Below are 144,179 nucleotides of genomic sequence, written 5' to 3'. Positions count from 1 at the left end.
ATTTTATTTTTGTGCAGAAATCCTTTTTGGAACTATGTAGAATAATTTCAAGAAAAGACTTGAATTTAAACAAATGAGTATAAAAAGTTTTAAAGCATGTAACACTTGTTTATTAAAAATGGCATATTCCTGTATACATTTTACATTGTCTTATTCTTGGCTTATCTTCACTGTAACACATGTAGGCGAAAGCTAGATACTATCTTAGCATGAATAAATAAAATCAATTGTGATGTATCTGGAGAAGTCTGTTATGAATAGTGCAGCTGGCAAAGAGGGAAAGCCATATAACAGCTTGGAGAGACAGATGACAGGAAGAAACAGACCCCAGAAAACTGCTAAGGGTCATCGACCCTTTTTGACTTCAACTAATTTCAGAGGAAATGACATGCAGGAAATACTTGCTAAAGACTTTGAAAAACCAAAAATGAAAAATATCTCTAGTGTACAGGAGAGCAGGAGTGGAGGATGATTCAAGATAGAATAGAATGGTTAACAACTTGGGAAAGGAAATTGATATGATAATAGAGAGTACTTCACAGTGAGAACCCAAAGCTATTTCAAACCTTACAGTGGGACAAGCGGACATGCTCTAGGTCTGTGCCTGAAGATACACCAAGGGAGAAACAGGCTTCTCAGATTGATCAGTCCTTTTTATGAAGTAAGATGAGTCTAAATCTCATAAATAAATACAAATCAGAGTTTTCAGCATGTCAGTACCCATGTCATGGACAAGATTGGTTGTATTAAAAGTAAATGAACCCAGTGAAATTTCAAACTTAAACATTGGAAAGAAAATAATCATTTGTGGGCAAAAATCAAGATTTACATCACCAAAAACCTCAGAAACAAATGTTTGTCAAAATGTACATATGCTGCTTATCACTAGAAAAGTTAACATTCACTGTTTAAATGGAGTTTTTAATGAAAGGAATGAAGGCAGCCGAGTTCATTCAACACAGCTGCTGCAATTCCCACTAATTCTGACGTAAGCCACTGGTCTCCATGTATATCAAACGTCACCCTCTCTTCTTCCTCGTTCGTTTTCTGCATCCCTCCTCCACCCCCTCTCCACCTTTGCAGCTGCCCAGTTGGTTCCATTGGGGTCCTATCCTCCCCGTCCAACGGCCGGGAGGTTGGCCCTCAGCCAAGCGGGTTACGCCAAATCTCCACATCCCAATAAACAATCTAATTTCTCCCAAACTTTCAGCTGTTGTCATTCCTCGTGAAAGGAAGCTGGTCTAAGTCTGGGGACATCAGCTGTTCTCGTTAAAGGGTGATGTTTGGAGTACATGAAAGAAAGAAGACAGCTTCAGAAGCAAAGTGAAAGTGACTTGTTGTGTAATAATGGAACTGCAGGTGCATAATGGCTATCATGTGTCTACCAGGTGGGTATTTCACTTCAGTGGAGAATGAAGGGGCTCCCTCCTATATGTCAAGCACTCTTGGGGTTCTTTAAGATAAAAAGCTCTGTGGCACAGGTTGCAGGGGTGAGGTGGGGGGTCCTAATGAAAATTATTCTTACAACACAAATCAGTTAGAAACAATGTGGAAGGAAAAGGAGCCAATGAAAGATGTGAAGGTGGCACTCCTTATTAGAGGCACAGAGCCAGTGAAGCAGAGGAAGAGTAGCATCAAGATAGTAATCCAGGTTCAGAAGCATGAATGAAAGGAGGTGAGGTATCTTGGAACAACTGAAATGCTTGGCTAAAGCAATGCAGGAGAAGCATTATGAGGTCAACAGTTCTACACCATCTAAACCAGTGAATAACTCCAACATTGAAGTGAGTTTGATTCAGTGCATGGTACAGTGGTAAAAATACCACAATTAGTGCAATAATTACTAATTTCAGTAATTATTACTCTTTTACACAGCTAAATGGAACATAATGTAAATTGATGGTCTCTATAGTTTTGTTCTTCCATATGAAAAATGGAAGAACAAAACGGATGGACTATATTCTGAGAAATTCCTAGAGGAACTACAATATTGTGTACTGTATATAGACAATGTCTGTAATGAGAGCTTTGGCTGGTTGATTTTGTACAGCTGCTTTCAGCAGTAAAAATATTGCCAAGGTACATTCATTTTATTATAATAATTGATAAAATAACTATTACATTATTAAATTAGGTAATAAAACAGCCTAGCATCAGATTATGATTTTATATTAATAAACATCTTAAAAAAGGTAAGCAAAATAATTTGAAAAGGCATTTTTTTTAATTCTTATTTCTGAAAAAATCAAATCATGGTTATCGGCTAATTTTTAACAGTGGATTGAGAATGTCAAACTAATAAAATAGAATCATGACATCACTTTTTTATGTTATTACCCTTTTGGTTAATATTATGAATTGTTATAATTTTAATCTACACTGGGGCATATTTGAATTCACAGCTGAAGAAGTGATAATGCGTACATTACTGAAACAGTTAATATTAATATTATTAATATACCCTGATACAACACTGATTTTTTTGGAATGGAATATCCAGCAAAATATATTATTCACACACAGCCCTCAAATATACACACAGCATTAATACGAGAGATAGGTTTTATGAAGTCTAACAATTTACATTTGGTTAACGTTTACCGTATAACATTTGACTCAAGCTTCTATATTCCTCCCTTCATCCTCTTAAATTCTGAAATTGGATCCAAGTCATTTCCTGTGTTGATTCACTGGGTTCGATGCTCATTTTATCTCATTGAGCCAACTGACTCAGTGAATCAAATAAAAGAATCATCCGAGACCTTGTGAATCAATTTGTTTGATTCCAGGAAATGATTCATTCAAAAAGAATGAGTCATTTGCGAACTGCACAACTCCAGTGACCACAAAACAGGAAAAGAAAACATAGGACAATCTAGAGTGTGGCTCCCGCGTGCTTGCCTGAGATGTTTGGGAAATTGCAATGGGAACAGGCATCACTGTTGGCCTGCCTGAGCTGTCATGGGACAGTGATGAAACAGCAGTGATAGGAGGTGCCCTTGATAACCCCTGAGTGTCCCATTAACTCCACAAGCAGATGCACCAGGCAGGTTGATCCCTGGACCCAGCACAGCAAGAAGGCCACAAACAGGCTGAGTATTGGACTCACCATTACACCAGCAATCAGTGCAGTGCCAGAGGAAGGATCCTGAATGAAGGAATGTACTATGAATCATTTTTAACTTTGAACTGTGAATACAAATGTTCGTTTGTCTTCCCTTCAACTTTTATTGATGAGAGCCACGTATTACATCGACGTTCAAGTAGGGAGCTCTGTCAGCATGCGTAGGCTGCAAGGGAACAGGTAAAGGTTTATTCCATGCTGAAAGGAGCACAGCTGAAACATTGAGTCTCTTTTCTTTTCCTTTCAGCATGGAATAAACCTTTACTTCTTCCATGGTAAATGTATTAACTGTATGCATAGTTAGAACAAAATTTACTTTAATGTATTAAATCATCCATCCATCCATTTTCATCCAATTCATGGTCACAGAGCAGCTGGAGCCTACCCACCACCCCACCAAGCAAAGTCCATCTCAGGTATTAAATTGCACTACGTTAAATAACATAGGTGGATATTAAAACCTAAATCTAAGTACACATTACAGTATTTTTGGATACTTGATATAAAATTATTTAACCAAATTATAAACAATCCTTTACTGCTAGAATAACATTACACACCAGTTCTTTAAAGATAGTCACAATAAGACATGCAGTAATTTCCAAAATGCATTTTTATTCTTAAGCAAAGATGGTCAGCTTGACATACAGTAGATATAACCCTCCAAATGTATTCATATCCCTGATGAACTATAACTGAAAATTGATTCAGCAAAGAAAATACAGATATATGTCATTATTTTTCAATATTTGAGCTAAAAAGTGGTGTAAATGTATGAAATAATACTTTATACAAAAATTCATTAGTTTAAGTACAAGAAATAAAGACATATATTTTAAATAATCGTAGAGCAGTTGCAAAGTGGTTAATTCTCTGTCTCATCTCTCTTGTCTCCTGGATTCAATTCTGGGTTAGAGTCCCTTCTGTGTGGAGTTTGCCTGTGCTTTTCCAAATGCTATACCTCCCAATTTACTGGCAGGTTAATTGGTGCATCTAAGTTTTGTGAGACTGAGCATGTGCTTTGTAATGGACTGGCATCCTGTTCCAGGTGTAGTCCCACAATGAGCTCTGTGCTCCGGGGATAGGACATGGGTTGTCACAGCCCTTAAAAGGAATAAGCAGCTTTCTAATGATGGATGGATATTTGGGAATGCACAACGTTCACATTTGTTTCATGCCCTGTGGTCATATTGTAAAGTGAATCCTCTCATTTTTAGTCATCTATTAGTTTCACAGAGCCTCAGAAAGTTTAGAGAAACTTCTGGAATTCACCTTGATTTCCACTGAGCATTGAAGGAGGCTGAACAAAGAATCAAAGCCATCATGACCATTGAAGCAACAGAATCATCAGGATACTGTCTCCAAGACTACCATTGAGACGATAAAAATTTTCTAAAAACCCAAACTAATTGTCCTCCAAGTCCAACGAGGCCATATGATGTGATTTGATGAAATACAGTTGCATTTTTAATCAGTCTCACGAGGAGTATGATTAGCACAAAAAAGTAAAGCTTATATTGAAAAAGAATGTCATCTATGACATTAACATCTATTTATACAGTAGATGTTGATGCTTCTAAGCAAAAAAGATTTGTACCAGTTTATACAGGTGTGTTTTTTTGCTAAAACAATATCAGTGAACCTGCCTTAGCCAGGTTTTAAAACCACCTTTCACTTAAGGGTTCAGAGGCTCTGATCACTGCTGGTGGAGCTGGAGAGCTTCTGCACTGGTGAGTGGCCAGATATCACTTCTGTTTAGTTAATAGACCACAGAAAGCAGATCTTCAAGGTTAGAGTAGGATTTGTTTTGAACAACATTGGCATTTAGACATTTTTGAACATGTTTTTGACAGATGTTCTGTTTATGCACAAAATAATGAAAGCCATACAAGTTAAGGGTTTTGATATAAGAGTTTTCTATCTCAAATATTTCTATCACAGTTCTACACCTGGATTTTCAGCACAGTTGTTAGCACTGCGGCGTGCACTGGGACAATGACTCTGAATTGAAGAAGCAGTTATTGAAAGTGATGGAGATGATGTTATTATATCTCCAAGAATGTTTCATTTTGATTTTTAAAAAAACGTGAATGGACTAGCATATCATGTGTCTTGTGCCCCTATGCTTCAGTGATAGACTTTCAATAGCTTTGACCATTATTTGGAGTAAACAGGTTTCTGACCATTGTTTAGAACAAGAATAAGAATAAGATCACTTTATTGGCCAAAACAAAAAAACATTTGGTAAAAACATTTGTACCATTTAATACATAATTTCTTGTATTAGGAATTAATCTTTTCGCATACCCCAGCTTGTTCTCCATGAGACACATATACAGAGAGAGAAGCTTGGGGTCAGAGCGCAATGTCAGCCATTTATACAGCACCCCTGGAGCAGCTGGGGTTAAGGGCCTTGCTCAGGGGCCCAATGGAGTAGGATTCCTCTGCCGGCTGTGGGATATGAACCAGCAACTTTCCAACCTCAGATGCAGAGCCACCACACCGTCCTAAAGAGACAGTTTGAAGAGACAGAAGCTGAAAATTGTTGACATGTTGATTACATGCCATAACAAGGGTAAATAAGATAGTAAAGTTTGCCAGACTATGATCATCAGTTCGGTGGTTTGACCAAACAATATTAAAGGTAGAGAGCAGGTGTGATTCAAATAGCTTATACTGGGGTAAATCAGCTGGCTGAGCAGAATGACAACCTGTCTGTGAGGATGGGGCTTTCAAAATTCTAGTTTGCAAAAATGAAATGTCCGAACCAGAAACACGATATTCATCTGTAGGTTTATATGTGGAGTGATAGTATTAGAAGTAGTGTGTACAACTGAAGTTTGACCTCCTCCCAAAATATTTTTCTGTTTTAAAAACTTCAAAAATGAACATTATAAAAAATAACAAGTAATAGGTTTATTCAATTTAAAAAAAAAGAAAGAAAAAGAAAACACAACGTTTCAGCCGTGGAGCCTTCTTCAGGTGTGAGAAGGTGTTTTCTTCTTTCTTCTTTTTCTTCTTTTTTTTCAGCGTGGAATAAACCTATTACTTGTTCCTTTGCAGCCTACACATGCTGACGCAGCTACCCACCTGAACTATTATAAAAAATAGAAACATATTACACTCCTTTGACTCTTTGAACTTTTCAAAATCCATAGCAAAACAGTCACGTTAAAAAGCATCATTTAGTTCAGACTTTTGAATAATTTTTTGATCATAGTAAACATCTACTTTTTCACTCTATGAATTTCTGCATGCAATGTTTTAGCATTATTTTTTTTCTAGAATCCTTATTAGAAAGTGTTCAAATATGTGGCTATTGTGTACACTACTATGAAAATGTGGAATTAAAAAAGGGATTGCTTTCTTAAACAGGAGAATAGAAGCCTCACCCCATCAGTATGAAGTTTGATCAAACCACCCTAGAACAGAGATGTCCTATTTTGTATAACTATCATGTATATGATAACTATCAAGTATAATTGCATATATTGCATCTATCAACTCCATATATATGAAATACTTCTTATTCATAGCAAATTGTGGAAGGCTGTGAACACTGTGAGCCAGAATGACTTTTGTGAACGTGCCAAATGAATATACCAATGCTCAAGGCACCTGCTGGCAACAGCTGTCATTTCATAAACAGAAATGGCCCGCTTCAGTTAATATAAAGCTAATCTGAAACCAGATCTTTCATTGTAAATGTCGGTGTCACAGATTCTGAAAGGAACCATGAATCCTATCCTATCTGGCAGAGATTACAGAAGTATTTTTCTGAATTCTTGATATAGGTTGTCAGACACAATTTAATTTAATTTTCAGTGATTGAAGATGGTGTTTCCAAAAGTTAAGTAATGAGAGAATTACACTGTCATTAATATTTAACCAATCACATACCGTATATACAATTCATTCATAGCATCCTAGTTTTTTTAAATTTAAAACGTCAGAAAATTGGATTTATGCCCAAAACCTGAGTTTGCATTTCAACAAATCATGTGGATGTGGAGAGGTCAAAATAAATGAATATCCATTACAGCTGAATATCTATAATGAAAGAAATGCATCGCCGCTAGATTTAATTTTGTCTTGAAAGTTCCACCCTAACAAAAGAGTGTGTGAGTAGTATCTATGTATAGAAATTATATCACTGTAAATAAACAGTCTACCTTGAGGTGAATTAAAGAAGAAATTTGTTAAATTAAAGAAAAAGTGAAAAGGGAGTGAATTATCTCACAGCATCCACCCCGTATACTCTCTCAAGCTCCATATTTATACAGCAGGGTAAACAAAGTCATTGGAACTTGACAGAATTCAAGGTTACACAAAATGACAATGGGATTCTTGAGCCAGAAAGACAAAATTAAAAATTCCAAATCCAAACAAACTTTGCAAACATTCTAAATTCTAGATAACAGAGTAATCACAGGAATTCACAAGCAATTCTAGTAAAAGCTGTCCATCTGTTACTTATCTTCAAGCACCACTATTTGAGAATGCAGAAGATTCAGCACGATTGAAACAGGATATCATCCAGAAAGAAATGAATACATCTTTATGCCACCCTACTCTTTGTTTAGAACTAACTTAAGGTCAGCCCTAAATCAATGAGCCAGCATAGTCTAAGACTATGGATTATGAAAATCAATACAGAGGACTAATATAAATCCCCAGATAACACAATGTAAAAGTGAAAAAAAATAATGGTAGGTAACCTCTGTAAAAGCATACTTTTATTCAGACGTTTACTTTGGGATCTTCTACATCAGTCATAATGTGAGATTGCAAAGGAACAAGTAATAGGTTTATTCCATACTGAAAAGAGAAAAAAGAAAACGCAACGTTTAGGCAGTGGAGCCTTCTGTTACGACCCCAAGTGTCTAGGGGTAAAGGGGTGTAACATTTAGGATAATTCTTTTGGAAGCAGGGGGGTTTTGGTGAAGGACTAGGAAGCGTGATAACAAGGGTAAGGAACTAGAGTGGTGCCAAAGGAAAGAAAATAACAAACAAAAATGGAGCTGGCTAGGACAGTGAGGGAAAGCTAATCTGACTACAAAAGAAAACCCGAAACACATGGTCTTCGGCGTCTTCAACACCCTAGCTAACCTGCACTGACTACCCATAACCATACAAGACAAACGGCACTCACCCGTACTAACTAGTGTTACTAACACAAAATCAACTAAGTGTGTAAAGTGTACCCAACAACCTAAACTAACCTTATATACAAAAGTTCACACAAAAACACAAGTGAACCAGGAATACAAATAAGGGAAAACACGAGTAATCAACAGGAGCAGGGTACAAAAACATGTAACACTGGGGCAAGGTAATGGCAAAACAAGGATGAACACACAAACAAACGAAAATACAAAGAAACCAACAAAACAACAAACCCGAAGCTATACGAAAATACACACACAAAACAAACCAACAAACCAACAAACCAACAAACCAACAAACCAACAAACCAACAAACCAACAAACCAACAAACCAACAAACCAACAAACCAACAAACCAACAAACCAACAAACCAACAAACCAACAAACGAAGCCGAAGCAATAACCAGAAGCACGCGATAACCAAAACCAAACGGGACTGAAAACCTCCATGTTATATGCTGAATAAGATGTGTTCTGATTGGCTGAGGGCTGATTGATGATGACATCATATTGAAACAGTGGTGTGATGGTTGGCCAATGGGGAAGGGAGAACAATCAAGGGTCAGCAGTGTGGACATAACAGAAAAAACACACACAGAACACACACTGGGACGTAACACTTCTATAATGTGAGATTGTTTAGATGCCATAATAACAACTGTGTTTTGAAACTTTAAAAAGTAAAAATGCAGATGTTTAAGGGCAAAATCATATTTTCTTTTGACCCTTTTGTTATTAGAGGCCAATAATGATGTTTAATGCATCTGTAAAAATGTTAGTTTTTGCAAATTGTCATGATTGTATCCTGGGCAATAATTTCTTAATTCTGTTCTAGAAGAGGGTGTCCACAAAAAACAAGGATATGAGAGTGAAAACAAACAAAAAATAATCTAATGGGCAGCCTGAACTGCAAAACTACATTTTTTTTAATTAGTTGTTTTTTTTAAATACATGAAAACAGAAAAAAATATTGATTCCAATTACCACATCTATTCAAATGTGATATAATGATTGATTTGCCTGTATTATGGCCTGCAGTGTTCACTATATAAATATTTCCACATTTACATTTTACATATGTTATTTTTAATACAGAAAAAATCTGCCTATATTCAAAGACAGGCACAGAGTAACAATTATGTGCACCAAATGGGTCATTATGTCTGACATTTATTTTTCAAAGTGAGTCACATTAAGACTAACAGGAGTAACTGTCATTTGTATTTCTTATATTTCCCACTGTATTATTGTTATACAAAATGCCTTGCAAAAGTATTGAATCCTTTATAATAATGTCTTATTTTGTTTAAATAAATGCAGTATTTTTAAGTGCTGACATTTAACTTTCGACCATAAAAGCATTCATGTTTTAATTGAAAGTATTCACTTTAAAAAACATATACATAATTAAACATATATAGTACATTAAGCACATATTGCACATCCAATGAATTACAAATTATGCAAGTGTACATTTATGTATAATATATAATAAATAATTTGTAATTAATTGTCTGGGGTGAATACATTTGCAAGATACCATTTAAGTGAATTCTAGTTAGTTATATGTGAATTTACTCTCAATGAATAAACTGAACGGAGGTTAATTATAGAAGTTTATTTAATGAGATTAAATCTACACTAATTTGTTCTAAGGTTCGTGTGGCCATGATGCAGTAATTACATCCATATGCACAAGTGCCTATTCTCATTAATTCATTACAGTATACCTCATCAGATAATTATATGTCCAGAGCTTCAGACAACCCCATACTGTGAGCAATTTGGCGGGATGCAATCTGAGATACATATTTGTCCTTGAACCTGCATGACCATGAAGGTACCACAGTCAGAACTCTCCACACACATACACACTCACCCGTATGCGGCAGAGTGAGCCACAGAGTCAAATGTACTGATGAGGATAAGGAAAGGGTGCAATACCAAGGAAGGCAAATCTGGTACTTGTTATTTGAGTTTGTAACTTAGCTGGGTGTGGTCCGGGAGTTTGTGTTGTCTCCTAGCCCCACGGTCGAAACGTTGTGTTTTCTTTCTTCTTTTTTTCAACATGGAATAAACCTATTACTTGTTCCTATGTATTATATATGCACAAATACACAGACAGCCACTCTGACTACATAAACCATAGCTCGTGCATAGGCGTGTTTCAACAGCAACTGAATTAGTGTCATCTGAATGACTGGATCTGAGTAGAGAAGTGAATATTAATGTTGTTACAAATTAAGTGACAATAGTCATGCTAGTATGACATGAAAAGGCATGGTCGCATGACTCCTTTGTTTTTCACACTGTGTGACTTCAGTGAAGAGAAGCAGGCAACACTTTAAAAGACACAAGCAAACATTAAAATACTGCGAACAAAACTATTGGATTAATATTTACAATAGTTTTAAATGCATAGGCTCAGACTATTATAAAAACAAGACCTAGCTACCCAGGTGTCTTGGCAACAATAACAGTGTACAAATAAGAAATACTTTATTTAAAATTCAGTAACAGAAAGGTATAGATGTTGTTTTTCAAAGGTCATACTCAGGACATACAATAAAGGAAGGTTTCTCTAGCCTGGTGCATACCACCAAGGAAACAATTATTTCAACAAATATAAAAACAGCACAATTTTATACATTTATATTTAGTCCTTTCAGATCTCAATTACCTGATAGGTTTCTTTCAGGGGACCCAAAGAACCAGGAGTCTGGCCTGTGAAAGATGACACCCACTCACATAGTAATTCTATTGATGATGATCCTGTAACAGCAAGGCATATCAGTACTCTTAAAGTGTTATTAAAGATTGTTAGAAATCTTTCTGTTGCCTTGGCAAAGACTGGGCCTTTGTGTTAAAGCAGAGGAATGCAGCTTTGCAGCAAAGAAGAGACCCCATTTGAGTTTCAAAGATGTCCACAAACCAGAATAAGTCAACTGGTTTTTATCCTAAAACAGAATACAGATATATGCGGGTTTTTTTGCTAGGACTACACCTAGAGGGCACTCTATTTCTCTCCTGTTCCTAGTTCCCTGTGATTATTCATGTCTTTCTGGTGTGTCTTGTTGTGTAGCCTATTTACTTTCAGCTTCTGCTCTGCTCCTCCCTCAGCATTGAGGTTCGGATGTCCTGAAACCCGCCTAGCGCCAGGTCTCCCCACGTCCGCTACCTGAGGACATAGGTTTCTATAAGGCATTTCCTGAACAGCTGAGCCTGGGCTAACCCCCATCTTGCCGCTACGTATAGGGTCTTTATCACTCTCCTGCCATTCTACGGTTCGTCCCTTCAGACATCTGTGACATTCAGTCATATAAGTCATTACTAGGATGAATGTAGACCTCAACATCTCAGTTGAGGCTGGATCCAAGCATCGGAAGATTGCACAGACTGTTTTAAAGACTAAAGTTCGGCAACCTTAGCTTCTGGCAGAGATGTCCTCAGCTTCGCTAGATAAAGCTTTCTCTCCTCTTTCTCTCTGCAGGACACTCTCAGCACAGAGCAAGCAGATACAAAGTCAGACTCCAGACCAACCCAGCCAGCTCCATCTTCTCAGAGAGAAGACATTTGGCCAATTAATCTCTGAGTATAAAACTTCTTTATGCACATTTTAATTGTCGAGAGTTGAAATATTATTCCAAATGCATTTGATTGTATTGTTCACAATAGTAAATGTATATTTACTTGTATTACAGAATATAAATGTCATTTAACTGTATGAGACTTATAGTTATAGTCAATGTATTTTAACTTTAAAGTCATTAACTCTGATCTTTGTTTTCTCTGACCTAAATAATCTGCTTTTATACAACAGCAATTTCACAAATATATTCTAATACATTTGTTGTTAAAATAAATTGCATAATATACATTTTATTGTATATTGTATATTTGAATCCATGTGAGACTGTAAATTATTAATTGATTGATTGATTATGCTTGACTCCTAACATCACATCACAGTACTTTCGCAATTTACTGTTCTAATTTCTAATTGTTACAGTAAATTAAAACCCTCACATTTCTACAATGCTAACTCCCTGACATTGCTAAATTACTTCATTCAAGATAACACAAATAAAAAATAATTGTAAATACATTAAGCATTATAGTGATAAATCATTCCATGATAGATGATGGAGTATGTCTGATCAGTAATACAGATCACTAATCTCGGTCAGCCATAAGGTTTTAAGTTAAAATAAAACAGTTCTGTATATTTGTTTAAAATACAACATCATAAAATCATATGTTTCACACCATTTTATGTCGAATGGTGCTATCTACTCAGGTTTGGACCTGATTGGTACATGGAAGTCATACTCACAGGTGTGGAACTTAAAACTAAAGAAATGAATTAAAGTTTAAGCAATTATAACATTTATATTCTTAATTAAAAAAACGAGCTGTGGATTCAGGATGAACCAAATTAGAAATTGTGTGAACCGTAGAAGCTGCAAACTCCAATATGCATTCAGGTGAAATGCTATTTTATGTGTGGAGTAATAACACAAACCTGGGTGCAATTAAACTTGCAAGTTTGATGCATACGAATAGGTATATAACATTTCCTATTTACAATGCACAAATCTGCATGAAACTGTTATGCAATATTGTTTTGAGGCAGCAACCAAAGAAGCAAAAACAATTTCTTCTTATTTAAATGTTAATTATGTCTTCTTACTATGAATAATATTACCAAGAACAAAAGATTTGTTGTCATTCTCAGTCTGTTACCCAAAAGTCTTCATCATTTTAATATACTTGCATTTGGTATTTCTATGAATCTTCAAAATAGTGTATTAGAGTTTTCTACTGGGCACATTTGGGTTCAAGGTCTTTAAGGATAATTGAATTTAAAACTAATAAAGACTGAAAGAAAGAAAAATTGAATAGTTATGAATGAGAAGAGACATCCAAAATAGCTATATTACTTACTGTTTTTGATATCTTGGAGATGAACCTTTGCCGATGAGTCAGAGGAAGCAGATTGGACATGCGTGGGAGAAGCTGAGCTGGGGTGCTGCCACCATGTTCAATGTCCTTCCGTTGGCTCAGTGCCAAAGGTAGCAGCAGTCAGGAAAAAAGGGAAGGGAAGAAGATTCACTCACTTTCTCTCAAGCGGCTTTCCCACGGTTCATGTATAATTTCTAATTTGGGTCTGGCAGTTGCTAAGACAAAGGCAGGGAGAAACATAGTTGAGGTATAGTTGCTACTAATGAATATTGGTATTCAGGCTTGTTAATTAAAGTCAAACTGTATTAATTTTGTTGATCAGACAAAATTACCATTGGTTTGTGAGCCACAGGATTTCTCTTGTTGCAGAAAAAGTGTGGCAGAATTCCTTTTATGTACTCATTCTCTTTCAGCCTAGTGTTTCCTGTGGCTTCAACAATCATTCTACTGTCACATGGTTGAGTAGCCAGATGAGGTTGCCAGGTCTCATTTGAGAGAGAGTACTGAGAGAGTTAAGTGACACCTTTTAAAATCAGCTAATCGTAGTTGGTGATTGGTTGTGATGTCATGAGTTGTAGTAACTTTCCTACACCATAAATTCCTTGTTGGTTGGTTATCGTTAGATGATTGATAGATGACTTCCAGCTAGGACCACACTCCACATGGTCCTCAGCTCCCCCCACGAACCCTACTGGAGCTGCAGACTTCAAAAAGCACTGGATTTTGGACATACCATCACTGGACACAATTTACGATGTCCTGGTTTGTGTTAGTGACAGGACATGTTGCTTATCTGGGAGGCTCAACTCGCACGCATTCCAGAAGGCTTGAGTCAGTGGAACTAACCTGGAAGAATTATTGTCCATTCAAAGTCACAGAGACAGACATATGTTTTAAAAATACAGTATTTTCTAACACTAAATACTTAGTGAAGTAATAAACCTTGCTGCTGCAATGACAAAGGCTAAAAAACAGTTATAACATTTGATCATCTACAACAGATTGCAAAAGTATTCACTTCCTTCCAATGATACTCCTTCAAAAGTACAAATAATGTTTGAGGATTTTAGTGAATGAAAAAAGTCTGAAAAGGTCTGCAAAGAAAAATAAAAACAAAAAAATTGATTGCATACAATGCTTTACAAACATATTTAGAGCCCTGTGCAGTTTTTGCATTTTGTTGCTTTAAAGCATGAAGTCATGGAACTTTACAGTAGTAATTAATACTTTAAAAACACAACCCTCAAAACAGATTCAAAGCAAAAAAAAAAACAGAAAGAAGTAAATAGAAAATTAATTTTCTGTATGGCAGTTTCAGTTTGTTACCACTACACAGCAGACTTCTTTGGACAGCTACACATCCATTGAGTCCACTACATTAATGTATAATGTTACACATTAAAACAATGAATAAAGACCATTTAAAATACACCGTTCCACAATTAACTAAGAAATGAGTTAGGTACAGTATCCTCTAATGTTTTAGCAAATATTTCCATACTGACCTCCCCTCTTTTTTTATTAAACCAGTTTTATACTCCTGAAGGGTATCTTTGCATATTGGATTGTATAGGATTGTGTTTGTTTGCATACAGTATGTGTCTACAGTATGTATGTGTGAGTGGATTAAGCACTATTAATGAGTACAGAATGAAATTAATTAAACTCGCCATTACATATTTTATAGTCAGATAACATTCTTTTAATTACATTTTTACAGTTTTGTCTCAGAACCATTCATTTTTTTTTTATTCAGTCACTTTGTTGTTTATTTAAACATGAAAGATTTTAGCTCTATAATCAAATAATTCAAAATTAATCTTTGATAATTGACTTCATAATTGTAATTGTTACATTTTTTTTTTTCTGACATAGCCTGTAGAACTTTCACCGGCAGCATCCCAGAAGCAGCAGGACACTCAGCCATCTTAAAGACTATAAATACCTAAAGCTATTGATAAAATGCTTCACATTCCTTACGAAGTTAATAAGCATTGGATTGCTGCTGATGTAGCCTTGTGCATTGTTTCTGTGAAGTCATCAGCAATTTTAGAGTCATACAATAACATATCGCAACAACTTAGTGGGCTAGAGAATGTACAGGAGTTTTCCAAGTTCTCCTTTCAAAATCTTTAATGACATTTAAACATTTTAAAAAATATTTGATTGAGCTTTGACTGTTAGGAAAAGTTTTAACACCAATAAAAAAACAAGCTTTAAATTCTTTTTAATCATTTAAAAACACTGTTTACCCAACTCTCAATTATTTTAGTTACAGTGATTTCCTGTGACTGTAGTAAATCCTCTGGAGATGTATTCATGATGTGTTTAAGAAAACATGTATAAATACTGTATATGGAAGTTCTGGGAATATTGGGCCTGGAGTGAGCATGTTCTTGTCTATACCCATGTGTGCCCGGTGATTGACTAGGGTCTTTTCCCCATTGTACTCCAGCTTACTGGGATAGGCTCCAGCTTCCCCATGACTCAGAACTGGATAAACAAGTTAGAAAATTGATGTACAGTGGTATAATTTCTAATAACCATATTGAGTATAAAACAAGCAAATTATGTAAATTATTTACATAGTTGAAAGGCTATGGTGCAACAGCTGTTGTGGCTTATCTAGTGAAAGGATGCTCTACCAGAATCTTTAAATAGGTGGGATTAGGTAAAACAGACATAAATGCAGCCAAAAGGTATAAAAAAACAATTTGAGATAAAAATTAACTTAAACCAGAAAAAACTAAATCTTAAGCTATTTTTTGCTTCTAACTCCACTTGTTCTCCAATGTCCTCTTTCTAAGTAATGAGGCATCTAAGCTGCTTACCAGCTCCACAACAAAGAAAACAATTCTGTCATTTCCTTTGCTTTTTCTTCCAGTGATATCACAGTGGATCTGTCCTTTCTCCAGATGGTAGATGTGGAAAAACACTAGAAGCTTCCAATTCCTGGTTTTTAAATGTCACCTAACCAATTTTTTTTGAACCGCTTAGTCTAATGACGTGATTGAGATTCCAAATTAGGTGGATATAGCAAAAAATAATTGGGAATTTCACATCTAAAGAAAGATGAGAGACTCATAGGTGGGAGAATCTAGAAGAATGTCCCTATACTTCCTCATTCTCCACCATGTACCTGCTACAGTCTGTGATGTGAAAATCACACTTAGGTGTGATACCAAATCAGGTGGATGTAACAAAAAAATAATTGCATTATTGCATGATAAAATCACTATGTGAGATCACAAGGGAAGTGGATATGAAAGGAAGCCCCTTCTTGCATTCATTGTAGAGAAAATATCTTTGCACAGTGAACAAAATAGTTTATTATATAATATAAACACTTCATGGTTACAAACATTTGTATAAAATTGAGCATTCATACAGCAAAGGATGGATGTATATAGTTACTCTTTTGTTTTTACTATTTATTAGATAAGGTATCCTGACAATATTTCAACAGACCAGAGAATTATGTATCAAACAATAATAACAACATCATATCATATTTTCAATAATTTTAGTTAATTATGCTAAAAAAACACATCCCACACTCAGAAGATAATGAGTAATTTTTACTAAATTAGCATCTAGTGAAGACTCAATGACTTCTAATTTCACGGGAGATGTTTCTTTGTAAAATAAACACCAAAAAAGCGAAACAGTTCTATAAACAATACAATGGTTGTGCCTAGTATTTTGATAATTTGTGATATGTATGGCCCACTTAAAATTCCTTTAAATCTAATTTGACCCACTGTAGCAAATTAGTTTAATATCCCTGCATTTGGACTGTCAACATTTCTTGCTTAAAGACATATAATTTTACTCATTTTTTTAGTGTATCATTTAGTATTATTCTTGGTATTAATAGATGACTTTGCTGTGTTTTCCTCTTTTCAATGATGTCCAGCAAACAAATAGGTGAAATGCTACAGCAGCCTCACTATACAACAGATATGAAGAGAGAAAAAGTGTTTCACCCTTTGTATCAAGGGAGGGCTTAGCCCAGGGTGGAAAGTTCAACAGGATGTGAGCATGCATACAGTATATTTCTTTAAATCTATATTGCACCTACAAATGATTATAACTATTTTTTTCTTCTAGAAAATGCTGCACATTTAATAGTCAGTGACTAGTATGATATGAAGGGATGTTTTCCCCTCTCAATAGTGGAAAGTACAGTTGTTTTGAAACTTATGAAGCATATTTTGCCAAGAATATCTCCACTTGGTATGTGAATCTTGGTGTCAGGGGCAGAACCAAGCTCTCAGGGACTATTAACATAGGCAGCAAAATTACAGGTCAGTAACAAAACCAGCTGAACCACATCTATACTAGAAGTGTTTACAGGAAATAAGTGTTAATAGTAAATGGTGTCTCCCATCCACTACACTCCCAATTTGGAAAATTGCCATCAGGACAACGTTTCAGAGTGCATATAAACTCAGATGAATGAGCTCCTTCAGAGCATTGCATTGACAGCATATGTACTGTCAATATGAAACTTTCCAATGTATGTGGATTATATTTCTAATTATCAACAGAAAGGAATATTATATTTAAAATAAAAATATTGTTGAACATCTAGTTAAAATTAAACAGGCATTGTATTGTGAGTATTATTGCAAAATAATTACATTCCATGAAAGTATTTTTGTAGTTTTTAAAGAAATTGTTTCACATAAGGAAGTTTAATATGAAATTAATATCCCTCTGAAACAAACAATGTACATTTTTGCAACTGGGAGAAGCGTTTTTGTTCTTATTGCTACTGCCTCATAGCTCTTGGCTATTAGCGCCAATTCCCTCTATCTGTGTGGAATTTGTGTGTTCTTCCTGTGTTTTGTTGGTTTTCTCTGGGTACTTTAGATTCTTTCCACCTTTCAAAGTTATACTGGATATGGTAACTGATGTCTTTAAATTGTGCTTGTGCGTATGCACACTATGTTGGATTGGCATCCTGTTCAGAATGTAAATTAAAATTCATTTGTTGGTCAATTCTTTTCAATTGCAGTTTTCAGTTTGTGAAGTACTGTAACTGTTGTGTAATTGATATACTGTAATACCAACTCCAGACTTGATAAGCAAACAATAAGTTTGAATTCATACATATTGAGCTGTTCTGCACATGTTTTCATGCTGTTTACATTCTGCAAAATTCAGCTGCATTATTAGCATGTGTTGCTGACATTGCAATACACTACACAGAACAGCAGAGTACTGGAAGTGGTGAAGTGGCACGCTGAGCTCATGCATAATGACAGCAGAATGCATACAACCACAAGGCAAACCAGATTGCTGCCCTGATACAGCATAAAGCATATACAATGGTCATATGGAAACATAACATAGTGTTCCACTCCCCCTGGGTGTTGGACTCTGACATTAGCCCTTTCACCCTGACAGCTTCTCCTCCTACTGCACCCTATATAAGCAGGACACCACTAGCTTCCTCTCTCCTCTCTGGCTACACCCTCCCTTTCTCTCTCTCCCCCTATTCTCTCTCTCTCCTTATCCCTCCCAAGTGAATAGCATACTCCTGTAGCTAAAAGGGCAATAAACCTGCCTCCTGACTCATCTGTTTCAGCATCCCATTGCCGGACAAGGTTCTGTTGCATGTCACATTTGAGACCTTGCTGTGCATAGATTGCATTATTGGATACTCCGATTTCACTGTCTTCAGCTTCCCCATAGCAGGCAGTATCAAGGGTTTAAATTTTATTTCTAAGCTATTTTATTTCCCAAAAAACATTTTTTTTACCTGGGAGGATCCAGCATAAGAACAGAAAGATATGTAAACTTTCTTGTGTTCTCAAGATTGATCCTTCTATATAAAAAAGTGCCTTTTACAAATAAGGCAGCTGTATTTTTTATGTTTTAGGAATATGCTTAGGAGTGTGCTTCACTGTGGGAATTTAGAACTCTATTTTCTGTTCCTATCCAGAGAAATGAAACTCACATTATTAAGTTTCTTCAGTAGCTAAGTACAGAGTTTATTTAGCTTTGAAATATAAAAATGCTTAAGATGATATGTATGAGTGTATGACAATAACTATCTTATTCCAAACTATTTCTTTCATATGGAATCCAAAACCTTTGAGGTGATTCATAAAAATCAAAAACAAAAGAAATGAAAGAATGAAGCTCCATCAATATTCAATCGGAATGTGAAGTCAATATGAATACATTTATTCTATTTTCTAGGGACAAATACTTCTCTTTCAATAACACCGAGTGGACCTGATGGTAGCTTCAGTGCTTTCAACAATTCTCCACAGCCAGCCTTAATCAGGCAATCAATCGCTATTACAGCCAAGTGTTAGCAAGAAATGAGCAGATGTGTTTCCAGCACACATTTGAACTCCTGGAGTAAGCCTGCTTCACAAACATACTGGCGTAGTTAAGGATGCAGTCTGTGGCCCAGATAATGAATGAAGCTAATTTTTAAATTATTTTTTAGCTTGAAAATTACTTTTCCTTGTATCTAATGGTAGTTTTTTCTAATTTTTAGTTTTTTTTCCATCCTCTTTTGGAACAAATGTCTATTTTTCCTTCCTGAATATTTAGGTTCAAATTTGTCGTTTTTACTGTAGAGAACAGAACTTCCAAACTTGTGCTATTGATTAATTATAATTGTAACGACACTTTAGGTCGGGACGCAGGTGTTTTCCAGGGGATTTCAGAAAGTCAACTGGCATCGAGCTGCGCACCAGGCAGGCCAATTAGGTGTTGACAGTGGGCCGATCAGTCAAGGGAAAAGGCAGGTGGCAGAGGAGCAACACTGTGTACTGATTGCCAGGCAGGAGGGACAGCTGAACGGCGGCTGTCCGGGGTGGTCGGTAGTGGAGCCGCTGAGCAGGGTCCGCAGGGTAAGAAGGGGAATGGGAAGAAGCTGAACGAAGGCTGCCCGGGACAGCAGGCAGCAGGGAAGCAGTACGAATGCCGCCAGTAGAGAACGAGAGAGGAAAGAAAGCTCTCCATGATGGATGCTTGAAAAAAAACTATGCTCAAAGGTCAAGAGAACAAAGCCGAGCCACTGGCCTGATGGTTAAAGAGAGCTCAATGTCGGAGCACCGGTCTAGCAGGCAACTGAGCCTTAAATAGGCAGATTAATCAGGTGCGTGTTTGTTATATTGGCTGCCTGACTGATAGACCGCCGGAGGGACGGACTGATGGCCTGAGCACGTTCTCACAGGGCTGGACGACTGACGAGGGCTTACGGGGATGTCCCAGGTTCTCATGGCAACTGGAACTGGGAAGCAACCAGGGCGTAAGAGTCTGACTGAAGTGAAACAGCTTGTCAGTCAGATCGCATTGTTTTAAAGATAAAAATACTGAGCCTGAATGAAAAGCCAAATGTCTGTATCTGCAGGGAAATCACAAAGGGAAAAAAACAAGCAATGAAAGCAAATTAAAGAAATACAATAATTTCCAATTTTGTGGATCATGTTAAGAAAAAAATGATAGCATGATGTAACCTGTAACAACACATTCCCAACTTTTTAAACAAATTGTGTTTGCTTAATAGCCACAGGAATGTTGATGAAATTTGAAATTTGAAACTAATAAAAGTTTCTAAATTCAAAATACTCAGTTTCTCAGGGCAAATGTATACGTAAAGTAATTTGAAAATACTCCTCTTATTCTGATGTTATATCTTGCATCCTCCACAATATTAACATCCAACAACTACTGCAACATTGTTCTAGCCATTATTAAATAATGACTTTCAAGATATTTCATATTTCCCCTTAAAAACGAAAACTTTATGTGTGCTTGTAATGAATTCTATTGAGCTATTTTTAAACTAGAACCATGTGCATGTCAAAGACAAAGTAAAAGGTATTTGAGGAATGCAGTCAAAGCCAGGAAGCAGGATAATAGATTATAAAAGGTAGCTTGGTAGGTTTTCTTAAAGACATTGAACAGCTGCGCTATTGAAGATATGATGAAGCCTAATGCATTGGTATTTTTGATCACAGTGAATACATCTTTCATTTTATTTTGTTACAACATGCAAAACTCTTGGTATATGGTGGGTGACAGATTAAAGTTAGTATTGATTTCAGACCTTTGCCCACAGTACTGAAAAGGTCAATGCCTGCATTGAGTTAGACATGCTCTCGTGAGAAACCACTTTTACAACTAGATTGCAAAAGATACAGTAAGGAGATTGCCCAAAGGGTATATGTGCTTCAGAGAATTAACAAAACAGCCTCTGTATGGAGTGATATAAGTTGCTGTCTGAGGAGCATCGGCCTCAGACCAATGTCTAACATATTTTTTGGCCTAATTTGATAATAGGGCTCCAATGCATTTGTTCACTTAACGACCAAATCGAATTTCTAGCAGTTCAAAAAGAACAAAGAGGTATTTTAAAATGGATTGAGCAGAGTGGTTTAAAATGCTACTGAATAAGTCACAAAGCTTGTATTTATTTCCTTTTCCGTATGTGGACAGAAAGTCAGACCCAATAGGAAAATATCTGGTAAAGCTGGATTTGAATAAGGTTTTTGTTTTAAACTTCAGACAAAGAGGATATATTGAATGTATGGAATTTAAGTTGACACGGCTGTTGTAAGAGACCTTGAGGAATTTCAAATAGAATAACTTTCTAACAAAAGAGTATTACAAAGTCATGTTATTGATAAGACAGACATGGTATCAAAGCTGCATAATAGCAGTGATGTAATAAAGCAGCTATAAAATTACCAAAAATGGAAGACATTTTGTGTCTGGGAGTTTAATATGTAGGGTCTTTATTTGTAGGCAATGAATACATGAAGACTCTTCTTCTAAAATGATTTAAAATGATGGGTAATGATTTAAAAAAAATGTAAATAAAAAATTATGCAGTCATACACCCTGAAAAAACTTGGCAAATGATAATGCATTTGCAGGAAATGTTTAGTTCTAAATTATCCTATTTTAGTTACACCTGAATTGGTTGCTTTTTCCTGTGTATCCCCATCACCTATCAAAAGCAAGCAGTGATGTCTAAATTATCATTTTTGCTATGAACTCAAATAATAATAATAATTTATAATGAAAGGTAACTGAACATTAAACATTAATGAAAAATGATATGACATCATATTAACCTAGGTTGCTTTGATTTTAGTGGTTTTAGCCTACAGTGAAAAGTCAAAATGAAGCGAAAGACCTTTCTGTTAAAGAAAGGCTGAAAAGTTTGAAGCTAAAAGAAAAACTGTCAGACCCATAACACACACATTGGGTATACCAAAGACAAAAATTTGGTCTGCACTGAGAAAGAAAGAAACCACAGGTATGATAACCAATTAGCCAAAATCTCTCATCAGCACCAAGAGCCAGATTTGGCAGGGGAATATTTTTTGACTGTGGGAGGAAATTAGAGCCCCCCGAGGAAACCCATGTTTCCAACTCCTTGCAGATAGCACCCCAGGGATTGAACTCAGGGCCCCAGTCCTCTGAGGCAGAAATCTTAACCAAATGTTTATTATATTCTATTCATCATTCATGAATGAACGGTGGCTCTGTGGCTAAGGATCTGTGCCTGTGGCTGGAAGGTTGCCGATTCAAAACCCAGGACCAGCAGAGGAATCCTACTCTGTTGGGCCCCTGAGCAAGGCCCTTAACTCCAACAGCTCCAGGGGCGCCATATACTGTAAATGGCTGACCCTGCGCTCTGACCCCAAGCATCTCTCCCCAATTCACCGTCAGGACAGATCAACGGATTCAGGTAAGAGCAAAGGCGGCGGGGTATGCTTCATGGTAAACAATTCCTGGTGCACAGACGTGGAGATTATTTCAACATCATGCTTTACACATCTTGAACATTTGACAATAAAATGTCACCCTTTCTATCTCCCGAGGGAGTTCACATCGGTCGTTCTCACAGTGGTGAATATTCCGCCGCAGGCAAATTTCACAAAGACACTGGATGAACTACACTGTCACTTTAACAGACACGAGAATACACATCCTGAGGGGGCATTCATCATAGCGGGTGATTTCGATGGTGCGAACTTGAAGAAAACAATACCTAATCTACATCAACACATCGACTGCCCGACACACGGAACAAACACGTTGGACAATGCTTACACTCCCTTCGGGGATGGTCACAAAGCCCTCCCCCGACCTCCTTTCTGCAAATCTGATCACGCCTCCGTTCTGCTACTTCCCGTTTACAAGCAGAAGCTTAAACAGGAGAGGCCAGAGTTAAGAACCATTCAACGTTGGTCGGATGAATTGGATTTTATATTAAATCACTGTTTTGCTACCACTGAACATTTAAGCGTTGTTGTCTCAATATTTTCGATTGTCACTATATTTCTAGAAAAGCTGCATGAATACTGTTGTATAAAATAGAGACTGAACTTTTCTTCTATACGAAGTGTAGAAATACTGAGGAAACGATTGATTTCTTATGAATGATATTACAAAAAAACTTAATGAAGACATTATTATGATTATCATGAGACTTAGACATTCTTAGAAATTAAGTGATCATTTAAAAAATATTTTAAAATGAAAGATAGTGGTATATATATCAATATATATTGATCAGGAACAAGTAAAGGTTTATTGCATGCTGAAAAGCGAAGAAATGAAACAACGTTTCGGCTGTGGAGCCTTCTTTGGGTGGCTTTTGTATATTGTTCTGTAATCAATTCATTATTGAATGATTTGACTAAATTATTGAACAGTCATTAAAATAAATATTTTTTCCTTAAGAAAACATTCTCAGCAAATAAATAACATTGAAAGACCACCTTAAAATAAGTGGTTCAAACATTGCAAAACAGTAGTTTGACAAACCACAGGGTGTTTGAAGGCATTCTTAGGAAGTGCTGTAAGTGAAAATACACACTGCTTTTAAAACAAAGTTTCATGCCTACTGTAAACACAGTGGTGGGTGGATAATTATTTGGTCTTTGCTTTAGCAATGCAGAGCTTGCAGATTATGCTTTATTGAAAATTGCTTAAATACAGCCAAAATTGAAAAGAAAAACATTGATTCCATCTGCTCACAAGCTGATCAGTCAGAATTTCATATTCCAGCATGTCGACAATATGGAAAAACCAGGAGAATAACAAAAAGACTGATATGATTCAGGACTAGCAAAACACCTAGGAAATATAATTAAATTCAGTTGAATTTGTAGAACCTGTATTATCCTGACTTTAACAGAATATCTCTTTTTTTAATTTCATTTCAAATTATGATGTTTTAACTGGCATGGCTTTCCCACTGGAGCACTAACGGCAAACAGTCTGTTCCTGAGATTTGATCACATCCCTTTAATAGCAGTTGCACAGATGCATAGAACCAGTAATTGCTACCATTGTCTTGGAAACTACCCGAAATTCACATAATAGTATGTCTTAAAGGAAAATCTAATGTGATTTAAGCAAAAGTAAAATAAACATATACTACTAGATAATTATATCAATAACAATCTATCAATATTATATTGAAACTCTGTTTTCATATGAGCCTATTTCAATGGCTGAGCTGAATTCTGACATTCATGATGCTGTACTGAAACTACAATTATGCACTAGAGTCCAAAGGCATGTAACAGTGAATGTGTAATAAACTGGCAGGTCTATGAAATTAAAAAGGTCTTTAGCCCAGATCAAGCATGATATTGATTAAATCTGATTAAGTTACCCACAATTATGAACATGATTAACAAGAGCCTATAACTAAAGTTATTGCAATAGAATAGCTGTACATTACAGCAACTATGAAGGCCCAGTTAGTACATGTCAGTACATGCATTTGTGAATGAGAAGAAATTTGGAAGTCATACAATGTACTGTATAATGATTTCTTATTATCTGTTGGAATCATCTACAATTTTAAATCAATAAGCTAAAACACAGATGAAAATGATGGGCCCAAATTGCATTTGGTAACCTTGTAGTACACTGAATTTATTTTGAATTGGTTTATAGGAAAAGCCCTGGCTGATTATATTTATAAAATGTAGGAAATCTGTGGTGTGGGGAGGACACACTAGTTAGATCTCCTGACTTGTTAATTAATATCTAAAATGACAGTCAAGAGTTGATATTTAGACTCAATTGCCCTTTGAGAATTAGAATTTTATAATTTTATGTAGCATAGAGAGATTTAACTTAATTTAACTTCACTTTAAAGTGTTTTATGTATTTGTTTTGTATTTTTTAAATATTAAATACAGTTTAACTGTATCTTTAGCTTAATTGGTTACGTCTAGACTGAGAGCTTATTTAGAGGAATAGATGATCTTTCAAGGTGGTGACTATTTCTACATTTTGCGTTTAAATTTTGACTAAAAATATTTGCTTAAAAAATATTTACATCATTTGTAATTCAGCAAAATAAGACATCTTTAGAATAAGATTAATACTTTTGGAAGGCATTATAGTTGATATAGTAAATTACATGCATGTATTCTGTAACTTAAGTCCAAAATTCTGGATATAAGTAAACTTCTTGGATTGTGAATTATTAATTATTTTTAATGAATCTGATATTAATTATTATGATCAGGCTGTTGAATGAACAGCTTGTGAGATTAAGGGGTTTAGGGACCACTCAAATGTTTTAAAGTTTTACTTTTATTTTATTATACATTTACTATTCATCATAACTGTGAGCATTTGAGCTTTGAAAAACTTAATAGAAAGTATTGATAGAAATTGATACCTTTTCATACTAGCAATTGTTGGTTACTGGTAGTGAGACCTAGGTTAAAAAGAGGCGATCTGTGTCATATTACTTACAACAAGGTAAAGCATATTGTATAAGATGCTTCATCACAAATGTTTAGAATGTGCTGCAGTGCCTTTCAGATGTATTGGGATAGTGAAGTCCTACTGGGATAGGACCTGGGGTTTTCACTCTAATAAAATCAAATTCAGACATCGATTACAATACATTGTATTCCTGTATATAAAAATGCTGGGATATACGTGCAAAGAAAAATGTGGTTATCATGGGATGTTATAATTTAAAATTTCTTCACATAAAATGGGAAAAAAAACATCAGGGATGTCAACAGCTGAAAGTGAAAAGGCAGACATGACTAACAAATGCTTCCTTACCCAATTTGTCAAGACACTTACTAGAGGAAAGGCCTGTATTGATTTAGTCTTCAAACAATAAAGACTGAATAAGGAAAATACAGATGAGAGAACCTTTAGGGAACTATGATGATAACACAATATGCTTTGAAGTATATTTTAAAAATGTACAGGTGGAGTCCTAAAGACAAACATCTATATTAAACAACAATAGCAGAATAGGCAGAAGAGATACAAGAACATGAAGCATTTAAAATGAAGTCTCTAGGTGCTAAAGATATACTAACAACTATAATTAAGGACACAGAAGATGTTATTTATAGGATGTTAATAAAACTCTTCGAACAGTTGTTCGAGTTGTTCGAGTTTCCATTAACTGGAATACTGGTAATACAGTGCTCATGTTTTAAATTGAAAAAGGATCTTGTTTATCTAACTCTTGAGAGTGTTTGACCAAGCAATTACAAGTTAAAGCATTGCAAGAGTAATAGACACAAACAAAGTACACAATACGGTATATTTAGATTTTCAAAAGGCTTTTGATTAAACTCATGGGAAACATGTATTCTAGGCCTACAAAGAGGCTCAACCAGTAGAGCTGCTTGTGTCATAGATGGTGACCCCTTAATGCAAGAACTGCTTTTAAACTTTGTAGCAGACTACACCCCCAAGCAGGGTTCCCCTGCACCAGGTTCTTTTTATCTCTCAGAGCCACCAGTGCACTCACAGATCAGCACAAGCCATTAGTATTACACAGCTACCCATTTTATTACAGTCCATCAGTCCACCCATCTTGCAGGACCCATGACACAACAATTTGTACAACTGCCTACCTGACACACAGAAAAGATAACACACTTCGCTCCCAGAACAGTACAAGAACACCTGTTACCAAAACCACTGTCCCAAAGGGAAAGTCCAGCTGTGATATTCTCCTGAAAGTAGCTCCAGTGACTGAGTCCTGTGATCCACCAGCTCTCTCTCACAGCTCTCAAGAGACACAGTGACCCCTGCAGTGTCCTGCACACTTGCAGGAATGTGATACTGTCTGTGTGGGATGCACACGCTGGTACAGATTTCCTCTAGCATGCGCTGTGCCTCCAATGCGGAACTGTGCTGCCTGTGAAATGATCAAAAACAAGTGAGGGCTCGAAGGCGGATAAGCCCTGGAAACTACCTACCTACTCCTCTGTGTGTGGTCCTGGGGACTGTAGCTGTGAACCATGAAATTAAAACACACAATTGACTATTCCAGATTGGATGGTTATAACAAAAATAACTGGTGAATCTATATTTAGAAATAAAAACATACAGTATATGTTCAATATCTGTGTTTGTTTTTAGAACATTAGTAGTATATTTACCACAGGGATCTGTACTAGTACCATTGCTCTTCTAAATGTATTAATATTAATAAATAGTAAATTAGTAAAGTTTGCAAATAATAACAATATAGGAGGATAAGCATAGACTGTAAAGCTGCAAAAGTCATTGAAAAAGATTTAGTTAGAATTCAGACTGGACCTACACTTGGCAGATAACATTTAGAAAAGACAAGTGCACAGGACAGCAATGATAAACTTATAAAAATAAAGATTTGAAATATTGAACCCGGAGAAGCTGTCTTTGAGAACGTTCAGGTGGGTAGCTGCTTTAGCATGCATAGGCTGCAGAGGAACAAATAATAGGTTTATTCCCTGCTGAAAAGGGAAGAAGGAAAACACAACGTTTTGGCCGTGGATCCTTCTTCAGGTGTGAGCTAGAATAGAGACCATTAACAATAAAAAGCAATAAATAATAAATAAAGATTTGTAAATAATAAATTTACAAAGTTAACACAATAAACTTCTCAAAATCAAGAGTGAAATATGAACCAAAGGACACATATGGAAACTAGGGGAAGTGCAATTAAAAATGTACAAGAGACAATTTTTAACACAAATGGTTGTGGACATCTGGAAAAAGCTACTCATCCATGTTGTAAAAAATGATACCCTGCCTCCTTTCAGAAGCAGTGAGTGAGATCCTTGGATCAAATAGCCACTAGGAGCAGGTGATCTGTATGGCCAGTTCTTCTTTATAAATGTTCTTTCAAATATTTGGTTGGATTATTTAGTATTAAAATCAGAATAATTTTAACCACTCATCCATTATCTACCCACCTCTTCCCATTCAGGGTCAAGGCTGGAGCTGTAGCTGATCACAGCACACAATGGGAGCAAGGCAGGGTACACCTGAGATGGGACGCCAGTCCATCGTAAGCCAGACAGATATTTTCTAGCCTCTAAATCCAAAACAGAGTCGCAGGGGAGGAGGGCACACAGACACAAACACAACCCCGCACACACATACATCGAGGCCAATTTTCCCAGAAGCACAGACACAAACAATAATCTTCTAGCATTTGAACTGTGGGAGGAAACCCACATGGACACAGGGAGAATATACAAACTCCACACAGACAGCGTCCGAGGTCCAGAATCAAACTCAGGCCCCAGTGCTGCAAGTTGACAATGCTAACAACTACTCCACCACGCCACCCCACAATTAAACACATAACTAATAAAAATAAAAACCAGTAAAATGTTACACAAAAGTCTAAAATCTATTTTCACTTAACAATAGAGCATGAAGCAGCTTAGGGAGGGAATGCTGGTTTGCAAACACCAAAAGACCCTTCACTTTAGGATAGTCTGCTCTCTAAAATGATGCATAATTAATAGTAAATGGTGACTAGCAGCCATGCAATCAATCAGAAAGCCAAGCCCACATTAGTGGATGTGTTATGAAAGCAGTGGCTTCTAGGAAGGAACTGTCACACACCTCAACAAAATAAAGAACTCACATAATATGTTCACATAATAGGAGATACACAAGGGGTTGAATCCTAAAGTACTGGCAACATGAATGCATGTCAATATAAACTACCAATAAAGAAACATATTTATGATTTTAAAAGGAAGGTTTGCTTCCAAAGCTGTTGTATTAGGAAATTATTTTAAAGTAATATATTAGCTCACAAGTTTATATTTGGTGTGGGTATGGAGAGGCTGAGAGTGACATTAGTGGGTTTATATTGGCACATGTTAAGTCTTGGTTTCAATTAAGCTGTGCGCCACTAATCATAATTATGTTGAAGACATAACTAAAGTTCCAAAGATTTAGTGATGGCTTTCTTAGTAACTTCAGAACCTCAGGTATATTTAACCTCACACCAGCTAGATCAAAGCAATTAGCCACTTCTGTACATTCAGAATATACAGAACAATTCAAATAAAGTAATTTCGTTTCATTGGCTTTGTTTGGATATTTTATGAACACAAATATTGTTTTGTTTCTAATTACCGTCACAGTGAAAACTTCCATTGCTGGACTTGATTGTATTTAATATTAATGATTCATCTGCGCAATCATTTTTTAGTCTTAACTAATGTTAAGTCTTAAATATGTTGCAGTTTGTGATCAATCAATCTTCAACTCATATTTAGAAAAGTTGTATTCTAAAAAACAAATCAGGTCTGAGCTCTGAAAAATGCATTGAGCGAACACTGAGTCTTAGTTGAAATATCATTATTATTGTGTACAAGCAACACTAATAATCTGCATCCTAGGAAAATCTCCTGAAGCATGCAAGTCAGTAATGATTTTAAGTATGATAATTACCCTCCAAAAACTGCCCTAGGGTACACACTTGAACTGTGTGTCAAGGCTGACTCATACCTGACCAGCTATTGAATGCACAATCTTTCAACCCAAAGACAATGCACCGCTAAGTCATTTAGTCGTTTCACTAATTGACTTGTAATTAGGCAGTCTCAGCTCAAGGACAGGAGCTTGACAAAGAGAAAGCAAAAGTGAAAGTGCAAAAGCAAATGCAGCAAAAGATAGCCTTGGGACATACAGGTAAAGCGAATTGATCACCAATCCTGCCTGATCCTGCTAAACAACACTGCTCAGAGCTTTCTAGCTCAGTGAAATATTCAACAAAAACAGACACTGAATGCTTCTAAGCATATGAAAAATATGTTAATATGTTAGTTTATATTGAAAACTGATACACATGCATGGTAACTTTTGAATCATGCTGGCTAAAACTGTTTTGTAAAATAGTGTCCTCAAAATAGGCTACAATAAAAATGATTTGCATTATTTTCTTCACTAACAATAATTGACATACATGATTCAAATGTGTACTGTCATCATAAAGAAATGTGCTCATTTTTATTATAATTTTTAATCATATTATATTTAAAATATTAATTCATTCTTTAGTGTTAAAATTTGAATCAGTAAAAATAGAATGGAAATTAGTTTTTAATGAGAATTAATGAAAACATTTATCACTAAAAATGTTTCGTTGGTTTTTAATGAGGTGTACAAGCAACAAAACCAAATTACAATAAACAGTAAAAAAACATCCTTGAAATTATTTGAATGGCATATAGCCCGTTGTTCAATCTTTGTTTCCAGCACAGCAGGTATTTGCTTAATTAACAGCTGATAAAGTACAGAGAGCTTTTAAACTGAAATTGTTTTTCAAATAGGTTCCAACAAAACATATTTTGCAATTAATAATTTCAAATAAAACACCTCAACACCCATGGTTTGAAGCGCACGTCTTTGAACATTTGAAATGAGTAACGAAAGTAGGAACATGTTTATTATTTGTCATAAGGCAACAGCTGAACCCCCAAGGGATGTAAGTGTGCAGTTTTAGGAGGTGAAAAGAAACAGCCGTTTCTTTACACAGTACACTGTTATGAACCTTACAGATCTTCAGTGACTAAGGCTGATACCCATATTTTCAGGATACATGTTAAAATTCAGCTTACACAGTGTAACATTCTTCCATGTTTTTAATATGATTCTGTTTTTTCTAGATGAAAAGCCTTTTTCCTGATGTTTTACATTTTAAAATATGAAATAGTCCATAGTTGAGATGTAACATTTCAATTTCAAGTGCACTTCAATTTCAAGAGTTTGTTTCCTCTTTAATGGGAATCCATTTAATCCATTTGAATGAGAAAAATAATTTGATGTAATTGTATTTGACATCTCAAGAATAATTTATACAGTGTAAGATATTACCCAAATTCTTTATTTTGTATTATTAACTACCTGCACTAGAGTTACTGTACTGTTAAATTACTCTATGTTCACTTTGTCAGGGTGTATTAATAAAACAAGGTTTGTCTACTGACCTTTCATTGTTACATGCAGAGATGGGTGTTGGATTCTCTGCATTGAATTGTTTGATGGTGGAAAGGCATGAGAACACCTTGCATTATTTCTTGATATCCCTTCTCTTTTCTCTTTTACAGAGTAGATAAACTCAGATGATTGGCTTTTTAGAGCTGCTGACCAAAATACAGTCCCTTGCAAAAGTATTCAGACCATTGTACAGTTTTTACATTTTTTTTGCTTTAAAGCATAGTAGCAATTGATTGCCTTTATACTGTATATACAGTGATATAGTATGCATATATTCAAAGAGAAAACTAAAAGAATTACAGTAAATAGATAATGAATATTAAAGAACAATGGAAAAGTTGTGATTGCATAAGTTTTCAAATCCTTTGCAATGGCAATCAATATCACCTTAAGAAATCACACAGTTAGTTGAGTAGCCTCTATCTGTGTGCAATAATAATATTTCATGTAATTTCAGAATAAGTACACCTATACTGTATCTGTAAGGTTCAAACCAAGGATTCAACTATAAAGACCAAAAAAGTTCAGAGATAAATGTGTAGGAAGGCACAGATCAGGAAAAAGGTATAAAAACAATTACTATTGTCTTAATATCCGTTTGAGCATCCAGAAGCAGAAGGCATCCAGACACTGTCTCAAGCACTCTGTTCCTCCAAACTGAGAAGCTGTGAAAGACTGAAAGTAAGTAGCAATACCAGCCTGAGGCCAATGGTGACTTTGAAAGAGTTACGGAGTTTAGTGACTGAGATGGAAGAAAATGTTAATGGTCAACACTATACCAGTCACTCCACAAAAAATAGGCTTGTTTAGAACTGAAAACAAAATCTCAAATTCTGCATGTGGTTTGTAAGAAAAGGAATACTGCAAACATGTAGCCAAATTTTTGTGATTACACAAGACAAAATTGCAACTTTTGATCTAAATGCACATTGTTACATCTGATGCAAACCCAGCATAGTGCAGCACTCAGTCAACCCCATCCCTGCTGTCCCGCATGGTGGTGGCAGCATTATGTTATAGTTCTGCTTCTCATCAGCAGGGAATGGGAAGATTGATGGAGACTGAGCAGAGTACTGGCAAATCTTAGAGGAAAGCCTGCTTCAGAGTGGAAACCGGGACAAAACTTTACCGTACAGCAGGACAATGATTCCAACCAAAAGGCCAAAGCTACACTGGAGCTAAAAATGAGAAAGTGAATGTCTTTGACTGCCATAGTCAAAGTCCCGACTTGAACTCTATTGAGAATCAGTGGGAAGTCTTGAAAATTGCCGTTGATAAGTGATCCCAAAGCAGCTTGAGAGAAACTGTGCCAAGAAGGATGAGCAAAAATTGCACCATGCCAGGGGCAAAGTTGGTAGAGATTTAACCAAAAAGACTTGCAGGTGAAATTGCTGCCAAAGCTGTTTCCATCAAATATTAAGTTCCTAGGTCTGAAAACATGCAATCCACATATTTCTCCCAATCATCCATTAATGTTTAATGCCGGAGCCTATCCTGGCAAGCAACAGGTTTTAAGGCAGGACAGTCCTGGACAGGAAGCCAGTCCATCATGGTTACACACACAGACACACACACCAGTGTCAATTTTCAATATATTTTAGTTTATGTTTTTGCTAACATTTACAACAACTTAAACCTTAAAAATCTTCAAACTGAATTTGATTTTAAATAAAATATCAATTTTAATAACTTGTATGCATCATTTTGCAATTGGAACACCATAGGAATAATTTGCAAGGCAATGTGTGAACCTTGGCGCCTGTATGAAACCGTCTCTGAGGGAATATTGATGAATCAGGGCCTAAGTATGAACTTGCGGATGCTACATCCACTCCATGTCTAAGCAAATGTTCCAGTGATCAGAGATTCCAGATTTTAGAATGCTGACGCCAATTTTCTAGTTTTGTTCATGCAAATCTGTGTTGGAGTGGAGTGCCAGAGTTCATGCAAATCTGGCAAGGGGTAGATTAATTAACAGGCATAACTGTAAAATTGATTCCACAAAACACCTTTTAAATGATGAAAAATGTAACTATGCTTCCTTGCCAGAAAACCTGTCATTTTATTGTCCTATAGCATGAGTACCATTCACACGGACCAGTCTTTTCCCCTTAGAACAGTGTTTCTATTGATGTAATGCAATGGGGAATCTTGTATTCAAATTAGGTCAGATTTATGCATTTTCAGCCTTGAATGCTAATCAGATCCATACCTGCTCAACCTATGGTGTTTATATGCAATTTAGATTTACAATAGTACAAAAAAGAGCATAAAATGAAGCTGCTCCATTTTAACTAGACTGTAACTTTTTTTTAAATTCACCACCTATGAAGATTTTCTGTTTTTATTCTTTATTTTCCAGATTTGCTTTTCAGCCATGTATAATTTTATCACTGACAGTTTTTTCACTAATTTAATGATAAATATAATGAATTGTTATTAAAATATTAAAGCTTTTCTTTTTGCATGACTTTTATGATTATAGAGACATTAATAAAATATGTTGCCACTTTAGTATTATTATTTAAAAACCTAAGTAAAATAAAATATAATCCTCATGGTGCATGTTATTGTTTCTTTTTTTAACATTATTGAGCTGAAACATTCAGCTTAAACAGCTAAATATTCTTCCAGACAATCAGAAATCTAGTAAATGAAAGACATATATGTTTTATAAACAATACATTAAAAATCTTACTGTTTATTCGTTTACATACATAAAATGTTACAGAACAGATGTAACACCAGTACTACCTTTCATTTCACAGAGTAGCTTACCACTGGAGAGAAACTGTACTCCAGCAAGCTCACTCAGGAGCATGACACCTTGTCCTCAGGGGATATTGGGCTCACATGTCTCCATCACTTTTTCTTTCATTTCCCCAAATGGGAAAATGGCTGACCTCTGTCTCATCTCTTTCTGTCCATCTTATCGAGGACACATGTCCCATTGGATGCTGGCTCTCAGCCCTTCCCATTGGCAGTTCATGTACGTAACATATCACCCTGCAATTCACAGCTAGCAGCCCACTGAAGCTCAGCAGGTGTGAGCCTGGTCAGTACCTGGATGAGAGACCTCCTGGGAAAAACTAAGGTTGCTGCTGGAAGAGGTGTTACTGGGGCCAGCAGGGGGCGCTCACCCTGCAGTCTGTGTGAGTCCTAATGCTCCAGTATAGTGATGGGGACACTATACTGTAAACAGGCACCATCCTTCAGTTGAGACATAAAACTGAGATCCTGACTCTCTGTGGTCATTAAAAATCCCAGGGCGTTTCTTGAAAAGAATAGGGGTGTAACCCTGGCATCCTGGCCAAATTTCCCATTGGCCCTTACCAATCATGGCCTCCTAATAATCCCCATCTATAAACTGGCTTCACTACTCTGCTCTCCTCTCCACTGAGAGCTGGTGTGTGGTGCATGTTCTGGCGCACTATGGCTGCTGTCGCATCATCCATCATCACTCCTTCAAATCCAGACTCAAAACCCTCTTCTTCAGAAAAGCCTTTACTTAACTGGTTCCATTCTTCACCCCTCTGCTCTTCTTAGTACCACCATCCACGGTCTCCTCTATATATTGTAATTGTGTCTTATCTTGTGTATTCTCCTTATTTATTGTTATACTCTTCTTATTTATTGTTATTGTCATCCTGTAAAGCACTTTGAGAAGCCACCTTTAAAGGTGCTATATAAAATAAAGTTTATTATTATTATTATTATTATTATTATTATTATTATCCAGGTGGGGCTGCACACTGGTGGTGGTGGAGGGGAGTCCCCATTACCTGTAAAGCACTTTGAGTGGAGTGTCCAGAAAAAGCGCTATATAAGTGTAAGCGATTATTATTAATATTATTATTATTATTGCACATACAAACTATGGAGCACAGAGCAGTTCAGAGTCAAAAAGAGGTTCAGCAAGGTGATGGGTCCCAACCGTACAGGCATTTTATGTGATAGTACAGTGAGAGGGTCTGAACTGCTGGACCTCAGCCCTGAACTCTTGATTAGGGAGTGAATGACAGGCAAACACTTGCACAGTTGGGTTAAAATGATGGAGTCTATGGAGAAGGTGCCTTGACCGTGGACCTCCCACAATGAAAATGGAAGGGGCCTTCACAAGAGTCTTATTTGATTGTAGATGGAAATAAAGCCCCCTGCACCTTAAATCTTGGGTTCTTGTGGGTTTTTATGCTTGCAGATCCCCAGAGCCACCTTAGCAAAAGGCAGGGTCAGTCTCAATGATGTTTCAATTAACCTAGATAATACGTAGTATCAAGGCAAAGGTTTATATCATACTTCTCATGGATATACATAAACTACAGTAGCGGCGGCCCTGCTTATTGCTTGGATTCAGTAAGAATGAAAATAACCACTTCAGGCTTTTACTCTAAAGCCCAAACAAAGTCCACATAATTACTCTATACTAAGTAACAATCTTGTAAAGATGGTCTGGAACTATATCCACAAAAAATATTCCTCCGGCAGAAGATCTTTTGTGGAAAACAAATGCGAGTGAATCTGTCATAAAACTCTAGTTTTATCCTTTAAAACATACACTGTTAAAACAGCCTGGGTTGCCAGAGCAACCCATGTGCACTGGATACCATGGGTCCTATCTGAGTTGAAGAAAAGGCGACAGATGCTGTGAAAATGTTGTCTTGATGATTGATTTTCTTAATCTAACTAAAGGCATAGGGACTGTATTGTAAGCACTGACAGCACCAATGTTTATTCTTTTAATATTTTATTTTTATGCTACAAAGTAAACAGAGGACAATAATGATTAGTACATTTGTTTTGTTACATAACTCAGTTAAAATTATTTTTACTTATGTTTCGTAAATTAAATACAGTATGTATATTTGATACTCTACAGAAGGCTATGCAGTTTTTGATACATTTTGTGTATCAGATCAACTAATACAGTGGAATGTATTAAATTAGTTAAAAGTTAGTTTACCTCTGGAAGCTTTATCACCTGTTACAATTCTTAGAGCCCTCGATGAGTTGACAGTCAGTCAGTCACACTTTAAAATAACCATTTATTACACTTAAAAAACTAGTGAACAAAATTGTTGGAAATGGAGAGTGCTAATAGGTGTGCCTGTGGCTGCATCTTCCCTGTTGAATAAATGAAAAAAAGGAGCACCTTCAAAAATCATATGGGACTCAAATCAAATCAAGTCTCAGAATTTAAGGAAATAAGAAGCAAAAAGCAAAACCTCATTATTCTCATCAGGTGCATTTGGTTACAAGTATCTTAGCAGTCATAGCTCATCACTTCAACGCCAACTTCAGCAGCATGGCTGGTCAGTTACTTTGCTTCCATTTTCAGTCCGACAGTAAATGTATCTCTTCTTCATTTCCACTTGTATCCCTGGCCCCTCATTTCATTGTTGAGTTTGAAGCAGTTCTTAAGGTTGTCAGGATCCTTACAGGATATGAAATACTTGAATCAAATCCACTGTAATGCCATAACATATTGAATTTTTGTATCTCTGAATAGTAAATTAAATAAGGTTATAGCACAGGATGTTTTTGGAGTGTGTGAATAGTCGGCTTCCAGCTCGTGATATAGGTATATAATCTTCTTTTGAATAATTGGTTGTTTATTCCTTAAATTTTCTTGATTTTGTATGCAAATCCTTTCAATCTGGATTGAAATATTGAATTTACACAAGTATCTCAGCTGCTTGATTCATCTCACCCCAGGCACAAAAGCTTTTTTAAAACCCTACTTCCTTATATAGACAGTGTATGCTAAAGGCTTATGGAAAAACGTTAAACGTTGGCTAATTTGTTGGATGAGTACATTTTGTTAAAGGTGCAATAACATATGACTTAAACTCCCGGCAATTGTCTTCATAAAGGTATTAATGTTAGTATAATTGACATGATTTGGGTACTCACAACAATTTAAAAGCTGCACAGCGATTGTATAACTGTATGTACATGAAGCAGATTTAAAATTTAAAGTATGTATGTGGCTGTCAAAAGTATTTGTTCAGTTAAAATACAGAAATCGCACAGTTTTAATGAAAACTGTAAACTACAACTGCAGGCTGTTTTGAAGGCTTTGCAGATGTATGCCGTCATCTGTGCCTTTACATAACTGAGAACCGTAACGAACAAACAACTGCCACATGTATAACATCTATAATAAAACAATATGGCAGTTACGATTACATTGAATGAATGTTAATTGTAAAGAACAATGTGAGAACATTATGTTGCCTTCAGTAACCTAATCACTGAAATCAGATTTATTAGTATATATATTAGTATTATTACTAATATATACTTATTAGTATAAGTAGAGACTTATGTGTGCTTAGGTTTCTTTCTTGAAAAGTGTATCATAGTAAGAACAATGAATGCTTCAAACTCTAATATATTCCCAATGTATGGAAGATGGCTTCAGACGTTTGTATTTTATTGAAAAGGTACAGTTATGGACAGGCTTGAATCCCATTGAGATGGTATTAATTGACTTTGAAATTGGTGTGGCAAAACAAAACTGTATATGTTAAAATCAAAGTTGTATATGTTAAAGAATGGGCAAAAATATCTGGAAAAATGCAGGGAACCATTTAAAATATCAAAAGACTTCAAGTGTAAAACTAAGCAGAGAATGAGCATGGAAAATATGAATATAAGGATTCTTAAATAATTTTAATAAATTAATGTTTGCATTTCTTCACATAATTCTAATACAATGCATGCTTTCACATAATGCATGCTTTGGAATATTTTCCTGCTGTATTTTGAAGCTGAATCTCTGCTTTTTATCGTCTAGTACTTTAAACTGTCCAGATGTTTTTGTCGGTGAGGGTATATCAACAACCACATAATTCAGAAGAAAAAAACTTTGCAATTTCACTTGCAAGTGTGGAGTGTGTACATACAATTATCTGTATTACGTGTTATAAGCAGTTGAAATATTAATTTACCAGCTATAAATATCACCAGAATAAGCATACTGAAAATGGATGGATAAATAAATTTTCCACTTTATCAAAGTACTAAATACATCCTCACTCTTATTGTATAGACATTAAAATATATAGTATTTTTTTTTCACCGCAGTAATTATGTAAAAAATAATGAATACAATAAAAGCATGTTCTTCTCCTGTAAACAGAAAAAAGGGGTAAAATCTTTTTAGCATCCATCAGAAAATGGTGCATTTGAAGTCTTTTAAATAGAAACGCCAATGAAATGTGATGCTAAAGCTTCAAAGCTTCTAACAGCAGAAATTGAGATTCCTTGTACACACATAGGTATCAGACAGTCTACCTTTTGACTTACATTTTTTTATTTTAGCCCTGAAATGTATCTATGTTTAATACAAACATATTTCAGGGACAATGATGAATCTATGAAACTAAAACACACATCTTTGTTTTGTCTACCCCTCCTTCTGTATTTTAGAGCCAGCAGCCATATCACCCTGCACCTCACAGCTGGCAGCCCACTGAAGCTCAGCAGGTGTGAGCCTGGTCAGTACCTGGTTGGGAGATCTACTGGAAAAAACTAAGGTTGCTGCTAGGATAGGTGTTAGTGGGGCCAGCAGGGGGCGCTCATCCTGTGGTCTATGTGGCTCACAATGCCCCAATGTAGTGACGGGGACACTATACGGTAAAAAAGCATCATCATTTGGATGACATGTAAAACCAAGGTCCTGACTCTCTGTGGTCATTAAAAATCCCAGGGTGTTTCTCAAAAACAGTAGGGGTGTAACCCCAGCGTCCTGGCCAAAATTCCCATTGGCTCCTAATAATCCCCATCTATAAACTGGCCTCATCACTCTGCTCTCCTCCCCACTGATAGCTGATGTGTGGTGAGCGTTCTGGTGCACTATTGTTGCCGTCGCATCATCCAGGTGGGGCTGCACATTGGTAGTGGTGGAGGGGATCCCCATTACCTGTAAAGCGCTTTGAGTGGAGTGTCCAGAAAAGCGCTATATAAGTGTAAGCAATTTTTATAATTATTATTATTTTAAAAAATTCAAGAATTAAAAGTCCCTGTTTAAGGGGTGGATCACCCACTGTGATATACATATTAACATTATGGGTGTATATATGAAAAACAATTAATGACAAACAAAAACTAAAGGTTCAAGTACACCCACCCTTCTCACTTCATAATTGTAGTGAAAGAGGCTCCAAAAAATCCCTATGGCTCACCTACTGTAGAATTCACTGTGCTTTGGCATTGTAAGTATTCCTACTGCTTCAGACAGAGTGAGATTTCAGATTCAAACTACTTTCTTATGTACCTCTAAACTACTGAGTTTCAGAACCAGAAATAGTCATCCGTCCTGCTACTACTTAGGATTCGGAGTAAGATGTTTCTTACCAACTCACTGATGTGAAGTTATAGAAGCTGACTCATCTATACTGCACACCTTGTTACAGCTTTGTGCTTTAAACTCTGAATCTGGTGAGAATTTATTCTATAACAAACCACGTCTATCTTGCCCTGTAATGTCTGGTTATCACTGTCCTTCTGTGGCTCCTGGACCTTTTGTATTCCTCATTCCTTGATAACAGAGCTTTTCACTGTTCTGAAGGAGTTGCTTCATGTTGAAGTAAAACACTTGTGCTGCATGGCAGAATTTTCTAAGATGGATTTCAGTTCATTACACCTGCTCTCCTTCACTGCTAACTTGATATGAGTTAAGGTGCACTTTATGGTTTTGTGAATACCTTGCTTACTTTGGTCCTCTCATTATTAGTGCTGTATTTCCATGTCATTTGAATATATTAGCATATGCTTTGCACATTTCACAGATGCTAATGTTCACTTGGTCTTATTTTTAAATTATGTGTGTTCACGCGTATCATATGCTTTAAGACACTTCTCATTGTTTTTTTGTGAATACAGCACTTCATAGCAGGCTCCTGATCTTTGTCATAAGAAACACTGAATCAGGCTCACAATGTAATAACAAATGTTAAAAATGTAGTTCTCCTGTTCTCAGAGACACTTACTTAAGAAAACTGTATAGAAGAAAATAGCTCATGGCATATGTGAAAAAAAAAACATTCCTATGAGAGTATGCTATTGAAAAAATAAAACTAACGTATAGTAAAACATGCAAAATCTGTTAAGAATGTTAATTCTTTAAGGGACAATAAAGCAGTGCGACTGGGGGAAATGTAGCAGAAAATACATGTCAGTAATGCTTGTCTTCCCCAATGGAAATGTGGTTGCAGCAGCATCTCATTTTTTTAATATAGAAAAACAAACCTGATAAAGTTTTAAATCTATTTTTTTAATATCTGTGTTGTTTATTTTTATAGTAACAAAAACTGGAACAGAAAGCTTACAACTGAAACAATGCTAGGAATAGGGAACATATAATATATCTCAACTAAAATAATGATTTAACTAACATAATTGTCTACTCCTATGATCAATACATTTCTAAATCTATGATAACCTCATATACAAACAACGGGACTATTTGTGAAATAAAACAAAAAAACAATCACGATAACAGTCTGAAAAACTTAACTTTTTAATAACTTTCTGTAAACCTTATTTGTTCAAACGTAAGAAATCCTTAGATGTCCTACTTAGGCTTACTTTCATATTTCTCAATATTTTAATTTCACACTGTGGTAAAGGGACAGAGTTTTCATGTAGATCTCAGTTTAAGTTTCCTGACGTTGCATGAGGTGAAGCACAAAGCAGAAAAAAAAACAAATACATTAATATTAGAATTTAAAACAGGTAGAAATATTGTTAGCACCTAAGAGAAAAGAGTATTTCAGGAACTGAATGAACTCTCACATGCACTGTATGCTATTGTCTCTGTTTACGTGTCTGGGGTGTTGTATTTCAAGAGCTTAGTATAGAGTTGCCAATAAGGGCCAGATCAACTGGACGCTGAGACAGGACAGGTTTTCCATGTTACCTCTCAGCTGAAGAAAGATAAGAGAACAAAGCAGAATTAAATCTGTAGATGTATTCTGATGGAATTACTTGATTTCCTGTAAAGAGTCCGTGCAAATTAGGAAAATACAAATGAATAGAGGGCAATTACCAAATCTGCAACATGGGCAGTCACCAATCAGCACAATAGAATTAAGAAACAACGCAAATGCTAAATATTCAAGTTGTAAGTTTTTTTTCAAATAAACAGCTTTTATTCAAACAGTGCCTAGTGATAATTAATCAATATATTCTATTTAACAAGCAATTATTGTTCAGCTTGTCCATGTTCATTTAAAGGCTAGGTGAACCCCTTCTGTCTTAGGTGTCCAGTTGATCTGAGCCCTGTGCATTACTTATACTTTAGTGTCCACTACTGTGGAAATGTGTCTTTGGCTTCTCCCATAAAAGTACAAAACTCACAAGCAAAACATTAAATCACAACACAGCATGTGACACATAAACGAATGGATACAGTACATAGGTAGTGGGGGGTTGAGAATGTGTTTACTATTTCTTAGAAACGAAAATGTATTTTTTTCTTCACCACTTCCAGAAAACAATTTTAAAACAATGTGCTCCAGAATATTGAAGACAGCACCGCCTATTTTTCCTATTTATATCGGCACTGCATCCAGGATCTACACAAACTTGCAACGCATTTTTATTTAGCTATCCATAAATTATATGCGTGCATACAGACTCCGAATGAGATGTTGCTTCAGTCTAGTTTGATTTCAATTTGGTTACCCAGGTTAATTTATCTTTAGGATTGATGTAAATTAACACGGGAGACCAAACGGTCTTGGAAAAGCGCCCAATCTCCAAGGGAGACGAAATTGCACGACACCTGCTTTGCTCTTACTTCAGCTGACTTCATTAGCATCGGCGGATCGTGCTGCACTTCGATTTAAAGTCCTAAACCCCCCTCAACAATCTCACAGCTGCAAGCGCTTGTAACTTTACCGAAACGAGGCATCAGTCTCACAGTTGAACCGACAGTCAGCAATTCCCAGTATCTCCAATCCCAAGTATCTAAGGGAAAACGGGCCAGGACGCGTTTTCAAACGCTCCAATCTCATCGCCTTTCCGCTGATGGACCCGCGGAGTGCGGACAGGGGGGCTGGGTGGAGACTGGGAGTCTGAGACAAACCAGACAGCTTTTCTTTTTGTTGTAGGGAGGGAGGAGGGGTTAGTCATTTCATCCCAGCTTCCGGACCTTCAAGACTGGAGGGGGGGGGGGGTAAATCCATTAGTCTGAATTACGCGATGCGAGGCGGTGTGACCAGCAGGGAGAGACAGAGAGGTGCTTGAGCAAGGAGATCGGTATTGGTTAGTCGGGGAGGGAGTTGCAGCCTCAGTACCATATTGTGATTTCAGTACAGGGAGGAGAGTGGAGGAGAGAGGTTGCTACATGGTGCTGCTGTTGCCGCCTTTGTTTTAAAGAATATTAACACATCGGTCCGCAGCGGGAGAGGAGACCGTACATACTTATTCCGAAAAAAGGGGGAAATTAAACCGTTATCCATGTTCCTAAAAGGAGGCGCAGGAGTTCTGCTGCTGTTGCTCCAAACAGCTTTGCAGGTAAGATTTTCTTTTTTTTTTGGTTGTTGTTGTTGCTCACGGCTTTGTGAAATGTTTGAGTTCAGCCGAGCTTCGGCTTCTTGTTTTTCCGCGACGATGCTGATGAAACTGCCCGTGCAAAAAAAAGCCTGTCGGTAAAACCCCACGTTGGGATATCGGCACAGATGTATCAAAAACAGCATTTCGATTTTTAAACACTTGAAAGCCGTGTGTGATTATCAACTCTGCTGGATACCTTACTTTATGAATTGTGTGGGGGGGAAAGCACGAATCTAACGCCAGACCTTTGGCTGTTATCTGTGGTGTGCTGGAGGGCTCCGGCGCCTGTATTCCGAACTGCGTAGGGGGTTTTTACTACCTCGGTTCGTGGTCGTTGCAAATACCCCGTTGTAAGTTTTTCTTCACGGGCGTAGTCTTACTTTAACTCGGTGGGGGCTGTTCTTTCGCGTATGTTGAACTCGCAAAGCGAGATGTTGACACTGTCCAAGGTACGAGAGTCAAGTGTCCGGTGTCCTGCGGCTGGCTCGGGAGGAACGCGCCGCTCCGGACGCCGGGTCGCTCTCACGGCTGTTGAACTGCGCCGAGACGAGTTACCTTCTCCGGGGGGTGAAGGTTAAAACAACCAATAAATTAATGTGCTGTGTGGGGGGGGGGCAAAATGATTTGCTGGGCTTATTTTTTTCTTTTGTTAATTGTGCGATGTTTATTATTATTATTATTATTCACAAATCTCTTACAGTGCCGCAGCCGGTTAAGATCAATGGCCATTGAAGGATCGTTTAAGAAAAGTGGGCATCGTGTTTATTTTTTTTTCAGGTTTTTGAATGAGTACCGTGGTTATCCTGTGCTTAACTTTATCTGTGTGAGCTTTTTTTTTTAAAAAAAAACAACAAACAAAATCTGAGGTCTGAAACGTGGGGGAGAATTTCAGTTCTTATGTTGGTAAATTATACTGCGCCGATAAAGTTTTCGACCTCCCCTTATCTTCCACGTTTTTCCGAGTTGTTTGGCCTGGAAAGGTCACCCGTGGCCGTATTCGTGTTAACCCCCCCCAGGTGTGTAGTAGACAGATGCGTAGTCTGGCGCTTCCCCGTTGCGTGAAAAGTTGCCCATTCTTGCGGTGCAGTTGGGCGAGTTGCTGGTGCTGGGAGTGCGGCGGCTCCGGAGCTCCTCCGCACATTCCGGCCGGCGCAACAATGCGAGTCCTTCTCCCCCCGACGCATTCCAGCGGCTGGGAAGGCCAGTGGCCCGGATACCCACAATGCTGCACCGCACGGGAACGCTCACGCCGCATTCTTGCGAGGGTCCCGCACAGAAAATTAGATTAGGGGCTCCGGGAAGAGGGGCGCATGCTAATGGCCTCAGCCCTTCGCATCGTCCCGCTTGTTCCCCTTTGATTTAATTGCGCGGTTTGATTGTTCTCGTCCTCTTGGGCGCTTGAAATGGTCAATTTCATCACTACAGGCATGTCATTTATCCCATCTTGTAGTGTAGAGGACAATGGGTTCTGTTTGTTGCCCCGGTGCACGTTCGCATTGGCTGTGTGGACAACCGAGGAGCCCCATTTTATTTTAAAACCAGTTCGCCGTGTACCATGAATCCCGTGTAGGCTGCAGGCTAAGATGGACAGTTTTACTCAATTTTTGCTCTTGCTCTCTGCATTTGTCAAGATATGGGATTTAAAAGTGGCTTGACAATAAAAATCGAGGTTCGAGTAATTCCTATAAGCATAATTTCGACAATTGCGCTGTTTGAAACTGACACTTGAGTGTTAAAGTTGGCAAAAAGCTACAATACAATGTAAAACATTCATATGGTTTATGTTTAGTGTATGAAATACAACAGAATACTATTTTAAGTTAGTCTTGTTTCATATTTGTAAAAAAACGCTTTAGTCTTTAAAAAGGGAGACCTGCACTTTTAAATCGCATACATTTTTGTATGTCTAGGAACAAAAACCCTCAATATTTTTTACCACATTCCAAATACATTTAATAGATCCAAGATGGAGACTAGATTCTTTAACCCTTTCCCTCTGGGGATATTTGGAATAGGCAAGACATTTATTGAACATTGTAGGGTGGGGCATTCTTTGTCCTCTGTGCACTCTGAAATCAGCTCATTTATTAAAAAGAAACCTTTATCAATTTTGGTTGGGAAAACCTTTTTGCCAATTGATTTGGGTCTTGAAGTGAAAATTGGGATGTCATCTTTTTTAAATCTTTCTGGTATTAAGAACAGCCGTCAACAGCAGCTGATTTAAAAAAGATGAGTGTGAAGTCCTGTCATTGTGGGGGAACTTCCAAATTGATCTGAAAGCGCAACGAAGCTGACCTAAAATGTTGTTTAGCAAAACATTTTAGTATTTTTACTTTAATGCCTGACTTGTGTGACATTTGGGTTCTAGTGCCTGTACAGTTTTATGTACAACTGTTTTAGTACTAAATTTTTCTCCTTTGTTTGTAGCCTACCCTTTTCACTTGAATTCAAATGGGTGTTTGTGTTGCATGTCCAGTGGTCAGAGGCTGGTGTTAGTCAGACCTCCCTGAACAAATGGAGCTTGTTCCTGCTTATCCATGCTCCATGGCAAATGTTTAACCCTTTGGCCTCATTATCCTAATTGCGCCCCATTTAAGGACAGATGTTTTTTTGTATTTCCTGGGGTTCAAAAACAATCCGAGGCCGTGAAAGCAGAGTGGAGTTTGTTTTTGTAAAATGTGTTCTTGTCTCCCCAGATCTCAGCTGAGGGGACTGGATCTCTGTTGTGCACCCGTGGATTTTCAGAAGATGTGTACATTGCAGCAGTTTCCGAGAATGTGCTTGAAGGGCAGCCTCTTCTAAATGGTAATGTTCTTTGACATTTTAAACAACACTGACACATTCAGCTTATTTTACTCCATGCAGTTCTATGATAGATTGAAAAATAAATCAGATTTCTGCTCTGTGTACACACACCTCTTGATTTTTTTAAAGCATTTATACAGTATTATAATCATAAAAACGAACGTGTAAAGGTTCATTCCATACAGGAACATAAAGTCAAGCCTTCTACCTACTTGAACGTATTATAATCAAAAAGTGTACTGTGTAACATTCCTCTTGTAGTTTTTGAATATTTAACTGTGAAAGACCTATAGGATATTTAACATCATTGGCGAGTTGTCATTTGTCATGTCCAGTAGTTGAAGACTTGGAAAACTAAGGAGAATAACTGGGGGAAAAACAAACCCGTTTGTTTCATACATATGTTAATCCATGGAAAATTAAGAAACTTAGCTTGCCTCAAATTTTAAATCAAAGTGAAATATGTTTGTCAGTGTTTTTTTTCCCTACCTTTATTATATTTTTCCTGTTTGAAAGCATGCTTCGGAAAAAGGTAACTGATTCAGGAGCTGACAATTTTCAGGATGGCAGATGAAGCCACATCCTACTGTATGATTTGATAACTTACATGAGGACATTTTTAATTACTTGTTGTACTTGGGGTTAACAACCTATTCACATATACAGTAATTAACTGATATTAAACTGAGGTGCAAAGTGAAAAATGAAATTGAGCTTAATACTTATCCAGTTTTTGATGCAATGCTGCCCTGTTATACAACCCATTGCTGAGCACAGTCATAACAGTGTAGGGTTCCATTTCACATGTAGTGCAGTTTGAACAGTACAGGGTACACAAGACGGCAGGAACTGAAGTTTTCTCTGATAAACTGGAACTGGATGTGGTGGACGGAGTGAGAAAAGGCCACTCTAGCGACAAGAATGCATGTTGCAGTGCCTGTAATACTGTATAGAGATGGCTGATGGACAACATGAATGCTGTAATGAAAAGCATGCTGTTTAAGATGAAAAAGCATTGTGCTAAAGATAAGGGATTAGGTTTTTCTTTGAGTGACTTTTTGTAAGAACATCAACGTGCACTGCTAGCGGGGTAAAATCCTGCAAACACAGGCAGATAAATTGAAAAAGCACTAAGGAATTCTAGCTAATAAAGCAAATTGTCACACAAACCAAAGGACGTGGGTGGAAACTGTGTGGAAGTGTATTTAAAACTGACAACAGGAGGCATTTCTTTACCCAAAGAGTTGTGGGAGTAAGGAACAACCTACCCAGCCATTTTATTGAAGCTACTACCCTGGTGTCTTACATTAAATGGCTATGATGCTTTAAGTCAAGGGATTAGGTGGGTTTCTTCTGTAGAGAAATAAAGATTCAGAATCGTATGCAGTATCTACTACAGTACCATCAAATGGAAGACCTGTAATATGTCTTTGATATACATGTGTGATATTTTAGGCATTTTTAGTTTTGTGATATGATTTAAAAAACATAGATTACTCCTTTTTGGATGCATTTTTGAAGTGCAAAAAAATCATGACAGTTTGCTTAGTTTTATCCATTTAACTGTCTGAAACCAAATCTCTTAGATCGTCTAAAAGATGAATGCTTTATACTTCTTTAAATCTTATAACAGCTGTTATACATTAAAGTGTGCAAATTAAATTATCCTCAGAAAACCTAGTACCCTGTCCCCCTCCATTTTTTCCAAGGCCGTTTGAACCATTGTGATTAAATTGTGATTTTGGACCATTTTGATTTTAGGATCAATACATAAAAGTGTTGTTGTTGCCCCATAATATTAAAAAGGAGTCTGTCCAGTCAGATTGAGAAAGTAGTCGGTGGGACCCAGTATCAGCTGTAGGAGACAACATAAGGAGCAAGCCTATAAGCTGAGAAAACTGTGTAAATGTATAAAATGTTTTAGAATAAATACTGGATGTTTATACTGTGTTCAGTATAATGCAAAACTACAATCCAGTTGTCTCTGATGCTTGCTTGTCCAATTGGCAGCCCCCTCCTTTCCCAGCTCCAGATATTTACCCACAGTAGTTGATACCAGCATCCAGCTGCGTCTGGCTGTTCTTCCATCATGTGGAAAAAAGAAGACCAGCACTTCCTGAGGCACAGAGTGAGTCTGGGGTGAGACCTGTTATACGTATAGTGCTGAGAAGCAATACAGGTTTAGTTAAAATGGATCAATTGATGGTTAAGCTTGCAAAACCCAAAGGGCAGTATTATAAGATATAAAAAAACATTGCTCTCATGTGATCGGGCGAAAAAACAAGATTGTAATTTACACTGTGAAATTCCAGAGTAAATAAAATCTTGTAATATATAAGGAAAGACCTTTTTTTTTCCTAACATCAACCCAAGCTGTGACTAAGAGCAAAATGATTTTGAAGATTAGTGAAGATTATACACCTGATCATTATGGTTCTCATGGCTTCTTGTCTCGGATTTGAAATGTGGCCACTTCCTCTTCCACACAGATTTATAGATTGTGCTGTTTAGTCCAGTACATAAGAGGGAGCGGAATCACTGAATTGAAAAATTGATGTGGGGGAGTAAATTGATTATTTTAGAAACTCATGCCTGAAGTAAATAGGGAAATTGCATTAATCTGTTTAAATTTAAATTTTTCTAAGTATTAAAAAGTTACGTCATGTGTAAAGATGAGTAGATTTCAATACAAGTTGATTTATATTTATGTGCTTGGCTTCATGCTTTCAATTAGAATCGTATTTGTCAGTGGAGTGTTCAAAGCCTACAGGGCAATTAAGAGCATGTCATCGATTAAATCAAGTAAAGAAGGGAATATTCTCCCAAAGACAGTATGGGTGGCATCAGTTGAAATGTCATTGGATGTTGAATACTGAGAACAATTAAAAAGTCAGCTAGGTAGATCACTTGTGTGTGGAGACCTAACAAAATGGCAGACGCAGAGGGAAGAGCCGCCCCCTGATGAGTACCCTTACCGACGGAGAACTAGAGAGAGCACCTGGAGCAAGGAGGCTTGCTTACACTTTAATTCCCCATCCCAGGAATTTTTGCAAACATTTTCCCCGAACTATAGATTGACAGCAATGAAAATAGCCATTCCCACCTTGCAAGGACACCCTTCATTCATCTAGCGCATGAAGGCACACAGGCCGCTTCAGCTACTGAAGATGGGATTGCTGGTGGAGTGTTTTTATTGACGATGGGATGAATGATATTGTTCGCTGTCTTACTAGTGGTTGCTAGCTGGGTTCTTACTGTTTGATCATGATGAATTGGTTCAAGCCTCAGGTCTGTGTGAAAGCATTTTGGCGTATACTGTAGCTTAGTGCCTGGATTTATTAGGGGGAGGGGACATTAGCAAGTCCCGAGATGTGTTCAGTAATGAAATAATGGTGTTGATTGAGTGAAGGAGCCCCCTCAAGTAGTCTTCACCATTCCCATAGTTTAGGGTCTCAGCTCATCCCAGAAAGCAAAAAGTTGTATTACTCTGCAAACCCAGGGGGGCTTGCATTGTAAAGAGTCTGCAGTTCCTCTTTTTAAAAAAAAACACACTTTACAATTGTTTAAATGTTCTTGGATTATGTGTGTAATTGTATGTTGTATTAAATAATTAAACACGGACATACAATTTAAACTGTGGTGCAGGGTAAACTTGAAACTGATGAAATACTGTTTGCTGCAGTGCGATTGTTTGGACTTGTATGCATTGTAAACGTCAGAGAAAAAATGATAGTACTTGTAATATGAAGCAATATGGTCCTCCACTTATGTATCCTACCTTCATCATAATGGGGTAGTGCTGCATGTTTTCCCTTCGGTGAGTTAAAGCTGCATATTTGCAAACAATGTAAGAACAATGATATCTGAAAAGAAAAGTAAAGCATAATTCTATACAATGTGGGTATTAATTAAGTAAACTTAATTATGCAGCATAACCATCTTGTAATTGCATCCAGGATCATTTTCTGCCTGTTAGCCTTAAAAGCAGATAAAAGGAAACATAATGTGCTAACAATTACCCAGCATATTATAAACTCCTAAACGAACTAACTTAAAAATTATATTCAGTGTTTTATGCCGTTCTACCACATAGGGTTTATAGGTGGTGCTGTTATCTTGTGTGCTTAATGATGTTGCTGTTTAAGAAGGAGAAGTTTCTGGGAACCTTTGTGATTCATCAAGGAAACACAGGTATCGCTACCATGCAGAATGGGGGCTGGGTGAAAGCCTTGAGCAATCTAAACAATAGGTATCCAGTGGCATTGAGTTTCACACTTACTTTCCAAGTTTCACAGTTTGATTAGGTTAGAGCAAGGGATCAAGGGGCATTGACTTGGGTGTTACCTGTACGTGACGCGTGTTTGATCTTCCTGCTGACGAATTGCCTTTTCTTTTCAATTGTGAGTGCGACATTGCCATTGGGAACATGGTCTTCCTTTTTGTCTTGATTGAGATCGCTTGACAAAGCACTGCCCTTTGTGCTTCCTAATGTGCCCATTAGGTGATGCTTTTTGTAATATGCTCTGGTATAATGCTCTGTGAAATTTCATCTATTAATGAGTGGTTCATTTCTCTTAAAGAGACAATCATTTTATAATCTGGTTAGTTTAGCTCCATTTGTAAACATAGCTAGGATGATGCATGTGGTTTAAACTCATTATTAGAAATACTTCAGTGGATCTATAATCAAATTTTCGTTTCACTTAACATCTATCATAATGGAATAGGGTGGGGCTGGGAGTTTTAGTTTACCTTGGCCATATACTAAATCATAAATAAATGATAAGAAAATTAAACCACTCCTGCCTGAGGGAATAGGTTTATAGCAAAGTATTTTTTGGAGGTTTGATTTAAGGGCTTTGCTTTATGCTTCTAGGAATTTCTGTGGGCACTGGGCCAGGAGCTTCTCAGATGAGCTGACCCTTTTTGGCCCCAAAGCCAAAGAAACGTTTGCCTCTTGGTCTTCTGTTATTTAATACATGCTAAAAAAATTGTACTACAAAAATTTGTGCTCTGTAAGACAAGTTGGATGAGCTTTAGTGTAGCCATAGACTTTTTCAAAGGAAATAATTCAGATGAATTTGATAAAGCTTATTAGAAAAGTGCAGGAACAGAATGATTAGCTAGCAGCTGTTTGCATGCAGAACAGAGGGTTTTATGTTCCATGTTTGGAAATGGAAAGCCACCTATGGCGTTTGAGGGTATAGGACCCATTGTAGTTTGACATTCCCACAGTCTATAGATAATGTAGTTCCAAGTGACTTTGCTATTAGCTGAATGGGGTTTCTTGTTTAACATTTTATTGCTAAGGTGGGTCTTTTGCATTATACTAATTTCATTTCAAATAAACTAATATACAGTTTGTTGATATGTTGCAATTATTCCTGTAGGCTGAACTGCTAACACTGGATAGGTTTATAAAGTATCCCATATTGTATTGTAGAAGGGGCAGGTCTTTTCAAATACCACTCCAAGTTTTTCCTTTTTATGTTTTCAGGTTGGCAAAGTTTTTCTTAGGAAGACTGTCACGAACATGCAAAAATAACCATTAAAGGAACAAGTTTTCTAAAGTGATTCAGCCTGAATCACTGTTTTTGACAGCTGTGAAATGAATATATAATAGTGTTTACCATCACTCTGAATGTTCACCTTGATGTTGCTTGTTTGTAGGGGTAGTGCTTGAATCCTGTATAAAGAAATATACTCATTTAAACTGAGAAAAAAACTGCAATGCCTAGATTGGGGTCGTGCTTCATTACTCTGCGTTTAAACAGTCCTAAATCTAATAGTTTGAGGTTTATTACATTGTTTAGATGCTGTAATTCTAGTTTCATCTAAAACAGGGTTGATGAATAGCCCTAAAGCCACATTGATTTTAATGCAGTTTTGATTGTGCCTCTTCCCATCCCAATTTTTTTTTAGAGTGGTTTCAAGTTCCCAACTTGGTTAATAAGGTATGCTCTGGAGATTAAATGGAGCCAGGTTAATTTTTTTTTTCCAGAGATCTGCACTTAGTGTTGCCCAGAGCTTTGTGAATGTGCACCCTTTGATGAGAGGAACAATGAATCAGAAATGAATAACTGCCTTGGTGTGGTTAATGAACATTCAGCCTTGTTTGCTACATCCCTGCTCTTTATCAGCTAAGCAAACATGGCGTGCATTTTCAATGGGTGAGCACGCACAGCTAAAGAATCAGCTTGCCTTACACTGCTGGGACAGCGCATATTTTAAAGAAGAATTTGTTTCCAAAGTTTATAACAAAGTGTTGCATTATTTAGTGTTCTGCATTTATCCCATTTTTAAACAAAACATGAACAGAATTCTAGTTCTGGAAGGTCAACTGTTGTCTAAGTTTATAGGTGACTTGATTATAATTGCAGAGCCCATTTTAATTTGCTTATCAACTGGTAAATTGCAGGACTGACTGGTATGTAGGATTGCACACTTATGGCCTGTTGAAAGATGTGATGTACACTTGTTTCCAGCTACATTATTCAAAATACCCAATGATAAACTTCCTGACCCAGGAGGGCAATGAATTCTTACTAAACTGGGATTTGCTAAAGACGCAATGAGTGGTATGTTCTCAAACGCCCAAAACAGAAAATTTTATTATAGTTCCACTATCATCCTAGCTATTGTTCTAAAATGCAGAGCACTTATTTTTTTCTAAGGAATAAGTAATAGGTTTATTCCATGCTGAAAAGAGAAGGCTGTGGAGCCTTCTTCAGTTGTGACCAGCTACCCACCTGAACTATTTTTTTTCTAGATGTCACAGAAATTTCTTGTATGGTTTAGACTCAATCCTGAGGCCGGGGTGTTGGTGACAGTGTAAATTTAGTAAAATCACTCCTTTTAATGCTCTTATTCCTCCATTTTCCCAAGTCATTGTGCATGACAAGTTTCATCTTCTTGATTATGGGAGAAAGAAAAAATTTAATTTTACTCTTTAATTGTAGGAATGTATTCCCACTCTAATACTGTTTTGAAATTCTAACAGTTTTAGACAGTATTTCTTTTCCTTTGCAGGATTTCTAGTGTTAATGTCATTGGAGACAATGTTGTAAATAGTTACCAGCTGTCCAGTAATTTAGGTATTTATACTTAGTGTTATCACTTCAGTCTGTTTAAGGACTTGTTTCCAACTCGCATTTAATCGAAGCGGCAAAGTTCAGTTACTTTTGAGAAATAAGGTCTTTGACTTGAAATTCTACAGCATGGATTGGCCAAATCTAGATGTTTATAGATTAGAGATAGCAGTAGAAATTTGCTGGCTTTTACTTAGTAATCCATATTTTAATCCTTTTATGTGTTTTATTTTTTCTTGCTGAAGTTTGGAAAGAAAGAACACATGGTGCAGGTTTGTACCAATTCTTGAAAATGCTCAATTTTTCTCTTCAGTAAAGCAACACTTTTTTGGAACCTTGTTTGTTAAAGCAGTATGCTGCTACTCTCCAACCTTGGCTACCAGCCAGGGATTTTTTTTGTTTGAACTGATCAATAAATCCAGGGTCTTTGTTTGGCCTGATCAATACAGTGTAATGAAGTCTCTGCTCCAATTCCCAGCTAAGCATTGCTATTGGGGATTGGAGGATAGGGCTATTTTTCCATGTTATAAAGCACAATAAAATTTATTGCCGTATGTCAGCGTTGGTTAATTGTGTTCTGTGGATGATTCTGCATGTGAACTGAAATGTTCTGAACCAAATTCTGGATGAATCAAGGGCTGTGATAAAGGTCACTGAGTACCAACGTGAATGTGAATACATTTGTCATGTAGTAGTCTTGTTTTTTTTTTTGCGTGGCTAGTGCCCCAATTCAAAAATAATTCTACATCTATTCTTACTCTGCATTCCTTTATGTTGAAATAACACATGATATTAATTACCTTGATGTTTTATTCTTTCTCATGCTTTGGTCCTTTTTGGTCTTATGCTGGGATAGCTATTGCTCGAAAATCTAAGATTTTATAAGCAGATGCCTTTATCCAGGGCGACTTTCTACGCAGTTATGAAATGTCCTCACCCTTTCACAATACATATACATAGTCCACATGAAATTTACAGTAAGAAATAGCTTCATGTGTTTTTAGGCTTGTTATTGTGTATTCAATAAGGGAAACTTCAAGGATGAATCCAGTGGGTGTATTTTGAAACTTAGTATATTAATGTTGATTTCACCCAGTTGTGATTAATCATTGTTCTTGTCTGTTTTAAGGCTCGTTCCAGACCGTGATGGGGTGGGGGGTATTTTTATTCATGTAGGACCTTTAGCTAGTTACTGCTATCGGGTCTGGTCTGTACTTTGTCTGCCTGTATTTTTGAAACGGGTGTACTGGCTGGTATGCGGTCCTGATAAGGAGGTTTACATTGTGTTAACACCTTCCCCCGGCTGAGCAGTCTTATCTGTCTGAGGCTTGAAAAGGCTACGCTTTTCAAAGAGGAATATGACTGACATGGATATTTGGTAGAGATTTCCACAGTGTTTCTTTAACTTGTCCTTGGCACATAATTAGCCCATTAAACGCAGACGGCAGCAGTGCCCGTGGGCTGATCTTGGCTCCCAAAGCAAGAGCCAACAGCTGTGGCCAGAGGTCACTGTGAAGCCGACTGTATATTTCACATAATATTAATCAAATGAGATCAAGAATTGGGTTTCAGTTTTAAGGCCTTGGAACACCAAACTCATTTTTTTTTATTGATGTTTGTCAACTCCATACAGCTGCAAAGATGAAGATTGTCTCGCCAGCTTGGTGTTTGCAACTAAATGGGACTTGTGTGCTTTGAGTTAGATTTTGCTTTGCTCATTGCTCAGTTCAGAGGATTGTGAATGTTTTTTTAAAACAGAAAATTTGTTAGATGGGAGGATCATCCTCAGAAACTAAAAGCTTTTCACTTTTATCAGGTCTGCTAATGAATGAGAGCATTGGCAGAATCCACAGATTGGACTTGTGCCTTTTTGTTGTGATTCATGTCGAAGGGTTAAAATATATTTCTCTGTACAGCATGTTCAGCAAAACACCAGCTGCAACATTAAATGTATTTGCTGCTGATAAGACCAGAGGCCTGCGGACACAAAGAATGCTTGTTTTAAGAATCCCAAAGTATTGTTTTTGTGTAGAAGGCCAATTGTAACTACCTGTTTTAAGCAAACGGATATAGTTCAGTTACATAGACATCCGATTAAAGTAGAAGTTTACTTAACCAATAGAAATTAAGATTGAAGTTTTTTCTTTTTGAGACTTAAGATCTTTGTATTCCTTATCAAGTAAGTGTAAAAAAGGCCAGCTGTTCCTTGTTGGAACCATCCTCCTAATTGCAGGAGTGCTACAATAAACTCCTCTACTGCTTGACAAAAGGTCTCCAGTGGATTTTTACTCTACAATGTTTAAGTGAAAGCTAAAGAGGCGATTGCAGATCTTGATATGCAATAAGGCCCATACATCAGTATCACCTGAGCAGCATTGACCCAGCTTTCAGCAGACATGCTGTTATATTTTCATTCTTGAAATCCCAGACACAGCAGAATACTGGCAGTACTCATTACTGCCTCTGTCCTGCAGTCAGCAGAAAACAGATCAGTGCTCTGGATTAGAATGTTTATTTTATCAAACAACTAGCTCCCAAATACTCCAGCGAATTTGTTTATCATCAGTAAAAATGTTTTATAAACAGTGATGGTCATAGTATAGCTTTTTAGGATCTCTGATTTTTCTTGGCTTACAAAAACAACTTTTTGCTGTTGGCTAACCAGTAAACTGTGAAGCTTTCAAGCTATTGTTTTATTTATCTTTGTTTTTTAAGATAAGTTGTTTTGTTTCCACCAAACCTTGGATCTGTGCTTTTGAAGAGGTCTCTTGTCACTGGTGTCGTCAATCCTATAGAAAAAAATATAATACCCATTTTTAACCAATCTGCTCCTGCATACTTTAGTCAGTTGTAGCAATGGCATTTATGTATCTGGATAAGCTGTGCAAATTTAGGTGTGCTATGTAATAAAGGTCAAAATTATACTGCATTTTTTTAAAGCAGTGCATTAATAAAGTTGTGTGATAGTGATTTTAAAATTAGTACCAGCATACATAAAGGTATTTGCACACTCAGCCATCTAGAAACAGCACCAAGCTAAGCAGTAATTATTCCATTTGTCTCAAACTATACTTCTGGATTAACTTGCATTACAAGATCAATATAGGAGTCAATCTGAAATTATAGAAGATTTGCAGATAAGTTTTAACCTTGGTTGTTGGCATTTCATTTATCGATATGGAAGGTATTTGTGGATTTAGAATGAAGGAATATTAGTCATTCATTTCTGGCAACATGTTTTTATACTTTGTAGCTTAAAAGCAATTGTACCTGTAAAAAGTCTGAAGTATTAGTAGAATCTAATAGTAATGCTTATGGTGAGTTTTCCTTGTATTTGGTTGACTAAACCGTGGAAAGGGAAAAGGTTGAATTACCAGCTTCATCCTGGTAATGGAAATATGACACCAATACCTTTTCTGAAAATACCAGTGGATCTGCTTAGATGCCATCATTTAGTCCTTCAATTGTAGGAAATATCTACATTTTATTAATATTGGTGGTGTTGTCAGTTTTACACATTGATTGATAAGGCATAAAATATTTCCCTTGCTATTTAACCCCCCCCTAAAAGTTAGATCTGTTCTTTAATTCCTATTAGTAAATGCTGAATCTACTTGTGAAACATGAGATACAGTAGTATATAAGTTAAATAACTTGTATACTTCTGACAATAGTTCAGTTTTTTTCTCTGACTTGTTAGTGTCTATTTCCAGGACATGTTAATATATCTACTGTGTTTATTTCAGATACCCTGCTGACTGCCTGGTTTAATTTTCTGTCACTCAGAACAGGATGCAAATAATGTCTTGCTGAGGAGTTTTTCAAATGCAGCTGCAACACGTTTTGTGTGAATTAAGTTACAAGCTGCAGTTAGTCATCATTGGCCTCTTCCGGAGCACAACACTTTTTTTTTAAACCCTGGTTAGGTTTTTGTACACTAAATACTGTATTGAACATCTAGCTAAAAGGTTTCAACACGTATAAAAAGGTTAGTCTTTCATTTTAGGGATGACATCTGATTCCCATTTGAAGTTTTTGTTCTTTACTTAAAACAAAGGCTTTATAGGGTTGAGACGGTAAAAATATAAGCTCCGAGTCCTGTTATCTAAAGGTATTCCTAATAAAGACTTTTTTACATGTTTATAGAGGTTTTTACAGTAACATACGAGCTTCTATAATCTAAAAACCTTTGCTGATAAATCATTGGGGAAGAGAATACATGATCATTTTTAAGGTTGTTTTTTCTATAAGAATTTGATATCCAAGTGATTAATTAGACTTGCAGTTTGATTGGAACTCTTCAAAAGTTTCGCACTGTAAGGCTGTCGTTTAAAAGAGTAAGTCACATTTGCCCTGTGGAATCTCTTAATAGAAAGTGTCAGTACTTCTGCTGGAACACAGATGTGCTCAGTTTTTGTGATTCAACACCACCTCGTTAACTCTAGAAGAATCTTACTAGAGCTACATATAACGATTGCTCTCGCTGAGCTCCGCCTAGATCAGCATTTATTTGCTTCCTTTCTCATTTGGAGCTACTTGTTGAATTTTTCAGGCATTTATTACTGAGCAAGTGACAGGACCATGAAGTATGCCGAGTCTCCACATTGCAGAGCAACAACACAAACGGGTCTGTGAGCCATGTGTTTTTGGAGTAGGTGTGATTTGATGGAGTATTGAAAACAAATAAAATGGTTCTTACGTGCACTTCACAAATCTTGCAGCTGCAATATGCACTTGGGTATAGCTTGGCAATTTCTGGTGCTTACTAAGTTATAATGTATTTTCTTGATACATGAGAGGGTGTGTTGGGCTTGGAAAAGTAACTGGGAATGTTTTAATGAGGGCGGAGCAGTTGTCAGTGATCATTAACTGTATAAGATAGCAACAGTTAATCTTGGTATGTCCTAACAATTTTTCTTTTTGCCATAATAGGTTTCTTATACAGTTTTTGGGATTGAAGTGAACCACATTTTTAATTTATTTCTAGAAAATGCTCTTTGAAGAAATGTGGCAGGTTTTGTCTTGCGAAGGGTGTTCAGTACCTTTTCGTTTGTAAAGTATTACAATGAAAAATCATAAGATACAGTATCCATGGAAGTGGGATATGGTCTGTATATAAATTAAACCACGGACAGGAAATAGCTGCCCTTGGAAAGGATTATAAAATACCCTTAATTTGTGGTGGCAGCTCCTTGTGCTTTTCTAGACACCAGACAATGAAGTTATAAGGGAAATTAAATGTGGAGCCTTAGCTTCTTTGTGTTACATACACCCTGTAAGGGTATCTGATGCTATCCCATCACAGCCTCTGCCCTGTGCAGAATAGTCTTGTTCACTCTACCTGTGATTATCTGAAGCATTTAGCGGTGGATCCAAAGATGCTGCAACGATAGTTTAATCGTATTACCTGTTGTCTTAGCAAATGGATAAATGGACAGACACCACTTAATTGTTTTTTTTTAGCTTTCGAAGGCCTGGATAAACCCACAGCCCGACAGACAAATCGTTTTCTGTCTGGTTCGTCTACCATTGTGGTGTGCCTCACGCAACAAGGGATTGAACATATCCTATAGCAGCTGCGCAATAAATCTAAGCACCGTTCTGTCGGGCTAAGTGAAGATTGGCGTGTTTCCCATGTGTTAAAGTATGTTTCATCTGTTAGCAGACATGACAGCTGGGCTCGTTTTTGGACATTGCCAGAGTCGTTCCGTCACACTACTACTGTGGTTGGGGAAGGTAGAAATGTCCCTTTTGGCATCGGGGCTCAGACCAAAGTAATGAGGGCATGTGTTAAGAATTACTATGAGCATCCTTAACAGTTTAATATTTTACAGATGTGGTGGGTTAGCGTTTCAAAACTTGAATGTAAAAGCTAATTTTCTCTAATAAACATGCCTTGTTACAGCACAGAACAAAAACTGATTATGCCGTCTTCCTTTAGTGGCTGTGTACATGAAACTATGAAGGAGTCGGGTTGGGTAGCAGCGTGTTCTTTTTTGCTGATGTCTCGCAAGTGTTTCATAATGCTGGTGAGCTACCAAGTATTATTTGCAGTCGAATTTCTAAAGCCCACTTTTTTTTTTGCTTGGAATTAATGTGCAAAAACAATTTTTTTTCCAAAGTAAAAGTTCATGGAATGTCCCTTTTGAACATTGGAGAAGCTTTAATTCTAGTAGGTCATACCCCAAGGTTTGATTTTTTTTTTTACAGCATCTGTATGCAAGGGGCTGTTTGTTAGGGAAATGATACAGAGCTCTTGATAAAACAAGTTCCATATGTTGGCCTTCACAGGGTTTTGGTGTTGTCTAGTAGACCCTAGTGAGTTCAGTTTCTTATGCAAGGTAGTGAATGTGACTGTATTGATGTTTGTCAAAATAAAGGATGGACACTTCCAAAAATGGGACATCACCTTCCTCTTGTAGAGGAGGGTGTGTTTGTACTGAGAAAAGGAAGGAGAGAGGTACTGGAGGTGTTAATTGGTAGAAGCCATCTGTTTCAAGTTGCAAGTGTGGCAGTAAAAGATGCAGAACAGAGGATTCTCTAGCTTTTGAAATTGCAAGTACATTCTAGTCTAATCATTAACATTGTTTTGAGTTAGACGTGGAGGTTGGTTTTTTTTACAGTTACTTTAAAAGGGATTAAATGTGTGGGGTGCCATTGTTCACTCTGTTCTGATTTATTTCGTTGGAATTTAGGCTCGGCAGTCTTAAGCACTTCAGTACAGCGTGCAGATTAACGTGTTTATACAAAATCCTCTTTTCAGTGGCCAAGGGCTTACCAGGACTACTCCAAACTGTTTCTTGTTCTCTGTTCCACAGCCTTATCATTATTCATTTTCTTTCCTTTCATGGGGTGTGTAATTCTTTTAGGAGCCACTGCAGGTATTGTTTAATGAATTCTTGGGCAGAAATAACGTCTTTCAGAACAGTGATGTACAACGTTGTGGATGTTTTTTCTTTTGTGTTGCATTTTAAATTTATTTTTAGTTTCCCTCTGCCGCAGTGTGCAAAAGTAAACTTGATAAAAAATTTTCTTGATAAAATACTTTACAGACTGAAATACTTTTCACACCTGAAGAAGGCTCCACGGCCGAAACGTTGTGTTCTCTTTCTTCTTTTTTTCAGCATGGAATAAACCTATTACTTGTTCCTTTGCAGACTGTTATTAATGTGCAGTTTAAAACACCCTTCTTTTTACAGCGAGAGAGTGGTAGTGTATTGCAAACATTGCTTTTCTGTGGAACAGGATTTCTATGGTTAAAAAATTTAAGTTTTTTAAATTTGCCTTTGTTCCAGGGGACATTCTTGCAGGGGGTTTCTCAAGCAAAAAATCTACATAGAGGCTTTGCTAGCATTGTTAATTGATTTGATACAGTTAACGCTGTTGTGTTAGTATTGAAAAGGGGAAGAAAGGTAATCTAAGACCCCCAGCCTAAAAAAAGCTGATGAAGCGGGGATTCTAAGAAGCCCTGTCTTGGAGATCTGTTACTTGACTGATGTTGTAATAAAACCTTTTAATGTTTTTAACAGGGGTGCACCACAATCTGTTGTAAACCATGAACTGGTTGTTGAGTCTCTAAATTATCATTGGTCTGGAATTTTAAAGCATCACGTGTTTGGTGTCATTCAAATATTGACATTTTTCCTTATTCAGCTTTTACCATATAGGATGTTGAGGTCTTGCATAATTACGGTGCAGGTATTTCAGTCGATCAATTTTGATATGCTGCTTTGAATTGGTTTTGTTCCGCTTAATAGCGGATTGTATTGGTTTTGTTATCTAAAAATCGGTAAGTTTCAGTTTTACTTCTGGTTAATCGGCAACCTATTTCTTTGTCTGAAAGTGGAGTCGGGCATATCTGCCATGGAATTTGTTGCAGGATGTCTGGCTGCTGCTCTCACAGAGGATTCCAGTGCAGCCGAGGCAAGTGTCTGTGACCAGGCGCGGCCGGCTATCTCCCTCTGCCGCAGCTGTCGCTTCCTCTGAGCACTCCTGCTCATACCCGAGAGCAGCCAGGGCTGTTCATCAATGGACGCAGTGTACAAAGACCCATTGTAAGATGAGTAACTTTGCAGGCCTCAAACAACAACTGCAGATAAACCAGCAATTGTGGATATCTAAAGTGTTGAAGGAAATAACTGTGATGCGTGTATTAAGATTTTAAAGTGGTATATATAATATTTTACCCACTGTTGTCCTATCCAGGGTGTACCCTGCCTGTGTGCTGGGATGGGCTCCAGTTCCCCTGCAACCCTATGCTGGATACAGTGGTTAGGAAATAGATGGATAGTATTGTAATTATGTACAATAACCACAAATATCCCTTCATTACTCAAAGTGTAACTTTAATTTTAGCTGTGCTTCTGTACACTGTTTTTTGGTTTCTTTTAATGTGGGTCAACATTATAAATGCAAATACAAAAATTGCTGCAGTTGAAATGTGCCACTGATAAGCTTAATTCATAACAATCAGGTCTTGCTTTGCTTCAATATCTATACTGCTATATAGTCTATATGTCGTCAAACTATTTTCTGACTAGTTTGCTACACTGTAGGATAGATGTACATGGAAGCAAAGAGGCGAGGATACTTTTTCTTCAGCCTTGTAGGACAGCGAAGACAATATGTTGACTAGGCCTTTTTTAGCATTGATTTAAAGCTCTTTTGTGTGCTGTGCTTCTCTTGTTTTGCATTTCTTTGTCTCTCCTCCTGAAAACTGATCCCCACCAAAGGACTGCATCGAATTTCAATGCTGGCCAAAAGATACTTTCAGAGGTGAAAAGGGAATTGTCAAATAGCTGAGCTCTGGAGAAGAGGGAGTAAACTTGCCTGCCTTCAGTGCAACGCTGCTGAATTTTACCTTCCTGTTAACAAAGCTAGAGGCATGCTGTTCAGGCCTCATTGAGGAGACCCTCTAAAGAATTCAAGGATGTGGGTAACCTTTGGCTCCCCCTCCTACTACATGTAAATGAGGAGGCCTAGAAGAGGAGCAGTCATGTGTTTTTATTTTTAAGCTTTAAGGATTGCCAAGACAGTATTCCTAGCAAGAAAACCTATGAAAAGCTGTAATGATTGCTTTTTAGCTTTTGAAAAGAGTAACCAGAGATTCCCCCCCAGCCTCCAAATGCTGTTATTGTGTGGAGAACAGAAGGGGTTATAAGAGTAATTGAATATGGAGAAGTGTTTGGTTTATAGTCCCCGCCCTTTTCCACTAAATGGCTGTAAGTCATCCTCTTCATGGAAGGTGTAAGCTTTCACTGTATGAAGAAACTTAATCGCTTAGTGCCTCCTATACCGAAGCAGATTACCAACACCGTTGCTAACCCTTACTATGTCATTTTTTTGTAGTCTCCTCCATGTGTGTATCATTTACCCAGTATCAACAGCCTTACGTTTCAGCCCTTTATGAAACGTGATGGGTGTGTTGTAGCAGGATAAATAGCCCATTTCAGCCTTTTCCCCTGCCCTTTATATTTCTTTATGTATTTGCTCACGGACAAGTCAGTACTAGGAATGAAAGTAAAAGATAATACCATTTATTCACAATCGCTTTACATGAGGCGTTTCAGGAGGGGGAGCTGTGTCAATAGGGAAACTGCAGGAATAAACCTGGGTTATTTCCATGCTGAAAGGTAAAGAAAACACCGAGCTGAGCCTCCCTCAGGTGTCTACTGAAGAACATCAATGGCCAAAACAGTGTTTTCTACTTTTTAGTGTAGAATTAACCTCTAATCATAGATTGCTTGTTTAGATTTTGAAAAGTTTCCCCACTGCTACTTTCTTGTGGTGTATGTTCTGTGGAAATTGGTTTATTCAGGGTATCCACTTCCTTAACTTTGTCATGCTGTCCATTATCATTTTACTCGGTGCCTAGATATTTGAGTCTGCTTTTTTAATTTATTTGGTTTGGCTTGTTAAAGAGCCCCTAAATATGCCAGAATTTCTGGAAATGAGCATGTGTTATTTGCCTTTTATAATTGTTTCTTAATTGAAACATCCATATATATTATTATATGGTATGTGGGCATTTAGAAACCTGTTTTACCACATTTGCATTTTCTGGACTTGGAACAGCATGTTAAACAGTCAACAGTTCTATAAAAATGGCAAAAGTCTGATCAGGTTCTTTGCTTTTGGATATTTTTGCTGTCCACATAGTATTGGATATCCCTTTTATTCAAAGGAATGTTTTATGAATGGACTGTATGGGCAACCTCTTGGTTGAAACCCTTGCTTAAATGAAAGGTAAAGTTATTTTTTTTATGGTAACTTTGTGCTGGAAACGCAGGAGATTTCTGCTAAAAAATCTGGTTCTGAGGACAATTGGACTGAAGCCACTTTCCCTAATTATGGTGTAGTGTTTTTTTACTTAATTAGCATTCCTGTTCTGCTTCATATAAACACCCTACAGGTGAGAGAAGGGGTCGACTGAACCGTAATCCACTCTAACAGGCAAACTTGAGCACACAAAGCTTCTGGAATCATTGCCCCACAAATCTGTATAATCCGCTTTTGTTTGTATGCTTAAATTTTCTCACATTTCTTTTTATACATTTATCAGCAGTATGCATATTGCAGTGCATCAGGCACAGTATATTATAGTCTAGTGCAGACTGTTTTCTGATGTGTAAAGGCATTGACAAGTGAGATCTGTCTGAACATGCGTTCGCAGAATTAATGGATTGCTGTATGCCACTCAAGATTCATTTTCAAACCCGATCTTCCCTTGTAGTGGTTTTGGTAATATATGGTAATAAATTATGATACATAACCTCAGTATTGCTTTACATATCATGCGAGGAAGAATCATGATTCATTGACATATGGTTAATCATTCTATCACGGATACTGACACTTATGGGTTATGATTCACTGGCTCAGTGAAAGCAGAGAGTAAGGATATTGTTCCATGACACTTTCTGCAGTAGGTAATAAACTATTTAGCACAATTTTAATTTGGATGATTTTTCTCCTTCTGGATGCCCCAAGGAAAGTGTTTGTTAATCTTCAATACCCTGATGAATTACAGGTATTCCATTGCCTAGGCTTGAGCTATACTCTATAAGTCTTATTTAGGCACTGTCTTATGTTGAGGTTTGGCTATATTTAAATACATGGATTTTGATAAAGATATAAAGACGAACTAGAGGAGTCCAGTGCTGTTTAAATATGTAAGTCTCTTGTTCACTGAGTCTAGACATCACTTTGTCCAGTCTGGGTCACGGACATGGTCATGGCCTGAATATTGGGGTGCCTGCTAGTGGGATCCCCCTTTTTCATGCTACTCAAACCTGAATTTATTATGTAAATGTGTAGACTATGGTAAAGTTCTGTAAATGCTGGCTTTTGCTGTGTTTTGAGATCTTTACTAACAGAAACTGTACCCACACTTTACCTGGAGCAACTGGGGCGTAATATTTTTTATTTGAGCATCTTCACAGAAATAATTGTTTCTTGGGGTAGTCATCTTTTATAACTAATTGTATAACTTTTTTTTTAAAGAATAAAGGAGGAAGAAGCAGGAAGTTATGGATATGTTGGAAATGAGCATTGAGAATTTGTGAACCCCTTTGGTTGTTTGTAATTTCTTCATTATTCAGATACTAAAATGAAATTGGATCTTTATGAAAGTCTTAATAAAACTTAAAAACAACCTCATTAAATGTGTAACACCAAGACCTTAGATTGGTGATTAAATCTGTGTGAATATTTGAACCCCCAGATTTAGTAACTAGTGACATCTCATTCAGCAGCACTGACTTCAATTGGATGTTTCCCTGTAATTATCAGTGTCTGGGGTTTTAGGGGTTTTATCCCATTCTTTCTTACAGAACTGCTTCAGCTTGACTTTTGGGGGTTTCCTTGCATGAACAGTTCTTTAGGGTCTGCCACAAAATTATGTATAGCTATATATAAAATCTGAAAGGAGGCAATCATATGTTGAGATGGCATCTGGCAAGTGGAGTAAATCGAACAAATGTTAAATATTGACATTTTGGCACACGTGAAGTGGAAGCCTAACCCCAGTTAAGACGAGATGAGAATTAAGAGCCACACAGATGAAGGATTTATATGAAAATAAGTACCCCCTTAAGATTTTCATTTCTTGCCCGTGCTCTCTGCAGCGAATTCCTGAGTTAACAATGAGTAAACTTATAGTACACATAATCAGATGATGCCTTAAAATGTCCCAGGTAGTTTTTACGTGGAGTGTATTGGTATATACTGACTGCTGTGACATTTGCACCTGACCAGATCTTCACAAATTTTAAATGGGGCTAAAACTTCAATTTCATTTTCTAAAATAGTTCTGATATTTTTCACGGCTGTTCATAGACCTTAAGTCATCAGTTTATCGGTAGCTCAAAGACTAATATTCATCTTCCACTGTTACACCAATTTTGCTCCAGTTTCATGTAACTTTAAGTGGTATATGACTCATACAGTAAGTGGTCCCTTTCAGACGCTTAAAGAACACTGAGATTTGATGTTTATTTCTGGCTTGACAATGCGTAAAGTCACCTTATGGCACTAGGCTTTTTTTACATTTTAAAATGTGTATTTGTTTTGATTTATTGAGCAATCTTGTGTCATTGCACACACAAATGTGTTTTGGCACTTTTTCCCTATGGGTACTTGCGCTATGGAGAACCACAGGGGATATGATAATAAATATGGGTCAGAAGACATCACTTTTGCAGCAGAGTTGAGTCTCTTTTAGATAAGCGCATCAACTAAGGAGAAAATACTTGGGACATGAAGGTATTTATGCCCAGACTGTCTTATTTTAAATACAAAAAAGCCTCTCTAGGGAAGCATGCACCTGGACTGCCTTAGCTTTGCAATCACCTGCTTTTACTTAATAAACAGCTTTTTTTAAATGTACCCTCTTGTTCTCGAATGAGAGCTGTAGACGTAAAGCACAGGTGACTGACAATTCAAAATTAAGAGGGTATTAAAAAAGGCATTTTCATAACACAAATGGTAAATAAGCATTTGTTTTTTGATTCAATTTGTAAATTAGCCTTCATAATGGTTGCAAACTGCACTGGAATCTGTTTTGTTCTTGCATTAAACCTGTTTTAATGAAACCTCATGTTTGCCTTGTCGATTTTGTATGCTCCACCAGATGTTCTGACTTAATTGCTGTAAGTAAAATGCACAAGTTTTTCTGGGCTTTGTCTGTAAAAGAGTGGAATTTTGCAGACAGTAAGTAGAATATGACAAATAACAGACCGTGAGCTTATCAAGAATTCAGCTGTCTGCAGTGCTTGGTGCCAGTGAAAAGAGATACTCAACACCAAGCATTATAAAAATTTCAGGCAGCACTGATTTGTTGATATCAATAAGTGCACAGTTTTTGTGTAGTGTAAAATACTTAGATATTAGTTAAATTACTAATAGGAGTGCTTAACAAGGAATGGGTTTGCCTCTCCATGTCTAAACTCTTTTCTTGTTTAACCCAGTGCTCCCAGCATGTGGTAAACAGCAGTAACGTATTGCAGAATGTACTGTAAAACTTAAGGTCCCTTTGGATGGTTTAAAACTGTCCAGATGATGAACTTAGATGAACAACAAAATTGTAGCGGTAAGTGGGCCAACAAATGCTTATGAAAATTACAGAAAAAAAGCCTAAGGTTTTTATTTCTGCCTTTAGGGTAGTGATTATTGATTGGGTAGTGTTATTGCTGTGGATAAAAATTACTTGGGATTATCTGAGTGGGAATTACCATGTAAAGTATTGATAATTCAATTTTACAAATACCTGTAGCAACCTCAGGTGCTACAAAGTCCTGAAAAGGAGAAGTCCAGTTGAAATGTTTTGAATTTGATGTATTTAAAGCAACATTTATGTAAATGAACTGATTACCTTTGGTTGGATTGGAAAAAATGTTTTTACCAATGTTAAAACCAATATACCAGTATACCACTGTATTAGAACAAGTTTAAAATAGGTTTATTCCATGCTGAAAAAAGAAGAAAGCGAACAACGTTTCGGCCGTGGAGCCTGCTTCAGGTGTGGAAGATTCTTCAGGCTCCACGGCCGAAACGTTGTTCGCTTTCTTTTTTTCAGTATGGAATAAACCTATTACTTGTTCCTTTGCAGCCTATGCATGCTGCCGCAGCTACCCACCTGATCTACTACCACTGTATTAGACCAATGTTTTTATAAGATAAGATCACTTAATTGGCCATATACAGTTTCTTGTATTAGGAATTTCTTTTCGCATACCCCAACTTGCTCTCCATGAGACACACAGACAGGGAGAGAAGCTTGGGGTCAGAGCGCGGGGTCAGCCATTGATACAGCTCTCCTGGAGTAGTTGGGGTTAAGGGCCTTGCTCTGGGGCCCAACAGAGTAGGATTCCTCTGCCATCCACGGGATATGAACTGGCAACCTTCCAGCCACAGGCACAGATCCTTAGCTACAGGTCTAATAGCGGTATATTTTTGTATTACATTTTTTTATGTTGCAGGTTTTTGTAGGTCATCTAGGGCTACATCCTTATTCTCCCATTTTTGAGTACATATAAAATCCTAAATCATTTCATTTTGCCTGACTGAAAATGTAGTCTCACCCTTTGTATTTTAGATTTGTTAAAATTAGTGCAAGCGTTGCTTAGTAAAGAAGTGAAAAATGTTTAATCTTTAAAAAGTATGATTAATCACATTTATCCAAAAGTAATAACCAAAACATCTGTTCTGCTTGAAATCATGGCTAGAAAACATACTCCGTGTATTTGACCTAATGTTACAAATTGCTAATGTCTCAGATTGTCTGAAATCTACTAAAAGCTTTAATTAGACTACTGCATGGAGTGAAAAGCTTGAGTGCAAAAATATGAAACTGACAAAATGAGATTAATTTTAGATTAGCGCAATAAGAGGTTTAATTTCCAATCAGCATAGCGTGTTATGTGCAATGAAATGTACAACTGTCAATTAAAAATAGAATATGCCCTTATTAGGAAAGGAAAGTTGCCATCGCCAGTACTGAGATTGATCAGCAAATGTTGTAATTGTGCTTGCATATTTAAGTTAATAGATTTCTAAATGAATAGGGTAAGCTCCCAGCATGTATTAAGCAATGTTATAAATGTGAGCACTAAATTGCTATTCTAATACCTTGAGGCGTAGCAGGGGACAAAGAAAATGGGACACCACCTGACTCATTTTAATCAGCAGTCTATTTTCACCCAGGCCTTGTAGTACCACCCTGTCTCTGGTGCATCTGAATGTTTTTGTCTTGCTTCTTTCTTCTGGCGGGTGGCTGGCGCGGAAAGATTGTAGTGGATTTGAGCACCTGTGTTTAGCTATCAAGTTGCTCCAGGAGCATGAACTTCAAAACACTGAACATAAACATTGCAGGACCCTGGTAGTGTCTATATGTCTCGTGTGTAGCTCATTTTACATGGGTGTAACAGGCTTCGGCTTAGTCTTTTTTTTTTTTAAGAATGAAATGAAATGCAAACTGTGCAGACTAGCTGGAGCCAGCTCTCACTGACTTATCTTATTTGATATAGCAATGTACTGATGGAAACTCCTTCAGTAACAAATTTATAATAAGAATAAAATTCTCACTAAACATTGACCTTTTCCATAACCAAGGCTATTGTCTGAGACAGACCATCTGTGTTGGAAGAATGTGATGAATTAAAAATTTTTAAAAGACTTGGATGGCAGTAAAGTATATATTTGATTTGTCAGCAGTAGTGCTCCATTTTAAAGTATGGTTCCAATTTATTAATGTTCTGGCACAAACTAAATTTAGGTTTTTAATCATTTAATGTATTTCCCTCTCACAGTTCTTCAGTTCATTAGTATGATTGTAGGCCAGCACTTTTTGCCAATCAGTAGTTATTCAACTGTTCCTGAAATGGGTACTATTATACAACGCATTTTGCAGGATGCACCATGACTTAGCCATACTACAGTACATTTGAAGCTGTACCTTCAAATGCAAGTGTCTAAAATTAGATATGAAATAACTAGTGGTTTTGGTTGCTTCGGTGGAGGTGGAGGATGCAGATTAAGGCTTAAGTATACTGCCGTACAGCTGTGTAGAGTATGATGGTGCATGTAGAGTTGAAATGAGAAATAGGTGAACTGGTGACTTGAATAATAAGCATTGATCACAAGTAGTTTGTTCTGTTTTATAAAGACCCTGGTAAAACTTGTAGTATAGTCTATAATGATGTATGGAGCATAGTATTAATTATGTAAAGGTGAGGGAATGCTTCATGAGAGGGTTTGACCTAATTTGAGTTTAGAGTTAATGTTTATACAAGTTATGAAAGAACTATATTGGTTCAAACAACAGATTGCCATTGTGGTTGTGTTGATCTCTTAATATGCAAGAGCTGACTGTCAATTCATTTCTTAAAGGATCTTGCAGAGTTAATTTCAACCACATGACAAGGGAGAATCCGGGTCTTCTACAGTCCTGTGAGGAAAGAGTAGTCTGTTTTCTGTTTTAAAATTTCTTAACTTGTATCTAACTCCTGGTAGTACGGCCGTAGTTCATGTCCCATAAGTTTGACCACTAGGAATATGTGAATTATGTCTCTGCCTACTCTTCTCTAGACTATAAAGATTCAGTTTGAGGCTCACTACTATCAGTAGTCTTTTGTAGTGTGGTGACCAATACTTCATGCTGTATCCCTAGTGCAGTTGTAATTGTAATGTATCCAAACCATTTAATTGACATTTTCATTGCTATCCCACTTTCATGTTGAAGAAAGCAAGTTGACAAACTCCTAGACCCTTCTCATATTGCTGCTGCTTGTCTCCTGAATGTAATAACTTGTACTTATCCATATCAAATGTTAATATGTGGTGTCCACCCAGTTCTGAATATTATCTGGTGTAGCTTGTGCTGCTGTTACTGCTCTCTTGCAGTTATTGCAACCTCACCCTTTTGTTTCTTTTGCAGTCAATACATTGACAGAGGAGCTGAAGTGTGCCTGCTTTATAAATTTAAATTATAATTAGTAGATGCACTTTGGATGAATGTTGCAAGCTAGATCCTTCTACCTTTTGGTATTAAAATGTGTCCATGTCATAAAGTTCAACTAACAAGATTGGTTAACAAGAATTGATTGTAAATTAAGCAGTACATTTATTGAACTGAAGATCCTCAATATTGGGAATTGTGCAAATTAAGATTTTTACAGTTGGTAATCCTCATTAGCAAATTAAGATCTAAGTATGTTTATTGCAATTTTATTGTAAAGGTTTTCATTTAGCCATTACAGTGTTCAGGGATGGAGAAAATAGAAGATTCTGATCCTCAGCTAGATTTTCTCCCACCATGGCAGAACTAATCCCCAATAACCATGCACAAAACAAATTAAAAAAAAGATTTATTTGTAGTTCTGTTGTGGCTTGTTTACTTGACATAAACTGGGGACAGATGTGATTAAGTCATTGTACTCTCAGCTCCTAATCTTTTTTTTTCCTCCCATTGTGGATGTGATAAACCCAGCTGTGTCTCTTACACTTAACTCTTTCTGTTGGGATGAATAAGATTTTAAACCTTTCAATATGAATTGTCACTGAGGGCAGTGGTTTTACAAAAACATCACAAAGCAATCCTACTGAGTTAAGAATGCTTAGATGAGGGAATTCTTGGTAACAAGGGATAATGTGCTTCTTGACTTAAGTGCCTTTTTTTCCCCCATGTTTGCCACATTTGTACATCTAGGTACTAAGTTTTTTTTAACCATAGTTTTCACAGGTATAACTGATTTCCAAGCCTATTGCAGCATCTGTGAAAATGCATAATGTTATTTTGGAAATGCTTTAGAGGTTTGTCCTTTTTACGTCCTTTAACTTAAAGTGGTCAATTATCTTAACCATAGTTTGTCTTACCAACACTTTACCATATTGTCTCAAAACACAGTAGTCTTGTTACAAATGATGTATTAACATTGAGCACAGTATATTTGAATATGCATAGGCTTGGTATCTTTTCAACCTTTTTTGCAGCACATACAATACCGTAAAACAGTTTACCCTCTTTCTTATTTTCTTGTTGGTGCCTGCCAATTGTTTTAAGTTTGTGGGGCTTCATTTAAAAAAATGAATATACTTTTCTGTGTAAATAAAATTAAAGATCCTTCAAATTGAGACTTTGTCACACTGGGGAAAGACGTGTGTTGTCTGAAATAGTTTTGACTTGACTTTAAGGAATTCTTGCTTTCATTAATGTTATGATGAAATGAAAAACCCATTTTAAATTAAGCTCTTGTGGTTAAATGGGTTAAAACAAGTAAATGATTGCAAGGCATGCAACATGTTAAGAAAGGCCATGTTTTTATTATGGTATTTTATGACAGTATTTCTGAGATTGAAGAGGATGTTGTAGGAAATGTTTGCTGAGCATAATTTAATGAAAGTTGAGGGTGCCCTTAAGTAGGTAGAAGAGGGGAAAAAAGATGTTTCAAGCATTGTCAAAGTAAATGCATTTTAGAACAGGAACTTTTTACAATCCTTTGCTTGTTTGCTTACATATCCTTAGATGAAAGGCATCAGATTGCTTCAGTTCTTAAGTAAAGCAAGTCAAGCATAGCAGGCAGTCTAACGGAAAGATATACCCATCAGCCTCACTGTAATTTATGGTGCATTTTACTTCAGAGGTGTCCAGTATTGTAAGGCGAACAAGATAACCAGTAGTTTGAAGATTTGCAGCCTTAATTTTAGTGAAGTATCCAACGTGAAACTGCATTGTCAATGCAATCAAACAGCAAACATCTCGGATATTTACATATGTATTTTCTCTGTCCTCATACTTAATGTTGCAACAGTCAATTGTATTGATCCAGGGAGCAGTGTTCACTGCCCCCACAGATGCATTAATTCTTGGCACAGATGGATGACCCTCAATACCCCTCCCCCACCTCCTGCAACTGCCTTGTACCCAGTTGATCTGTTTTAAAGAAACTAGCTTGGGGGGGGGGACCTCCCTGCAAAGTAGGTTAGTAGTAACACTGGAGAAGCGAACTGCTTGTTCGAACTGTTTTTAGTTCAGTTAATTCTGAGCGGGAGGCAAGAATGATCTTGATGGGATTTTTTTTTTAAGGCACCTATGGGAGCACATCTTAATTGCTTATTGCCACCACCAGTGCCATTTCCTTCTCACCCTTGCTGCATGTTTTGTATATTGAAGGAAGCTAATACATATGTTAAGTGAATGGCCCTTGGGGTAGAGAAGTGGTCTGTTTTCATCCATTTTACTTGAGCAGTAATGTGTATTTGTTGCTAATTGTTTTGAGTCTGTGCTTGATAATTACTGATTTGAATGTGCTGTGGCTCCTGCGTGGTGTTTACTGGCGGGCAGTTCAATCCCTTCTTGGAAGAATTCCCTCCTTTAATGATTGTTTTGAAGTGTGCAGGTTTTTGAAACTGGGTCGGTTTATTAGATTGCTGAACTGCACTGCAGAAATGAATTATTGTGCGGGATTAAGTTCTGTCTTTTTAATTATGGTATTTTCTTCCTGCGATGTACAGTGAAATTAATTGTAAATCATCGTTGGTTTCCTGCAGTAACCCAAAACATTATCTGATCTGGTCTCTATTTGATTTCTTTCTTTTGCTTTTCACTTTGTACTGAAAATACTCCAGAATGGCCGTTTTAATACAACCTTCTGTTTTTTTTTCCCTTCCAAAACTACTTAGAAGGTTCAGCAGGGGTTCCACTGAGGTTAGTTTAAATACAATGCCTATTGTTTTTCTTTGTAACACATTGTTTTATCCTTTTGAGCAAAGAATGATTTACTGTCTTGCCACAAGTTTTTTTTGAGGCAGGATTCATTTGTCTTTTCAAAGCTTTTGTTTTTTAATTGTGTATATATTTCAATGTTTAGTATGGTTGGTAATACACACAGTCTTACTTGAAATCAATAGGAATAGTACAAAATGACTACCACGTAGATTTTAAAAATCATACTAATCAAGTGTTATTTATGATGTTTAATTTAAGCTCAGAACACCATGTTTTTGTATAATCAGTAAATGTGAACTGTATGCTGCATGCGTTTTGGAAATAATTTTGATTAAACAAACCTTTGGTCATTCTGCAATTGTTAAACAAGGACATTTTAAGCCTTCAACACTGCCTTGGTATCCATTTTATTATGATCAGATGGTTATTTTCTAGTGGCTACTTAAGTGTTCTGACCGTTCTGGTTCTGGGCTGTTATAGTGTTCTCAGTGGATACAATGCAACTGATCAGTTTCTGTAGGAGATAATGCAGTTTAACTAGTGCTGTCTTAACCCATTCTGTAATAAATTTAATCATCCTTGAGCACACTGCATTCTAAACATGGGTATATTAGAGGGGCAGTATTTTCAAGTATGACAGCATTAAAGTGTAAAAGATCCCTTTTTATACTGTAAAAATGATTTGGTCTGTGAGTAAGCAGAGGTTATTAAAGACAAAGGTATCACTGCCTATAAACATGAATAACCCACTTTATCAGGGGTTAAACAACTGCTGAATAACAGCACCCTTTGTTGTGAACTGAAATACACAGACATTTTGTACTATGTAAAACTTACTTTGTAAACTTTGGAAATTTATATCCTCCACTTTAACAATAAAATGTAGCCTACAGTTTTTTAATCTTGATGTTAATGAATGTTACTAGAAGCTTAAAGTAAAATGGTTAGCACTATGTGACAGTACTGTATTACCCGACTTGGCTGTGACAGTTTTGTGTCTAGATAATCCTCATCCAGTTCAGTATATAGGTCGTATATGAAACAGTCTCACCATGCTGGCTCAGCAGGCTGGTAAAACCTTGCTCTGGGTTCCATGGAAAATATTATGAAGTGGTAAAAACAAACGAATCTCAATGTATTGATGTAGCAAAATACTGTAACCTTTTGGACTTTGCAAGCTTCAGCAGCACACATCTTTCTCTTGCATAGACTGAGGATTTATGCAGTTGGGAAAACCTGTGGTATCATTGATTTGCAATATGAAAAAAATCATTGTAGCCAGCAGCCAATATGTCTGCCACCTCAAGGCCAATATTGCCGATTAACATTCAGACTGATTTTTTTCAGTGCAGGGAGCTCACAGGAATACATTCGGACAATGCCTTGTTCAGATTTCTTGTAGTGGCAAGAAATAAGCTATGAATGCCGTTAATGAACTGCATGTAAAGAACATTTAATCATATCTGGTCTACAGTATGTTTGATAAAATATGCTCGATTAATTTACCTAAGGCAATGCCCATACCTCCACCTGCTCATTTTAGAGTTATTTCTAATCTGACTTGCTACTTCTGGGTTTAAAGGAGCATGTCATGTCCTCTAGGGTGTGTTGGGTGTGAATAAGTTACTGTCCGCTCACGGTGTCAGTGTTTGCTTCATCTTTTCCCTCTAAAGGAAGTAGGATTTAACTTTAAAATATGCTGATGAAGAAACTCTTGGATTATTATTGTATTGTCATACAGCAACATAAATGATTTTCTATTCTTATGTAGATAAAACTTCAAAGAAAATTGTTGATCCTATAGAGTCAACTGAAATTTAAGAGGCATTTTAAAACTAACTCTTATTTTGACCCCACAATAATTTCTCAGGTTAATAACTATTTCTGTATTTTTTTCTTTAGTGGGGATACAATGCATATGAGGTAGTATATCAGCCTGGTACCAGTTATATGGACAGATTAACTGTTGGCCATGTTTCTTGTTACGGCTGATATTGTGCTCCAGTATCTTCATCTTTGGCATTTTTACCACCATAAATATTTGCTGTAGTGTGTAATGTGTGTTATGCTTTGTTACGTGTGTGTGTGTGTGTGTGTGTGTGTATGTATTTGTAACGACCACAGCACTCAATTATTTTGCTTGTTAGCAGTTGCACCGATTTCGGATGATGATGATACCAGTACAGTTAATTTAATGTGCCGTCCTCATGTACGGTGCCCTGCCATATGCAAGTATTTCCTAAAGAAGGCCGGACTGAAGAAGAAAAGAGAGAATTTCTTCCAGCAATAAATGTTAGAGATTAAGTTGTGAAGATAACCGGACTTGTCTGACTTGTTGGAGGTTTGAAACCTCATTGTTGCTTAGCAGTCAGTTTCTGAAACGACACTGCCAAAACTGTACAGTGTTTATTAATATGAATGACTACTACCGTTAAATGTACCGCAACAACCTTTTCATTTTTTTCCAAGTCTTGATCTCCGTTGGCTATGGTTCTGTTTGCACCTTTGTGAAGCTATAAATTTGCAGGACATTGAGTAGGTTTTCACAGTTACTCTTAACTAAAGGAAGTTCATAAGAATTCAAAAGTCTCTGCTTTTATTTCTGATTTGATATTGTAATTTTGTTTTAATTTGAATAGCTTCATTTACTCTGAACTATATGCACAACGGTTTTGATCCTTTTGTTGGAAGTAAAACCTGAAGAAAGTCCTTAGGTTAAACTAGCTTATTTCAGGCCTTTAAATTATCTTACCCACATTATCAGTATTGGTCAATATGGTTGAGTCATCTGATTTGGTCGGGAAAAATGTAATCAGTCTGTTTTTTTAATATTTACATTAGCTTGTTTCCTGCATATTTTTTGACCGAATAAATGGTAGGTATTTTTGAGGTCTTGAAAACTAACTCCAAAGATAGAGTTCCTTTGATAGCATTTCTTCACAATAAATAAAGGGCACCTTCTGTAAAATGTTGCTTCCCTGCCAAATGAATGCAAAGCCTGCACTTGGCTGAGGTTCTTAAACTTATTAACACTTAAAATACATTAGGCTGGCAATTGTGTGCATATCTTAAATTCATGAGTTTACTGAAAGCAATATAAAACTGCATTTCACCACCTAACAAGAATCACATACTGTGGAAGCAGCTCAATGTATCCAAGTGAAAATACTCTTAATTTGTTTTTCATGAGGACGTCATGAATGACGTTTGAGAAATGCTATTGCTACACTGAGGAATATCGATCTCTTAACACTTTTTTAATGTTTTAAAAACATTAAGTTCTAGTTTGTATTATCATTTGTAAATGGAAAGGGAAAAATTCTGTTGCCTTTTATGGTGTGAAAGACTGTGGTTAGGTTGCGATTTGGAGAGTTCTGTCAGGATTAGTAAAACTGACTTTCAGGTGCCTAGAAGAACATTTTGTGTTGAGCATGTATTTAGCTTTTTTCCCCCATTGGGGGAAAAACAAATTGTCTCCTGTGTTCTGTTTTTATCCTCCTCTGTATTCATCATTACATCTGTCAATAGGCAATTTTAAAGTACTACATCTAGGTGATTTTAAGCGCTCAGCTTCACAATGCAGTAAAATAGTGTATTGCATTTCACAGAACACGGCCTGGAATCTCTTACAATAGCCAGGTTATCGAGATCCTGTGACCCAGAGTGGAACTAATTCTTTTGACTCCAGTGACACAGCTGTACAGCAGCCTTCTGTGAACCAATAGACTTTCATTATTCCTTTGCTTTTACAAGGAAAACTTGACCAAAACTGTTGAGCTTGAAATTGCTAGAAGCTGGCATTTTCAGATCAAAGCCTCTATTAATTCTCAATTTAAATTGCATTAAACTGCTGTAGTAACTGCCTTCTGCCATAAAAGGTCACAAGTGTACCAGATGGTTATGGAATTAGTTCTAGGTAACCAATTGACATTGGCAGACAGAAAGGAAGTTTTATTACCATAGAATTTTCTTGCATTGAGACTGAGAAGTGCTCCTCTGACCAAATGAGGTGCACAGCTCCAGAAGTGGGGGTGTCCTGTGGTGGTTTTATATTTTCAGTGCTTTTCAAGCTCCTGTGTTTAGCTGTGTGGCTTCAAAACCAGCAGTTAGAAGCTCAGCCTAAAGACAATGTATAGAAATCACAGCCATCACACAATAAAGCAATCTGTGAAAATGCGATGAGAAATAGAAGGCTTGATGAAGTTTGTGACATCCAGCTATGTACTCAGCTTTGGGTGCTGTAACCAGCCTGAGGCACAAGCTGCAATGAAATTTAAGTCAGCTGATCTCTTGTTAGAAAAATATTAATGGTCCTGTCTAAATCGCCTTCACTTTGAAAGTTTTGAGAGGAATTCAATAAATTATTCAATTTATTTTTATATAGCACCTTTCACAATGGGGTTGTCCCAAGGTGCTTAAATTACAGTACTAGAGCAGGCTTTCCTTGTGTTTTTGGGTGTGAGGAGTGTCCAAACCAGAAAGAAAAGGAAGAGAAAATACATTAGTTCATGCAAAGTGTGCAAATACTAAATTTTGTTCTAAATTCAGTTCGGCAAAATGAGTGCAGTCGTGCCTGGAGGACAGCAGCAGCTCACCTTGTAATGTGATAAACTCCTGCAAGCAGTCACGATGGCAGCCTTAGTGATAGGTGAGAAACCTATCTGTGCTGTGTCCATCCGCGTGCTGCCTCCTCCTGCTGTATGTGAATGTGGGACGAATAGATGTAAGCATACATGCTGCAGTGCCTTTTCTGGGGAAGCCCTGGCTTATGCTACGTCTGTTTGCGGTTTACTAAACTTGTATTTTTGGATTTTTTTTAAATGTGAAACTTTATTTTAATGTTTAGTAGATTTAAAAAAAAAACAGCCTGACCTGTTTAATGCCAAGTGGTTGGTAAGTGTACAAGAACCACTGACTCCAAGATTGACAACTTGTGTGTGCTTCTTATTGTGATATAAAATTGGTACCCCCAAAAAATATTTGTAAATGCTGGCCTCTAACTATACATCATAAAAAATATAATTTTAGTTAAATCTTTTCTTAAGGTATTGTGAATTTTCTGTATATTTCTTTTCCAGAGAAATATCATTCTTATGGGTAGTAGTTTTAAAAGTGGGAACATGGTGTGTTTTGATATCATGTGATAATGTGGAATTTATCTGTAATTCCTTATTGTATACAGCTATATATACACCTGGTGTATGACTGGTAAATGTGTGCACGGAACATAGTACTTCAAGGTAAATCATATTGAGATACTTAAAAAAGTAAGATCAAGCAGTAATACTGCTTGAGAGCAGGATGAGAACTTGCCCTCAAATTGAGCCCTGATGCATTTAATACAACTCAGTTGGGCTCCAGATCATTTGTACTAACTGACCCCTGGTTTCTTTCAAATAATTGGATGAGATCCTTGTAGCTAATTGATCCACGCAAGCAAATGACCTAGATGGGCCTAATGGCCTCCTCTTGTTTGTACCCATTATGTTCCACAATTAAGGGTATATCTGGTCCATCTGTTGCAGAGCTGAATATGACCAGTGCATCATACAGTCCTACATCTCGAGGCTTTTATGGGTACTTGCTAAAAAGCAAAAGTGCCCTGGAGGTAAATGCTTATTGAGAGGAGTTCTTATGTACAGAGCTGGGGATTCTTTTTCTCTCTCTTCTGAATGTATTTTTTCTAGCTGTCTGGACAATTTTTGGCATCTTTCACACAGTGTAGAGAGATTTGGCATGAAAAAGCTTTATTCAAGAGGAATTAAAAACACATATATTTAGGGTCTTGCCCCTGTGCTTTAATAGTATATAGATTGGTTTTTCATATGCTCACATTATAGGTACTGTAGATGAGACAGGATGAGAAATGTCTGCCATTAAAGAATAATATCGAGGGAGGGCAATTAAAATGGGATGACCTTTATGAACAGGGTAGAGACTTGCAATTAAAGGGGTGGAGTTGAAATGTTTTTAAACCATGAATTAAGGTTATACGGCAGTCAGTAGGCGCATGTCAGTTAATTGAAAAGCAGATGAATGACATTCCTGCTCCGTTTCACATTAAGGCTATTTTTTTCACTGTAGCCCATGTGTAATATTGCTGGGGAAATTTGACTGTAGATACTCGGTTCAAGAGCACTATATATATATAGAGAGAGAGTTTCAGGGTGGCATAGAATGACATAAGTGTTTCATGTAGTTATCTATTTAATGTGTCCTGAAAGTTTAATCCAGATTTGATGCCAAGGCTATAGCCTGAAAGAAGAACTTTGGTTTGACAGCAGATAAATCTTGAGCAGCAACAGCACGCTGTGTGGTTTAGCACCAGGATAGCAGCTCATGGAAATATGCTATTAGCTGTGTGATATTCCATCTTGCATAGCCATAGGCAGGAATGATCTAAAGTGGAAGCTATAAATGCATAAATTGCGCATCAGTACTGATGGTATCAATCCTGTGTTATAGACTGTTAACCTATAGTTACAGAAAAACTTTGCTAAAGTGAAGTTGTACTTCAAGTTTCACTTGCTTATTTCGCATATAGCTCTGTGGATACGGTTTGCACACTAACAATATTAATTAGGCGAATTAAACGGAGGAAGGCATTTTCCCCTTTTTTAGGCATTTGGGAGATCATGATGGGAATGTGCATGTGCAATGTCAAATGGATGAGTTTTGTAAGCAAGGTAGGGCATTGGGGACTGTTGATTGAGTGCTTCAGCAGTGTTGGCTGTATCCCCATGAACAACAAGCTGTTATGAGCACCTTTCTCTGCATACCATTTGAGTACCTAGAGTTACAGTAAAACCTTTCTAATAGCTGGTCCAGTTTAAAATGCACAGTCATAATTCCAGGCTTGTGTTAATATAGGACAAGATGGAAACCATAACTTTATGTGCAGAAGTTCTTGCTGAATAAATTAAGATCACTTAATTGGCCATATACAATTTCTTGTATTAGGAGTTTGATTCGCAAACCCCAACTTACTCTCCATGAGACACACAGATGGGGAGAGAGCATGGGGTCAGAGCGCAGGGTCAGCCATTTATACAGCGCCCCTGGAGCAGCTGGGGTTAAGAGCCTTGCTCAGGGGCCCAACGGAGTAGGATTCCTCTGCCAGCCCCTGAGCCACAGAGCTCTGCCCCATGTCCTTGCCTTAGTGAATTAAATTAGAGTGTGGATGTATGTCTATTCAATGCAATCATTCCATGGTGCTATATATTTTAGTAACATTTTAAAGCTACATGCTTGAAGTAATAAAATGGTCATATGCTAATCATTGTAATGCATTTGCTGTTAAATGAAATGTTACCCTTATTTTAGGAAAAACTTTCCCTTCTTGACCATTAATTCTGTGCAGTTTTCTGTAAACATTGTTCCTGTAATATGGGTTTTTAAATTTCCATATGTTAATAAAACATTTTCCCCTGATTGTTAAAGGAGACCTTTAGACAGCATGCCATGTTTTTAAAGTGTGCTAAAATAGTCCCTCAAACATTTTCGGACAATTAATGAGCTTGGACAAGTATGCGCAAGATGGAAAAGGTTTCACATGCCATAAAATTCAGTTTTAAATTTTCTGTAAGCTGAGCTTTAGGTCCAGTTAACCTTCTGTTTAGAGTGTAATACTTTGGCCTGTGTGTGGAGAGGATAGAGGGTGCCAAGTGAAAATGCCATTCTGTTAAAATGCCAGGATCTGAGTTTAGTAACTGTTTAGCCTTACCATCAGACTTTGTCATAATTGCTTGGAAAACAAAATCCCAGAGGCTTTTGTTGATAACTGCAGGCGCTCTAGCTTAGTGTTATCTGCCCAAGGTCCACTGGTCATGATCCCCTGATAATATAATCCAGCAGACTCTATGGTTGCAAAGAAGTCTCTTTGAATCCCCACCTTGATATGGGGTGGAAAGTGTGTGGGGGGGAGTTTGTTAAAACACCGAAGTTCTTAAAGTAGCTGAGTAAACTGTATAGAAAGCTTTCATATAAAAGGTATAATTGTTTTAGACTTCTGCATTTAAAGCGTTTTCATTTGTTTAACGATAAACAGTTTGTCTGTTTGAAGAACACCTACTGAAACTGTTTGCATGTTTAATCATGATTTTTTATCGCGAGGGAGGGAGCTGGGATTGGGAAAGTACATTCCATATGTGGTTTAGCTTACACGTAGTTTGTATGACACTACTGGACATGTTTTGAATTTCTTTTTTTAATCCCATTTTTATGAACGTAACCACATTTCACTTTCTTTAATGGTGAAATTCCCACCCCTGAAGGTGTTGCTCATCTTTCACAATACAATTTCATATTCCATGTCTACTAAAGCAGACATTTCTATGGTACATTTTTGACTGGCAGATAATTTTATTAATACCTACATAAGATACGATCATTTAATTGGCCATATACAGTTTCTTGTATTAGGTTTCTTTTCACATACCCCAACTTGCTCTCCATAAGAGACACAGACAGGGAGAGAAGCTGGGGGTCAGAGCGCAGGGTCAGCCATTTATACTGCGCCCCTGGAGCAGTTGGGATTAAGGGCCTCGCTCAGGGGCCCAACGGAGTAGGATTCCTCTGCCGGCTGCAGGATACGAACCGGAAACCTTCCAGCCACAGGTGCAGATCCTGAGCCACAGAGCCACTGCTCCACCCATATCAGGCAATGTCCATACTGAGAGGTATTAGTGCCAGTTTTGCATTGGTACAATGACATTTGTAAAGTAACAACATTTGGAACTTGGAATACAAATGGAACTGATCATAGGTTTTAGTCTGCATGTGTATGTATGGTTTAACATTGGGGCAGGGTGGTCATTGGGTTTAAGGTACAGCTTTTTCACCAGGGGATGCAGTCCATCTTGTCTTCTATAGAATGGTGGAAATACATGAGAATGCATGACTAATTCCTGAAAGCAACCTTGTTAAACAGAATTGATCCATGATAGGTTGGTGTAATGGAAGAGGACAGCCTGGAAGATAGTGTTTTAAACCCCAAACCAGTGGCTGTGTACTTCTAGCCAGCAGCAAATAGAGGTATACTTATTCTATTGACGTCAAACAGAGCAGATTGTAAACAGTTTCTCAAAAATAACATGGAAACATGCCTTGAACATTTCCTGTTTTTTAGCTCAGGTGATGCTAAGACTGTCATCTTGGTACTTACAGATGCAGCCATTCAAAGTGCGCGTCACAGACACGTACCGCAGGTGACGTCGCTCAGTATGACGCAAGATGACGCGTGGCACCGCAGTACGTGATTGGTTGACCGACAGGGGCACTCGTGGTCCGTTGGTCTGTCGTAGAAAGACTTACAGTAAAAACGTCTTTGCTGTGCCCGTTGTAGATATTGAATTTTACCACTGAAGGGAAATCTTAGTAGCTGAGCATAAAAAGAATAGGAGCATACTGTAACGCGTGTGAAGGCCATAAACGATATTAATTTTGGAACATAAACATACAGTATATACTGTAGCTGGTCTTGGTACTTTAAAGAAAAAAATACACACCAGTATTCCATTTCTCCCTAAACATTTTAAGCTTTGAAGTCTTTAACTAACATGATACCGGAGTCAACAAGCATACTTTTAGAATTTGATTAAAAGGGAATATAATATGGAATCGCGTATCTAAAGAATTTAATAACGGTATTCGTGTGCTGCGACAGGGCTGTGTAGGGCTTTTTCGCCTGCCTGTTCATGCGAGCTGTCTTCTAGCCGACTGGTCTAGGTGCGTGACTAGCAACTGGGAGGTTGTGTGATCGAATCCAGCTGGTGCCGGACTTTTCTTTTAACAAACATTTCTTCGAAAAAATAGAATAGCGATATTATGGACAATAAATTGACTTTTATATTTCAAAATATCGCAACATGAACGATATTTGCGATATTTTGAACATATCTTCCCTTCTGACAGCGGTTCCTCCTTCTATTGTGTGTGTGTGTGCAACAGAGTAAATTTTTATAGAGAAATGGAGGCTGGACAGTATGCGTTACAATATAAACATTTATATTGATTTAAATCGTGTTCTGATTTAAATCGCAAACGCGTGTTTAATTATGTGTTTTTTAATCATAATCAGGCTAATGCATTTCTACATTTTCTGTATGAACCAGCTTAGAGGTTCATACAGAAAGACAGCTTGTGTTTAAATTGAGTGTAAGGTAATTTATGCTTCTAAAGTCATGGTCAGCATTTATTATTGTACTGTGCTGTAAACTTTTTCTGTGCCTAGTCACATTATTTTATAGCGTTTTTATTGCGTTATTAAATCCGGTGGCGCTGTGTGTTAGAGTAGTTTCCTGACTCCCTTGTCACATGGTCTGTGATTGAATCCCATAGAACTATGACTTTATTTTTTAACAAACATTTCTTTGAAAAAATGAAACGTTTCCCTTGGTCAGAGATTAAATAAAACCTCACTCGCACCAAACAAATTTATATTTCTAAATATCACAAAATACGTTCATTGTCTTCCAATCGAGTCGAGTTGACATTGGAAGCCTGCCACACCCGGACTGTTAAACCAACGCATTAGCACGTCAAAGCCCATCGAGGGTATTGAGCCAGTATTGCCTTTAGTATTCCCCCCTCTCCCCTCAATTCAATTCAATTCAAGGTGTTTTATTTGCATGACAGATGGGTACAAGCAGTGTTGGGTATGTATATTGTAACGCTTACGGCAGACAGGCACTGTGTAAGAGCCGGCGCACCAGAGCAGCGCACCGAGGGAGCGTCTGCATTTCTAACTTAGTTTTTAAAATTAGTCAAGCAATATGAAGCATCTCCTTTTACTTAGTGCCTGAGCATAAAAAGAATAGGAGCATACTGCAACGCGTGTGAAGTCCATAAACGATATTAATTTTGGAACTTAAACATACAGTATATGGCTGGTCTCGGTACTTTAAAGAAAACATACACACCAGTATTCCATTTCTCCTAAACATTTTAAGCATCGAAGTCTTTAACTAACGCGATACCGGAGTCAACAAGCATACTTTTAGAATTTGATTAAAAGGGAATATAATATGGAATCGCGTATCTCAAGAAATTAATAACGATATAATTATATTCATGTTGCAAAAGAACTGCAACGGACATAAAAACTCCCTTGCTTTTAACAGAGCGTTCCATAATTTCTAACTACGAAAATGCCAGGTGAAAGGATTTGTAAACATATTTTGTTAAAGCAAGTCAGAACCCATTCAGAGCCTACATTACATTTTAGCGTTTCATTCTGAGCAGAAGACCCTCACACCTGAAGAAGGGGGAGGTGTTTTTCGCTGGAAATCTCGCCTGCTTCTACTTTACAACCGGAGTGCTGGCTGTGACGAATTAAACCGGCATTACAGGTTACAATCACAGACCATGTGACATGGGAGTCAGGAAACTAACACAGCGCCACCAGATTTGATAACGCTATGAAAACGCTATAAAATAATGTGACTAGGCACAGAACAAGTTTACAGCACAGTACAAAAATGCTGACCATGACTTTAGAAGCATAAATTGCCTTACACTCAATTTAAACACAAGCTGTCTTTAGCCCTCTAAGGTGGTTCATACAGAAATGTAGAGATCCAGGCTCAGAACACACAGCTTCATTAGCGAATACATATGCAGGACAACTAGAGAAGACGTTTTACAGAGGATGGATTTTTAGAAACATCCCATCAGTGACATCACTGAAGTCAACTCCTAGGTACTGTAACTGTCGTGTGGATAGTTTCACAAGAATCAGACAAAGGTTTAAGCATCGCTTGTTCTAGATAAAACTGCAAAAAAAAACAACAACCCATAATGTACTTCTTTGCGGCTCTGTTTGCCCAAATCATATATTCACAACGTGAAATCTAGAAAATAATATTACGTAACCAAAATCCGCAATATGGAAACAGAACCTGTGTAATTGTTGATAGATGATGTACTCGTAACATTTTTTCAAGACGAACTACAACATTTAAAAAATGACTTGTATGTACTTGATATCTCTAATCAATCCACGGGTCCCAGCACGAAACGAAAGTAAAACGCATACCGTTTCGCGCTTCTTATTAGTTGCTCAAAAGTAATTTGACCGTATGAAATGCATAATATAAACCTAGAAACATATACGTGAGTAGTACTTAAGCACTGTAGTATCGGTGTTAAGACATACCTCTCAAATACTGTAAATCAAGTTAAAAATATCTCAAGATTCTGGTCATAATGAAACCATGTTTCGTGTATGTTTTCTTTAAAGTACCGAGACCAGCCATATACTGTATGTTTATGTTCCAAAATTAATATCGTTTATGGCCTTCACACGCGTTGCAGTATGCTCCTATTGTTTTTATGCTCAGCTACTAAGATTTCCCTTCAGTGGTAAAATTAGATATGAATATTCAATACTTAAACGGGCACAGTTAAGACATTAAATATACATATACATACTGTATACAGTACAGTTTGCATACGGTAATATGTTTATGTCCCTAAATCAATCTCTTTTATGAGCATGTGAAAGGCATGGTGAATCACTGTACTTTGCATGATTGGAAAAAAATGCGTGATTGCGAAATGCTGTGGCGTTACTTTTACAAAGACGGTCAATGAAAAAAAGAATGTGGACCAGGGCAATACTTTGAGTTTACAGCTTGTCCAAGGTCATTTATTATTAATACTATTATTAATATCTTCGTTAAAGACTTTGATGGCTACAGCTCAAACATGAGAGGTTGAGCTTTATTAGCTCCACCTTGCGGAAATTCCGGATACTATTATTTTGCTAGCGGTATTTACCGGTAACTCGCGGTATTTACCGGTAGCTTGCGGTAGACTGCGTACAGCGTACCGGAAAATAATGCGGTATCGCCCGCGCATTTTGAATGGCTGCATCTGTAATAGCAGCTAGCTTTATAATGAGAATGAATGCCATTTGAGGATGGCTTGCATCAGGTGCATTATTTGACTGGCAGGACAGCTTTTCAGGATTTGGTATTTTTAGAATTAATTTGATCAGGGGGCTTATTTTTCACTTGTTACTACAGCTAGGATTCTATAGAAGCAGCCCTCATCTCCCTATAACATTTGAAGTATTGTCACATCTAAGTTAAAGTGAATATTTAAGTACTGCTGTTGTACTTGCTGTTGAGGTGCCTTGGTAAATGCCTTCAAGAAATGATACTTGTTGATTTAAATGGAGCTCCGGTCCCAGACTCCCTGTTCTCATGGTAAACAATTTACATACTGTTTCACGCATCTAATGCCAGAGATTTTACAACAGTGCATTCCATAAAGTATCGATTATATTAAAGCATTTATATATGCAAATGAAATCACACACAGAGTTAATGTATCAGATTTCTATTGCTATGCCTTTTGTGGATAATATGGATATGAAAGAAAATGAATTGATGTTGTCAGAACAGTTCTGCCTCAAAGCCCTAGTGTCCTGGGTTTCATTCTGGCCTGAGGCGCTTTCAGTATGGGAGTTTACATGTTCTCCCTGTATTTGCTTGGGATTTCTTTGGGTGCACTGTTTTCCACCAGCCTCCCAAAGGCATGCTGGGTCTGTAGGTTGAATATCCATGCCCTGCAATGGATTCGCATTTCATACACCTCTACTTTGAGCTTCCAGGATAGGTTCTTGGTTGCTGTAACCCTTACATGGAATAAGCTGCTTTGATAATGGAAGGATGTCTAGGGATTAAATTTAAAAATGAATTTTCAGACAAGCTAAAAAAATGTCTCCTTGCAGTGAAGGAAACCATTATATATGGTGCCATTTTTACTGTGGGTAGTATGTGCAATGTAACATTTTGCCACATGGAGAATGATGTCTTCCAGAATATAAAGTTTCATTAGTGAGGATCTGCGCAGCAGCTGTAAAAAGTCTTGAATTTTTATGTCCTTTGAGTAACCATTTTTAAATCAACTGTCAGATTAGCCATGATAAGTAGATGAAATAACAACCATTTCTCTTCAGCTCCCTGATCTACAGCTACAAAAAGCTTGGTGTGAGAATAAATCTCATTATAAATTCAGTTGTCTTAAAGCTGGCATGTTATTGGTCTGGATAAAGATTACATTACAAACCTCTAGTTTAGGATATAAGGACACCTAAAAATGTTAAAGTGCATAAAAATACATGTATTAATACAGTTTTTAGTATTTAAATGCAGAGAAAATTCTACATTTATGCAGATCGGTTTTTCAGTACGTCGGACTTGAGCCTAGTACTTTAGACATTGATGGAAGAACTCGGGCAATGTCAGCGAAATGTGCTGTCCACAATGGTGTCCTTTCAGTGCTTTGCATGTTCTGACATCTACTTCCTGTTACTGACAAGTTTGATCATTATCTTGAAGCCCTCTTAAGCTAGGAAACATTTTTTGCACAATGTAAAAACTTTGCTAAATGAAATAAAGCTTAAAAAAGATTTGAGGAAATTTTTCTACATCATAATTTATCTTGATGTACTCTGCATAGTCACTCAACTGTATAGGGATGTTTTTGCCTTAATCATGTGTCTAATCACCATTCACTGACTTTCAGTTCAGGCCCTTTCGATAATAGTTCTAGAGATAGGATATACATATATAAAATTTTAGAATGTTTAACCTTTATGCAGGTTCTTCATTAATCAAAAAAGATTCCAGCTAGAAACTCAATTTGTCATGACTAGAAGCAATTGTCAGTCATAATTTGAGGAGACTTTGTTCTGATTTTACTTAAACCCGGTGGTTCCCCACACTATTCTGGCTGGAGAAACTCCTTTTATGGCATGTATTTTATGCAGATATGCTGCTAGTTTGAAATAATATAAAAATGTTAAGACCAACATTGTTGTAGCGTTTATTGCGGTGGTGCATTTCCCAAGATCTATCAGAGAACTCCTAGAGATACTGGAATTTCACTGGAGCAGTTTTTTTTGTTCTTTTAACAATTTGTTGATTAAGAGGGCTTATGATTTACATTTAGATGTTTTTCGGCCCGTGAGAAAAAGGTCTTGATTTATAAGCAGTCCTTCCCCTCCCTACTCCTACCAGTGTAGCTACACTCAAAACTGTCCAAGCATGCCTTTTAGGTCCAGTGCATTGATCTGATTTCTGTCCTTAAAACCAGAAGGTAAGATGTTCTAGTAGATATGTTCAGCTTGGGCAGAAATTAAGAACCTTCTGTTTTGCCCATTTGTATTGGTGGCATCATGTGATAACAGCAGACAAAGGGCACTTGAGAGGTTAGAAAGGTTTTGTATTTGTAAGCAGCAGGGGTTAGTTGTGAATGTGATCATTGAATCGTTGGTAATTTTGGCTCTGCTCTAGGCGTTAAATCTGTGTTTTTGCTGACAGCCTGTATTCCCATTCTGTAGTGCTGCATAGGCATTTCAGTCCTAACTAAAGACCTTTATCTCTGCGTCCATTACGACGTGTCTAATGTAGCATGGTTTTTGGGTACAAAAGCGAATAAGACAATTGAAAGTAGAACAAACATGTAGGAGCTGTCAGTGTTGTTAACAATCAAAAACATACTATCTTTAAGCATTGTTACCAAATCAACTCTAAACATTTTCCTAATTTTATGAATAAAATTTAAAAATTTCAGGCAATGCATTTTGCCAAACTGGAGGAAGGTGATGGTCCAGAAAACCATTAATGTTGAATTGCTTGGGCACACAAACCCGTGACAGAAACGAAGGAATAAAAGAATAGTGCTTTTGTGTTAACCCATATTTTGCAGAAGATGCACTTTGCCACGTTAGTTTAAATACATTAAAACTATTTTGTGAACAGGTTGAATATTTTGGCCATGAGTAGTGGTGGTATTCTACAGTTCAAATCTTGCTCATGAGTTAACTACCTCTGTCTGTATATATACACACATCTGTGGAAGGGTAATACAAATAACATTTTGGAAAACCTTAGTGTATCTGCACATTACATAAATAAAAGCACTAACTATACAGGAGGAAAATATTTTGTTAATTCCATAATTTTGCTTTACTATAATTTGACTATATAGCCATTTTCATGCATTTGAATTTAAGTGTAAACGTTTTCACACTACTTAATATATTTTGTTACTTAGCCTTAAATTTGTCACAGGAATGAGACCACTGATAATTTGATAGTGTATCAATAATTACAGTATAAACTTAAGACCTTTTTCCCCTCTGGATGAACATTGCTCCAAGAATGCTATGAGAAGAGTTCTCTTGACATTCAGTTTCTTTACCTTGTTACTAAATGATTAATCCTTCATATGATTTGTGTTTATTGGTATGCATGGAATAACTGTTTAATTTAGTATGTTGGTCTGTAGGTGATCATTCTTAACCTTGAAGCATGGAAGCCTTTTGTCTTCTGGCTTGAATCTATTAAGAATAATGGATTTTTTTCTATAAAATTCTTATTTGTTGGCAATAGCCAATACGCTGCTTTATTAGCATTATCCTGTTTTTAATACTTCCTCTGCTTTCTTACATTTTGCTGCATTGTGCAGTGACCAGCTAGTTCAGTTTGCTTTGAAAATTGTACCCAACATGATGGGAAGGGCTCCTACTGGCATTGAGGATTTGATGCTCCCTGTGAACATTGGTGACCAATATGGACAACTGGCTTTTTGTGGATCTCTGTAAGGGACTAAGGGACTATGCAACAAGATTGTTCCAAATAATAATAAGCAAAGAAGTTCGCATTCATTCCAGAAGATAATTGCCCTCTTCTGTAGTCTGTGCTTTTAAAGATGAATAACATTGTGCAAATCAAATTTTTCATTATTGGAAGGAGCTGAACCAGTTCTGGAACTTATAGACCTTGTCTGCCTTTGTCCGCTTCTCTTGAAGTAATTAGCTTCTTTAAAGTGTTTTAAGCTTTGCATAATGGGTAATATGGTTACTGCTGGGGGTCTTATTTTCTCAGACTTTCCATACTGCTTCTGTGAAAATATCTTGCTCTTTGCTGTATGCAGTAATTTACTAGGTAATAGATGTAGGAAGACATATGTCCACCTCCTTGTCAGTCATCATTGTGGGTTTGTCATTCCTTATTTAAATGATCATAAATTATTATTTTTTATAAGCATCAATGCATTCATATATGTATATATTAATATTGACTATTTGGTCACATCCCAAGTCAGCGTATGGCAATTCCCTCAGAGCAGAATTTGTTTGCTTTTCTTTGAACTCTTTCTAAGGCAACAACTTTTTGTATATTGAATACTTTTCTAAATTATTGCTTGAAAAGGCTTGTGTAACTTAATTTTATTTCACCCCTTTTTCTATATACCCAATTTTTATTTTTTTCTACATCTGTGACTTTCTATGATCTATATAAAAATCTTTCACTTCACTTAATTATCTACAGATTTACATTCTCGCACAGTTAGCACACAAATTAAATCACTTTAGATCAGGAAGAGCAATGGGCCAAAAATGTGTCATTGAGGTACTTCGCTCCGGACATCTGCCCTTTCGGAGGTTATACCCCTTAAAGATATGCTGCAATATCGAATTTTAGTGAGTTAAATAGCCTAGTTGTTCTACTACATCTTTTTCCCTAAATTATATTCTATTTTTTTAAAACTAGGTTAATATTTTTCCTCGTAGGTGATGTTTCAGATTACATTTATACTTCTGTAGTAGCAACTTAGTCCTTTGCATGGGAGAAACATCTGAGTAGATGGGGGACATGCCCATTCCAGGGGTATGAAGCAATTGCAAATCTTACTTGAGAGTGGAATGTGACTTTAAAAGTATGTAAAAATTAGAGAAGCACAAGTTTTGGTTTTATTTTATGTATCAATATCTAATTTTAACTGTGGGATGTTGGTTTTGAGGATCTGTTTGGTTGGAGCAGGGGTTCACAGCTCTGGGCCTTGGGATCCTGAATCCAGACCTTTTTTGTATTGTATGAAAGCTTCTGGCTGTGGAGATGGATAAATTGGTCCATTTAAACTTTAATTGGGTCAATTTAACACTTCCCCCCAGGTGAAGTGTTTTTTATTACTTAAGGAGATGTAGAAAGCATGCTGGATTTGGAACCCTAAGGATCAAAGTGAGGAACTCTTCACTTACACTTGCTTTAAAGGTTAGAGCATGGAGCTGCATCAGTGTGTGAGCTGTAAAAAATAAGTTTAATTCAACACTGAAAAGTAAAAAGGTTACAGTCCAAATATTGTTTTACTTTTCCGATTGGAGTTAATATGCCTGTTCCTTTGATTTAAATATTAAGTCATTGCTATATGCGATTTCCAAAAAGATTTTAAAACTTAGTGTGCTTATGATGAAATAAGACGTGCCATCTGTTGGCATTTGCTCACTAGAAAATTATCAAATGTTTGTGTTATTTTTTCCCTGCTTATAGAGATCAAACAATGACTGTTTACTCAGTCATTTCATAGACGTAAAATCTGTAATCAATCTGTATTAGATGTTAAAAGTATTAATACTTAATATGCATTCTTATAAGGTCCTTTTCTCAAAGCTTAACTTCAAAATTCTAAACAGCATTATGCAAAAGTGTAGATTTTTGTATTTTTGTAGACCCCATGTTATAAGTGTATGTATGCAGTGTATAGTTTGCATTACAGAATTTCTAATGCAAGACTTTACAGAAGTTGAATAATTGGATTTACCTGAAGCATATTACTGTGGTGTGCATTCTTATAAAATTTATTTATGCTCTTCTAATACAGCTGCGGTATTTCTAAAAACAGGGGCCTGCCACTAACAAGTTCCTGCAACAAGCCTCATTAGTTATCATTGGTTTCTCCTTTCCCGAGCTGTTTGAGGCTTGTAAAAAATGTGCATGCATATACTTTATAAATACGTGTTGTAAAATAAGATATACTTCTTGATTTTAATTACATAAGTATTTTATCTTGATTAAACATTGATGCTCTAGTTCTTTAAAAAATTGGCAACTTATCAATTTCTTTTCCTTAAATGGGAATCTCAACACTTCCTTTCACTTTTGAGCCATACTTGTTTCATTAATTTACGAAATTACATTCTGAAAGCAGTACAGATCATGGTGTCACAGTGAATAATTGCCTGCATTTCTAGATCATGTTTCTCTTTGCATTCACAATGTACAATCCTTCTTCTTTTCCAGTGAGATTTGTTGACTGTGGCAAAAACGGACTACTTCGGTATGAAACCAGTGACCCAGCAGTCTTCCAGATAGGAGATGATGGAGTGGTTTACGCGGCAAAGAGTTTTCACGTCTCTCCCAAGCAGTCGTTCCTGGTAAATGCACAGGATACAGAAACCCAGGAGCAGTGGAAGACAGAAGTGAGACTGATCAGAAGGCTTTTGCTGAGCCAGCCTCTTCAGGTAAACCTGACAACTCGTTTCTTGGTTTGTTTCCAAGTTATGTTCATAATTAAATGTTTTATGCATTCTTCTATTAAATATAGTTTAATTGACTTAATCCCCAGCATATTTAACATGTTGGTTTCATAAAAGAAGGTGTAGAATGACAACCTTGTTTAAAATGAGCCTTCAGTTTAAATTCTCTTGACGAGAGAATGCACCCCACTGTGCATTTGTAAAATACTTAGAAATCCAACAGATGTAAAAACAGTGAAATATACTCAGATGTAGTGTAATGATCTTAGTTTTTAAATCAAAGAATAAACCCATCATGCATTATTTTTTGCAATTAAAAGGCACTTGTAAAACATTGATAGATTATCTCTCTGTTAGAGGATGTTTAGCTAGAATGCGATTTTTAACTTGTGTATTGTTGCCTTCTCACTACTTATCAAAGTGTGGAAAGCACCCATTTCTCATATGCCCTGTTTCAGGCTGGCTGCATTCTGTTTAATTAAATTGCTCCATTAAAAAAGTTTGTGGACGGTTAAATATAACACAAGTGCTCCACAAGTCAGCCATCAGTCAAATCTAATAACAATTCTATAGAATTAATGTAGTGGCACTGCAGCAAAGCATAGTATGTTGCATGTTAACTCTTCCTCTGTTGACAGGTATGACGTGGGGTTATTAAGCACTTCAGTAATTTTAAACATCGGTGATCATGTAGACCTTATGATCATCCCGTCCTGGTTTTTCTTCAGATTTTTGCATTTAGATTTAGAAAATGATTTCTAAGGAATCCATTTGTATCTTGTACAACACATTTTGGTGTTGAAGTAGGCCTTTGTAAGAGCTGTAAATATTGTAATCAAGATCAGGTACTTTTTTATGGTGGTAATATGATGGCAATATACCACAGTGTTTATAGTAAAAGCATCTGACAGTCTGGTTTATTTAAAAAGGAGAGGATCAAGTGCATTAGCAGTATTTATCTACTACCATAAGTGCCACTCGGATGTTCAAAATATTATAAATTTCAAGGTGAAGTATCGCAAGCAGAAATTGAGTCGGAGGTCATTTGTTTCACTATGAAGTATTTTCTGCAAGACGTTGGTTTAGCAGTGCTATGTAAAATCCATTTCAGGAAGTTAAAGTTGTAATGGTGTTTCACTTGTCAGATTCAACTTCAATTGTTTATTTGAAAGAATTTAGGGTTTTTGGTGCACTTTAAAAAAAACCTTTCTCAAAGAAGGTAATTGATTTACCTGTTTTTCCTGTATCCTGAAGTCTTCCAGAAATACAAATGTCATGTTAAACACGATTTTTACATTTTCTGTTACATACAATTTTATATCGGTTATTTTTTTCAAAAGCACCACTGCATTACGATGTCTGTAGATGTAGTGTATGTACTGTGAAAGTTTAATTCCTGCCATTTATGTAGTGTTTTTGTATAGGAGTGGTGCCACTTTTACCTTCCTTCAAGTCTGCCTCTTGCCTAGGTGCTGCACGGCAGCCACAGTGGTGCTACAGCCCCACCACAATGCAGGTTAGGTGATATGGTCTTTAATAACCAAGTCAGACCTTGGCCTGACATCCCACAACTGTCTTTTTTCATCATACTTTGGATTTGTTTTTTTATAACTTGTAGCTTGGCGCAAAGTTGGTTCACCAAGTTCAGCAGCAGCCTGTTTTTTGTTGGAAGTCTCCTCTCTTTGTACTGACCATGCCAAGCCTCCAAGATTTGTCGGGATCAGGCTACAAGGTGGTAATGATGCTGGAAAAACATCTATTATAAATATATTTGTTTGCCTTTCCTTCTATATGCACCTGTTCAGTATGTAGTTTATAGTAAAAAAGATTTAGGTTTTCCTCTGCATACCGTTCCGAGCCTCCTGGTGCTACAAGAGCAGACCCCATTTTAGTTTAGCCCAATTACATTTACAGAAACCTCTCAGCTTTGTTCAGATGCTTAGGGTCATGAACAGATTTCCTCAACAGCCTGACTGCTCGTTGGATCTGACAGACATGCCTCACATGTGGCACGTGAGACTCGGAAGGTATTCAGGTCAGCATGGGCCTGTCATCAGTGTGGGCTGGTGCTGGGCTGGCAGCATGCTTGAGACATGGTGGCTGAAATCTGAATGGGATTGATGTCTATATAAAAAGATAGGCACCTGTAAATGAGAGTTTAGAAAGTTGTCCTTACAGAGAACTCATAGATAACAGTTCAAAGTTATCTGAATTCAAGTTTAATTAATTTGGATTGTTGATCTTCTGATCAAGGCATAGTTCTTCAAAATGCAATCAGGTTTGATTTGTTAAAGCTGCATCTAATGTCAAGCAATGCTGTTGCACAGTAAGTCATTCAGAAAAATTATCCCGATAAGCAGTGGAAAACATTGAGATTCTGAAAATGATGCACAGAAAATGAAAGGGTATAGTTGAGCTGTAATTGAACAATTATATGAATTAGATGCCTTAACTGCAATGTTATTGTGGTTCAGCTTTGGTACACCTCTGTAATTGTATACAATTGTAGTTGACTCTAGTTCTATCTTGGGTAATCTTTAGTAAGCAAATAACATTAGTGACTGACTCAACCAATCTGTCATGCTGTGATATTCAACCTGTCCAATTTAAAATGATAGTTCTACAAGTTGCTTAAAGTTGTAATATCTAGGTTGGCTGAAGTTTGGAAGCATAAAGTACTTCTGATTGTGGTTGATATTAGGATAAGAGACCTCCAAATAAAACCAGGTTGTGGTATTAGTGGACAGGTAGGTGGCAGACTTCCCCCTGGACTAGAGTTTTCAAACCATTGGGCCTGTATGGTGAAAAAGTACTGCACTGTGGGTGGGGTCGTTCTTCAATGGGATAATTTAACTGAAGTCCTGACTATCTGGCAACTAAAGATCCTGCAAGACTTTAAAAACGTAGTGGTGTTAACCCTGGTATCTTGGTTATATTCCGATCTGGGTTTTTGCAAATTGACTTACCATCCCATTAATACAATGTTAAAATAACCCCCACCTTCATCATATATCCTGTGTAGTGGGGCTGTTACAGTGTAGTGGCTGTTACACGACATCCAGTTGGGTGCTACACAACAGTGTGGATGATGTGGGTCTCTTTCTATTAAATCTATAAAGCTTGGAATGTAGCTTGGAATTCTTTGGGAACAAAAACACTATGAATAGAAATTTCAATAGTAGAAGCCAACGGCTTTTGATTTCGTGGAGAATGATCCTCCTGTTTAAAATTGGAAGTTTAGTTACTTGTTGTCATTTTAAACCATGTAGCAGTATCCACTTCTCTCCATTTTCATGGACTTCCAACTTTTTGGGGGATGAGCATAAACCTCTTAGCTAGATCTAGGTGTGGCTTATTAAATTCAGCCGGGCAGACCTGGAAATAATGCCACCGTTGACATGCATTCAAAACATTTCAGGTCATCTCCACCAAATGTTAAAAGCAATAAATGAACATTATCCTGTATTTGTAAAATACCTAAATGGACAGCTTGAGTAAGGCTAATCGGTAAAGCTTTGTGTGCTTTGCATGTGTAAGGATGGAAATCTCCTTTCCATCCCAGGGTTTTGGAAATGAATTTGGCTCTGAAGTGCTGTTATTGGCAAAGGATAGAAATGAGTGCCATATCCACCTACAGAGATGAATGTCCATTCTGCAAAGCAAGCCATCTACAGCATCCATCATTCCTGACACAGGTCCCAAATAATTACTGCATTAATTCTCGGGAATTTAATAGGGTCATAAATATTTCTGAGTCATGTTCCCGGTAGCTCATAGGCCTGCTTCTCTGAATTTAAATGTATTACATTTATAATCCAGATTTCAAACATGATTAGTCTTAGTAGTCTTAACAATTTGGGAGTTCTGAAGAAAACTGAACATTTGATTTTGGATCTGTTTAGGGTGTTTAAAAATAGTTTGTTACTTTTTTTGCAAGTTTGGATTTTACGTACTGGCGAGGGGTAGGGGGAGCTTCCAAACAAATGGATGGTTGTTCTGCTTGAATTGCAGCTGTCATCCATCACTTGCCCTGAAACAGTATCCTTTTTAGGAAACAATCTTGAAGGTTACTCTGACTTTTGGCTGTGTTTCAATTTCCGCCTACAAAGGAATTGCAAAAACTTCCAGGCATCTGCGTATTTAACATGTGCCTTGCAGGTACCAGCACTTTCGTTTAGTGTCACATTAATTTTGTGCAATTGACAGTAAATGATACTTGGATAAGTACAGAGGAGTTTTCCTTACTAGCTTATAGCAAGAGGTTAGATGTACACCTCGTATAAGCTATGGGAGGAACTGGATCTATATGTCGAGTCCTCACTTTTATTCCCCCATTATCTTCCAATTATAGGTCTTCTAAGCAATACATTTGAATTGTGCAAAATGACTTAGGAAGTTAAGGTCATTGAGAATGTTGGGAGGAGGAGGGTCCTGTACACAAGTGTCTATGATGAAGCAAGAAGTGTGCTTGCGTAAGAACAGTTTTCCCAAACACACACACACATGCTTTTGCTGGACATATAACAGCTTGATGTAACTGTTATCAAATTTCAGCGTGGAATGAAGTCTGAGGCTCCAGAGGTGTCACGGCAGGTCCAGGAAATTGTATTTCCGCAGCAGGGTGTGGGCAGCAGTGGGCAGCTGAAGCGCATGAAGAGAGATTGGGTCATCCCCCCGATCAATGTTCCAGAAAACTCAAGAGGCCCTTTCCCACTGGAGCTTGTCAGAGTAAGAAACCTTTTTCCCCACCACATTTATATAACTGTACTGATCGGGTAAGGTGCGTCTTAAAGATTAATTTTCATGTGGCTTAATGAAATATTTTCTCTTTAAGAGCAAAAGACATACCCCCTTCCCAGCCACTGTGCTGTGAGAATTTGCTTTAGTTGTTCAATGCTTAATATACATATATATATATAATACTAGTAATGGATTTGCCAAAAAATATTAATGATACATCTTTTTTTATTAAATTCATGTAGTATTGTGTAATTGTTAATCATTGAATTAAAGTGAAGTTATTAGTTTAATGAATTACTTTAGCATGTGATAATGGTCTGTACAGGCTTAAAAAAGACTAGGAATGTCATGTTCACAATCAATCAAATAGAGCAAAAAACATAATTAACCTTTCGGTCTGGGAGTCCTCATTATGAAACCAGTACAGCCTGTTGAGTGATCTGGAGCCAACAGCACTGTTTGGGAGGACTGGTTATTGCTAATCTACCCTGGCAAGTAATTAATAGATTCAGATCCCCCCTTCTAGAAAATGTATTGCAGTCTGTGTCGTTTAATAAACCTCTCATCTTTTTCTCGTGTCTTTAACAGATCAGGTCAGATCGTGATAAAAACCGCTCCCTGCGTTACAGTGTCACGGGACCCGGTGCAGACCAGCCTCCTACTGGGATCTTCATCATTAATCCAATTTCAGGACAGCTGTCTGTGACTAAGCCTTTGGATCGGGAGCATATATCTAACTTTCATGTGAGCACAATGGCTGATGATATAGTGTACCCTTTTTGTTTCCACCTCATACTTGGACATATACCTGATTTTACGTGTCAAATTTAGTTTTTGCATTTGTTTTTCTTTGTATTGCATTGGAAGTCCTGTCTTTTATTTGAATGTGAAGTTATTTATGAACTAAGTGCTGGATAGTGGCCTTCAGATAAGGTAGTTTTTAAATCTTTAATCAAAATTTATGCAAAGAGATTTGCATCATGATGTCTCCTTGAATTGAGATTTCCTCCCACTTGATGGCATGAAAATATTAAGTTAAAAGCAAAAATTCACATTTCATGACTACCGTTTTTAAGGTGTGGTTATAGAGCTGTTGCCTTATAAATATGACTTTGTCAGTATCTGTTATCTACTGTACCACAACAACGGAGTGCGAGAAAGTATCCAGATGCCATGGCGTCTACTTTCTAGTTTGAGCGATGAGAAATCAGACGTTTCTGTAAGTCCAGACCTTTCGGGAAATGAGTAAAATTAGTGTTTTATTATGGAAATAAAATTCACAAAACTCTGCACTTTGAAGAAAGTGATAAAGACACCAAAGGCTGATGTTTAAGAATTGAAAATAGCTGTGGGTACAAATTTAATGCTCAAGTTGTGCACAGGCCTTGTACATTTAGGTTTACTTCAGAGTGTTGCAGAGCTGGTAACTAGTCTTTCCACTGTTTGTTTGAAGCTGGTGGAATGTGTATATAATCCTGGGGTGGTGTTGATTGTTTTTCCAGCTGAGGGCTCATGCAGTGGACCTGAATGGAAACCAGGTGGAAAACCCCATCGATATCGTAATCAATGTGATCGACATGAATGACAACAGACCTGAGTTTGTACATCAGATCTGGAATGGAACTGTTCCTGAAGGGTCCAAGCCAGGTATAACTTCATTTGTGTGCTGCAGCTAAAAACAGATGGAGTGCTTTGCATGTTATTGGGTTGTTTTCACTGCTACCCCAGGAAGTGTTCTTTATTTTGTTCATGCTGAGCCTGCTTTTTTAGACTTCTGTTAGCATTTGTGAGTCTAGAGAAACGTATGTAATAGTGCTGAAATTTTACAGTGCCGGATCCGCGTAAACTATTTGAGGACAGGCGCTGTTGCACTATTGCGGTATGTCTAATGCACTGCGTTAGTTGTGTAATTTGTGTGGAGTTAATCGAGCCTTTAAACTGTAACTGAGTAATGAGTAGAGCATACAGAGAGTGCTATGATATGTTCCAAACTAAAATTTGCAAGGTGGGGGAATTTGTTATAGCTTTGTTTGCCCCCAGTCATGTCACCTTGCAACTCAAAGCTGTCAGCTCTCTGAAGCTCAGTGGGTATGAGCCTGGTCAGTACCTGGATGGTAGACCTCCTGGGGAAAAACTAAGGTTGCTGCTGGAAGTGGTGTTAGTGGGGCCAGCAGGGGGTGCTCACCCTGCGGTCTATGTGGGTCCTAATGCCCCGGTATAGTGACGGGGACACTTTACTGTAAGAAAGGTGTCGTCCTTAGGGTGAGACATACAGCCAAGGTCCTGACTCTGGTCATTAAAAATCCCAGGGCGTTTCTTGAAAATGTAGGGGTGTTACCCTGATGTCCTAGCCAAATTTCCAACTGGCCTTTGCCAATCATGACCTCCTAATAATCCCCATCTATAAATTGGCTTCATCACTCTGTTCTTGTCCTCACTGATGTGTGGTGAACGTTCTGGAGAACTGTGGCTGCTGTCGCTTCATCCATGTGGGGCTGCACATTGGTGGGGGGGAGTCCCCATTACCTGTAAAGTGCTTTGAATGGGGTGTCCATTTTTCAGTGAAGTTAGTTTTTTTATAATCTCCGCGACATGTGATGGGACATTGTGTGGTCTTGTCATGCATGTGCACTGTACTTTTTTTGATACTGTAAGCACTACCTCTGGTATTTAAACTCAAGTTGTCTTAGCTCTTCCGTGTATCTCACCAAGAGCTTCTATATAGACACCTGTGAGTAATTCTCTCAATGTTATACAGTAATACAGGGAATAAACGCACTGTCAACATTTGTTTTTTCTTCAGGAACTTTTGTGATGACAGTCACGGCTATGGACAAAGATGACCCCAATACTGCCAATGGAATTTTGCGCTACAAGATTTTGTCTCAGAATCCCGAAAGCCCTTCTTCAAACATGTTTACCATTAACAACCAGACTGGAGACATCATCACTGTCGCAGCAGGACTTGACAGAGAGGTACAGTCCATCTATACATCGTCAATTGGTTTAAGAAAGAAAGGCTAAGGAGTACTATTCAGATTCTAGTATAGTATATATTGCTCATGTATAACTTGATGGGCATCTGTTTTTGTAAGAAACAAACTATCCCATTTGTCTACCTTTGAAAGAGCTAACAAACTTTAATTATATTAAGTTTTATTTCTACAGAAATAATTGCACACTTTCCGTTAAGCATATTTAATCTGTGCTAATGATTTAAATACTGGAGAACTAATGAACTCTACCCTCCTCCTATTTAAATATTAGCAAGCTGCAAGGTATTAACCTGCAGGTTATTTAATATAGCCTTAGATTGCAGAGGTAAAGATTTATAAATGAATGGATGGTCATTTTTACTATAAAATGCATCAGTTTGTTCTGTAATATGTATGACTTGTGGGCTTGAAATAGATGGTCAGTTGGTCTAATTCAGGCACAGGCAATCTGCGTGACTGCCTCCTGTTCCGGTAATTACACCCCAGGGTTCTGTTACATGTGCGATGGCTGGGGGACGGCTGCCACTGTGAAAATAATCTGTCTGTTCCCCATTACCTAGCAACCGGTACCTGAATGGTTTTTACCAGGGAGGGAGTCAGCTGCCAGATCAGAACCTCCCCGCAGGCTCTGGGATATTAAACCAACAAGCAACTGTGCACTCCCACCATTGTTCCATAATATTGACATTGCACATTTTATGGGTTAATGAGGAAGGTGTATTTATGATCTGATATTAAAGCTCTTATGTTGGGTCAAGCAGTGCAAAAGAAAAATGCGCATGTTCCAAGATTTACTAAATCAACAGCCCTATCTGTGTGTTTTGTGTTTGTGCAGTGTTGTTTGGTCTCAACGTTTGCCAGTTGGATGCAACTTGAGATTTTTGTAACTCAAAGGATTTGATGATGGGTTCCATTTTTTTTCCAGAAAGTACCGCAATACACTTTAATAATTCAGGCAACTGACATGGAGGGAAACCCAACATATGGGCTTTCTAACACCGCGACTGCTGTTATCAGAGTGACAGATGTTAATGACAACCCTCCTGAGTTCACTGCTGATACTGTAAGTGAATATAAATATAATTGTTGGGGAAAATTTTGTTTGATAAAGTGCATTACATTTTATTCAATGCCCTTTGTGCCAAGGAATACTAGAGAACCATAAAGAAGTAAGAATTCTAGAGCCTGTGAGTGGTTTAGACTCGCAGATCCCTTAGATCAAACAAAGGCGTATTGGTTTTGAGTTTGAACTTAATCCTCTGCTTGAATTGGAATGCAGTTCTGTAGGTGGGGTGAAGGCACAAAACGAACTGAGGTCTCTTTCATCTTAATTAAAATTTTATTTTAATAACCTACATATCTGCCTTTTGTTTCAGTGAGCAATTTTGGAACTTCTGGATGTATTATTACTTGGAGATAAGAGGGCCTTAAGCCACAGAGGAGCTAAACCTTATTTAGCAACCAATCTGGAACAAAATTATTAAGAAAACTGACATCTCTGCCTTTGTTGTTTGCCCTACATTTGGCTAGATGTCTCGGTAAAAAGGCTAAGAATTACAATGCAAACCCAAGGAGCAGAGTCTAAGTCTACAGCATAAGAGACCACTGGATGCTAACAGTACTGGAGTTAGTTCAATTGCTTATGAAATATTAAAATATTGGAGACACATTATGCAGCATCCTTTGGTTTTTAACCCAGCTGAGGAGATTAAATAGATATTTATTGGGGGTTCTGGCTTTCCCGTTGTCATTTCCCTAATTAATCTTCTCATCACTCATTGGAATGCAGTTAAAAAGCCAGTCCACATATAATTGTATCACATTACCTGTTAGCTTATTGTTTACTTTTAAAGCAAAGCGCTTATTTAAAGTTTTTTTTCTTTCAGTTCTCTAATTTTAAAAATTGGGTATGATCAAATTGTTTATGTAGGAGGAATATTCAGTTAGTCAAACATGTATAAACTGTAAATATTTATTGGTCCTACTTTAGACTGCAGTGGGCTTGTGTCCTGTCCAAGTTCCATCCTTGTGCTCGTTGCTTGCTGTGATAGACTCCAGCTCCCCCACGACCCCATGTTTGATCAAGCGGTTAGAATGTGGAGGATGGTCCACACTGTAGAATTTCATTTTAAAACAGTTCTGTTTTCATACCATGAACATTATACCTAACCTTTAAGTGGCAATATTTCATACTGGTTAGGATATGTCCTTTTGTTACCAATATGTAGTCTAGTTATCACATGTATGTTAATAACTATTTCACTTGCAAAGGTTTAACAAAATAACATTTGTAATGTTAGATCTTATAAAAACTGTGGTTAAAGAGATGCCAGATTAAACTGATGCGTCCATTTGTAATACTGAGTCATGCGATGTGACTTGATCATTATTTTTAATTACATGTGTTTACTTAGCTTTGCAATGACCATTTCTGTAAAATCTAAAGGGTTGCAACAGGCCGCTGAATATAAAACTGCAGGAATGTGGACTTAACACAGCAGTTTGACTTTTCCTGTATCAGTGTGATTAAAGGTTCTACTCAAGATTTATGTAGCGTTCTACAGCTTATGGTAAATAAGACTAACCAATTCAGTCCTAAGTAGTTATACTTTAAGCCTTAAGGTGTATCGGAAGGTCTCATTGATCACTTGTAATCACTTATTTATGTACTGAATTATTCTGTAGTAGGACAGCATTACTCAATTAGAACATTTATTAAGTATAAATTTGTACCTGTCTGAACTTCTTCACTTTTTTTTTGTCCAGTTCTATGGAGATGTGCCAGAAAATCGAGTGAATGTGATTGTTACCAATTTAACTGTGACTGATAAAGACCAGCCAAATACGCACGCTTGGAATGCAGTGTACAGAATAACTGGAGGGGATGCTACAGGCAGATTTGCTATTCCTACAGACCCTAAAACTAATGAGGGCTTGGTTACTGTTGTCAAGGTAAGGTACATCTGACCTTTCTAAATTGAGCACCAGCTTTTTTTCCCCCCTTCTGTGAGGTATGATAGAAATTGTTGTGGTAGCAGGTGTAGGAATTGAAGAGGATCACAGTTTATTAGAAGGATCTTGATTGATACTTAAATTCCTGTATTCTGTTCCAAAATTATATAAAATGATACTGCAATACTTTTCTAGACGTTTAAATGATGGCCGTTGAATGATTTGTTCCCCCAATGAAGCATGACATTGTTCTTTCTTCCTTTTTTTTTACAGCCTATTGACTATGAGATCAGTAGGACGTTTGTGCTAACTGTGATTGCGGAAAATCAACTGCCTCTGGCCAGGGGCATCCATCTTCCTCGTCAGTCAACTGCAACAGTCTCCATTAGAGTTATTGATGTGAATGAGAGCCCTTATTTTGATCCAAACCCTAAGCTTATCAAGCTAGAGGAAGGCTTACCAGCGGACTCACCATTAACAACCTTTACTGCTCAGGACCCTGATCGTTACATGCAGCAGACAATAAGGTACGCTTTTGAGATTTGTTGATTTTCTCTGTATGCTGCGTCGACTTGTAAATTAGCAGGCAGTGGTCTATACAGTCCAAGATGGATAATACTACTTGTGAAGGATTTTCCACTGTATTTTAGAATATGGTTGATGTAAACAATGCACCTCTGCCTTTTTTGGATGGATTCTATGTACTGTAACAAAATAGGAAGGAATCGCCAATCTGCCTAAAAATGTACTTTACTGTCTTCTAAAGGTCTTTTTACTGGCAGTGGTTACTCAGACCTAAATATTTATTTTCTGCTCTGTGTGTATTTGTAGGTACTCTAAGCTTTCAGATCCAGCAAAATGGTTGAAGATTGACCCTTCAAGTGGCCAGATTTCTACTATTGCGGTTCTGGACAGAGAGTCTCCGTATGTGAAGAATAATATGTATAATGCTACATTCCTTGCAGCAGACAATGGTATGTTTATGCTTTTAATTAGCCTGCACGGAAATAACCATGATATGGATGTTGGACAGTGATTTAATTATCTATAGGCATGTAAGCATTTTTTTACCCAAGTAGCATTTCAGCTACGTGCTCCATCTCTGTGTGCACTGCAGTAGGCTGCCTGAGTTCACTGACTTGTTTAAATCTCCAGTACTTGGAGAAATGGCTGATCTAGTAAGTATCTTAATAGGCAGTACACTCGGAATAGGTACATTTCAATAAAGCATCGGCTGACTGCTTCCTTTGTTCGAAAAGTAGCCTTTAAAGTTAATGTAAGTGAGGTTTGACACCGTTAGTGTAAGGTTTCTTTTGTAATCGTATTTTGTGACTCCAAAAGGATGTGCTTGTTTGTCCTTTTTCTTTTCCACATGGGATATTCTTCACATTATTGTATTTAAAACTGTTGTGATACTCAAAGAAGATGGGTAGAAGTGACCTGGTTTTGCAGTAAACATTTTGATATGGCATATGTCCTGCATAAATAACTTTTTTTCTAAAATGATGTTCCATATACCATAGTGGGGAGTAATTGCAAAGTAGTGACAGCTCGTTAAAGGTGATGTTGAACTGTACATTTTTAGAAGTATCAACCTGTACTGAATGAAGCTATATTTAAATACGAATAATACAGCACTCCACTTTTTTGTAAATGCCGAATCAATAAAAATCTTACCTTTGCTCATGAAATTACAAACTTGCAGTAGTTCTGAGTATTAAAATTAATTGTTTGGGAAGGTATTCAAATATAAATTTATTTTCAGGTATTCCTCCTGCTACTGGAACTGGCACACTGCAGATTTTCCTGCTGGATATCAATGACAATGCTCCACAAGTGTTTCCTCAAGAGGCAGAGATCTGTGAAAAGCCAGAACCAAATGCCATCAATATCACGGCCATTGATGCAGACTTGAATCCAAACGCTGGTCCCTTTGCCTTTGAACTTGCCAGGAATCCTCCAGATGTGAAGAAGAACTGGACGATCACTCGCCTGAGTGGTGTGTAGATAAATCTTGCATTTGAATTGGAAATGCTCATTAATATGTAATTTTGGTTAAATTGAATATAATATTAGTCTAGCTGCTGTATGTTTGCAAATATGAAAGACAGATTCTTGGAATGAAATGGATTATTTCTGTAAATTTTTATAAATGGCACAATAGCTTGTTTTGTATGAGGTCTTGTTAAAATTGATTTTCTAGCCTTATCACCCTGATATGTTCTGATATGCATATTTTATAGTTGCATATAGTTTTATGCACATTCTATTGCAATACAGTGTAAATTGCTCTCTAATTGATTGATAACTGTATTTCCTCTATCTGCAGGTGATTTTGCTCAGCTAAGCCTTAAAATTGGTTTCCTTGAAAGTGGCATCTATGAGATCCCTATCGAGATTGCAGATTCTGGTAATCTTCAAATGTCTAACACCTCGTATCTGCGAGTGAAGGTGTGCCAGTGTGACCAAAATGGAGACTGTGCTGATGTGGAGCGCATTATTGCAGCTGGCCTGGGAACGGGAGCTATCATTGCCATTCTGCTCTGCATCATTATCTTGCTCAGTAAGTGAACGGTGCCAACGGTCTTAGCCAAAAGCAGCTACATGAAAAGTTATCCTCTAAGAGAAATCCTTCCAGATTATATGGATCAAAACCAAATTGCTGATCAAGCTTGTGTCAAGCATTAAAAGCTGTATCCTCTTATAAAAAAAAGTCTGAATTAAGAACAAAACTGCATATGTTTTACTTATTCAGATCTTTTCCGTTTTTTAATTTCGGAACAGTCCTTGTCCTGTTGTTTGTGGTCTGGATGAAGCGTCGCGACAAAGAACGGCAAGCCAAACAGCTGCTGATTGATCCCGAGGACGATGTGCGAGATAACATCCTGAAATATGATGAGGAGGGTGGTGGAGAGGAAGACCAGGTATGAGGCTTTGTACTCTTTGGACTTCTCTGTTGGTCTAATCTACTTCCTGATCAAGTCTGCAGTTAATACTGGGAATAATTTACTATTGCAAAGCAAGACCCAGTAATTAGCAGTGCTTTGGGTCTGTGGCTCAGGATCCGCGCCTGTGACTGGAAGGTTGCTGGTTCGAATCCCACAGCCGGCAGAGGAATCCAATACTCCGTTGGGCCCCTGAGCAAGGCCCTTAACCCCAACTGCTCCAGGGGAGCTGTATAAATGGCTGACGCTGCGCTCTGACCCCAAGCTTCTCTCCCTGTCTGAGTTTCATGGAGAGCAAGCTGGGGTATGTGAAAAGACAAATTCCTCATACAAGAAATTGTATATGGCCAATAAAGGGATCTCTTAATAGAGCAAATTGAGTTTTCATGCCTTAGGGCTAAGTGTTGGATCAAGAGCTGCTATGCGGCAAGCTGGGATAGTTCATCTTTGTCATAAATTACTTTGTAATTCTGTTAATTGCATGGTTAATGTAATACAAACGCATCTGATTACCAATAACATTTGTATTTAGCTGGACATCTTCTGGTGTAAATGAGGATGGAATTGTTGTGTAGGACACTTACTATTTTAGGATAATTGTGTGACAGACATGATGGCTATTAATAAAAAGCCTAGGGAGTTTGGTGAAGGGGGCCACTAAAAATGAACAGTTTAAAGTGATGCTATAGGATACTGTGATGAATGTTTATCAGCATCATATTTGCTACTGTTGATTCCGGTCATAAATCCCCCATTTTGGATGAGTTGTTCAGTGGTTCCACAAACTCTTCACAGTCTGGGTTGTTGGCCAGATCTAATAAATTAAGTCTGTACATACAGTAAATCCTTGTATCTTTCTACAGGAAAATGCAATATTTGTAGATTTGCTGCACAATGTTTAGTACATTTCATTTATATATCTAGATGACATGACAGTCCTAACCTCAATGTCCTGTTATTTAAGGTTGCCTAGTGATCATATTGCAATCTTGACATTATGGTAATATTTGCTTAAGAATTCAGTTTCTAAACTACACAGCATTGCTTATGTAAGCCAAATTATTCTGATTTTGGTTTAATGTAATTCACAATGTTAAAACTTCATGCAATATTTGTCTAGACATTTTCTATTAAACTATTTTTGTGGCAAAAGCTCTGAATGACTGAATGGTATTGTACCAAAAGAAGCAGGCACTGCACTGAGGTCCCACCATATTTTATGCATAGGATAAGGCTATCAAAGTTGGGTAGTGTGCCTGCTCAACTTTGTGTGGTGTTTACCCATTTATTTTTACCAATTACTGACATTTTTGAAGTACAGACTGACCTAAATGTGACTTGTACAGATCTACAGCCATAACATGTTCATTGTCTGTCAAGTTACAGAATTCAGTATTTCTTTGAGTAATTGTAGTCATTAGTCATTGCATGATTTCTTTAATGCAGAAATGCAAATCCGTATGTGACTGTGTTTAAAGGTCTTACAATTTTGTTTAATGGTTACAGATGTTATGGTTTTTGTTTTACTGTGACCACCATTTAGTTAATAGTTTTTTTTACTATTTGCTTTTTTCTGTATTCTTTAACCTGAATCAATATATGTTAAGGGAAATGGAAGCCATTTTTTTTACGTGTGTTTTTGCTTGCAGTGGCCAGGTGGCCTTTCATTGATTCCCATCTGTTTTAAAGGATTATGACCTGAGCCAGCTTCAGCAGCCTGATACAGTAGAGCCAGACACCATCAAGCCTGTTGGAATTAGGCGCCTTGATGAGAGACCAATTCATCCCGAGCCACAGTATCCAGTAAGATCAGCTGCTCCTCACCCAGGGGATATTGGCGACTTCATTAATGAGGTAAGAAACTCGACTCCTTTTCTTAGTTGTTAGATTCTTTTATTCTTGTAGGGCTGGAGAAAAAAGCACAAGTCACTTCATTACCATAGAGTGGAAGGTGGGGGGATACTTTGATCTGTAAAACCGTTGTTACTTTTTGAATGTATGTGCATCTGATTTCATCCTGCAAGTTAAAATGATATATGCTACAGTAGTTCTATAGTGATCAAAGTATCAATGTAAGATCTTCAGAACTATGGCCAAGACTGTCATCTCATGTGTTATGTATCGAGTTTTAATGTTTTACTTTTCTTTACAGCATAACTGTAGACAAAGAAATTTAATATCCTTAATAGGGCAACACTCTAGTACTCAAATGAGATTAGTGAGGAACACAGTTAAATTAAATTGGTAATGAATTAAACACTAGCCCTGTCAGGAGAACTTATAGTAATTATCCTTGATTTAAACTGCACATTATCCGAGATTTAACCCTCCATATGCGATTGTATTTTCTGGAAGAACCATTTCCAAAGAGCTTCTCGTCTGTGGAGTTTCCTGCATGTTTTGTGGTTAACAAGGGTTAAACGTTTTCCTACTATTGAGAAGACATGCTGTCTAGCACGGCTATTTTTTAAGGATGCTTTGGCATTTATTCAATTCCTTATTTGACATTTTAAGCTTTTCTTTATCCTCAGCACTAGATCTGAGTGCTGGTGCCCTGCTGCAGATAACTTTTTTTTTAATAGGATAGATGGACCATTAGCCCATCAGGCTACCATAGAAGGGTTTTTGTTGAACATTTCATAGCTGCCTCAGGCAACCATCAATTGTGGCCATAAAAGATGAATTTTTTAGAACAGAACTGTCATGTTTTTTTTCTCTAGTTTCAATAGAAAACGATGCCTTTGGTTTGTAGTCTCGCAGAGTGGTATGTGAGAGCAGATCTCTCTGAGCAAGGGTGACACTCTTGTTTTGTGAATGCTTTTCACCATTCAGTATAGATGCTTTCAAATTAAGAATTTTCTTGTCATGAACATTCTGACCTGTATTGTTAATTTGGTTTCTTTTATGGTTATTCATACAAAGTCTCATTTAGGTTTTTAAAAAAATTAGTTGCAAATAAGAGAGGCCCCTCTAGCAACCAAATGGGCTTATAATTGGATCAGTTAGCTCGTTATCTGTGGTCTGATGTTAATGCTGAAGACCATCGTATTGACTTCCTCAATGGCTTTGAGGATTCTGAATACATGAATTGGGTCCCCTTGTAGTCTGTGCTGTCAAAAAACTAAATATAAAACTTCTGTTCAGTTCTGTCAGCCTGCCAGTGTGAAACATTAAACATTCCTGGGCTTAATTTTTTTTAAATGTTTGAGCAGTTCTATATTTTTGTTTGGTAATAAAACACAATGTTCACAATAGTACAGAATATTCAAAATGTGGTCTTGCTACTGTATTATCCAATATTAACTTATTGATTTAAATTTTATTTAATTCTAGCACTGTCATTTTATTGCTTCACACTACATCTACCTCATAAGTAACTTCTTCAACCCGTTTTCCATGTATATTTTTTGTTTTTTTAATGGTCTTCATTAAATGACACCTGACAGGTGTTTGTCAAGTCTCGAATTTGGGCTAAATTTTGTATTTTTGCGTAATCTACTACAGTTTTTACTTTTCTAGAAGAATTCCAGAAATCTAGCTTCAACAGTGGCAATGTATTTCGTTCCAGTCATCTGTAACCCACGAGTGTGTTGGTCATAAGCGCACCTGATCTTACCTTTGTTGTTCAGTTCTGTTTGAGTTGTAATTCTGTAGGACTTCCATAACCTGGGAGTTTGAAAACCTTAATCACTTTTACGGTTGAGGCTCAAGCTATAAAATGCTTATCCAAGATTATATTCCTGCTCTCAGAAGAATTTCAATTTTTGGAAAAAAAATTGAAGCCCTACAGATGCAGCCATTCAAAGTGCGCGTTACAGACACGTACCGCAGGTGACGTCGCTCAGTATGACGCAAGATGACGCGGGGCACCGCAGTACGTGATTGGTTGACCGACAGGGGCACTCGTGGTCCGTTGGTCTGTCGTAGAAAGACAGTAAACGTCTTTGCTGTGCCCGTTGTAGGTATTGAATTTTACCACCGAAGGGAAATCTTAGTAGCTGAGCATAAAAAGAATAGGAGCATACTGTAACGCGTGTGAAGGTCATAAACGATATTAATTTTGGAACATAAACATACAGTGTATAGCTGGTCTTGGTACTTTAAAGAAAAAAATACACACCAGTATTCCATTTCTCCCTAAACATTTTAAGCTTCGAAGTCTTTAACTAACGCGATACCGGAGTCAACAAGCATACTTTTAGAATTTGATTAAAAGGGAATATAATATGGAATCGCGTATCTAAAGAATTTAATAATGGTATTCGTGTGCTGCGACAGGGCTGTGTAGGGCTGTTTCGCCTGCCTGTTCATGTGAGCTGTCTTGTAGACGTGACTACCAGCTGACAGGTTGTGTTTTCGAATCCAGCTGGTGCTGGTCTTTTCTTTTAACAAACATTTCTTCGAAAAAATAGAATAGCGATATTATGGACAATCAATTGACTTTTATATTTCAAAATATCGCAACATGATCGATATTTGCGATATTTTGAACATATCTTCCCTTCTGACAGCGGTGCCTGCTTCTATTGTGTGTGTGTGTGCAACAGAGTAAATTTTTAATAGCGTTTTAAGCGAATAGGTAATTAGATTGCTCGTAAACCTAATCGCTTTTTCTACATAAACACAGCATGATTACTCTCTGAAAATGCTTTTCCTTTATTTTTAAAGTAGGCTCAGATTTCAACTATAGATCGTATTATTATAAACTTTCTTGGAAAAATGTATTTTATGTAAACCATGTTTGCTATTAATTCATTTAGGGCTAAAATACGTTCATTGTCTTCCAATCGAGTCGAGTTGACATTGGAAGCCTGCCACACCCGGACTGTTAAACCAACGCATTAGCACGTCAAAGCCCATTGAGGGTATTGAGCCAGTATTGGCTTTAGTATTCCCCCCCTCTCCCCTCAATTCAATTCAATTCAAGGTGTTTTATTTGCATGACAGATGGGTACAAGCAGTGTTGGGTATGTATATTGTAACGCTTACGGCAGACAGGCACTGTGTAACAGCCGGCGCACCAGAGCAGCGCACCGAGGGAGCGTCTGCATTTATAACTTGGTTTTTAAAATTAGTCAAGCAATATGAAGCATCTTCTTTTACTTTTGAGTCCCTTAAATACATTGAACACAGCTTTCTCACCACTTAAGATTGCTCTTGATACCATCCTTACACAAAGCAGAAGGGAGATTTTAGTGCCTGAGCATAAAAAGAATAGGAGCATACTGCAACGCGTGTGAAGTCCATAAACGATATTAATTTTGGAACTTAAACGTTCAGTATATGGCTGGTCTCGGTACTTTAAAGAAAACATACACACCAGTATTCCATTTCTCCCTAAACATTTTAAGCATCGAAGTCTTTAAGTAACGCGATACCGGAGTCAACAAGCATACTTTTAGAATTTGATTAAAAGGGAATATAATATGGAATCGCGTATCTCAAGAAATTAATATGCAATAACTGAGTCAAGGGACTCAGAGGATCCAAGGCTAGACTGAGTATAATAGGCTTCGGGCTTCTATTGTGACATCTACTGTAAATTACAGAAATGTTAAAAGTAACCAAAATAAAGTAACTAAAATGTGGTCTAAAATCACCCCTTTAGACACCCCTTTTACTTCACTGGTGTCAGATATGAAAGGCAATAGTCTCCCGTTCTGTCTGCTGTGTGTTGCAGCAGAGGGACTCCCTGCCGCTGAAAGGGGCAGAGTAACTTGCATGCCCTCTAGTACAGTTTACACATGCACGACTTTAAAAGCTAGCAAGACAGGTTTCGATTCACATTAGCTGGCGAGCCTTGTTAAAAAAACGAATGATAATGTAACATGCCACTGTTCATGAACAAAGTTATACTGAGATTTCCTAAGATACGCGATTAAAAAATAAATAAATAAAAATTTGAATCTCCCGCGGAACACATTCCATAAGAATCAGTGGTTTTACAGTATATATCGCCTTTAAAGGTGGCTTCTCAAAACGCTTTACGGGATAAAAACAACCAGAACAGCAGCAACAACAATATTGTATTTCGTTGCACTTTGAAAACCAAGTAATAACTTAACTATACAGTACGTGCAAACGTTTCGTATGTTGCTGTCGTGAATGTCTGCGTACCCATAAGTATCTTATTTGCCTTGAGTCTGTCTACAGTATCTCTGTCCCACTACCCCCATCTCTCCCTCAATTCAATTCAAGGTGTTTTATTTGCATGACAGATGGGTACAATTCTTGTTGGGAATGTATACTTTGATATTTACACCCGGCGCGGCACCGAGGGAGCGTCTGCATTTATAACTTGGTTTTTAAAATTAGTCAAGCAATATGAAGCATCTTCATTTACTTTTGAGTCCCTTAAATACATTGAACACAGCTTTCTCACCACTTAAGATTGCTCTTGATACCATCCTTACACAAAGCAGAAGGGAGATTTTAGTGCCTGAGCATAAAAAGAATAGGAGCATACTGCAACGCGTGTGAAGTCCATAAACGATATTAATTTTGGAACTTAAACGTTCAGTATATGGCTGGTCTCGGTACTTTAAAGAAAACATACACACCAGTATTCCATTTCTCCCTAAACATTTTAAGCATCGAAGTCTTTAAGTAACGCGATACCGGAGTCAACAAGCATACTTTTAGAATTTGATTAAAAGGGAATATAATATGGAATCGCGTATCTCAAGAAATTAATATGCAATAACTGAGTCAAGGGACTCAGAGGATCCAAGGCTAGACTGAGTATAATAGGCTTCGGGCTTCTATTGTGACATCTACTGTAAATTACAGAAATGTTAAAAGTAAACAAAATAAAGTAACTAAAATGTGGTCTAAAATCACCCCTTTAGACACCCCTTTTACTTCACTGGTGTCAGATATGAAAGGCAATAGTCTCCCGTTCTGTCTGCTGTGTGTTGCAGCAGAGGGACTCCCTGCCGCTGAAAGGGGCAGAGTAACTTGCATGCCCTCTAGTACAGTTTACACATGCACGACTTTAAAAGCTAGCAAGACAGGTTTCGATTCACATTAGCTGGCGAGCCTTGTTAAAAAAACGAATGATAATGTAACATGCCACTGTTCATGAACAAAGTTATACTGAGATTTCCTAAGATACGCGATTAAAAAATAAATAAATAAAAATTTGAATCTCCCGCGGAACACATTCCATAAGAATCAGTGGTTTTACAGTATATATCGCCTTTAAAGGTGGCTTCTCAAAACGCTTTACGGGATAAAAACAACCAGAACAGCAGCAACAACAATATTGTATTTCGTTGCACTTTGAAAACCAAGTAATAACTTAACTATACAGTACGTGCAAACGTTTCGTATGTTGCTGTCGTGAATGTCTGCGTACCCATAAGTATCTTATTTGCCTTGAGTCTGTCTACAGTATCTCTGTCCCACTACCCCCATCTCTCCCTCAATTCAATTCAAGGTGTTTTATTTGCATGACAGATGGGTACAATTCTTGTTGGGAATGTATACTTTGATATTTACACCCGGCGCGGCACCGAGGGAGCGTCTGCATTTATAACTTGGTTTTAAAAATTAGTCAAGCAATATGAAGCATCTTCATTTACTTTTGAGTCCCTTAAATACATTGAACACAGCTTTCTCACCACTTAAGATTGCTCTTGATACCATCCTTACACAAAGCAGAAGGGAGATTTTAGTGCCTGAGCATAAAAAGAATAGGAGCATACTGCAACGCGTGTGAAGTCCATAAACGATATTAATTTTGGAACTTAAACGTTCAGTATATGGCTGGTCTCGGTACTTTAAAGAAAACATACACACCAGTATTCCATTTCTCCCTAAACATTTTAAGCATCGAAGTCTTTAAGTAACGCGATACCGGAGTCAACAAGCATACTTTTAGAATTTGATTAAAAGGGAATATAATATGGAATCGCGTATCTCAAGAAATTAATATGCAATAACTGAGTCAAGGGACTCAGAGGATCCAAGGCTAGACTGAGTATAATAGGCTTCGGGCTTCTATTGTGACATCTACTGTAAATTACAGAAATGTTAAAAGTAAACAAAATAAAGTAACTAAAATGTGGTCTAAAATCACCCCTTTAGACACCCCTTTTACTTCACTGGTGTCAGATATGAAAGGCAATAGTCTCCCGTTCTGTCTGCTGTGTGTTGCAGCAGAGGGACTCCCTGCCGCTGAAAGGGGCAGAGTAACTTGCATGCCCTCTAGTACAGTTTACACATGCACGACTTTAAAAGCTAGCAAGACAGGTTTCGATTCACATTAGCTGGCGAGCCTTGTTAAAAAAACGAATGATAATGTAACATGCCACTGTTCATGAACAAAGTTATACTGAGATTTCCTAAGATACGCGATTAAAAAATAAATAAATAAAAATTTGAATCTCCTGCGGAGCACATTCCATAAGAATCAGTGGTTTTACAGTATATATCGCCTTTAAAGGTGGCTTCTCAAAACGCTTTACGGGATAAAAACAACCAGAACAGCAGCAACAACAATATTGTATTTCGTTGCACTTTGAAAACCAAGTAATAACTTAACTATACAGTACGTGCAAACGTTTCGTATGTTGCTGTCGTGAATGCCTGCGTACCCATAAGTATCTTATTTGCCTTGAGTCTGTCTACAGTATCTCTGTCCCACTACCCCCATCTCTCCCTCAATTCAATTCAAGGTGTTTTATTTGTTTGACAGATGGGTACAATTCTTGTTGGGAATGTATACTTTGATATTTACACCCGGCGCGGCACCGAGGGAGCGTCTGCATTTATAACTTGGTTTTTAAAATTAGTCACGCAATATGAAGCATCTTCTTTTACTTCTGAGTCCCTTAAATACATTGAACACAGCTTTCTCACCATCCTTACACAAAGCAGAAACTGTCCGATGACTCACAGTACAAGTGGAAAGATTACAGATTTTAATCGTCTTTAATTTTGTCTTTAATTTTGCCTGTGGAGTGTATCTTATTAAGCTCTAAATTGCATTTTGAGCGCGGTTTTTTACTTTTTTTTAATTGCATTTTGGGCGCGGACAGCACATACAAGGGTTAATGAACTGCGCCAAGAAATTTAAAATAGTATTCTTTAGGTGTGAGGGTAGGAGTGGACCGCAGCAGGCATAATCAGCAAACCAGGAAAACAAAGAACAGGACAGGTGAGATGTGTATCCAGAAAGCGAGTGATCAGAAAAAGGAAATGGAAAACGCAGAAAAAGAAAACGCTTTACAGGATAAAAACAATAACAACAGTAGTGGCTGGGCAAACGATTTTTTTTATCGAAATACAAATTGAGATACTGTACTGTATAATGATGTGCATGAACAAAGGTATACTGCAATTTTCCTTAGATACGCGATTAATGCTTCGTAGGAGGAGGCGGTCTTTTCCTCTTGTCTAACAGTTTGTCCACAAACAAAACATTCCTGTTAGACAAAAGGAATTGAAAAAAAACAATTTTGTCAATGAAAACCGGTGTGTGTGTCTCTCCCTGCTGGATGTTCCTCTCACAAACTGCTGAATGAATAAAATAATTTTATTGAAAATGCGTTTGCGATTGTCTGGTATTTAATCTGGTCCCTTTTAACTGTTTTTCGATCTACTGTATTGCTTTGAGATGCCACTTTTAAAGGCGATATGTAAAATAAAGTTTTTTTTATTATTGTTATAGAGAAACATGATCAGATTTTCCCTGGTTCAGAAAAAAGATCTAAAGTGCTACACATAACTTTCTTAATTCGATGTATTTAAAGCAGTGAACTACTGTAGGTGTCACATAACATTCAGAAATACAATCACGTATTTGACAAATAAAAACGATTATAATCTAATCCTTCCACGTTTGATCCCAAAATCCCAAGAAATATAAATCTTGACGGGTAGAAAGCTATGCTGAAAGTTTATTAAGATGCTTAGAAGACAAAGATACTGTATCAATTTATGTTGCATTAGCCTGATTATGATTAAAAAACACATATAATTAAACACGCGTTTGCGATTTAAATCAGAACACGATTTAAATCAATATCGATTCCATATTATATTAGCAGAAAAGCTTAAAACTACCACTTTTTCACACGCTATTTCACATGCTAGTTAAATACTTCGATGCTTAAAATCGTTAGGGAGAAATGGAATACCGGTGTGTATTTTTCCTTTAAAGTGCCGAATCCTGGAATCTGACTGGCTGACACCCCTCTGAAGTGGTTCCATAAAATCTGGTATACGGAAAAGAAAGCGTTGATAAATACAAGTGTCTTTTAATACACTCTTTGCTGTGCTCTTGAGGATCCTTGTGATATTTTAAGCTCTAGTTGAATGATAAGTGTCGCATTTTAAATCATTTTCGTAGTTAGAAATTATGAAACGCCCTGTTAAAAGCTAGGAAGTTTTTATGCCCGTTGAAGTAAAACAAAATGCCTGACAAAGTATGGCTTGGACAGATTCCAAGTGCTTGTACAAATGTGCTAAAGAAATTATACTTTGAGTATACAGCTTGTCTAAAGTCATCCATTATTAATACTATTAGTAATATCTTCAGTAAAGGCTTTGATGCATAAATATTTATGATAAAGGTAGGCTGTGTACTTTTGTCCAACTTAGCAATCTTGCTTTCATTAAAATAAACCAACATTTTAATGACTGATGATTAACATGCTGTAATACACAGTTCAAAATTAAAGGCTCAAATGCTGTACATGAGAGGTTAAGCTCCCCCTGGCGGTTTTACAAGGCGACGCCGGATAGTTAACCACGTGACACCACGTTAACTGCGTCATACCGCGTGATACTGTGACACGCCCACCGGGGTATGCCGCGAAATACCTCACGCATTTTGAATGGCTGCATCTGTATGTCTAGTGCATTATAGGATTTTAAGATATACACCACTATCCTAACCTTTTTTCCCCTTTAACACCTACCTAAAGTGGTTGGAATCATTTTATGCAAATGCAAATATTCTTAAAATGTATCACCAGTTTGGTCTTTATAATGTGCACTCCTATTAACTACAGCTGCTGTTTTGCACTCGCCTGTGTTATGTTTTTACCTGGTCCTGAGTGCTGTTGAGTTTATTCAGTGTCTTTTCTCGTGCTTTTTTTTGGCCCCCCCTCCATTTTGCAACCATGTGCACCATATCTGAGACTAAACTGCTCTAGTCTACATTATAGGGATAGGAAGAGAAACGGGCATAATACATATCCCTGCTGTACTTCACTAATTACCTCACACTAAGATAAGACTTCTTTCATCGATGTGCTTTTAGTTCTTAATTCATGTTCATGGATCACCCTGGCAGCATTTGAATTTTTTTTTTCATTTTTTGCACATCTTTTGAAGCATTGGACCTTCTCGTTGGTGTACGTTTTTGATACTTTTGTGTAGGTGGTACTGCTTCAAGTTTTGCGAATATCTTGAAAGACTTCTTTTTACAGTGTCATTTTTGACTCGCTCACTTGTTTTAGTTTACAAGGGATTGCAGAAAATCACTTTCTCCTTTAGAACATCTTTGATTTCCAGAGCAAGAGCTGTGTGGATTGTCAGATGCCAAAAAAGTGCTTTGCCAGGCCAGTTGAGTGCCAGATAGCAGTATCTTGCTGCAAAAATGCAAGATCAACAAAAGATAATATATTATAATATTTCTGTACACACTGGGCTACTGAACAATAGCAGTACTATTAAGTTTTTTTTACATTTTGATCAGCACCTGCCCAAGGAGACGCAGCATCAAAACACCAAGTTTGCTACAGACACTGGATAGACACTGAAATTGGGTCTTTCTCCAAAGTTCAGCTCATTTGTTGGGAAGGCTGATCAGATTTTTTTAATTAACAGTCCAGTGGAGAACATATATGGCCTTTTTGATAGCAACCATGCATTTTGGATTTTCTTTGCACTGGTGTTACATTTCATATTTTATTTCTTAGATCCCCTTTATTCTTAGTAATGTTTCCTGATAGACTCAAGCTGTGATTAGGCACCTATATCAGTTGTAAACATGCTGTACTTCATTTTGGGGAGGAATGTTGGTGGAAATACCTGGGGTACTATAATAACACAAGGTGTTCATTGTTAGTGCAAATTTCTGAAATTATTGCTTATGCACACACCACACTATCTTAATGCAATTACAAAATAGTTTGCAGACATGACCTTGGAGTTTGCATGTTTGCAGAATCTTGAACCACATTTAATGGAAAAGTTACCCACTAGAGCACTGATGACTTGGAATTGTAATGAAATATCTGTCACTCACATCCTGGATGAAAGTGTTAGTGCTGCTGCCTAGAGCAAACATTTAACTAGAGCTAGCAAGGGGGAAATGATTCCATTCTGAATGAGGCTGTTTTTTAAAAGAGCAGTTATGTAACTACTGTATCTAAATGCAGCAGGGTGGGAGGAAAATTAATCAGTTTGAAGCGTTTGCATTTTGTCAGGTTGTGCTCATCTTTCTCTGACTACATTCTTAATCTTTCAGTTTGACTGTATTTGGGTAACATGAGAATAGTGGGATCAAACATGACATTCTTAAAATGTTGTGTACTGACCAGATCTTTTCTTGCCTGCTGGATTGAAGTCTTCTCTTCAGAAGGCAGAAGGGATAAGTTGAAAACAGTCTTGTTTGTGGTTTGTTTTTATGGGATCTTTTAAGATCTTTAGTTATCTATTGTGTGTTTTCATGTCAGTGCATTCAATAATATGCTTTAGTTCCTAAAATTGTGGTGACATCTTTTTGTTGCACACATACAGGTTACGGTATTTTCGAAAATCTCAGTGTTCTTGGTAATAGAAAATTAGGAGAGATTTTCAATTGAGATCTTCAACTCGGTTGAACTATTTTAGTACATATGTAGAATTAATATTAGTTTATTCAGAACAGATGGATTGTCCTGTAACTTTAAAAGTTACCATTGAAAGAGGTTTTTGGCTTACAAATGTCACAGTTGATTTGTTAAACGGTACAAATTCTAACTTTGAATCTGGGCTTTCTGAAGAAATGTAACCTGGATTACTTTTTTTCATAGGGACTTAAGGCTGCAGACAATGACCCGACAGCTCCTCCCTACGACTCCCTGTTGGTGTTTGACTACGAAGGCAGTGGATCCACAGCAGGCTCTTTGAGTTCCCTCAACTCTTCCAGTAGTGGAGGCGACCAAGACTATGATTACCTCAATGACTGGGGGCCAAGGTTTAAGAAACTCGCAGACATGTATGGTGGAAGTGATGACTAAGTAATGCCTGAGTGGCACCATTTTTTGTATGGGACAAGGACAGCTTCTAAAACCAATATTCCTGAAGAGAGAACCAACAACAAAAAAAAAAAGCTAGGCTTTAACTTTGTAGTCTACTAGCACATATGCTTGTTGAAGGCTTTGGCATAGGCTGCAATCAAATTTTGAGCTCAGAGGGAACATTGGTAAACTGACACTGTTTGGGATCGTTGATATTAAGAGCGCTCAGTTACACTTGAATTTCACAGTACAGAAGCACTGGGATTTTATGTGCCTTTTTGTACATTTTTGGATCTGAATAATTAGTTTTATGTTTAAGGCTTTAATGGTACTTACTTTTGGAGTGATTCAAAACTAAGGGAGTATGTTAAAACATGGTATGCTTCTACATGCTTTTTGGTTACACCATACTGCTGTTTGTTGAATACATGTATTTAAATGACCTGAAGAAGAATTGAGTAATCTTTGTTAGCTTGGATGGAGAGAAATCTGAAAACAGCAATGTACAGTTCGCTAGAATTTTAGATAGTTTTTTCACTAAAAAAATTAAACTTATGCAGCTGGTTGCAAATAAAGGGAGTCACAAATCATTGATTTGTAGCGAAATCAATTTTTTTTCTGAAGTGGTATAGTATTTTACAACATCTTTTTGTTCTAATCCATGTACACTTTCTTTGCCTTAGTCAACCTCTGGTACTTTGATTTTTACTTCACTGTAAAGAAAATGCGTGTACATAATGTTTTTTGGCGTAGTCTATGAAGTGCAAGAAATTCAGACCTTGTATATGTATAATTTGGACTACAAATTCAAGTTTTTTGCATGTTTTTATCTTTTCATTATAAAAAGGTATCCAAAATGTATTTACAAAAACAGACATTGACATGAATGGATGACATAGAAGGAAATAGCCTTTTGTAAAAACAAATCTTATCAGCACAACTGTTTGAATTTGTACCAAAAAAGGGGGTGTTATGACACCGGCAGCACTAATAACTGAAACAGCTTTAAGACTGGAAAAGTTGGACAGCAGCTTTGCAGATAATGTTATGTACCAGAATTCGAGTTATACGTTTCTGACCCCAACCATCCGAATAAAATGCTAATTTTGGAGCTAGTGACTGTTTCTGATTTTTTTTGCTCTTCATCACTTTTTGATCTTTTCACATATAATGAAAAGTTCCATGCTTCTGAACCTTATTTGCAAAAGATTGTTCTTTGGTTTTCTGTTTTCCCTTTTAAATGATGATTTCTGCTGGTCTCATGTTTGTTGTGAAGGTGTGAATGGTAAAAAGGATGACCATTTATTTTAAATGAACTTGATTACAAAATTAATTTTATATTGTTTTCCGATTTCTCCTGTTCTGTGTCAGTAAGAAATCTCTTTTAAAATGAATGCTAGAGGATAAGATGGGAAATGTTAGGTTATAACTTTGTAAAGAAACAACCATGCTTCTTCATATTCTGAGATTTCCAACAGGTAAGTGATCTGCATTTTTCAGAGCCAAATACAATTTTAATATGTATGACAGTATTAAAAATGGTAAAAAAAAAGTGGTCTTAATATTTTAATACCTTTTTTTAAAGTTGCAACACTGCAGCATTTCAGTGTTCCGGTAGCTTACAACATTTTGTTCAAATTGAAAGAAACGCAAAATGGAATAAAAAATGGATTGTGGATTGCAGTCTTCTAACACAAAACTGCAAAATCTAACGTGAAAAGCTGGTTAGCAGTTTCCTATGATTTTCTCCATAGATTTGAATGTTTTACCTCTGGCCCCTGTGAAGCAGAACATCTGATGTGACGTGTCTAGTATAAAATGTTACTAAATACCACATCACGCAGAAGAAAATATTTGGCAAGTCTTGCAGTATAAAGGCAGTGCATGCAAAAAGTGAAAGGAATAGACTAACAAGTTCTATTAAACTGGTCTGCCCTGGAAAAATAAGTATATGCCCGTTTTTTATATATAAAGCAAATAAAGGGGACAAAAGTGGGGTATGCTTTGTCTGCAAGACAGGACAATGCTGTTTCATGGAAGCCACTCTGGTTTTAGCTTTTTATGTACATTTTACAGTCTGATTGTTTTTACGTAATTCATAGTTAATACTCTTACTTATGTGCAGAAGAAACTTCATGATGAGAATAGATAATTTAGCCCATCAGAGCTAATTTTCCAGTTGACTGTTATTTTAGCAATATGTCTACTTGTTTTGAAAATTCTGCATTTCCACCATATTGCTGCTTCTGTGTCCATGTTTGCTTATTCTTTGTGAGAAATCAAGCTTCTAGGTAACTTTTAAAGTGGTCACAGGATTTTGCAACTCTTTGCAGATCCTGTATTGATGGGGTGTAAGGCTAGAAAGTTAGTGCAAAGCAAATTATTAAAGCAGGTTTTGAAATGCTCTGAATTTGACACCACATCTGATCCAATAGTTAATCAGGCAATTTTATATGTTAGCAGCAACATGACCATGTGTGCCTTGGGCACCAACACATGGTCCTTGAGAGAAATTGCAGACAAAGTGACTAACGGCACACTTTAAGAGCAGTATATAATTTAAATTGTGAAGATCTCATACCTATACAGTACTCTGCAAAAACATTTAAAACAATATAAAGTGATTTATTACAACTGACACACCTAGTTAGTGTGGTAACTACAGTGTTAAGGTTAATAGTGGTGTCTAACATTGTTGAAAATTGTCATTGATGCTCCTATTTGATGTGATTTGATTTAGTCTGCTTAGTTTCTAGTTTTAATGGGAGGTATTTACAAACTAAATGTCATTTTCAGTGTTAAGACCATATTTCCCTGAAGAAAGTCAACTCGCACCTGGAGATAGATGTGGTCTTGTTTACTGTTGCAGAATACCCCATGAATACTTAGAGCTGGTGACTGTGAGGAGGCCGTGAAAAACGGATGACATCAGCATCATTCTCATCAAACCATGGTGTAACCACATGCTCTGTGCATGGGGGGCATTGTTATTCCTAGAAGACACCCCTAGCAGCGGGGAAGATGTTGCTACTTGGGGTTAAGCTAGATCACTCCTTAAGTACATCACTCAGAACTGTTCGGTAGTGATTAGAATTACCTTACAATGAAAGCAATGAGCTTACTTCGAGAGAACAAATGCAACCAAATCAGAATGATTCATCTGACCAAAGTGCATTGATCATATTGCATCTGACCACATTAAATTTTCTCCCTGGGGATGAGCTGTTTGGTAGTCGCATTACCTGTTCTCTTTACATCACTGTACTCACAGATGTGCATTTCCAGATGTGAGGAGTGGTTTGTGCACTGCAGCCCAAGCAAGGTTTCCCATGCTGTGGTGTTCTCTGCAAACCGTTTTTGAGGAAACTGGCTTCTCGCAACTCATGTTGAATTTTTCAATTGCTATGCAGTTGTTAGCCTGCTTTGACTTGTACTTGAAGTATTAATGCATTATATCACAATTCCTGGAGTCTGCACTTCTACCCACTGTTGCTCTTTGCTGCTGATGTCTTTTGCTGACATCGTAGACACTATTGCCCATGAAACATCAGTATGTTTAGTTGTCTTGGTCACTGAAGCTCCTGTCAAATATGCCTGAACAATCACAAAGTCACAGAGGCCTAATGTGCAGCCTTTCATGACAAGATTATAAGTAACCAGGCCAGTATAGCATTTTTATACATGATGCTAAGCATGCTGGGATGTTATTTGCTTAATGCAAGGCTTGGCAACCTTTCAGAAGGGGTGTGCAAAGTGTTTGCTAATGCGGTTGTTTTTACAGGTTTGTGTGCTACTGATACTGTTTTAATGTAAATAATAGCCCTGATTTTGATTAATGAATATTTAAAATTAAAATATGAGCAAAAATTAATAAATTAATATACATGTCTTCTATTTGGAGTGATCCTTGCCCCTGCTTTCCCTTGCTGAGTTCTCCACTCTCAGGCTCATAGCTTAACACTTTAAGCAACACAAGCCTCTGAGTGTTCAGTTGTGAACTGGCTATGAGGGGGAAAATTCGTGTTCACGGATGTATGGTGATACAACTGAGAGAAGTGGAAAACGCCACGTTTTCTTCAGTCATTTCACTGGCAGAACTTCCAACAGGTTATGATGGAGACCTGTGATACCTTTCAGTAGCCTAAAATGTGTTTTGCAGATCCCAGAACATTCCACAGAAATTAGTCAGCGCCTTTTCTGTTTATGACCCGTTTGATAGACTAAGCCTTGTCCACCTCATCCTTGAAATGTTTGCCTTGTTTTGTCTGTCGTTGGGCACTTAATCTGCCACAAATGACTCTCACAACAAATCACTGTTTATGTTGCACAAATCCAAATCCATCTCACCAAAAGGGCTGAAATGAGCAAATGTGCACAATCTTAACTGCTTTTCTAGCACCGCCATTTTGTCCAAAATGTTTAACTTTACACTTAAGTGTGAAAAATGTCTTCAGTGGCACGGACTGTGAGCTTTCCTGTGAAAATAATAGGAAAGCCCTGCTTAAAATAGTGCAGTAAATAAACCAAGTGAATTGTTTTTTTTATGACAAAGCTTTCATTAGATAGCATGCTGTAGAGAATTACAGAAGAGTCGGGCTTAGTTTTTTACTTAAATTCTTTGTCGCTTATTGGACTTTTATTGCATGTTAAAAATAATGGCAAGAATGTCATTGGTCACTGACCCTGGCTTAATGTATGAGTCTCACACAAGGGAGCCCTTTCTTTTAGTATACTTGGTTTTCCTCACCAGGTATGGAGAAACCATGGAGGTGTGCCCATTTTTTTATCCAATACCGGTGGTTAACATACAAACAGGCTACAAATGAAAATGTGATTTCTCCCATTTAGCTAATTTTGGTGCTAGAAGCTAGTTGACCTTATAGTATCATCTAGCTGTTTCTTGAAAGAATCCAGGGTATTAGTTTTAATAACTTGGCTGGAAAGCTTGTTCCAGACTCCCACAAGCTTTTGCATAAAAAATGTCTGAATCATGTCGCCCTGTTGCAATGTTTGCTCAAGATGAAAAGAGGCTCTGAAACTGAATATCGGTTCAGCACATTCCTTTAAGCCCAGAAATATCTGGTCACCGTTATTCCAGAACAGGAATGTGTTTTTTGAAACATGGTAATCAAAGTTGCACACTGTGTTGTCAGTGATAATTTGCAATTTTAACAGAACGTCACTTAGTTTTTAAAATCCTTCAGTCTCCTTGTGAGATGTGTATCTGCCTGTGTGAAAATGTGACAAATAGCTTCACTAGTTGAGTTAAGGGGCATTTTTAATGGGCACAGTAGGTAAGCGGAATTTAGTTTGGACACCAGGGTTATCACCGCTAATGTTTTTGAATGTGTCATGGCATCTTTAATGGCTGAGCAGTCAGGATCTTGGTTTAATATCACATGCAAAGTGTGGCAGTTTCTGCAGCAGTGTACCCAGTCAACATGCCATGACTCTGGTTTAGAAATTGTAGTCCACGGGGAATATAGAAAACTTCTTACACCACTTTCAGAAGCAAGCTTGCTTTCCAGAAGAGGTGAATCTGTCATCTCAGAGGGAGATATCAGACTCCAAGGTAGTCATTTTAAGTGAACCTGACTAGTTTACTAAATATACTGGATTCTGGTCATTGATAATGAGAAAGATAATGATCCTAATATAAATCTCAAATGAGTTACTCCTTTGATTATCTCCCAATATGAGCATTAACTCCTCTTCTTCATTGTTTTCTATCCTTTAACCAATTCTCAATCAAAATATATGCATTATCTTGAAGGCCTGCTGCCTACAATATGTACACCTTTTATAAAGAACTTTATCAAACCCTTCTGACAATTTAAATATATTCATGCTATGCTCTGTATCTAGTACTACTGTTACTTGTTCAAAGAACTCTTAAGTTAGGTAAGACTTAACTTTTACATTAGGGGCAACAATATTGAGTAGTATTTCAGAGTAGTTAATAGCTGCACCCTTGAGCAAGGTACAACACTATAATTGCTATATTAAATGCCCTAATGTTAGTCTCCCAAGTTTTCAATTGAGCTTAGATTTTTTTTAATTGACTTATATTGTTAAATAACAGAAAATGAAAATCCAAATTGATTTATTCTTATTGCCAAATAGATGATTCTTGAGTGTAGTTCTGATATCTATAATCTTGCATGTAATTGAAGTAAGACTTATGGTCTTATATTGATTCAGTTTTGACTCCCCTTTTATGAATACGAGCTTCATTAGCAATTTTCTATCAATGCATAGTACTCCTGTCTTCAGTGACTTGGAAGAGATTTGGTAGTGTCCTGTAAAGTACATCACATTTCCTTAAGTGAATTGGTAGAATATAACTAGGCCCTGGTGTGTTGAGCACTTTTAGTACCGTAACACTTCTACATCTTTATGCTTGTATTGTTTAATGCTAATTATTTTCTTTAATAGTTAATTCTCTTTTCTCTACCTGAGGCATATAAAAGATTTAGTAAACACCAGGATGCAATATTAATGTGTAATACCTCAGATCTCTTTCTTCTGAAAGTTTTCCATTATAATCTGAGATGCTTCATCCCCCATTGTTCATTTGTTCTTGTATTAAAAAGATTAAAATGTGTTGTCTTCCATTGCAATATTTTCTTTCTCCCTTTCCCTGCCTAATATCCCTTTCCCTTTTTCCTAAGCTTGCAGTTTGTGATATTGATTTTCTTTAAAAGGATTTTGTTTTTCAATCCTTTTCTAATGTGCTTTGTTTCTCATCATATTTTGTATTTTATTAAAGTGTTTGTGACCATGCTTTGTTTAATTTAATTTTCTTACTGTTTGAATTTAATTAATCTGTTCTTTGATTGAAGCAGAATATTCTTAAACAATTACCATCCATTTTCCACAGGTTCCACATCTATGCTATGACATTGTGCTACATTGGAAACTCTCTCATTCCTTCGTAGTTGTTTTTCTAAAGATGTAAATCTTTGTTTTGTACTCTATTGTACAGTTTTAAAATAAATAGTAAGCATCAAAAGAAACATCCATGACATTGACCCCAGCAAATTAATAAATATATCATGATAAGTTCCTTTTATTGTCAGAGCTCGCATAATTAAATTCATTATGTTGACTACTATTTGTTGTCAACAGGGGCCTGCTGTGGAAGTCACAAGCTAGTAGCATGTGTAACTATCACCTAAGATAAGATAGGATCACTTTATTAGCCATATACAAATTATTGCATTAGGAATTTGTCTTTTTGCATACCCCAGCTTGCTCTCCATGAGATGCACAGATGGGGGAGAAAGAAGCTTTGGGTCAGAGCGCAGGATCAGCCATTTATATGGGGCCACCTGGAGCAGCTGGGGTTAAAGGCCTTGCTCAGGAGCCCAGTGGAGTAGGATTCCTCAGCCAGCCGCGAGATACAAACTGGCAACCTTCCAGCCAGAGGCGCAGATCCTGAGCCACAGAGCCACCACTCCGCCCCTGAAGCAATATAAACTGTATAAGAGGATTCTATGCTTTACAACAAGTGCTGATGTTGTCTATTGAGATTCTGTTCAGTTCCTGTCATAGACATTGCTTAAGCATGTGCCCGTTTTCTGTTTCTGTCTGCCACGTATCATCCCACAAATATTCAATACAGTCTGGCTAGTAGGTCATCCAGTGGATAATTCTCACCTTGCAAGAATACTGTTAGTACATGAGCAAAACAAGAATTTGTGATGGCCTTGAGGTGAGGTCCCAGAACTTGATTAATGTGGCAAATATGGCGGTGGAACGAAGAAGTGCAGAGAGTCATCAAGGAGAAGAAGATGGCGTTCAAGACGTGGCTCCAATCTCGCAACGACGTGGACTACCAACATTACAAGACCCTCGAGTCGGCAGCGAAGCAGGTAGTGGCTGTAGCGAAGACCGCGCATTGTGACCGGCTATATGAAGAATTGGACATGCCTGAGGGAGCGAATAAGATCTACCTCCTTGCCAGCGCACGCCACCGCTCAACACAGGATATCTGCCAAGTAAGGCAAGTCAAGGACGACAACCACCAGGTCCTGCGAGACCCGCCTACTTCTCGACTACTTCTCGAGGATCTGCAATGAAGTATTTCCCCACCCACCAATTCAAAGCGCTGACCCCATCCTTGGACCTGCCTATCACCACCGCAGAAGTTGAAGCTGCCATCAAGAAGATGAGGAATGGCAAGGAGACTGAATCCGACGATATCCCAGCCGAAGTGTGGAAGATCCTTGGCCATCAAGGAGCCGACATTCTTGTGAGCCTCTTCAACTGAATCACAGACGAAGGCGCAGTCCCACCGATTTGGGCAACTAGCACCATGGTGCCCGTCTGGAAGGGCAAAGGTGACGTCATGGAGTGCTCAAATTACCAACCCATTCGCCTTCTGTGCCATGCGATGAAGATCTTTGAGCTGGTCCTCGTCGCCAGACTCCGCAAGACAATCAGTGTCACATTACACTGATGTGGCTTTGTCAAATGGTGTGGGACGACAGACGCCATCCACACTGCCCGGTTGCTCTTGGAGAAGCACCGGGAGAAGAACAAGTCCGTCCACATGGCATTCCTGGATTTGGAGAAAGCGTTTGATTGGGTCCCACATGAGCTCATCTGGCACGCCTTGCGATTACACAGCGTCCCCGAGGCCTACGTCCAATGGGTCCAGCTGCTTTACCGCAACGTCACCAGCATTGTCCAAGGCCCAGTGGGCACTTCACCACCTTTCGCCATCAACATCGGCGTTCACCAAGGATCGGCCCTTTCACCCCTGCTTTTTGTGCTCTGCATGGACATGGCGACGGCCGACCTCCAGGGACCTCACCCGTGGTCGCTGCTCTACACCAATGATGTCTTCTTGGCAGATGAAGAACGCCAAGAGCTCCAACACCAAATGCAGAGATGGAAGATCTGACTGGACGAGCATGGAATGAGGCTGAACACCAAGAAGACTGAGTACATGGAGTGCGGCCCTCAAACGGATGGAACTATCAGCATCAGCGGTGAAGATCTCAAGAAAGTGACGCAGTTTAAATACCTTCGCTCCATCATCATCAGCGACGGCGACACCCTCCCAGACGCCAGGGCCCGAGTGAACGCAGCGTGGATGAAGTGGTGCCAGGTCACCGGTGTTCTCTGCGATCGCCGGATGCCAATCCGACTCAAGGCCAAAGTTTACAAGACCGTTGTCCGCCCTGTCACTCTGTATGGATCGGAATGCTGGCCAGCAACTTCCAGGCACGAGCAGGCCCTTCATGTCATGGAAATGAGGATGATCCGGTGGTGTCTTGGCCTAACAAGATTTGACCACATCCTCAGTAACAATGTCCGTCGACGCATGGGGGTGGCACCAATAACGGAGAAGATGCGAGAAGGAAGACTGCGATGGTATGGACATGTGATGAGAAGTGGCGAGCGCACGGTGGCATGGACCGATGCGACTGAGCCCGCAGGGTCAACGGCCGCGAGGGCCTCCAAGAAGCTGTGGATGGATCGGATCACTGCAGACATGCAGAAAGTGAACGTCGACCCGGAAGACATCTATGACCGCGCTAAATGGAGATGGGCGTGCCAACAAGCGGACCCTGCTGATGCGGGATTAACGCTAGGATGAAGAAGTACAATCTGTTTGTCAGCTAAAAGTGAGATTGGCGTGTTGTGCAGAACAATTAATTCATTGTTCTACACATTTGTACCATACTGACATCACTCTACTCAAAGTCTTGATTCAACACTAAATGGATACTTGTCTCCAGTGTTGGTGAGTTCAGCAATAATAACTTTTTTTTGTTTTTCTCTTGATTGTTTTTTTGTTTTTCTTTTTTTTCGCTAGGTTTGACAGCATGGTGAGTCACCTATGTCTAATCAGCTCTTGTGAACTTTAGTCTTTCTGTAGTAGTCACTCAAGTGTATCATGATCAGTCTTAAATGCTCAATAAATGGACAAGTCAAGATGTTTTAAGTAATTTCCAAAACCATGCTATATTTCTAGTAACCGAGTGCATAAAAGTGTTGAACTTCTTTTTAATATTTAATATATTTCACTTTATGCTATATTAGGGTCATAGTTCTATAATAGTTCTCTAACCATCAGGAAAGACTCAATCAACACTGGCATTGTTCTATGACAAAAAATCAGATAGCATGACTACCATTTCAATTTCAGTTTTTGATGTCTCTATGGGTTTTGTATCAGTGTGAGGAATATTAAAATCTCCCATAATACATCTTTTATGCATACATCCTTGGTAAATGATTACTGCATTTTAAGGCATTATGAGTATTTGTCTGTAGAAAATTCCAAACAATATGCATTTTTATTTTTTTGTTAGGCAGATCTATAGTTTCTGAAACCCTGTATGCATCTAGGTTCAATTTTTTTTCCACAATACTCAATTTACTTGATATTTCACTTTTACCTCTTCCATCTTTACTGTATCTCTGTAGTTCTGTGCATCCAATAAGTTTGTATTCATCACCATCAGTCTGTTAGCCATGTTTCAGTGATTCCAATTATGTTGTAATCATTTCCTAATGCATTAACTTCTATCTCTTGAATTTTGTTCCTAATAACCTAGCAATTCGGTATAAGCACTTATTTACCTGGTTCTTTGATGTTTTGTTTTTCCCTTGGGCTCTCTTTGACTCTACCTTCTGTCTTCCTTGCAGATGTTACTTTGGATTTTCCTATCTTCCATTCCAATTTAAATATTTTGGAATTCCTCTTAAGCTCTTTCTCCTTAGCCAATGGCTATAGACTTTAATGCATACTGTATGTAATCTATCATGTCTATTATACAAATAACCATTGCCAAGAAGGCTGTAGCCTTTTTCAGCACATCATGGCCTCAGTCATGTGTTGTGGTTATGAATTACTTATAAAACATTTGCAGTTTTTCACTTTTGCATTGTGCAGTTAAGAACTTTGAGAAGACTACTAATTTTGTCCTGCTGTTCAGCCTTATTCCAGAATACTTTTGAATTTATTTTGTATTAAACATGTACTCTTTGTCAGTGTATTTTTCCCAACATGGAAAACATTTGACTTTTCACCTGTGTTTGCTAGTTGCTTGTGTATTCTTTGAACCTTGGCTCAAGAAAGACAGTTTGCTGTTGTTGACCCTAGATCCTGGCTATATCTCCATTGCAGTGTTACTAAGAATACAAGGTATTGAACAGCCACTGTCTTCTTTTTCCTGTGGTTTTGGTGTCTATGGCTCCTGAAAGATGTTGGTATCTGGATGTGATGACTCTGTAGTCTTGAGCTTCCAAGTTTTAACTGTTTTTGAGGTTCTGGACTAAAGCGAAACTGTGATGTCTGGTGAGATTATCATTATCAACTGCTGTATTTTTTCTTCCTTTGGGGCCTGTTCCTGTCTTCAATTTATAGATTACATACAGTATTTACAGCACTGGTGCTGTAATCATTTGGGGTGCATATGTCCACTATTGGTTAGTTGGTGTCACAGTTATTGGTGGCACAGTGGTTAGTATTGCCTCTTCGCATCACTGATGCCCTGAGTTTGATTCCAGACCTGAGTGGAATTTGTATGTTCTCTGTGGGTTTCTTCCAGGTGCTCCAGTCTCATTCCACAGTCCAAAGACATGCTGTTAGGTTAATTGACTTCTGGGAAAATTGGCCCTGGTGTGAGTGTGTGCATGCCTGTGTGTGTGTGTCCTGTACGTGCATCCTGTCCAGTTTTGTGCCTTGCACCTGTTTCTTACCAAGAAGGCTCCTGCATTTCATGACCCTGTATTAGTTAAAGCCATTAGAACGTGGATGGATGGGTGTCTACTATTTTTAACATTTAGACACTCGTACTCACTCTACCATGATATAGCTGTCTGTAACACAAACACCGATAAGTTGCAGTTGTTAATTTTTAATGTCTCATGTTACTTTTACACAACTGAGTTCTGTAGTGCACTTTCAAAAGATGGATCCACATGCCAATGTACATGTAAAAAAAATCAGCATCACTACTAAGATCACCACTTTAACTTTAAACATTCTTAATGTCTCCCTGGTCCTGTCAAACTGACACTGCAAGTGATAGCCACCGTATTATTCAGAGGGCCTTTAGAGCAGCACCAGTGTCTCCCAACAGCAGCAGTTTTCAAATGTGTACAGTATGTGGCATTTGCTGCAGTAAATGCAAATGCTATTCAAGTATTGATTTTTGTAATGTGTTTCCACATTCTTTCTTTTCTGTATTGCAAACATAGTATCCCCAAAGTAGCCTTTATGACTCATACACCCATTTATGCATGAAAATATTACAGTTATGGAAACTATTACCCATGAATATGTACACTCTTAATTATTGGAACTGATGGTGTCATGTTTTTAAATACTGTTATTAAAATAAAGTCTGCAAGCAAACTTCTGTCAAACCATAACCCTGTGATGTAGTATAATCAAAACTTTAAAATGTGGTGGAATGTGTTTTCTGATTGAATCCTAAATTCAATTAAACATTTTCTTGTTTGGAAGATTTTTTTCCAAACTGTGAATCATTTCACAGACCTACCTAGAGACAACTTCCACGTGTTGCTAAACAGGATAGTCTGGGGACAGGGAAAGAATCACTATGGCAGTGACTAGAACAAATCATGGCCAAAGCAAGAAACACTATCAGGATGTTCAAGATGTGATTATCAATTACATGGTTCTTGAGCATAGATGTCATGTTAGACGCCTTTATGTTCAGCTTTATGTTCATTTTTGGAATATTCCTTTACAATGTAAAATTGTGCAGTTTATTTTCTGTCCCATTATTTTGTTATATAGCATATTTATGCTGCTTTTTCATGGTGTATTAGTTATACAAATGGTATATGTATTATAAGAAAGTTTTTTTTTCTAGTATAGGTATTTTTCATTATTCTCCAGCAGTTTGAGAACTTATTCCCAACAAATAAAGAAGACTGGATGTGCATACAGGTATGTTGTTTCTGTAATGAAACACTTATAAATATACATAAGAATAAACAGTGTCTTGTAAAAAGTATTCGGAACCTTGTACAGTTTTCACATACTATAGTTTCCTCCAAGAAACATCTGGATGAGATTCTTGGGCCAATCAGGTACTAACTAGATGAGCTGAATGGCATCCTCTCATTTGTAACCTTTTTTATGTACATTTGCATTCATATTTGTGCTGAAAATGACGGTAAAATCTTATTCTCTGACATCTTTAGTTTGAGCATTCAGGTATTAAATTATTTTTTTTTTAAATATTAAATTTAAAAATATCAATGCATCATTTTAAAAATTTAAAGTTGGGACACCATGAAATTGTGTGAAAATACTTTTGCAAGGGACTGTATATACAGTACACATTCAGTATAAGTTTGTGTTGAAGATATAAAACATTAAGCCTCATAAAAATAATCACATAGTAGTTTTTAGAAAGTTGATGATGAGAAATGTTATTTATAACCATTCAAATCTCCTTCCAGCTCTTACTCACAGGAGAATTGGCTGATGTAGTGCCCATCTATTAAAAGTATAGAAAAACTAAACCTAGAAATTATAGACTGATACATTTTCTAGTACGTGTAAGTTTATTGAAACAATTAGAACTAAACTAAATCATCATATGTATGGTAGGAGGGGATAGTTATCATGGTTTTAGAACAACCAGATATATTCCCAGGCTTAAAAAAAGTTTGTATTTTGGCAAGCTAAAATAACTGAAGCTTTTAAGTCATGAAAAGTGAGGATTATGAGGGGAACAGATTTTGGTATTCACAATCCTCAAGAGTACATAAAAAAGTCAGCCACTTGGATTTGAGAATCTACAGTGAAACATGAACCGATGAATAAAAATACAAAACTAAGTACCTTAGCTTAACTTTTACCTTAGAAACTGAGGACAGGAGGCACCTTTTTACACAGAAAGATTGTAAGAATAAGGAGTTGGTAAGAACAAACTACCTGAGCCGTTTAGTTGAAGCTGATTCCCTGCTTTTTACATGGAATGGCCAAGAGAGTCTCTGATAAATGACCTCCAAAGAAGTCCTGGTTGCCACTGTGAGTGGTGTTGGTGGACCAGAAGCTGGCTCTGTACCGCAGTGCAGTGAGTGGGGACCCTGTGCTGCCATTTTAATTTCTCAGTTCCCCTCCTAATCTGTTATGTAGTAGGGCTCCTGGCACATGAGCTACTCGCATGTGTGACCAAGGTTTTAGTGGCTTTTCAGAGGTGAAAGAAGTGGGTCTCCTTCTATGTGAAAAGCACTTTATAAATGTAAGGAATTAGTATTATTTATAGATTAGCTTTTAGCAAACAGATAAGATAGAATACGGGAGCTCCCTACCCCATTGAATGTAAACATTTTAGAGTGCTCTATTCATATGATGTGTTCCAGGAATGCCTAATACTCAATCTGCTACATCTGAAACTAGTGGAATTTCTAAATACGATTTCTAAGTGCACATGGCATTACTCATTAAAGCACTAAGCACAGACATCATGAATATTAATTATTTGAGTAAAGCTCATCTGTCCAAGGCAAGAATATGAATTTCTCTTCCAAGTCAGGAAAGTAGAGTCTCTAATGCCCTACCAGCAAGAGAAATGCAGAAATATTTACTTATTTCTGCATGCTTTCAAATTGTTTACAAACACCAAGGTACAAGTAGCTTTCTGAGATATACACTGACCTTAATCCTTGGACACAATTTTTATAATTGCCACATTTAATTACCTTGCCTGAATTAATGAGAATTTTTTTCTGCTGTCAAGGGTTTAGTTTCACTGTTACTGTTGACAGTGATATCAAGGCTTTACTCACTGTTATTCAGCAGTTCTGCATATACTTTTGCTCTATCTATGACATAAAGCACCCAGTATAGTAAGGTTAAAACTCGAGCTTGGGGTTATTCATTGAATATATACCATAAAAAGCTCTAACAGCAAAGTTAGGTTTCTGAAAGGTGAATATGTTTAATATACTTATCTGCTTTAATGACACTTTACACTCATTAGAAAGTGGTAAAGCTAAACGTACGCATCATTCATGATTGTCATTTCTTAGGATAAATAGATGTCATCATAAATGGTTTGTCATAAAAATGTTAGGTCCTGTGGACACATACATTGTAATTGTGTTTATATGCACGCGATGTGCATCTGAATCCAACATGGAAAAGAGGAGAAATGCTTCTGAAAATAGACTACAGTCCATGTCTGGAATACAACTGCAGCCCTGTCAATCACTGATCTATAAACATTTTAGTAGCATAAAGTGATAGGGCTATTTGTTTTTATTTTTTCATGAATAAAAAATGAAATGCATCTTATATTTTACCTGTATATTTTGTAAATAAAATATGCAGAATAGTGCAGATATGCAATGGAAATTTGTGACAAGCGCATTGTGCATAAATTTTCAAGAGCAGATTTTAAAGGCAGTATAAAACCAGCCTACTACTGAAATCCTATACTGTTGGCATGATCATATTCTGATATTCATTTTTTAATAAGAAACAGAAAAATGTCTAAAGATTGGCAAATATCGGCAAGGGTATATTCAGCTTGGTAATTGCAAGGTCTGTGGTCTTAGTATGAGATGTTTCTCAAAACACACTAGATCAGTTTAAACAACCCATATACAATTCTCTCTGTTGCTCTGACAGAATAGAAAAACTGTTTGATCTTGTGGAATGAGAATAGAATTAATGAATCATTTTAATCATAACCATACTTAAAAATAAGCATACTATTATAATACAGCAAGACTGAGCTTCGGCACTATGGGATAGAAGACCTCTACAACATTGATTTCCAATCAAGCTCCTGGGGAACCATGCGTCCTCTGAGCTTGTTCCAGCCATGTTCTTAATAACAAACTAATCAATTTCAGTTGTCTATGTGAGGCCTGAAAGGTTGTTTGAAATTTGTAATCGGCATCAACCATGTACTGAATTAGTAAGTTACAGAAATATAGTCATTCAGGTGTCATTCAGGTCTGATAGTTGAAATATGACCCATTGGATGTGGAAGGAAAAACACTCATTTTACAGTGCCTGTGACATTGTCATTACCGCCTGCATCTGTTCTTCAGAAACTAGTCACAAATCAAGAACTAATTAGTCCGGAAGAAAGTTCTTAATTCGCAAGTTGAGGACAGATTGCAAATAGTTCTGTATAGTGAAGTATGTGCTCTAAAGAAAACAATGTTGAAGTTGTAAGTCAAGTTGGTGGACCAGTGGGTGGACCCTTTCCTTCTGGACCAGTGTCCAGGTAGTGCTGTAAGAGGTGAATAATTAGTCATTAAAGATCCCAATGCACTATTTCTAAGAGTAAGTGTAAATTTCTCACTCCCTTATCACTGTGTAGTGGGACTGCTGGTACTGTACATCACTACCACAAAAAAAAAACACTTTTTGATCCTATGGAATCAAAACAAATTTAACAAATTAACAAAAAAATTAACAAATGTTAGAAACTTTTGAATAATGTTTAGATGGAGAACATGAAAGAAAAAGTGGTCTATTGAAAAAAACAATTGTGAATCTAATCACTGTTTTTTTCTTTAATATTAAAATACATTGTTTTAACTTGGAATGCATTATAATGCTTTACATCTAAAGTGAATTTTTTTTTCCACTGGCAAAGAAATTATAATATTACACCTCTAAAGAATCGTATCATAATTGTAGGTGGCAGCTTTAGAAATCAGAACAGTAGTTGACACATTGGTGACAACACAGGCCATATTGTACCATCTAAATCACTGAACGAGTGCCTGTGTGAAATCTAAAGGTATCCTGTTCTACTCGTACAGTTTAATAAGAAGACCTCTATTCATATTAAAGATTATGTGACTGTGCTTCTCATTGTGCACTCTGCAGGTCTGAGCTGGCAAATTCTGAATCTTATCTAAATCACTCTTTATTGTCCTAACTGTAATGTCCTTAGAAGTCCAGTTATTTTGTATCCTTATCTACAATGCCAAGAAAGAGTTTTTGAACCCCCTAGGTTGGTCTATATTTTTGTATATTTTAGTCCTGAAACATAATTAGATCTTCATGAAAAGTTTAATAAACGATTAAGATGATGTATTATTAAATGTATTCAATTTGAATATATAACACAAAGACATAAGATATATTCTGATTATTTAATTAAGAAAATGATTCAAGAGCAAATATCCTCATGTGAATAAGCATGTGAACGCTTACTTATAGATACTGGTGGCGCTGGTGGCACTTCTGTGAGCAGTAATGATTTCAACTAGCTATTTTCTGTAACTGTTGAAATCGTCATTTGGGAATTATGGCACATTCTTCTTTACAGAACTGCTTGGAATTGGTGACAGTTTCCTGTATGTCCTGCCATAACATTTCAGTGGGGTGTAGGTCTGACATTGATTTGGATAATACAAAATGTGACATTTATTCTTCGGCCATTGTATTGAACATCTGCTTGTACAATATGTTGAGGATTATTTTCTTGCTTCATGACCCAGTTTCATCCAGCATCAGCTGACAAAGGAATGGCCTAACATTTTCTGAAGATACAACGTCTAATTCACAGTTCCATCAATCATGGCAATCCATCCAGGTCCTGAGGCAGCAAAGCAGCCCGCAACCATGAACCTCCCACCACTGTGCTTGACAGTCAGGATGAGGGTCTTACAACAGAAGGCTGTATTACAAAATCATATTTCAAGTTTATCTAATAACTCTGTCCAGTGAACGTTCTTCCGATAATCTTGTGGAATATCCAGGTGCTGTCTGCAAAATTGAGATGGACAGCAATGTTTTTTTTAGGGAGCAATTGTTTCATCCTACCTATCCTCCTTTTGAAAACCATTTCTGTTTAGTTGTTTCCTGATGGTTGAGATATGAACACTGACATTTACCATAGCCACAGCAGCACATCCATCTAAACAGATCCTTAGCTGTTAATCAGGAGTACTTTGTGACTTCCTGAATCACTTTGTTGGTTGCTCTTGGGGACATCTTGGCAGGATGAATGCTCATGGGTAGGGTTACTGTGATCCTGAATATTTTCCCTTTGTAAACTCTCTCCCTCTCTAAACTGAAGAGTATCAGTTACTCTTTTTCTAGGTACTCTGAAAGCTCTTTTGATTGTACAATGATGTGTTGTCAATAACCTGTAACTAAAGACCAGACACAACATTTCCAACTATTTTATGGGACAGAGAAGCCCAAGCTCAATCCTAATTTATTGTTACCCAATTATTTCATCACCTGATTCTCATTACCCTAACCTAACCCCCTAAGGGGGGTCACTTTTTTTCCACATACACTGATTATTAGATTTGTTTTCTACTTCATACACCATTCCATATTAAAACACTTAATTATTAAATATAAACATTTTTGGTTATTTAGAATTGGACTGGTATCATGGTAGAAAATTATAAGAGATCACTTTATTAGCCATATACAATTTCTTGCATTAGGAATTTGTTTTTTTTTGCATACTCCAGCTTCCTCTCCATGAGACACACAGATAGGGAGAGAAGCTGGGGATCAGAGCGCAGGGTCAGCCATTGTACAGCACCCTTGGAGCAGTTGGGGTTAAGGGCCTTGCTCAGGGGCCCAACAGAGTAGGATTTATCTGCCAGCCACAGGATTTGAACCGGCAACCTTCCAGCCACAGATCCTTAGCCACAGTGCCACTGCTCCACCCCTATTTTAATCCCTGTATTTATATTGAAGGTTCACAAGCATTTTCTGTATTATGTACTGTGTAATAGGAAGAGCAAAGTTTCTTTGCACTGATTTACGTATTGTATCATCTGCTGTAGCATACATAATGCTTCTCTGACCATTATTCTTTACTTCTGGTATGCATGTCTGGCATTCATCTCCATCAGGGACCATTAATTTCTATATCTATGATATTAAATCACATTAAATACATTTTCTTACTTGTCAAAATCCCCATATGTTTTAATATTACTCAATGTTTGGTTAAATTAATTCTAGGGGATTTTAAAAAGAAGTATAAATTATACATAGAGTTACATTTTGGAGTTTATGGACACTTAATCTTCCTTTAAGGACCAAATCACATCATAGAATGTGATCTTGCTTTTGGAAATAAAATGTTACAATCATTTGGAGATGCTTACAAGTAGGTAAAATATCAATACATTTTATTGATAACCTTTAAAGTATCTTAACATAAGCTGTTTGAAAACCCAGGTTTACAGTATTATAAGCAGTACATGGATCAAAGTCTTTGACCTCAAAACAGCCAGACTTATGCTTATATTTTAAGTATAAGTCAATGTGATCTTCATTTGGCGTGCTGCTAATGCAAAGCTAAAGTTTTCATTCATCTGGAATTCACTCAGTTTGTAAAGAGTGATAAAAACAGCTATTAAGTGCTTGTGCATTGCTTTTCTTGTATCTTTGAGAACTATATATATATTATATTGTCAGACCGCTGATATTTGTAGTTCTTTAGTACAGTACATCAGTTTCACATACAGTAACTCATAAAAACAAAATAAAGGTCATAATGGAAAGTTTCTATTTGGCACAGCTATCTCATTTTGTTAAAACATTTACGGATAAAATATATCTTAATACAAACAGTCTACAAGTGAATAGTTATACATTTGGGGTTAAAAAGAAAAGAGCTCCAATTGTTTTGTTGTTGTATCAGCTGTAGTTCAGTGAACGACACTTCCCCCCACTACTTCTGAGAATAGTCATTAAATTAGAGGGTTGGATAGAGTCTGATGCATTAGATGTATTTATCTTAACACTACATTTCCTTCCAAAAGTATTTTTAGCAGGTTTGGGAAGCTTATAAATCTCCTGTTCTCAGACTGATCTTAAGCAAGGAAGTCATACATGTGGTTAAGGGTCTGTGTGTTTTTATTGGATGGAAGTTTATATTTGTAAAGCTACAAATTTTATCAAATCAATATAATAATTTTGAAATCTGTAAGCAAAGCATACAAGACAAAGTTAATCGTGAGATAATAATTGGTAATTATGCAGAACATTTAATGATTAAAGAGTAAAGAAATACATTTTTCATTATTTCTCTTGGCTAGTTACCAAATTGAAAGCAGGGATGTTTGATTATCATTAACCTTGTTATTTTTACCACATTTGATTTCATACAAAAATAAAAATAACAGGAGGAAGGAGAGTGGCTTCATATCCCTCCACATATTCATGTGGTAAATATGCTGTAGCTTATCTGTCCTCCAGTAGCCCTTTCTTCAAGCATCTCACCAGAACAATTGAGCAATGGCTTTGCTCAGTATGTGTCAGAAACATTATGAAAATACGTACTAGCAAGTAAAAAATGTTTTTAAGCTTCAGGCTAGTTCTGCAATATTAAAAATACAAAAATATATACAAGGTATATCAATAAAACTATAACTGTCTCTGGCAGATATGAAGTATTCCATGTCTTAAGCATTTCATATTGCTTTCTAATTGGAAAATACTTCAAAGATGTTCTTTTCTGACTGTCCATTTAATGTGAAAGAGTACAGAGCAATTTTCTTTTCAGTGCTCTTTCAGAAATATTACTTTGTTGTGGATTGCATTCTGCTGATTGACTGTATTTTTTCTATCATCTCCACATGTCCAGTACAGTTCTGCCCACACATCTTAATTTAAGGAAACTGTGGCTTCTTTTTCTTTCCAAACAGAAAACTAAAGGAATTTCTCCCACACTTAGACTTCTAGGAACACAGTGAGAGACTCCAAAAAGCTGTCTCTCTGGTGAAAAAGTAGTCTGGATCTGAGAAATGTGTAAATCCTTTTCAGTTTTATATCCCAGAATAAGATCTGAATTCGTATTCTTGCTTAGTCACCCAAGATTTACAATTTGGATTATTCCATAAGGAACATCTTAGTCTTAATCTCTCTTAATGACACTTGCTTGCGGGCTTGTCAGATTACAACCTAGAATGTGGTTTTATTACATTAAGGAATAATTTATTGTCCCTGTTGAAAGCAATTAACTCTTTAAAGATAGTTTCAAGTTTTTTTGAATGTTTTTCCTCTAGGAAAATGTTTACCACCAACAGTTCAGGAATTGTAATTTTGAAAACTATGTATGAATGGTATCAGGCAAAACATAATTGTGCTGTGTTTTTTGCCTTAAGGATGTTATAATATTGTCATACAAGAAAGTACTTTGTCTGTCATGGTGAGCTGTAGTTCACTATAGGCTGGTCACTATTAAGCTGATTTGGTGAAATGGGGGACAAGTAATGCAATATGAAAGAGAAAATGAAGAAATAAATGAAAATTTTAATGACAAACATCAGTAGCACATTGAGCCTATTGATGAAATATGCTAAAATATCTTTAGATAGAAGATCCCAATAATTAAAACATGAAAATGGCTTAAAATGAGATGAGGCCATTTCATCATGCTCCTCTGTTTCATTGCTAGTAACTATAAATATATAAAATCTAACTCTTTAAGTAGCATAGAGCCTCAGCATCAACCACTAGTTTTAAACTCTCATAGTCCTCTGTTTCATGACATGTCTGCTGATTATTTTGTCATCAGTGTTCCTGTTTTGTTGTGTTGCTGCTAATCTTAAAAAAAGTCACCTGTGACCTGTGCTATCTTTTATAGAATAAAAGATAATTTACTTTAAAAACAAAATCAAACAAATTACATTTCAGGTGTTTAAGCTTGCATGACTGCTTCACAGCTGCACAAAAACAGTATACAGTGTCAGCACTGTTTAGGAGAAACAAATGTAATTAACTTGAACTACACACTTACAGACTGGAAATGCACTGTTTATATTAATTGCTGAGAAAGTCTACTTAGTTACTAGAAATAATTGAAGACAACATCTTCTTGACTTTTTAAAATGTCTTATTTATTATTCTTTCTCATGGTGATGCTCAGGATATGTTAAAAACCAATATCATGTAACTGAGCACGAAGTACACATAGCTGCTGTCTTCCTTTTTGTTTGAAAACACAATCCATTTCACAACAGGGGTTTGCTAACCCCTTATTATCTATAAACTTGTGATCTAGATCAGCTCTGTTTTCCTACCATGAGAAAATAAAAGTAAATATAACATTTAAAACCAGATAGTATGCAACTACTGTTTTTGTCTAATTTAATTGAGAGACATAAAATAATGTAATAATCTTGAAAAAAAGAGTTTTCTTGCTCTCTACTTTTTTTCTAAAGATGCTTAAAAATGCTTTAAAAGTAAACAGAATTAAACAGAATCCTGTTAGCTTTAGTTTTAAGTCGTTCAGTTATATATGTAATTTAAATTAAATATTACAACCATTTTTGGAGTCCTGCAGAGTATTAAAGCAGAATGCAACAAGAACAGTATTAACTGAGATTAGAATGTGTCACCTGGGCCAAAATGATCCTTTTTTGACCTCCTGACCAGTAATGATGTTGTAGGTTTCCTTGGCTTTCAGTGCAGCAACAAAGCCAGTTGTGCTGGTTACATGTGACATTAATCAGTGTGCTAAATAATGGCACAGGCAATGGGGCCTCCCCTCCACCACCGACAATGTGAAACTCCCTCCTGGATGAGGCAATGGCAGCCAGAGTGTGCCAATACGCTCACAGTGGGGAGGAGAGCAGAGTGATGAAGCCAGTTCATAGAAGGTGACTATTAGGAGGCCATGATTGGTAAAGGCCAATGGGAAATTTGGACAGGATGCTGGGATAACACCCCTCCTCTTCTGGAGTCTTTTTACAGTAAACTGTCCCTGTCACTATACCGGGGCATTAGGACCCACACCGGCTGAAGGGTGAGTACCCCCTGCTGGCCCCACTAACACCATGTCCAGCAGTAACCTTAGTTTTTCCCAGGAGGTCTCCCATCCAGGTACTGGCCAGGCTCACACCTGCTGAGCTTCAGTGGGCGGTCAGGTGTGAGTTGCAGGGTGATATAGCGGCTGGCTGTAAGAGGCTGCCGATCTCGCAACATGTAAAAAATTTAGTGGGGGCAGGTGAGCGGAAGACTGCATTTCTAATTCTCAACTGAACTAATAAGCAATTGGTAATTCCAAATTAGGAGATCATAAAGTTCAGAACATATGGCAATTACATGTGTTGGAAAATTCCCTTTTGCATCATTAATACAGCTGTATAATGAAAATAGTAAACAGCTGCTTTTTATCATCATCCATCTATCAAGCTAAAAATTCATGCAAACTCCACAGAGAGAGCGGTCCAGTGTGGAATCAAACCCATGTCCCAAGAGATGTAAGGCAGCTGAACTAACCTCCATGCATCTGTGCCAAACCTTTTTTTTTTAATTAATGTTTTAGATCATGTGAAGGAAACCAAGAGAGGTACAAAAATGTTAATAACAATGAACACATGACTAAATACTAAAAAGGTTTACACATGCATCTATCTGTCTTTTTCTAAATATTCTGCATGCTAGGGCCTGGGTGAATTCTCTCTAACAACAATGCAAGGTAATCACAATCATGGGAAAACTTCACTTCACATTATGCAAACACCGACAACAAAAAAAACATGAAACTACAGAAATATCCTGAGCAATCGCCTCTGAGAAAAGAGTAAGTAGAATAATTAATTAAATTGCTTCTGTCTTTGTCCCACTCATACATCAGCACAGAGAAAAGATAATGCTGCTTTACATTCCTTATGTGGTTATCTGCTAATTAGAACAAATAAATTAAACCATTGTCATAAATAAAAGCTGTAATTTTACTGGAGATGTTGAGTGGCATGTATTAAACTGGAAGGAGTGCAATGCTAGTTTACAGCTACAATGAAAAGCTTTGATAACAATCAGAGCTGTAACAACAGATTTTATAGTTTATGCTTTTTAAAAAAGAAATTAATGCTAAAATATTCAAAAATACTGCATTTATAAGAGTGAAGAAGATAAGATTAAAGCAATTATTTCTGTACTGTTTGATCACAGTATATGGTTGTAGCTACAATATAATGTAGCTATAGTTTTTCATTATTCACATTGCCATTAATGATAATCAGTAACATTAATGCTAAGAAAACAGCAGTTTACACTATACACTAATCCATGTAAGGAAGATATAAAGAGGATTTTTTGGTAAACTATGCCAGCTGTTACCATGACAACTTTGGGGGACTTCCAGGCTTTAGTTTGTTTCATATGGAACCAATTTCTTCTCCATCTTATTAGACTTTAATGGATATTTGAAATTCTTTATTTTATCAAAATTTTGGATGGTTGATTCTGGCCCTTTCCCAGACTTGGCTGCAATTCTCCTCTAGGGTTTCAGATAAGCAACTTTGTTTTTGTTACATTCTCAAATTCTCCAGTGAAAATCAACTCTCAGGCAACTCTCAGAGGTGAGGGAACTCAACTTCTTTCATAAAGAGGGAGAATATTATTAAAGAAAATTATTTTCTAATTATACAATGGCAGGATTGTACTAAAGCCTATGTAAGAAAGAGGCCACTGGGTCACTTTCACTGTCTACTGAGTTTCAATCATCTTCTATTATAGTTATTCATTCAGTTATTTTGCTTTAGGGTACAGAGTCTGTATAGTAGCTCTGAGGGACAAAAGCAACAAACAAAACCACATTTTACTCCATTGATGAGAAACAGTGGGGTTGTTTCTCTTTTATAGATCATTTGAGATGTATTTAATGTGTAATTATGCCTTAGTGGGTTAAACAGTACATAAATGCTGTATACAATATTAAAAGCTATATTCAATACTAATGAACTACATACAGTAGAATCTTGACATCTGCAAGGACTCTGTGCAGAGAACTGTGGCAAATAGTCAAATTCTCATATCACCAAATCCACCCCATACTGTTGTATAATGTACTACAGTATATAGTATGTATTGTATAAAAGTATTGTATGATTAAAAGACATACGTAACTCTCCCTTATATAATAATTAAAATGCATTGGCTTTAAATTAATTAAAATAACACTGATCAACTAAAACAAACAACAGTATCACAAACTTATAGATATCAGCTCAAATAAACAACATGAACCCCTTCTCTGCCTCCAGAGGAAGCCTGCACTTTCTCTGCCTTTACAGCTGATACCCTGCTCTGTGATCAGAAAACTCCACTGTAATGAAAAGGGAACTGTCATTAAACCTGTAACATTGTCTCCAGGTTCCCCTGTAACATTCTCCACACCACTGACACAGAACAGGAGTATCCATTAGAATATAAAACAAGACCACACTGAGTACTCGGGTACTTTGGTAGTGGGTACCTGGACAGAGAGAGGCCAGGCCAAATCACAAATAAGCAAAATCAAATTACTAACAGCTGAGGT

The 144,179-nt window shown here is 37.1% G+C and overlaps 1 protein-coding gene across 1 annotated transcript; it reads left to right on the top strand.

Moving 5' to 3' along the window:
* The first annotated feature begins 42,722 nt into the window (after positions 1-42,722).
* Positions 42,723-120,016, top strand: cdh2 (cadherin 2, type 1, N-cadherin (neuronal)). Its single transcript, XM_088919646.1, has 16 exons — positions 42,723-43,052; positions 45,788-45,896; positions 91,802-92,022; positions 96,592-96,765; positions 97,366-97,521; positions 98,280-98,424; positions 99,581-99,753; positions 100,699-100,836; positions 102,540-102,725; positions 102,999-103,252; positions 103,557-103,699; positions 104,491-104,724; positions 105,055-105,288; positions 105,510-105,649; positions 107,360-107,524; positions 118,699-120,016. The coding sequence occupies exons 1-16, from the start codon at positions 42,996-42,998 to the stop codon at positions 118,903-118,905; spliced, it is 2,736 nt and encodes a 911-aa protein (XP_088775772.1). The 5' UTR covers positions 42,723-42,995; the 3' UTR covers positions 118,906-120,016.
* Positions 120,017-144,179: the final 24,163 nt, after the last annotated feature.

This window comes from Atractosteus spatula, chromosome 6 (genome assembly GCF_055471065.1).
Source record: "Atractosteus spatula isolate fAtrSpa1 chromosome 6, fAtrSpa1.hap1, whole genome shotgun sequence".
Lineage (NCBI taxonomy): Eukaryota > Metazoa > Chordata > Actinopteri > Semionotiformes > Lepisosteidae > Atractosteus > Atractosteus spatula.
Note: the sequence above shows the minus strand (reverse complement) of the source record. Positions and strands in the feature narration are given on the sequence as shown.

Excerpts from the sequence above, each read along its gene's own strand:
- cdh2 (XM_088919646.1), top strand. The coding sequence starts at position 42,996 with ATGTTCCTAAAAGGAGGCGCAGGAGTTCTGCTGCTGTTGCTCCAAACA. Across the intron at positions 98,425-99,580 it reads TCCTGAAGGGTCCAAGCCAG|GAACTTTTGTGATGACAGTC; the intron begins GTATAACTTCAT and ends TTTTTTCTTCAG. Across the intron at positions 107,525-118,698 it reads TTGGCGACTTCATTAATGAG|GGACTTAAGGCTGCAGACAA; the intron begins GTAAGAAACTCG and ends TTTTTTTCATAG.